General features: G+C 42.7%; 5 protein-coding genes and 3 pseudogenes across 5 annotated transcripts; 3 read left to right on the plus strand and 5 right to left on the minus strand.

Annotated features, from left to right (window-relative positions):
* Positions 1-16197: 16197 nt before the first annotated feature.
* On the plus strand, positions 16198-17130 carry LOC112852550 (olfactory receptor-like protein OLF4). The gene has a single exon (XM_025916057.2). It carries the CDS (start codon positions 16198-16200, stop codon positions 17128-17130), a length of 933 nt encoding a protein of 310 aa, XP_025771842.2.
* An 11297-nt stretch (positions 17131-28427) lies between these two features.
* LOC147583703 (olfactory receptor-like protein OLF4) lies at positions 28428-29256 on the minus strand (annotated as a pseudogene).
* A 9326-nt stretch (positions 29257-38582) lies between these two features.
* Positions 38583-39411, minus strand: LOC112852336 (olfactory receptor-like protein OLF4; annotated as a pseudogene).
* An 11811-nt stretch (positions 39412-51222) lies between these two features.
* LOC112852337 (olfactory receptor-like protein OLF4) lies at positions 51223-52149 on the plus strand. Its single transcript, XM_086684719.1, has one exon. The coding sequence runs from the start codon at positions 51223-51225 to the stop codon at positions 52147-52149; it is 927 nt and encodes a 308-aa protein (XP_086540845.1).
* Positions 52150-67242: 15093 nt separating this feature from the next.
* Positions 67243-68209, plus strand: LOC147583704 (olfactory receptor-like protein OLF4; annotated as a pseudogene).
* Positions 68210-76683: 8474 nt separating this feature from the next.
* Positions 76684-77652, minus strand: LOC112852909 (olfactory receptor-like protein OLF4). Its single transcript, XM_025916444.1, has one exon. The coding sequence runs from the start codon at positions 77650-77652 to the stop codon at positions 76684-76686; it is 969 nt and encodes a 322-aa protein (XP_025772229.1).
* Positions 77653-86684: 9032 nt separating this feature from the next.
* On the minus strand, positions 86685-87617 carry LOC112852947 (olfactory receptor-like protein OLF4). The gene has a single exon (XM_086684736.1). It carries the CDS (start codon positions 87615-87617, stop codon positions 86685-86687), a length of 933 nt encoding a protein of 310 aa, XP_086540862.1.
* An 8458-nt stretch (positions 87618-96075) lies between these two features.
* Positions 96076-101306, minus strand: LOC112852948 (olfactory receptor-like protein OLF4). Its single transcript, XM_086682699.1, has 2 exons — positions 101297-101306; positions 96076-97037 (listed from the first exon to the last, which is right to left on the minus strand). Exons 1-2 carry the CDS (start codon positions 101304-101306, stop codon positions 96076-96078), a joined length of 972 nt encoding a protein of 323 aa, XP_086538825.1.
* Between the last annotated feature and the right edge of the window lie 6362 nt (positions 101307-107668).

A 107668-nucleotide genomic window follows, 5' to 3' on the forward strand; every position in this document is an offset into this window, starting at 1 on the left:
TCGCCGGTCACCTGCATTCTTTGGTCATGGCTCTCCCTCCACCTTCAGAGCCAACAGGGTAGCAGTTTCAAAGTAGTCTCTCTGACACCAACTCTTTTGACTCCCTCCTCAACATTTGGAGGACTGTCGTGACTACCTTAGTGCCACCTGGGCAATCACAGCTGATCGTTGTATCTGAATGGCAGCTGATTGGCAGCCCTGTTCAATCACCTACCTTGATTCCCTGAGCTCTAGAAAATACCATGTTCGCAAGTACTGATTAGGATGTGGACCTGCTTGGGAGGCTCCTCCTCTGTCTTCTAAAAAGTCTTTTTCAAAAGTGTATTGTTTTCAGGTGATTTGACTAGTTTATACATTATGCTCTGTCACCATGAGAGCAGCTACTGTCTGTCCCCGGGCTGCACCGTTACAATAAATTGACCGCATTCCTTATGCTGGGCCTTTTATTCCCATGGCTTATTCGTCCCATAACTGGAAGCCCGCACCTCCCACTGTTGTAACCTTGTGTGTCAACTGTACTAAAACTATTACAAAATAATAGATACATGAAAAAAAACAAAACCCGGGTGTGTTATTTTGTGCCACACTAGTGCCTGCCTATGAAAGAAACAAACACAGAATTGACACAGCCTCCAGAAGGAGGGATACACTATTCCCTCCAAATTACATGCAACAATGATTTTTTGTATAGGAGATCTCTAAAACTACCTACATCTGTCTCTAACACAGGATCACACCCTTGCTAACCAAAGAGTGGTACATGGACTAGAACTTGCACATAAATAACAAGTGAGAGCTTGTCAAAAATGCAGAATCTCTGAGCCACCCGGGGACTATCACTCAGATGCTGCATTTGCAGCAGGATCCGTGTGGATTCATAAACATTTGTAGACCGTGTGAGGTTGGAGAAGGGCTGGTCTGGAATAGGTTTTCTCACTTGTTACACCAGACCTTTGGGACAGCTTAAGTCTATTTTTGGAGGCTGCTTTCTTGTGGACGAGGTGTTTAGCAGCATCCCTTCAGACGTCACCAGACATCCCCGGGGGAAAATTGATTTCTGGTCGAGAACCACTGCCCCCAAGCTTGAGAACCAGAAGCATCCCGACAGAATCCCACTCAAGGCCCACATCCTCGAGCACTGACTTCGGGCAGATCACTAGATGCCGCCAAGCACATTCCCGCCTGGAGAATGGAGTTTAGAAATGGACTTTCTCAGGGACGACACGTTCGCAGAACACTGAATTAAACATTCCCTGTAAATGCTCGACACAGGTGATAGCATGTGCAAAGACCTAAGTATACCTCTTATAATTAACAAGGCCTTTATAAGTGGGACTAAGTGACAGCTTTTAGCTTGAGATAAAGTAAGAAATTCCTAATTGCAATGGCAAACGTACCTTGAACCCAATGTGCGTAGTGCCCAAGGTTCATTATCAGAAGAACCGAGTTCTCCACCTCCTTTAAAAGAAGAGTAAACACGTCTGGAGATAGCTGGGTCCCCACCGCAAGTCAATGCTTTGAAGATAAAGAGACCTAGTCCAGGCAGGATCCCTCAGTCTCAGACCTGGAGGAAACCGTAACTGGGAGCTGAGATAAGGTGCTGGGAGATTTACTCACCAGGAGGGAGGCAAGTTCAAGGAAAAGGAGCAAAAAAAAAAAAAAAAACAAAACAAAAAAAAAAAAAAAACAAGCCCATCCAACTGGATTCCCTATTTTTTTTCTAATGTTTAGTTTTGAGAGACAGACACTGAGAGTGGGGAAGGAGCAGAGAGAGAGGGAGACACAGAATCTGAAGCAGGCTCCAGACTCCAAGCTGCCAGCACAGACCCCAACGTGGGGCTCGAACTCACAAACCACAAGACCATGACCTGAGCTGAAGTCTGACGCCCAACCGACTGAGCCACACAGGTGTCCCTGAGGATTCACTACTTCTAAACTGGTCTCTTGGGAACACGATTCATTAGAGAAATTTCCTTTGTGTGCAAAAGTGTTCCGCTTGGGAACTGTGCTGGAGTAAGAAGAGGGAATATATACCTAATGAGCAGACACAGGGAGCTGTAACTATCTCCTGGTCTCCTGTCTGTCAGCCCGTGCAACCTTGCACAGGAAGGGGCATGCTTTTCTGTTTGTTCTGAATCCTAGTTCTGGCTGAGGACTGATGCTTCACTGCCTCCTGCTGTCTCGGCTGAGGGCAGAGCTTTAGTCCTTATCATCTGCTATCCAGGGAGGCATTCAGGCTTCTGCAAGGAGACCTTCCCGTCAGACACCCCAGCCAGGTGAGTCCAACAGCGCAGTGGACCGTGGGTGAGAGGGTCAGAGAGAATGGAAGCCAAGATCATTAACTGTCACCACTTGAGAGCCAATCCAACGTAGCCCAGAGCAAATGGTCACTGTGTTTGTTTGCTTAATTAATTCATGTATTTATTCAGTGGCTGTGTCAGTTTCAGAGGGAGTGCCATTCACACTCTTGAAGAGCTTTCTTATTCTTTTTCTTTCAACTGCTATTATGGGCATGCTAGAAAAACTATGTTGAGATTGTTAAATTCAATGTGTGGTTCTAATCAGGTGTAATTTTGTCCCCCGGGGGACATTGATCAATGTCTGGAGACACTTTGTCTGTCACGCTGGAGAGGGGTGCACAGAGGTCAGGGATGCTCTGAACATCTTACAGGGCACAGGACGCTCCCCACCACAGGGCAGGCTCTGGGCAGGATGGGTGCAGAGACTGGGAAACTCCTGGTGAAAGAATGTCTGTATCTGTAATACAGCTGCTTTCAGGTTCTGCCTTCAACCTTGTAACACTCTTACCCCAACAAATTCAGAGTAACCCTGTGGCTCCTATTTGAAAGTTTCAACCACAAACAATGTAACAGCCCTGTAAGTTTTTCTCCAGACTGCTGGGTGAAGGAGACAGTTCTTGTTATTTTCCTAAATCTTGTTATTTTCCTAAACTATCCCTCAGTTTTAGCCAAGGTCATATGTTTGATGACCGTCTGGTGGGTTTTATTATTATTATATGCCCATAGGTTTCTCTCTCTGTCTCTCTCTCTCTCCTTTTTAAAAACACTATCAGCATTTCAAATGATTTCCTGAGATCATTGTTTCTCAATTGATTTTTGCAACATATTTTGATCATAAAATTTTTAAATTTTATTTAAATAAATCTATCTTCTTACTTCTGAGATTATGGCTTTATTTAGTGGGTTTGCTCACCTTGAATGTTATATGTAGTTTCCTTGATGTTCTGCTATATTGTATGGCTACGCTTACACTGGGGTCATAATCATTCTGAATTTTTGTGAAGTGTCTGAGGAGGGGACCAGTTGCATATTCTTCCAGATAGATATCCATTGCTGCCAGCACTGGTTTAGATATTCATTTATTCTAGCTGTTATATACCAATTCAACCTTTTCCAACTAAACGGAAATTAAACCTTGTGAACAAACAAGGTGAAATCCCTTCACTAGTGTATGTTTCTGTGTAGCACCAAGGACAGAGAACAATAATATAAATATATGGATGGCATCATGCGGTCAAGCATAATCATATGAAAGAAGTTTTTTGGTACAAAACTGGACTGTAGTGATGTCGAGAGCATTTACAGAGCATGGTCTGGGGAAGCCTCTGTCCACTGGCTGACATACAGAATGAGGATTCGAGGTGCCCCTTGGGTTTGTGAAAAAGACACCAATACCCAGAGTCCAAGAGTATCGACGAGAGGACGTCACATAGGGAAGGGAGACGAGTGCCTGGGTGGCTCAGTGGGTTAAGAGACCTCGTCTTGGTTTCGGCTCAGCTCAGATCTCATCCTTCGTGAGATCCAGCCCCTTGTTGGGCTCTGTGCTGACAGCATGGAGCCTGCTTGGGACTCTCTCTGTCCCTCCCCTGCTTTGTGCTCTCTCTCTCTCACCCTCCCTCCCCTGCTTGTGCTCTCTCTCTCTCAAAGAAATAAATACTAAAAAGCAAAAGGGATAACAGGGCTGCCCTCACCTGCTTCAGCCCCCATGAAGAAGAATTGCCCAAGTGAAAGCAAAGTCTTCCGTGGTTGACCTTGTAACTGGGCACCTTGCAGCCAATCGTGTGTGCTTCCTTTTGTGAAGTGTTGGCTTATCCCTTCGCTCATTTTTTCCCTTGGGCTCGCCATATGTAAGGTGTTTGACATTAGGAAGATATCGGCACTTTTGTCTTTGCGGGGAGTTAAATGTGTTCTCACATAGTTTTTGCTGGGCATCGGGGGAGGTGGTCGGGTGCAAAGCTGCCAGAAGCAAGGAGGTTACTGGTCGTCACAGTCCCTCGGGGACCCCCTGAGCTTACTGGATCCTTGCTCTGCTGTCCTAGACTCTGGGTCTTGTCTAGCAAGGGAAGATTATAATGCGAGTGAGGCTAATGTCAGGGAGGAGACCAGAGCCCCAAGTAAGGGTCCTTGTTCTGCTCTCATTAGGATCAGGAGGCTTACAGGCTTGATGGGTGTGCACAGGGACAATGGAACCGTCCATATTAACTCATGGGCGTGGGGGAAGCGGGGCTTTGAAGACGTGTGGTGTTAGGGGTTTGGGTCAATGCAAAACAAATCCTGGGGCCAGGCAGAAGGTTGTTTAAAGCAGACATGAGGCGCCACCTCTGTTTACCTAAACTGGCCTAGGGGCAAGCCAGACAAAGCAGGCTACCTAGGGGTCATCAAGGCACCTTTGTTTTGCTGATTAGCTCCCCTCGGGGCAACTTCCCCTTGCTGAGGTCTACAGCCCTGTTTACCCATTTATCTAATTTTAGTCCTTCCTTCCTGGGAAAGCAGCTTTCTGCTATTGTATTCAGTTAGGGGGCATTTCAGTCCTGAATACCTAATCTTTTCCCCTCATTTTGGATGCTTCTGTGCAGAGATTTCCCATTCCTTTACTTTTGTCCTATGGTGGGGACCTGTGCCCTGTTTGCCTAATGTTGGATGCCTTCATCCTGTGTCTCTTTATGCCTTGTTAACGCATCTGTGCAAGCTCAGGGAATTCCTAAGCTTATTCCCCACAGTTCCCCCCTTTTGTTTTTCTTGGTTCTTCTAGTTTCGTGTTCCAGGACTGTCATGATGAGCTCCTGGTCCTTCGTTTGCTGTCGGAAGGCTTGGAGGGTGATTCTGCAAAGACACAAAAAGAGCCTCAGTGGAAGCATTCTGCTTCCCAGAGTTATCCAGAATTTGAGATGAGTGTTGGCTGTAAGTGAGAAAGGATTTAGGTCGCGTCACATTGCCCAGGAATCAGCCCGTTCATTTTTAAGCTGATCTTCTGCATATTGTAGCTGTGGGCACAATGTCACATCTAGATTTTCTATATTGTTAGAGTTGTAGGAAGAGAAGACACTGCAAAAGTGTGTCTGGACAGCATCCCAAGCTTGGGAGTGATTATAAGGAATGCCAGCCATGCAAATATGCTGGTAGTTAGGGTCGCAGGACAGTTTAGAGTGGAGGGACAAGGCCTCCTGTCTTTTTCCAATAAATTCCACTGACGCCTGAAGAGCTTCGAGGTGGGCCAGAACTTGTTTATCAATGGAAGTCTGGCTTATAAATTCTTTTGTAGTGTTGACCATAAATTTATTAAGGACACGGGCTGTCTGGATAGTATGATGCAGGCTGAGTCCAGCTACAGTGGCAGAAGCGATAATGCCTGCTGCTGCTAGGATGCCCGTGATTAACAGGCCAACACATCATTTCTGCCTTGCAGCTGAGTGCCAGTGTTGAACAAGCTTGGAAAGAGCTCCTAGTCCCGATGGATGCGTATAGGGCTCAGAGCTATTAACAGGAAGCCAGGCCGAGATGCGCTTAAGTGCTAATAAAGAGGAGATGTTTAATTGGGTGATATTATCATTATTTACGCAGGACACAAGCCAGCCCTGGGAGGTAGAGATATTATAATTATTTTCTAGTTGTTTGATCTGTAAAGTGGAGGTAGCAAAGAGAAAGTAGGAAGAAGGGATACAAATAGTGGTCCCTGCAAATTGATGGTTGTGCGGGGAGGCCCAAGTTATGTTGATATGTCAATTTACATAAATTTCACCTTGGCTAACAGTATGAATGAAGAAGGGAAGGCCTAGCTTCCAAAGATTAACAAGCCCAGGTCCTTTTAACTTCCTTTTATGTGCAGAAATTATAGGGCCAGACAAGCCTCTGTCTTTCAAAACAATATTCTCCCTACTAGGCTGGCCAAAAGGTACAGTCTTATTACAGTATTTTGTTTCACGATGTCCTCTAGGACCCCTGTCAATAATAGTTCAATTGCCCCAGTGAAGATTATGCTGTTTCTCCATAACAGGTTGTCCAGGGAGAATGTTCCAGGGATGGTCTGAATATTTGAGAGTAGAGCACGCTAGAACATTAGGAGTGTGAGATATGTTTGTTTGTTTGTTTTTTTGAGGTATGTGAAGCTTGTGGCTGAGAAGGAGGTAAAATTGTCTGGCCTTGTAGAGGTTTTGGGCTGTACATATAAAAGCCAGCTGATTTTTAGTTGGAGACAAGCAGATAAGTTGCTAAGTTTAGCAACACACACAGGAGGTGCTGGAGGAAGCCACCATCGAGGTCTTGGCATAGAAAGCCAATGGTCTTGTTCCGTTTGGAAGGGCGGGTTAAGATTGGCTCCTCCCAGGAACTCAGTGTCATAATGGCCAATAGGAATATCCCAGTCCAGGAGTGTTAGGCTGTCAAATATAGGTGGGTTAAGGAGATGAGCCCAATAGGAATACTGGGGTTGGCTTGGACAAATGAGACCAAGGAGGGGAATCAGGGTTAATTACACATATCAAATTCCTGTTAGTGATGGAAATCGTGGCCATCAGATGTGAATCAGGGTATATGCAATGTAATTTTCTTGTAAGAGGATGCCGGTAGACAGACGTTTAAGGCTTCCCCATGTTCTATCAGGGGCAGGGATTTGTGTTTGTGGAGTGGCTTCAGGATGGGGAGTCCACCAAGAGGCTTCTTCCATCTTGAAGAAGGGGGGCAGGGGCTGCTCATTCAGAATCATTCTCTGGATGCCCTGGCTCATGGGAAGATATCCCGGGTGTCTCCATCATGCCACGGTAAGCCTTCAGCAACCGAGAGGGAATCCACAGAAGTCCAGAATCTGAAAGTACGCAGGCATATCCTCGACCGCAGGTGAGAAGTCGAGTGGGCCCAGTCCGTGCGGGCCCCCGTTTGGGGGGTTTGCGTAGCGCCACAGGGTGAGAGGGTTTATCTGGTTTTGAAGAATGTCACTCAGCTGTAGTTAGCCCTTGAGGATTAAGATTTAAAAAGTGAAGATCCTCGAGGATTAAGATTTAAAAAGTGAAGAGTAATCATAGCATGATCAAGAAGGAGCTGCAGACTGATGAGGTTTTTTGGGGTGCTAGTGGGGTCCGTGGGGTCTGGAGCCGACGACCAAGAAGGAATTCTCGAAGACGTCTTTTGTGCCAAGAGGTGATTTATTGAGGCATGGGGACAGGACCCGTGGGCAGGAAGAGCTGCCCAGGGACCGTGAGGAGAGACTGGTTTTGCACTATGGAGCTGGGGGAGGTAAGGTCCAGGGGGAGTTCCCAGTGAGATTTTCGTATGCTAAAGACAACCCCCAGGTTACTGGAGGCCTAGCTGGTGTCAAGTGAAGATAGTTCCTCCCTCTAGCAAAGCAGTAAGACAGCAAGGAGTTCCTGGAGAAACGTTTTACTCTGCCAGCCTCACGTATTTGTCAGTGGGCTGCAGGGTGTAAGGAAATGGAGTTCTGTTAGCCATTTCCTTCTGCCTTTGTTTCCCCCGTCACTGTGGAGAGGTGATGGAGACTCAGGTCCTGCTGGACTGTGATCTCCATCAGTTAACCCTCTGTTTACCCCTTTCCTTTGTTCTTGGGCAGCGGGAGTGCCCAAGGGATATCACACACATCCCACCTGGTTGGGAGGGGATGTTTTCGGCCGGTCAGCTTGCCTTAGGCTCCCTCATCACAGACAGCCAGGGGCCTCTCCCCCTTTTGGTTTGTGTAACGTGCTTTTCGAGTGTATGACGTGCTCGTTTTACAATTGCTTGGCCTTGGGGCGCCTGGGTGGCGCGGTCGGTTGAGCGTCCGACTTCAGCCAGGTCACGATCTCGCGCTCCGTGAGTTCGAGCCCCGCGTCGGGCTCTGGGCTGATGGCTCGGAGCCTGGAGCCTGTTTCCGATTCTGTGTCTCCCTCTCTCTCTGCCCCTCCCCCGTTCATGCTCTGTCTCTCTCTGTCCCAAAAATAAATAAATGTTGAAAAAAAAAAAATTAAAAAAAAAAAAAACAATTGCTTGGCCTTGTGGATTATAAGGAATGGCTAATTCCAACCAAGGCTTCAGGAAAACAACTTAAAAGGGCATGTTGTCCTTTTTTTCCCCCTTTTAGTTAAGATTTTATTTATCTATCTATCTATCTATTTATTTATTTATTTATGTGGATCCTGAGAAACTTAACAGAAGACCATGGGGGAGGGGAAGGGGGAAAAAAAACTTACAGAGAGGGAGGAAGGCAAACCATAAGAGACTCTTAAATACTGAGAACAAACTGAGGGTTGATGGGGGGTGGGGGAGAGGGGAAAGTGGGTGACGGGCATTGAGGAGGGCACCTTTTGGGATGAGCACTGAGTGTTGTATGGAAAACAATTATAATCATAATAAAATAAATTTATTTATTTAATCTGCAATAAATATGCAAATTATTTCTTTAATTTATAAGACAGTAAGTTATATTTAATAAAAATTATTTATTTATAAAATATAAATATATATTTATTTATAAATAAACATGTTTATGTATTTGTTTATTACCTTTAACAAACACGTGTTTTCATTTTTTAATCTTTCTTACATATCTCTTACTTTTTAATATACGAAGTTACTTATTTCCATCAGCCTTAATAACATTTAGCAGAATTTTAACTCTTAGAAACCTTTCGTCTCCATTGAAAATTAAATAGTAACCAACTGTGAATTGTCTGTTACATCAGAAATTTTTTTAGGTGGCCGACTTAGGAATCCGTTAAGCATAATGCGTGTTTTTTAATGGATTTACCTGTTCTTCGTTTTTTTTTTTCTTTGTCATAAGAAGTCGGAAGCATAAACCGTGTTTAGTAAGCAATGTTTCAGCGTTCTGTTTGATGTGGAAGAGGCCTAAATGTCCGATGAACTTAATTCAATTTATCCTTTGAGCAAAACGCTAAAGTTTTAGGTTGCCAACGACCCTGAAAGCTATTTTTTTTTTTTTTTTTTAAATTTTTTTTTTTTCAACGTTTATTTATTTTTGGGACAGAGAGAGACAGAGCATGAACGGGGGAGGGGCAGAGAGAGAGGGAGACACAGAATCGGAAACAGGCTCCAGGCTCTGAGCCATCAGCCCAGAGCCCGACGCGGGGCTCGAACTCACGGACCGCGAGATCGTGACCTGGTTGAAGTCGGACGCTTAACCGACTGCGCCACCCAGGCGCCCCCTGAAAGCTATTTTAACAATTACCCATGAAAACTGTGAGACAAAGTTAACTATTACTGTAAGTCGTCCTTTCGCTAGCAAATTGGAACAGGGATCACAGGAGCTCATTTGGCCTTCAGTAAGCCTCAGTAGAATAAAGTTTTAATATTTAATTTTAATAATTTAAAAGACATGTCTATCTTAATTACATTTTATCTGTGTGTCCCCCCAGTCCCCCCCCACCCCCCCCCAAGGACACCGGAATAGCAGTGTCAAAGTTCTGCATAGCGGGAGCCACACAAGCAGCATGAAACTCTTGGGCACAGACAGCATACTGGGCTGGGGTCAAAATGATGCTCATAAGAGAGCCCCAGTCCCAGGCACCCACGGAATAAGTACCCCAAGTATTTTCTGAAATGTCGATTGTAATAGGGCTGTGATGGACATACAGCTGAACTGATTTTTGCAATTCTTTTGCTACTGGAAAGAGCAGGCCTCCACGGACCTATTGCCTACTTTGTCTGACAGCGGGAAACCGCTGGAACTTACCCGCCTTACGGGCTTCCTTAAAGTACTTTCGCATTGGGGTGAGGACTTTATCAGAACCGGTCGGTGAGGTTCTTAGAGGCTCCGTATCTTCCCACCCTTTTGGGAGAGGAGGAGTATCTTTTGGCTGCAAAGGCACCGAAGGCACAGGTTGACTATGAAAAGTTCAGGTTTTTCCTCTGTTTTGGGTAATTTTACATCTTTAATCTTTCTTTTAAATTATTTTTTTAATGTTTATTTGTTTTGAAGGAGAGCGAGAGAGACAGAGCATGAGCGGGGGAGGGACAGAGAGAGAGGGAGACACAGACTCCGAAGCAGGCCCCAGGCTCTGAGCTGTCAGCACAGAGTCTGACATGGGGCTTGAACTCATGAGCCGTGAGATCATGAACTGAGCTGAAGTCAGACCCTTCACTGACTGAGCGACCCAGGAGCCCCTGGGTAAGTTTACATCTTTATCTACATCCTCTGAACTCAAGGGCAGTATGGACAATGGGCTAAGTGAGGATTACCTTTGGGGGACATTAACCCCCTCAGAATGCCCAGATTTAAATGTTTTCCCTACTTGTTCCCAAATATCAAGTCCTTGGGACTTAACAAGTACCTTGTTTTGGGAACCAAGGGCAGTGTTGCTGGGTAATCATTAGTTATTTAAGGAGTGCTTTCTGATTGAGGATAGTGTCGGCCACCTTTCCCAATGATTATAAAATACGAATGTATTGTTCCTGTTTTGGGGAGAGGGAGTTTCCTATAATAAATCTCCCAAAAGTTCCGCAGCAGCAAGTCGTAATATAGTTTCGCTTTATCTCTTACCTTGTCAGGAAGAGACTGTAACCCCGTGCATTTTTCTTGGAGCTCTTTAGTCGTTCCGCGGGTCCTGCAGTCCTTGAGTTGCACCTCCTCCTGGCCACCCCGGTTCTAGCCACATCAGCCTATAGTCCTCTTGACTCTGATCATGTCGGGGTCACCATCTGTCAGAGACTCTGGGTCTGGAGTTCTCTCTTGTCCAGCAAGAGAGTGGATGCAGGGTTAAAATCTAAGAGAGGCTAATGTCTGGGAGGAGACAAGAGCCCTGAGTCCTTGCTCCATTTTTATTAGGATCAGAAGGTTTACAAGCATGACAGATGTGCAATAAACCATCAACATTAACTCAGGTGTGTGAGGGAAAGGGGGCTTTGAAGATATCCTGGCACTGGGCAAGTGGTTGTTTACAGCAGACATGAGGCACCACCTCTGTTTACCTAAACTTGCCTAGGGCACAAGACAGAGCATGCTACCTTGGGGTCAATAAGGCACCTTTCTTTTGCTAATTAGCTTCCCTTGGGGCCACTTCCCCTTGCTGAGGTCCATAGCCCTGCTTACCTGTTGACCTATTTGGGTCCTTCCTTCCTGGGAAAGCAGCTTTCTGCTATTGTACTAAATGGGGGGGCATTACCGCCCTGAATATCTAATCTTTTCCCCTCATTTTGGATGCTTCCATGCTGAGATTTCCTATTCCTATACTTTTGTCCTATACTGGGAACCTTTGCCCTGTTTACCTAATGTTGGATGCCTTCATCCTGTGGCTTTCTCTTTCTTTATGCCTTGCTCAGGGAATTCCTAAGCTTATTCTCCACACTCTGCCTCATCCATTTCATTCACCATCCCTATGTCTTTCCACGTATTAAACAAATGTATGTATGCATATATGTGTATATATACGTGTATATATACATACATACATTTGTTTAATATGTTTAATACATATGTTTAATATGTATATATATATATATATATATATGTCTTCAATCTAGTTTATTTTTTTAAGTTTTTTTCAATTTAATTTTTTATTTTTTTAAATTTACATCCAAATTAGTTAGCATATAGTGCAACAACGATTTCAGGAGTAGATTCCTTAGTGCCCCTTACCCATTTAGCCCATCCCCCTCCCACAACCCCTGCAATAACCCTCAGTTTGTTCTCCATATTTATGAGTCCCTTCTGTTTTGCCCCCTCCCTGTTTTTATATTATTTTTGTTTCTATTCCCTATATTCATCTGTTTTGTCTCTTAAGGTCCTCATATGAGTGAAGTCATATGATTTTTGTCTTTGTCTGACTGACTAATTTCATTTAGCATAATACCCTCCAGTTCCATCCACGTAGTTGCAAATGGCAAGATTTCATTCTTTTTGATTGCCGAGTAATACTCCATTGTATATCTACATACCACATCTTCTTTATCCATTCATCCATCGATGGCTATTTGGGCTCTTTCCATACTTTGGCTATTGTTGATAGTGCTGCTATAAACATGGGGGTGCATGTGTCCCTTCAAAACAGTACACCTGTATCCCTAGTAGATAAATGCCTAGTGGTGCAATTGCTGGGTCGTAGGGTAGTTCTAGTTTTAGTTTTTTGAGTAACCTCCATACTGTTTTCCAGATTGGCTGCACCAGCTTGCATTGCCACCAACAATGCAAAAGAAATCCTCTCTCTCTGCATCCTCGCCAACATCTGTTATTGCCTGCGTTGTTAATGTTAGCCACCCTGACAGGTGTGAGGTGGTATCTCATTGTGGTTTTGATTTGTATTTCCCTGATGATGAGTGATGTGGAGCATTTTTTCATGTGTCGGTTGGCCATCTGGATGTCTTCCTTGGAGAAGTGTCTATTCGTGTCTTTTGCCCATTTCTTCACTGGATTATTTGTTTCTTGGGTGTTGAGTTTGATAAGTTCTTTATAGAATTTGGATACTAACCCTTTATCTGATATGTCATTTGCAAATATCTTGTCCCATTCTGTTGGTTGCCTTTTAGTTTTGCTGATCGTTTCCTTCGCTGTGCAGAAGCTTTTTGTTTTGATGAGGTAGGTCCCAGTTCATTTTTGCTTTTGTTTCCCTTGCCTCCAGAGTTGTGTTCAGTAAGAAGTTGCTGTGGCCAAGATCAAAGAGGTTTTTGCCTGCTTTCTCCTCGAGGATTTTGATGGCTTCCTGTCTTCTATTTAGGTCTTTCATCCATGTTAACTTTATTTTTGTGTCTGGTGTAAGAAAGTGGTCCAGGTTCATTCTTCTGCAAGTTGCTGTCCAGTTTTCCCAGCACCACTTGCTGAAGACACTGTCTTTATTCCGTTGTATATTCTTTCCTGCTTTGTCAAAGATTAGTTGCCCATAGGTTTGTGGGTCCATTTCTGGGTTCTCTGTTCTGTTCCATTGATCTGAGTGTCTGTTCTTGTGTCAGTACCATACTGTCTTGATGATTACAGCTTTGTAGTATAGCTTGAAGTCTGGGATTGTGATGCCTCCTGCTTTGGTTTTCTTTTTCAAGATAGCCTTGGTAATTCAGGGTCTTTTCTGGTTCCATATAAATTTCAGGATTATTTGTTCTAGCTCTGTGAAGAATGCTGGTGTTACATTGATAGTGATTGCATTGAATATGTAGATTGCTTTGGGTAGTATCGATATTTTAACAACATTTGTTCTTCCTATCCAGGAGCATGGAGTCTTTTTCCATTTTTTTGTGTCTTCTTCAATTTCTTTCATAAGCTTTCTATAGTTTTCAGTGTATAGATTTTTCACCTCTTTGTTTAGATTTATTCCTAGGTAGTTTATGGTTTTTTGTGCAACTGTAAATGGGATCAATTCCTTGATTTCTCTTTCTGTCGCTTCATTGTTGGTGTATAGGAATGCAATCGATTTCTGTGCATTGATTTTATATCCTGCAGCTTTGCCAAATTCATGAATCAGTTCTAGCAGTTTTGGTGGAATCTTTTGGGTTTTCCATATAGAGTATCACGTCATCTGCGAAGAGTGAAAGTTTGATCTCCTCCTGGCCGATTTGGATGCCTTTTATTTCTTTGTGTTGTCTGATCGCAGAGGCTAAGACTTCTGATACTAAGTTGAATAACAGTGGTGAGAGTGGACATCCCTGTCTTGTTCCTGACCTTAGAGGGAAAGCTCTCAGTTTTTCCACACTGAGGATGATATTAGCATTGGGTGGTTCATATATGGCTTTTATGATCTTGAGGTATGCTCCTTCTATCCCTACTTTCTTGAGGGTTTTTATCAAGAAAGGATGCTGTATTTTGTCAAATGCTTTCTCTGCATCTAATGAGAGAATCATATGGTTCTTGTCCTTTCTTTTATTGATGTGATGAATCACGTTAATTGTTTTGTAGATATTGAACCAGCCCTGCACCCCAGGTATAAATCCCGCTTGGTCGTGGTGAATAATTTTTTTAATGTATTGTTGGATCCAGTTGGCTAATATCTTGTTGAGGATTTTTGCATCCATGTTCATCAGGGAAATTCATCTCTAGTTCTCCTTTTCAGTGGGGTCTCTGTCTGGTTTTGGAATCAAGGTAATGTTGGCTTCATAGAAAGAGTTTGGAAGTTTTCCTTCCATTTCTATTTTTTTTTTTTTTTTTTGGAACAGTTTCAAGAGAATAGGTGTTAACTCTTCCTTAAATATTTGGTAGAATTTGCCTGGAAAGCCATCTGGCCCTGGACTCTTGTTTTTTGGCAGATTTTTTATTATTAATTCGATTTCCTTACTGGTTATGGGGTCTGTTCAAATTTTCTATTTCTTCCTGTTTCAGTTTTGGTAGTGTATATGTTTCTAGGAATTTGTCCATTTCTTCCACATTACCTATTTTATTGGCATATAATTGCTTATAATATTCTCTTATTATTGTTTTTATTTCTGTTGTGTTGGTTGTGATGTCTCCTCTTTCATTCTTGATTTTATTTATTTGGGTCCTTTCCTTTTTCTTCTTGATCAAACTGGCTAGAGGTTTATCAGTTTTGTTAATTATTTCACAGAACCAGCTTCTGGTTTCATTGATCTGTTCTACTGTTTTTTTGGTTTCGATAGCATTAATTTCTGCTCTAATCTTTATTATTTCCTGTCTTCTGCTGGTTTTGGGTTTTATTTGCTGTTCTTTTTCCAGCTCCTTAAGGCATAAGGTTAGGTTGTGTATCTGAGATCTTTCTTCCTTCTTTAGGAAGGCCTGGATTGCTATATATTTTCCTCTTATGATGGCCTTTGCTGCATCCCAGACATAGCATATGCATATATTTAAGTTTGTGAAATACACAACAGGAGATGGCCATCCCAACATGGAGCTTCAACTTCATTTGTCATGGGAGGCTTAGGAATTAACATTTCCAGGAGCCATTTCTACATTTTTCAGGGGAAATTTCGCAGATCTGGTCTATTTGGGTTGTATCCATTCCCAGCATAACCTGGATGGCATGGGCAGTAAAGACGGGGATTACACAACCCAGAAGACCACGGTGTCCTGTGTGTTTGTGTGTTTGTGTGACTTGTAGAGGGTGAGCAGTCCTCACAACAGGGGCCGGGACTCCTAATCTCAAGGTGACACAATACAGGGGCCAGAACTCAGTCAAGAGCAGGCACCAAGATGGAGATCTGTGTCAGTTCATGGGATGTCTTTGTAGCACGATAAATACAGAGGGAGAGGTAGTGTGGACAAGAACGGCCCTGTGCCCTGAGGTCACAGTTGTAGCAGAGAGACTACTTCCATCATCACATGTGTGACAGCATCTGTCCTCAGTGTCCCCCAGGCTCATTTATCTTACAGCGCTGGCTTTGCTTTTTGACTTGAACATTTGAAACAAGTACCTTCCTCAGGGCCTCTGCACCGACCTGCATTCTGTCTGCTGGGCACGCATTTCCCCCATAATCCCTCATCTACCTCTCTTTCCTATCAAGGTCTGTGTTCCAATATTACCTTGTTGCAGAATATGCCCAAATACCCACAAAAATAGAATGCCCTATTTGCTCTGCTTTATGCCTGTTTTTCTTTTCTTCATGTGCTATGCACATATGCACCCCTCACCATCTAAAAAGTTATACAATTCTCTTATATGCTTATATTTTTTCTCTATCATTGTAGGACTTTTTTTCTTCAACACGTTATGCTCATTCCTTAGATAGTGCCTGACACATGGTCAGCACTCAGTGTATATTCCTGAAATTCTTGAAGGACTTCTTAGTAAAACTATAAAATATGATTCCTTAGGAAAGAAGCTGATTGAAAAAAAAAAACACACAGAACATATCAGATATGTCCGAGTGCATTCCTAAAGGGGACCATATCCACATACAACATATTAAAATGAATTTCTGCACTCCAAACTATAAAAGTAGTATTTCAATTCTGTGAGTAATGAAAGTTTGTGTGAAATGTACTCACATTATTTCCTTCTTTCCAAGAAGCCACATCCACCACATGGAACTGAGCAACAAAACACGAATTTCAGAATTTCTTCTCCTGGGATTTTCAGAGAGACCAGAACTGCAGCCCCTCATATTTGGGCTTTTCCTCTCCGTGTACCTGATCACTGTGTTTGGAAACCTGCTCATAATTTTGGCCATCAGCACAGACCCCAACCTCCACACACCCATGTACTTCTTCCTCGCCAATCTGTCCTTCGTAGATATTTGCTTCACCTCCACCACGATTCCAAAGATGCTGGTGAACATCCAGACTCAGAGCAAAGTCATAACTTATGAGGACTGCATCACACAGATTTATTTTCTCATTCTCTTTGCTGTACTGGACGTCTTCCTCCTGAGTGTGATGGCCTATGACCGGTTTGTGGCCATCTGTCACCCCCTGCACTACATGGTCATCATGAACCCCCGGCTCTGTGGGCTGCTGGTTCTGGTGTCCTGGATAATGTGTGTCCTGAATTCCCTGTTACAAAGTTTAATGATGTTGCGGCTATCCTTCTGTACACACTTGCATATCCCCCACTTTTTTTGTGAACTCAATGAGATGCTCCAGCTTGCCTGTTCTGACACCTTTCTTAATAACGTGGTGATGTATCTTGCAGCTGTCCTGCTGGGTGGTGGTCCTTTTGCTGGGATCCTTTACTCTTATTCCAAGATAGTGTCCTCTATACGTGGGATTGCATCAGCTAAGGGCAAGTATAAAACGTTTTCCACCTGTGCGTCTCACCTGTCGGTCGTGTGTTTATTTTACTGTACGATGCTTGGTGTGTACCTCAGCTCTGCTGCTACCCAGAGCTCCCACTCAAGTGCCACAGCCTCAGTGATGTACACGGTGGTCACACCCATGCTGAACCCCTTCATCTACAGCCTGAGGAACAAAGACATAAAGAGTGCTCTGAAAAGAATTTTTTGGGTTCAAGTGATGTAATGGCCAACTGTCTTGGGGTTGGAGACGTGTGCATGATTGCAGGGCAGAGCCTCAGAACCAAGAACTGCTCTTCCTTGAATAGACTTTGGCAGGAGAATCTGCTCCTTCTGTTTTTCTCCTGGAATTTCCACTTGTTTGCTTTCAACTTCTCTATACATTTAAGGAACTCACTTTATCAAGCTTCTTCTCTGTCTGACATACAGTTTCCCCTTTGTCCATTTTTAAACATCTCCAGTGTTTTCCCCAGCCTTAGAACACAAATGCCTGGAAATTTCTGTATCTAATGGGACAAGTTGGATATCTTAAAAATAAATTTTTTTTTTCAAATGACTTATCCCACGAGAAGTAAATCTCCCCTAGATTTTGCAAGAACGTTATCATGAGTTATAGTCTTCATATGGAAAAAAGCTACACTTGGCCCCTAAGCCTATTGCATCCACACGACTCCTGAAACAGAATGCTACGGGCACCAGTGACAGTCACAACAAAGTTTATTACAATGAGAGGCGAGGCCCACTGATCGGGACCAACACTGTTGATAAGAGTGCGGCCTCGAACAGCCTGGGTACAGAGTTTTTAAAGCCGATCACATCGTTTTATCATTACCTGGGAACAGAACAGAAAAACAGTTCCCAGATGAGTTAGAAACAGTTGCCAGATGAGTTAGACACAGTTGCCTAATGAGGTGTTTATTTTAGACTTTCTGCCTCAAAGTTGCAACCAGTGGATCTCCTTGACCTTGCCTTTGATGCTCTTTTCTTTGAACTTCTGTTTCCTTCATTGGTAAAGCCTAATTTACAAGAGTAAAAGCAAGGCTGTTATCTTTTGACCTTCAGTGTCAGAACAAAGCTGTTATTTTTCAAGCTAAGCGTTAGCCCTACACTACAATTTAACCCTTACAAGCCCTCTCCATAATTTTATTGCAGATGAACATACAAACCAAAGTTTTCACCTTGTGTCTGTCAATCTTTTTGCATCACAACCTAAGCATTCCTACTGATGACGTGGACTTTAACAGTGTTCCCTTTAAGCCTCTGGCTATTGACACCACAATGCTCTGGCTAGGAAAGCCCTGGCACTCACCCATGCCCATGTGCTTGTGGACATTCCCAGACCTTATGCTGTGACTCACTGGCCCTCGGGTTCTTATTGTGGTCAGAAGACACACCTCGGCACCACCATCAGAGAACTCTAAAAAAGCAATGCCTATTACTCACAGATCCCGGAGGGCACATGGGATGACCAAAGGCCATTTGGAGAGGTCTGAGAAAGGGAGACAGATTGACAGACACTGGGAGCACCACTGAGGGATCTGGCTTTATTGAGGACCATGGCCAGAGTGGCTAGGGGGTTGCGTGTTCACACCTTATTGGACAGTTTTATAGGAGCAGATTTCAGCAGCTGAAGGGGAAAAGCAAGGTCACTCAAGGGCAGTTATATCAGTTACCCAGGGCTTTGTCAACAGGAACTTCCTGGCTGGGGCGGTCCGAGTGCTAATTTGGTAATTGTGTCATACACCTGACAATATGTTTGTTCAACATGGCTGTTTTCAAATGGATGTCCCAGAAATCCAAAGCTTAATTTCAGGCATTTACATTATAATCAAAAGCTTAATGTCAGGCACTTACTCTACAAAACATGCTACTGTATTTCCTAATCGGTCTCCTGTTTTTTCTCTGTTATTCAGCACGGTGTCCAGGAAGCGTACCATAGCCCAAGACGAAACTTGTTCAGCATAATGTATCTCCCAGTGGAGTCTATATGGAAAGACAAACTTAAATAAGTTCATCAACTGGATATATTCTTAGTGTTGGGACGACCATAAATATGAGGAGGCAAAATTTCAAAACACTATCTCTTATTACACAAGTTTCTTTCTTCTTTCTTTCTTTTCTTTTTTTCTTTTTCTTTCTCTTTCTTTCTTTCTTTCTTTCTTTCTTTCTTTCTTTCTTTCTTTTTCTTTCAACAGTTGATCTTGTGCATCTACTTATTGAAGCATAGAACATTTGTGTCCACAGCTGAAGGGACTTAGTTTTTGAGGTAAAGGATTGCTCAGTGTCTTCTATGCTTTATCATGGAATTTTCTTCCTGTTTCTACTTGAGAACCTCCAGTGCTACCTGTTAATATGACACTCCCTGATATTATACATAAAACAACTCGCTTTTCTTAATTTTTATCACAAATGCTAAGGCTTGGCAAAGGAACAGTATCAGCCCCATCCATTTTGTGCCTCCGCCCTGCTCTGAAATCTCTCCCACCTGCATGACCAGAGGATGCTTCACACGAGAGCTGGATGTCCTGCTGGCATGTGGTTCAGGGTCCCCAGGTCTTCTGCACAAACATGCATGTCCTACAAACTCTCCCCCTTACCCTGAGGGGAGCCCATATATAGTCACTTGTTCATCAAGTCATGGGAAATAGACTTGAACCACAGAAGGATGACAACCGCTCTCCTCAACTGTCGGACCATATGCCACCAATAAAAAGCAGCACATGTCTGATCACCTCAAGTCTGTTTGCTGGGGTGATTATGTCGGCCGGGTGTTGCTGTATAACAAACAGGCTGTTCTTATCAAACGGGATATCATGATGATGTGGGGATGCCGAGCACAATGGTGAAGAAAGAATTCTTGAGACATTTTATGATCCAAAAAGGTGTGTTTATTAGAGCTTGGAGATATGACCCATGGGCAGAAAGAGCTACACTGGGATCGTAAAGAATGACTGATCATATACTTTTAAGTTTATGGAGGAGGGGAGTAGAGATAGCACGTTTCTAAGGAATTCCTTTATGCTGAAAGTGAGGTTTACGGGGCCATGGAGGTTTGATTCTTGTCAAGATAAGGTTGCTTTTCTTGTCTAGTAAAACATCAACATTAAGGCAGCCTCGAGTTCCTGGAGGTGACTCAGGGATTTGTCAGTGGGCTGCAAGTTGTAAGGACACTGATGTTTAGCTACATTTCTCTTGCTTTTGTTCTCCTCATCTATGGTAGCTTTAGCATCAAATGGCATCATATCGGGAAACATTTCTTTCTTTGTCTTTTTAACATTTACTTATTTTTTTGAGACAGAGAGACAGAGCGCAAGTTGGGGAGAGGCAGAGACACAGAATCTGAAGCAGGCTCCAGGCTCTGAGCTGTCAGCACAGAGCCTGATACAGGGCTTGAACCCTCAAGCCGTGAGATGATGACCTGAGCCAAAGTCAGACGTTTAAGGGACTGAGCCACCCAGGAGCTCTGGGAAGCATTTCTAATCTCTGCTGGGCTCCTCATGCATCTGTGGTCTGGTACGAATCTCTCTGTTGTGTTTCTAGGGCTCATCCCTGATGCTGTGTGTGGTTGTAGTGCTCTACTGTCTCAGCCAATTTGTGGTCTTATTACTACATTTCTATGTGCAGGTTATTCTTCTATTTCTAAATAAAATGAATTATCATGTGAATTCTTTGCATTGAATCCCAGTGTTCCTACACCCGTATGTAACATTGGTTTTCCTTCCCTGGTGGAAGGGCTATCTCCCAAACCTGTAAGGAGAGTCATCTATCTGTGCTCTCTATCCAACCCTTAGCCTGCACCATAGATATGTTCCCAGTTAATTAATCAGAGTATAATTACACACAATACACCACATATTTAAAGGGTACAGTTTGATGAATTAAACGAGCTACACGAAAATTCATAGCACATAGTGCAAGTTTCCATTTGTGTATAATTTAAGTTTTAACTGCTTTGTGGGGTAGTTCTTAAAATTTTAAACTCCCTAAGCCTCTCTTTCCTTATTTCTGAAGGCAGAGTGGATGCTAAACATAACTTCCAATGAGATGTAAGGAAAGAATGAAATGCATGGATATACATTTTTTACTCCAAGGAAACCATTCAAGTGTAGTGGTTGTGTCTTATGTGTGTGTGTGTGTGTTTGTGTGTGTTTGCACACATTTTTCTTTCTTATAATGTGTACACACACACAGATGATTTATGATTTCATCTTTATGTTGAAAGACTTGAGAGAAAGTTGGAGAGGATAGTACTGAAAAGAACGAATGGTTGAATCAGCCTGAAATAAAAAGAAGCAGAGATAAAGACACAAAACTTTAAATTACAATAGGTGAACTTAATTTTTGTTTTTAAATTTATGTATTTAAATTAAAGTTAGTTCACATACACTTTACTATGGGTTTTAGGCATAGAGCCAAGTGATTCATCACTTGCCTTGACACCCAGTGTTCTTCCCAAGTGCCCTCCTTAATGCCCTTCACCCATTTAGCCCATCCCCCCCACACACCTCCTCTCCAGCATCCCTGAATTTGTTCTCTTTATTTAAGAGTCTCTTAAGGTTTGCCTCTCTCTGTTTTTATTTTTCCTTCCATTCCCCTGTGTTCATCTGTTTTGTTTCTTAAATTCCACATATGAGCAAAACCATGGCATTTGTCTTTCTCTGACTGACTTATTTCACTGAGTATACTACCATCGAGTTCCATCCACGTCGTTGCAAAAGGATCTCATTCTTTTTGATGGCTGACTAATATTCTATTGTAGGGATATATCACATCTTCTTTATCCGTTAAAGGGCACCTGAACCGCAATGTTCATAGCAGCACTATCAACAATAGCCAAACTATGGAAGGAACCCAAATGTCCACTGGCTGATGAATGGATAAAAAAGATGTCGGTGACCCTAATTTTGATCATGAGTTCCTTTCCTATCTTGTTGCCTCAAAGACATTATAGTCAGACCACACTCACATTTATGCCCACAGGAATTCACTCTACCACCTGCTGGGCAGAATATCTCCAAATTGTTTTAATTTTTTTCTACATATTGTGGGGTTTTTAAAATATAATTTATTGTCAAATTGGCTCTCATACAGTGTGTAAAGTGTGCTCTTCGTTTTGGGGGTAGATCCCCATGGTTCATCGCTTACCTCGTATTGTGGGTTGTTAAACTGTAAATTGCCCTTAACCAAGGGAAGCTAATGAGTGAATTGAGAGGCTTAAAGTTGGTTGTCTCAAATAATTTTATTGACTATGTTTATATGAGATTCCTACTGCTGCTGTAAAATATCCCCACACCAGCTGCTTGAAACAAACACATACAGGCTCTTACACTTCTGGAGTCAGAGGCTTGGAAGGAGTCTCAGGGCTAATAGCAAGAAGTCTGCAGGGTTGAGTTCCTTCTGGAGGCTCAGGGGAGAATCTATTGCAGTCTCTGTGGCTGGCCACCTCTTCCTCCACCTTCAGGGCCAGCAGGGTAGCATTTTCAAAGTCTTTCTGACACCAACTCTTTTGTCTCCTTCCTTAACAATTGGGGGACCATCATGATTACCTTAGGCTCACGTGGATAATCACAACTAATGTTTTTATCTCAATGGCAGCTGACTAGCAGTCCTGTTCAATTTGCCACCTAAATCCTTCTTTGCTATAAAAATATTTTAACGGTACTGGGGATTTGGAGGTGGGCATATTTGGAGTGTTGTATTCTGCCCACTACAAAGTATTTTTCTCTAAGTATATTATTTTGATCACTTACAAAAGCAATAAACACAGAATTTATGCAGCTTAATGAATGAGCAAATACTGTATTCCTTCAAAATCACATCATGCAATGACAATATTCAGTGCAGAAGACTTAAAATTACCTACACCTATCTCTAACACAGGACCGCCTCCTTGCTAATCAGAGTGTTCCACATACGATAGTGTCCCACCTATATCACCTAGGAACTTGTAGAAATGCAGATTCTCTGGGCCACTCAGGATGTGTTATCAGATTCTGCATTTGTAGTGGGATCTGTGTGGATTCACAGGCACATCGAAGTTGGAGAAATGCTGGTCTATTTGGGTTTCTACCATTTGTGGTTGACATTTGTGGCAGGATAGTAATATTTTGGGGTGCTTCCCTTTTCCTTGTAGGTGTTTGGCAGCTTCCCTTCAGACTTTGACAGGTATCCTCAGGGGAAAATGCATTTCTGGCTGAGAAGCACTGCCCCAGTGTTTGAGAACTAGAAGCATCCTGACAGAATCAAACTTAAGGGACACCTCATGCTCAGATATTAAATTCAGACAGATGACTAGATACCACCAAGTGCCATTTCTACAATGCAAAGTGGACTTTTAGGTTTCTGGGTGAAAAAGACATTTCCAGGACCAGATGGCTTCCCAGGAGAATTCTACCAACATTTAAAGAAGAGGTAATACTTATTCTTTTGAAGCTGTGTCAAAAAAATAGAAATGGAAGGAAGACTTCCAACTTCATTCTCTGAAGTCAGCATTACCTTGATTCTAAAACTAGAGAAAGACCCCACTAAAATGGAGAATTACAGACTAATCTTTCTGATGAACATGGGTACAAAATTATCAACAAGATAGTAGCAAACCAAATCCAACTATACGTTAAAAGAAGTATTCACCACAATCAAGTGGGATATTCCTGGGCTCTTTGGGTGGTTCGGTATCCTCAAATCAATCAATGTGATACACCACATTCATAAAAGGATAAGAGCCACATGATCCTCTCAATAGATGCTGATAAAAACCCTCAAGAAAGTAAGGATAGAAGGAACACACCTCAAGATCATAAAGGCCATATACAAAAGACCCAGAACTAATATCACCCTCAATGGGGAAAAAGTTAGAGTTCTCTACCTAAGGTCAGGAACAGGACAAGGGATGTCTGCTCTCATCACGTTTGTTCAACATAGTGTTGGAAGTCCTAGCCTCGGCAATCAGACAACAAAAATAAATAAGAGGCATCCAGATTGGCAAGGAAGAAGTCAAACTTTCACTCTTCGTTGATGGCATGATACTCTACGTGGAAAACCTGAAAGGTTCCACCAAAAATTGCTAGAACTGATGCATGAAGTCAGAAAAGATGCAGGATATAAAAATTAACATATAGAAATCGGTTGCAATTCTATGCACCAATAATGAAGCAACAGAAAAAGAAATTAAGAAATGAACCCCATTTACAATTGCACCAAAACCCATAAAATACCTAGGAATAAACTTAATAAAGAGATAGAAAAAAACTATACACTGAAAACTATAGTAAGCTTATGAAAGAAATTGAAGAAGACACAAAAGTATAAAACATTCCATGTTCATGGATTGGAAAACAAATATTGTTAAAATGTTGATAGTACCGAAAACAATGTATATATTCAATGCAAGTGCTATCAAAATAACACCAGCATTCTTCATGGAGCTAGAACAAACAATTCTAAAATTTGCATGCAACCAGAAACGACCACAAATAGCCAAAGCAATTGTGCAAAAGAAAATCAGAGCTGGAGACTTCACAATTCCGGACTTCAAGCTGTATAACAAAGCTGAAATCATCAAGACAGTATGGTACTGGCACAAACACAGACACATAGATCAATGGAACAGAATAGGGAACTCAGAAATGGACTCACAAATGCATGGCCAACTAATTTTGGACAAAGCAGGAAACAATATCCAATGGAATAAAGACAGTCTCTTCAGCAAATGGTGCTGGGAAAACTGGACAACAACGTGAAGAAGAATGAACCTGGACCACTTTCTTACACCATACACAGAAATAAACTCAAAATGGATGAAAGACCTAAATGTGAGATAGGAAACTATTAAAATCCTACAGGACCAAACAGTCAACAACCTCTTTGACCATGGCTACAGCAACTTCATACTAGACACGTTTCTGAAAGCAAGGGATAGAAGGGCAAAAATGAACTATTGGGACTTTATCAAGATAAAAATCTTCTGCACAGCAAAGGAAACAATCAACAAAACTAAAAGTCAACTGATGTAATGGGAGAAGATATTTGCAAATGGCATATTGGATAAAGGGTTAGCATCCAAAACCTATGAAGAAATTCTCAACCTCAACACACAAAAAACAAATAATCCAGTGAAGAAATGGGCAAAAGACATGAACAGACACTTTTCCTAAGAAGACCTCCCAATGGCTAACAGACACATGAAAAGATTCTCATCACTCATCATCAGGGAAATACAAATGAAAACCACAATAAGACACCACATCACACCTGTCAGAATGGGTAAAATGAACAACTCAAACAGCAACAGATGTTGGCTAGGATGCAGAGAAAGAGGAACCCTTTTTCACAGCTGGTGGGAATGCAAACTGATGCAAGCACTCTGGAGAAGAGTATGCGGGTTCCTCAAAAATAAAAAATGGAGTTACCCTACAACTCAGCAATTGCACTACTAGGTATTTATCCAAAGGATACAAAAATGTTGATTCCAAGGGACACATGCATCCCAATGTTTATAGCAGCACTATCAACAACAGCCAAATTATGGAAAGAGCCCAAATATCAATCAACTGATGAATGGATAAAGAAGATGTGGTATATATATTATATTATATTATCTTATATTATGTTATATATAATGTAATATTGCTCAACAATAAAAAAAATGAAATCTTACCATTTGCAACAATGTGGATATAACTAGAATGTATTACGCTATGCGAAATAAGTCAGTCAGAGAAAGATAAATACATCATTTCACTCATATGTAAAGTTAAACAAAACAGATGAATATAAAGAGGGGAGAAAAAAAAGAATAAAATAGAGAGGGAGGCAAACCGTAAGAGAGTCTTAAAGTGAACAAACAGGGTTGCTGCAGAGGAGGGCAGAGGAATGGGCTAAATGGGTGATGGGCAATAAGGAGGATACCTGTTGGGATGAGCACTGGGTGTTCAAGGCAAATGATGAATCACTGGGTTCTACTGTTGAAACCAATACTACACTGTATGTTAACTAACTGAATTTACATAAATAAAAAAAATTTTAAGGTGTAACAAAAACCTTGGGTACTACATTCTTTGGCTTCGTGATAGTTTCGCCAAAACCATTAGGAATTTCATAGATCACAAATTAAGAGTCATCATTTACTCCCTCATGATGAAGTATTTATTAACTGTAAGAGATACATTTCGATTTTCTTCAGCATAGACTAGCTTAGCACACTAAAGGGATTCTATGGTTTAATTTTGACAAAAGTACAGTCTATGATGTAGTACTGTCATGAGCTGTTTCTCTATTGTAGAAATGGGCTCAGAGGAATTCAATGTGCTGCTCAAAGGCACAAACCAATTAGCAAGTAGTCTTAATTGGAATGATGTCAGGATGTTTCCGGTTCTGAAACTCTGGGAAGTGGTTCCCACCAGAGTTGCTCTTGGGATTTTTGTCCATGTCTGAAGAGGTGCTTCTGAATACCTTCAGCCGCAGGACAGCACCCGACAAAAATAGTTATCCAGCTCCAAGGGTCAATGGCGAGAAGGTGATGAAACCTGTTTCACACTAAGGTTTCTCCACTCCTTGTGCACACAATTCATTAGAGACTGTAGTTGAAATGCAAATTCTGATTCCTCAGGTCTCCAGGGGCCCCGAGGACCCTGCTTCTCTAACAAGCTCCCTGGTGGTGGTGATGCTGCGGGTCCTGGATGTGGAGCCCAGACTGAGAGCAAAGCTGTGGTCCCTCGTTAGGAGAAATTTAAGTTAGAATTAAAGTTGTTAAGATGGAAGGCAATACTACCCAAAGAACTACAGATTCAATGATAATTTGAAAATAACAAAAATGGGGTATTCTTGGAAAACATTTTTAAAACCATCCTAAAATTAAATAAAAAATCTTCCAAGCATGAGCACAGGAGGTCATCCCATTTATTTATGTATTCTTTAATTTCTTTCAGGACCATTTTATTGTTTTTATTTATAAGTGTTTTGATGGCAATAAGTAACCAATCATTCACCCCAGCGAATAAATCCCCTTAAACACTGCCACTGCTATTCCATACTTGATTGAGAGATGTACAGCTTGAGAAGAAATGTAGAGCCTAGTAATACAAAGGAGAGTTTAAAATTTGCTTTATCATAGTCGAGGTCATCTTTGACTCCAAGGCCATATTAAGTCATTCTACTTATTTGAATTTCTGTTTCTGTGTAGACTCCACTGGTAGACAAGTTTTTGATAATCAGTTTTGCCAGTGACTAATGTAAGCACTGGGGACATAGAGCCTGAGAAAAGAACAGAATCCTAATTTGGAAAAAAAAAGCTAATGTCCCATTATGAGACACACTGGTTTGTTCATCAGGAAAAACAGTTAAGGCAGTGATAAAGGAATGACAGACTCAAAATGAAAAACTGTGGTCCCAGAGTTAATAGAATAGAATAGAATAGAATAGAATAGAATAGAATAAATAGAATAGAGAATAGAATAGAATAGAGAATAGAATAGAATAGAATAGAATAGAAATGGCCTATTTGCCAAATTGAATTTATTCCAACAGAGAGGTAACAAATCACTATTCTTTTAGTAAAAATAAAAACATTATTATGTGGAGTGATTTTGTCAATGGTGAAGAAATTATTCTTTTTTCTTTAAAAATTTTTTAATTTTTTTTTTTTATTTTTGAGGGAGAGAGACAGAGACAAAACGTGAGTGGGGGGGGGGCAGAGACAAAGGGAGAGACACAAATCTGAAACAGGCTCCAGGCTCTGAGCTATCAGCACAGAGCCCAATGCAGGGCTCGAACTCGGGAACCAGAACCTGAGCCGAGGTCAGATGCTTAACCAACTGAGCCACCCAGGTGCCCCTGTGAAGAAATTATTCTTAAGAAATCCAGGCAGTTCCATGAGACAAATGAGAACTCCTAATTTTCTCATATCACAGCTTGCGAATCAATTTAGAAATAAAAGAAAAAGAGAAGGGAAAAAGGTTGGAACACAGAGAGGGAAAAACTTAATACAATGAGGAACTAAATTGTATTGAGTGGTTGAAAAAATAAGGATTCCGGGAAATAAATGAGAGACACAAACTCTATGTCTACAATCTGCTTAAAAAAAACAAAACAGGGGCGCCTGGGTGGCGCAGTCGGTTAAGCGTCTGACTTCAGCCAGGTCACGATCTTGCAGTCCGTAAGTTCGAGCCCCGCGTCAGGCTCTGGGCTGATGGCTCAGAGCCTGGAGCCTGTTTCCGATTCTGTGTCTCCCTCTCTCTCTGACCCTCCCCCGTTCATGCTCTGTCTCTCTCTGTCCCAAAAATAAATATAAAATAAAAAAAAGTTGAAAAAAAAATAAAAAAAAAAACAAAACAAAAAACAAAACAAAACAAAACAATTTCTGACGCTAAGACTTTGAGGCTTGCAATCCTGGGAAATTCTTCAACCGCAGGACAATTGGACCTTTTCTAACTGCCATCGCAGAGAATCTCTTCAGAGCCCTCTTTATATCTTTGTTCCTCAGGCTGTAGATGAAGGGGTTCAACATGGGCGTGACCACCGTGTACATCACCGAGGCTGTGGCACTTGAGTGGGAGCCCTGGGTAGCAGCAGAGCTGAGATACACTCCGAGGCCCGTACAATAAAATAAGGAGACAACCGAGAGGTGAGATGCACAGGTGGAAAATGCTTTATACTTGCCCTGAGCTGATGAGATCCCACGTATGGAGGAAAGTATCTTGCAGTAAGAGTAAAGGATCCCAATGAAAGGACCACCACCCACTAGGATAGCTGCAAAATACATCACCAAGTTATTAAGAAAGGTGTCAGAACAGGCAAGTTGGATCATCTGATTGAGTTCACAGGAAAAATAGGGGATTTCCAAGCCTGTACAGAAGGACAGCCGCAACACCATTGAAGTTTGCAACAAGGAATGCAGGACACTCGTGATCCAGGACACCAGGACCAGCAGTGCACAGAGCCGGGGGCTCATGATGACCGTGTACTGCAGGGGGTGACAGATGGCCACAAACCTGTCATAGGCCATAATGGCCAGGAGGCAGATGTCCAATCCTGAAAAGATTATGAAAAAGTTCACCTGTGTGATGCAGTCCTCATAGGTTATGACTTTGCTCTGGGTCTGGATGTTCCAGAGCATCTTCGGGACGGTGGTGGAGGTGATGCAGATGTCTACAAAGGACAGATTGGCCAGGAAGAAGTACATGGGCGTGTGGAGGTGGGAGTCAGAGCTGATGGCTAGGAGGATGAGCAGGTTGCCAAACACAGTGATCAGGTACATGGAGAGGAAAAGCCCAAATACGAGGGGCTGCAGTTCTGGACCCTCTGAAAATCCCAGAAGCAGAAATTCTGATGTCCGTGTATCATTTCCTGGTTCCATGAGGTTGCACTGACCACGAGGAAAGACGATGGGAGACATCATTAATTTTCACCTGAACAGCATTACTCACATTGTTGCAATGGTATGATTTATATTTTGCTGTCAAGAAGTTGTAGTGAGGGTCAAACATATTCCAGGCATTGTGGAGGCAATGAGTCCGGGAAAATCAAAAGCCAGTATAATCCAGTGATGGAGAAGGAACAGAAGGAAATAAAAATATCAATAGGACATCAGAGGGTGTCAAGTGCTGTGAAGAGAACAAGAGTAGGTGTAAAGGAGAGCGTGGATACAAGTGTCATTTTGTAATTGGTGTTCAGTCAAGAACAGCGAACAAGGCGACATCTGAACGGAGACCTCAGGGAAAGGAAGGCAGGAGCCACGAGGGAAGTGTGTGCTGGCTGAGGGAATGGCCTCTGCTAAGGCCCCGAGGATGATCCTACTTTGAGCTATGTGGGTCCCAAACAGGAAGCATATGTAGGAAGGGGAGTGAACAGGAGGGAAATCAGAGACGGTGTGAGGCAATTTCAAGGAAATGGGCTCTGCTGGTTAACCCTCAAGAAAACAGAGTCACTCACCCACACTATGTACTGCTTGTATTTTAGACTCTACTTGCAAAGTCTCCTGTAAATTGACATCGATCCCTCCTGAGTACTGTGTGTTGATTGAGTTATGGCTTCTGTATTCACCTTAGAACATATTAGACCGTGTACCCCTGTTCTGAGGATGAATCCCACTCCCAAAGGCATGTACACACACACACACACACACACACACACACACACACACCACAAATGATTGTTTCTCTGGCTGTGTTCTTACCATGACTTCTCACCCCCAGCCCCCGTGATTAAGTTTGGAGGGAGTATAACTCAAGCTGGCCAGATCCATAATCATTCCCCTAAACAATGTAAAATGTTACCTGAATTCCAATGAACAAGCTTCCCGTGAAGAAATAACATTGACAAGTCAGACCGGCATGTTCATTTTCTTTCCTGTATTTAAATTTTTTAACATTTATTGATTATTGAGAGGGAGAGAGACAGAGCCTGAGTGGGGGAGGGGAGGAGAGAGAGGGAGACACAGAATCCGCAGCAGGCTCCAGGCTCCGAGATGTCAGCACAGAGCCCAACGCGAGGCTGGAACTCACAGACCGCGAGATCATGACCTGAGCCGAAGTCAGACGCACACCCATCAGCCTTTTATAATACAGAAAATCCCATGCAGGCTCCACGCTCGGCATGGAGACTGATGCATGGTTTGATCTCACGAACCATGAGATCATGACCTGAGTTGAAAGCAAGAGTCAGATGCTCACGGACTGAGCCACCCAGGCACCACTGTATTCCAATTTAGTTGGTGAAGGTTGTTTCCTAAAGGCTGGCACAGGTGGCTATCCATCTGAAAGAAAATAAAGTTTCCCTAGTATGCACATTTTAACAATTCAGAGGATTAGAGATCTTGAAGTAAATGGAAACAGTACATTTTTAGTGAACGTGCATAAAAACGCAGATACAAGCCACAGGTGAGCAAAATCATTGTAATTAAGGCAGGAAAATCAGAAGTAAGAAGATAGATATATTTAGCTATATAAAATTTAAATCATTTTGTGGACATAATATCCAACCCAAGGCAATAAACGGTAATCCGTGAACTTCATGTGAAATGCTGCTAGCTGCGGAATAGACATAGACTTTATGGACACATAATAACAATAGACATGTAACAATGAACCTGGTGATCAAATATGTACATATTGGCTCAAATTCAGTAACGGTTGAAGAAAACAAGATCTCTGGAGCTGACTGGGTTGAAATTTTTAAACAGGTAGAAAAAAGAGATTCTCTAATTTTTCTGGGAGGAATGTGAACCACTGTGATGTTGAGAAAACAACTGAAGACAGCTACAAATGTGAAAACACAGATATGCTTTAACTCAGAGATTCTCAGTCTTGGCACCCTTGACGTTCTGATCCAGGTTGGTCTCTGTGCTGTGTGTCCTGGGCTTTGAATGTGTTTAGAGCATCCCTGGCCCTTCCTGAGCCCCCCCCCCCACCATGTGACACCCAAATAAGTCGTGTCCCCCTGAGGGACAGTGTTTCCTCCAGTGGAGAACCAGATTTTTCACATAACAATCTCAAAATATTTTTGCAGAATTGTTATAATAGCAATGCATCGAGAAAAGCTAGGAAAAGCTTTCCAAGTGTGAGTAGCACAGCCGTATCATGAAATATTTTGCAGACATTGAAATAAAGAATCAGCATTTCCCTAGTCGGTTGGAGACAAGTCCATGAGGTAGTTTTGAGGAAGAAGGAAGAGTGGACACACGTAGAAAAAAAGACTACCCTAAAACCTAAAGAGCGTTTATGTTGCCCACAGCCCGCCTTTCATTCATCCGTCTGGTTATGAATGTGTATGTGCGCCTAAGATAGGAAGAGAAGCTTTATGAGAACTGAAAGAATAAAGACTTCCAGAAGGAGTGAAATTAGGGCAAGTTTCAAAACAACTATGTGAAACAAAATTATGTGAGAATCTAAAAGCGACTTACAAAAGGCATAAAATAATTTAGTGGTATCGGGGTGGGCCACTGATTTCAGATCATACTTCCAAACACTTGGAAAGAAAAGAATGTGATAGAATCACCTTTATCACTGGGGAAGGAGCCGTATCTAAATAATAAATATTTTCTTATAACGATACATGGATTCAAATATGCTTATGGAGAGTAAGGTGATGTTCAGTCAAATGTAAAGAAGCCGTGGTAGTCAGAGATAACACAACTTCCAGAAATAGACCTTTTCACAGAGGGCCAAAAGGAACTGCAGGGAATAACAGAGATGGGAAGGCACGTGGAAATGTGTACAGACAGTGATTTGTGAGCAATGTACAAAATACCACGTATGCTCCTTTTTGTTTATAGCAAGAATTTGCAAGTGAAGAGTGTTAATGACAGCTCAGTATAGGATAATGAAGTAAGGCATATAAATAAATAAATAAATAATAAATAAATAAATAAATATAAAAAACAAGAGAGACACAGTATAACCGAGTGACAGATTTGACCCCAAATTACTAATGAACACAGTCCTATATGTCTATGTCACAGTGCGTATATGTCTATATGTACACAATAGAACTCAATGGTGAACGGCAAAGTGGGGAAAATAACACCGAACACCCCATCCACTTCCTTTTTAGAAAGAATGCAATCAGAAATGGAAGTAGCACCTCCCCGACTCCACTGTACACATGTAAAGACCCGTTAGAGACAATGCGTAAATGAGACAACCAAGGAATAAGTAACCACAAATATAGTCAACTTCGTAGATAATGAAATCACTGCAAAGCAAAGCTAGGTAACCATAGTTTTTACTTATCACATCATGGCGGTCATACGAATACCCAGAGCAAGAGCACGCTGTGAAAATATATGTCTCATGAATTAATGTTGCGAGGTCCTATATGCAAGCAGTAAATTGGTCTAGATATTTCTCATCAATATGGAAACGTAGCCCAGTATGCCCCATTTGTTTAATGTTTTGTTATTTATTTTGAGACAGGGTGTGTGACCGGGGGAGAGGCAGAGAGGGAGAGAGACACAGGATCCAAAGCAGGTTCCAGTCTCTGAGCTGTCAGCCAGAGCCCGATGCAGGGTGGACCTCACAAACCATAAGATCATGACCTGACCCGAAATCAAGAGTTTGCAGCTTAACCCACTGAGCCACCCAGGTACCCCCCAGGATGCCTCATTTAAAGACAAAAAAGGAATGTTCTGACTTCACTGCACATCTGTCCATCCCTAATTTTCTTACTCCCTTCAACTGCAAGACTCATTGGATGTGTTCTACTTTTACTGGAAATATTTCCTGCCTCCCCTCCCATCACTTCACTGGCAACAATCACCCATGTGTGGCTGAGTTCAATGTGCAATCCTTTCTGTAACATCATCCATGAGGTCATTAGGTAATCAGGCAAGCAAATGACCATAGAGATCTCCAGGTTCTGGGCTAGGCTGGTGGCTGTGTGGTGACCTTAGGTAAATGCACCTGGGTTTGATTCTCCCTAATCTTTTCCTGAAGATCCTGCCAGGTCTCAGACTCACCTGGATGGGAGCTCTGAGGGAGAGGTCTCCTTGTGGCTGTCTGAATTCCCTCCAGATGGTTATTGGTGGCGACTAAACTCTGTCCCCACACAAGATGACAGGAAGGAGGCTAGCATGAATCTCCCAGCCAAGCTTCAGACTCCAGAAGCAACAACAGGGTCCCATCAGCCCAAGGTTGCACAGGCAGAGGGATGGCACACAAGAGATATTTATAGTTTCCTCTGTCTGTTCATGAGGCACGTTCCTCTCCTGCCTCTCCAACCTACAGCACATGATTTCCCTGGAGGACACTGGTCTGGAGACAAAGGAAAGATTTTTGGAGATTCCATATTCCCAATAGACTGTGACACCAGTGTTAAACACTCCTTCCTCTTGAACTCTGCTCCTCTCAGAGGGCAGACATCCCCGCATCTCATCCCAACCCTGATTTCAGCTTTTCCCCCAAGTCTAGAACTGAACAATCTTTGTGGATTAGATGCCTTGGATGTCCAAACACTTGGCTTGTGGTGGAGACACAGCTCCGTTATCTATGGAACATTCCTATTTCCCTTTCAATGAGTTCCTTTGATATAAACCCCAAGCACTACATAGCTCAGCTTCATGACACATTTTCCAAACATTTAGGAATTCCATAATATGTCACAAGTTAACAGCTGCCATGTAGCCCCTCTGTGTGAAGCATTTGTCAGTTATATAAAATATATTTAGATCATATTTTGCACTATGATATGAGCTTGGGATAGAAAAGTAAACAGATTCTTCCCTGTAGCTTCCAGAAGGAACCAAGCCTTGCAAACATCTTCATTTCAGACCCATGAGAACGACTTCAGGCTTTTGAGCCCCAGAATTGTAAGAGCATACATGTGTTCTAAAACACTAATGTAGTCATTTTACATTAGTATTAGGACTTGAACACAAACATTTGTCCAATAAAATTTTGTTAAGAACCTGAGACTAAGCTTCTCCTTTCTTTCACTATAGCTCTCCCTGGGTAAAGGCATTTTGTGTTGTAATCCCATCTTTAATTAGAAGAATTTTAAAATCAATTGGGAGATATTCGTCCTCTTTAGCTGGTAGAGAATTTCTCAGGGCATAAATACAAACGTGCTCCAGATTTTATTGTCTTTGACGTATTAGCATAAGAAAAGTAATTCATCATTTGAATGTATGTCTATTGTTTATACTAAATTGTTGTGTCTACATGTCTACATTCTCTCAATTGCATATTAACTCAAACATTTATTCTTTTTATATCAACACTCTTCAAATTTCACTCATTTGCTTTCAACATAAAATAAGAGGTCATAAATGAGTCTGTGTTCATTTTTTAAATTTTTGTTTGAGAGTAAGAGCATGTGTGAGTGGAGGAGGGGCAGAGGGAGAGATTCAGAGAGAGAGAATCCTAAGCAAGTTCCATGCTCAGTGTGGCGGGGAACCCAATTCCACGACCCCAGGGGAAATCAAGAGTCAGACATTCAGCCAACTGAGCCACTCGGATGCCCCATTGAGTCTGCTTAAAATGAATAAACAAGCACACAAAACAGCAGAATCCGATCCATAAATATAGAGAATAAACTCGTGGTTGTCAGAGGGGGGTGGGGAGGATGGGTGAAGGGCAGTGGGAGGTACAGGCTTCCAGTTGTGGAATAAATGAGTCACGGAAATCAAAGGCACAGTGGACAGAATATAGTCAATGATATTGCAATGGCCTGGTAGGCTGACAGCCAGCAGCTGCCTTTGTGCTGAGCACCGCATAATGTACGGAGAAGTTGAATGTCTACGTCGTACACATGAATCTTGTGTCACCTTGTGTGCCAAGCACACTCAGATAATAATATTTTTAAAAATGATTCTGTGCTGGGGTACCATGTGTAGGTGTGTTTATTTGAAATAAAAATGTATACAGAGAAAGACACATATACGCATACATACAACTTTACAGCTGAGCATTTTCTTCAGACTCAACGAAATATGTCCGCACACGTCATTTATTTCTTGCAATATCCATTTGAAATTATGTTTACGGTCCCAAGTTACTTTCAGAAATAAAGAAGCTGAGGCCAAGGGAGATTACATTTTAACAATTGGATTAAGAAGTCATCAAGGTTGTGCATTTTCTTGAAGAACATCAAATAGGAATGTGCAGTAGGTACTTTTGTTTTTGTATATCTCCCTTAATTCATCAAATCATACGTTCCGAATAGATGCAGTTTATAGCACATGATTATACCTCCACTAAATTGGTTAGAAGGGAAAAAAATCTAGCAGCGTACGGATCAGTGTGAAATATAGAGCGGAGGTAGCTGATTCATACTGAGTCATGACAGGAGCTTTTTCTTCTCAGTAGGAAGAAAGCAAAGTGTCATGTATGAATACAGGAACAGTAGATGTAAATTAAAATCATTCACTTTTGATATTCTTTTTTTCCCTGTAAAACAGAAGATAAAAATGCACTCGGAAATCGAGTTAACTGATCATATACTTGTTCAGAAGAGAAGTGCCCCGTGATCACACATGACATCATGGATGAGCCTTAGGAACAATGTAGAGTCGGGGCGCCTGAGTGGCTCAGTCGATTGAGTGTCCAACTTCGGCTCAGGTCATGATCTCACAGCTGGTGGGTTCAAGCCCTGCGTCAGGCTCGGTGCTGCCAGCTCGGAGCCTGGAACCTGCTTCGGATTCTGTGTCTCCCTCTCTCTCTCTGCCCCTAACCCACTCGCATCCTGTCTCTGCCTCTCTCAAAACAAATAAACTTTAAGAAAAAATTAAAAAAGAAGAAACAGTGTAGAGTCTCACAGCTCACTATAGACTCACAAGGAGACAGGCAGAGCTCAGAACAATCCCCAACATACAATATCATTTGGTAATAAAAGCATTACATTAAATCATTTTCTTTTAAATGGCTTGTTATGCAGCAATGGCTAACTGATTCAATGATCACGGTGAACAGAAGTAAGGACAATGATAATCTGCTGCTGACTGTTCTTGGTATTGATTCTTGTATTTGAAGCCTGCATTCATGGTACCTCTGTTATTTCAGTTTAGTTCAGACACCTGCATATAAAACCTGTCACTGAGAACCACCTTAGTGGCTCAGTCGGTCGAGTCTCCAACTCTTGATTTTGGCTCAGGTTGTGATCTCACAGTCATGAGATCAAGCCCCGTTCAAGTTGGAGCCTGCTTAAGATTCTATCTCTGTCTCCCTCTCTGCCTCTTCCCCTCTCTCCTGCTCACTCCCCCTCTGCCTCTCTCTCTCTCTCTCTCTCAAAAACAAACAAACAAACAAACAAACAATAACAACAAAAACAACAAAACAACTACCTCTCATTGAGGTTCTTTTCCCCATAGCCAGGAAAGATTGAAAATGTATGCATTATTGTGTTCGAAAACTGGTGTCCCTGATTCACATGACCAGACAGGAATGCAAGCTCCCTCTTATGTCGTCCCTTGAACATAGAAGATGAATGGAATCCTGAGCCTGAGAAACATGTATAATGGAGGATAATGACCATTCGACACCCCTTTCATGGTTATGACAAAATTTAGAAGGAAGGGGGATATATTTCTTTTACAACAATGAAAGGAGTCATACCAAAGGCAGTGTAAAGATTTCAGGAAGAAACAAGGAGATAATTCAATAAAAGTAGAAAAATGTCAATCAGTCCTTCCCCCATTTGGATAAGCCCCCTTACACATGGCCACCAATCCTCCATACTCCAATGAATAGACGTACAGCATGAAGAATAAATATTTTAAAGAGCACAATGTGTGATTTAAAACTTCGCTTCGTTGGGACAGGCGCTAGATGTTGTACATAAGTGATGAATCACGGAATTCAGTCCTGAAACCAATATTGCATGGTATATTAACTAACTAAAATTTAAATTGAACAAAACATAAAATAAAATTTTGCCTCATCATATTAAAGGGCATCTAGAGTCGAAGATCATATTCTAAAGTCAATCTATCTAAGTTTGTTGTTCCATGAAGACTTCTTTTGGAGACGCGTATTTGGTGAATGCTTGAGTAAGGTAGTGACTATCATACACATTGTGGACAACAAGGTACTAAGAGACCAGGATCCTAATGAAGAAAATAAAACCGATCTAGAAGACACATTAATATATTAAGTGTCCACTATTAAGAAGAGCAGTTAAGATACTGATATACAAAGGACCTTCAGACATATAAGTGAAAAAACATAGTCTCAGATATTGTTCTACTTTAAAATCATACATATTTGTCATAAAGTGTGGTTGTTTCCATAGGTGGCGTATCAATCATGATAGTTCTTTTTGTTTGTTTGTTTCAAGTTTTTATCTAAATTCTAGTTAGTGAACATGTAGTGTAGTGTTGGTGTCAGGAGTAGAATTTAGTGATTCATCACTTACATACAACACCCAGTGCTCACCCCAACAAGTGCCCTCCCTAATGCCCATTGCCCATTTAGCCCATCACCCACCCAATTCTGCCCACTAATCCTAAGACATACAGAGAGATAACCAGTGGTAAACGTGGCATTAAAAAAACACGTATGGAAGAAAAATGTTTTGGTGTGACACAATTGTTTGAGAAAGATTATTTTTTTTTTTTTTTAAATTTTTTTTTTTTTCAACGTTTTTATTTATTTTTGGGACAGAGAGAGACAGAGCATGAACGGGGGAGGGGCAGAGAGAGAGGGAGACACAGAATCGGAAACAGGCTCCAGGCTCCGAGCCATCAGCCCAGAGCCCGACGCGGGGCTCGAACTCACGGACCGCGAGATCGTGACCTGGCTGAAGTCGGACGCTTAACCGACTGCGCCACCCAGGCGCCCCGAGAAAGATTATTTTTTAAAAACATCTATGTTGCCTCAAGGTAAATGAACATTTCCAAATATTTCAGATCCATGGTTGGAAATAAAATTCAGAAAGTGGGAAATACAAGGGAAAAATCTGTAGGATATCAGAGAGAGAAGAGCTTCATAGAGTGACTTACATACATGGGATATGGAAGTTGAGGACAAGGAAATAAACAGAAAGAGGAATACTACATCTACAGTCTGAATAAAGATCAAAATCTCTGACCCAGAGGCTTTGACCCCTGCAATCATAGGCATTTCTTCAATCTCATGACGATTGGCCATGTAAGGGTCTCCTTCCCAAAGAATGCTTTCAGAGCCCTTTTCATGTCTTTGTTCCTCAAGCTGTATATGAAGGGGTTCAGCATGGGCGTGACCACCGTGTACATCACCGAGGCTGTGGCACTTGACCGTGAGCTCTGGGTAGCAGCAGAGCTAAGGTACACGCCGAGCATCGTACAATAAAATAAGGAGACAACCGATAGATGAGATGCACAGGTGGAAAATGCTTTACACTTTCCCTGAGCTGATGAGTTCCCACATATGGAGGAAACTATCTTAGAGTAAGAGTAAAGGATCCCAATGAAGGGACCACCAGCCAACAAGACAGCTGCAAGATACATCACCACGTTATTAAGAAAGGTATCAGAACAGGCCAGTTGGAGCATCTGATTAAGTTCACAAAAAAAGTGGGGGATATGCAAGTGTGTACAGAAGGACAGCCGCAACATCATTAAACTTTGTAACAGGGAATGCAGGACACACATGATCCAGGACACGAGAACCAGCAGCCCACAGAGCCGGGGGTTCACGATGATCGTGTAGTGCAGGGGGTGACAGATGGCCACAAACCGGTCATAGGCCATCACACTCAGGAGGAAGACGTCCATCACAGCAAAGAGTATGAGAAAATAAATCTGTGTGATACAGCCTGCATAGGTTATGACTTTGCTCTGAGTCCGGATGTTCACCAGCATCTTCGGGACGGTGGTGGAGGTGAAGCAGATGTCTACAAAGGACAGGTTGGCCAGGAAGAAGTACATGGGTGTGTGGAGGTTGGGGTCTGTGCTGATGGCCAAGATGATGAGCAGGTTCCCAAACACAGTGATCAGGTACATGGAGAGGAAAAGCCCAAATATGAGGGGCTGCAGTCCTGGTTCCTCTGAAAATCCCAGAAGAAGAAACTTTGAAAATTTTGTTTCATTGCTTGGTTCCATCTGATGGAGGTGACCTCTGAGAAAGAGGGAAATAAAAAAACACAAATTTGTATTACTCACAAAATGGAAATGCGACTGTTTTTTTTTTCTTTTGCAGTCCAGAAATTCCTTTTAATATGTTGTGCACGGATATGGTCCCCTTTAGGGAATCATCGCTGCCACATCTGATATACTTTTTATTGTCAATCAGCTTCTTTCCTAAGAAATCATGTATTTTATCCTTTTCCTGAGAAATGCTTCAAGTATTCAGGAATCTAAATTGAGTGCTGACCAGCTTTCAGCCACTATCTACGCAATGAGTATAGAGTGCTGAAGAACAAAAATCCCTACAGCGATGGAGAAAAAATATGTAAGCAAAGAAGATAATTATTCAACTACCTTTGTGCTACAATTATCTTTTGATTATCTCACCTTTTTGATGGTGAGGTGTGCTGTGAAGAAATGGAAAACAGGGATAAAGCAGAGAGCAAATAGGGCATTCTATTTTAATGGCATTTAGGCAAATTCTGTACACAGGTGGCATTGGAAACCAGACGTCATGTAAGACAGAGACATAGACACAGGATTCTGGGGGAAGTGTGTGCCTGGCAGGGGGAATGGCCAGTGCAAAGGCCCTGAGGAAGGTACTTGTTTCAAATGTTCAAGCGAAAAAGCAAAGCCAGCGCTGCAAGGGGAATGATCTTGAGGGACACAGATGACAGATTCTGTCACACATGTGAGGAGGGATGTGGCCTCTCTGCGACAACTGTGACCTCCAGGCACAGGGCCGTCCTTGTCCACACTGCCTCTCCCTCGGTATTCATCGTGCTGCAAAGCCATCCCATGAATTGACACAGATCCCCATCTTGGTGCCTGCTCTTGACTGAGCTCTGGCCCGTGTATGGTGTCACCTTGGGATTGAGGAGTCCTGGCCCCTGTTGTGAGGACTGCTCACCCTCTACAAGTCACACACGCACAAGACACCGTGGTCTTCTGGGTTGTGAATTTCCCTGTCCTCACAGCCCCGACATTCCTGGTGTATGCTGGGATAGGATACAACCCAAGGAGACCCGATCAGCCATCTTTCCCCTGCAAAGTGTAGAAATGGTACCCAGAAATGCTAATTCTTAAGCCTCCCATGGACCAATCACCATGGAGCTCCATGCTGGAATGTTAATTTTCCTCTGTGATTTACACCAGTGTAACCTAGTCTGCTCAATAGATGAAAGAGACAGAGTGTGAGATACAGAGGGAATGAAATCGATGAGGGAGAGCAATGATCTCATAAGCTGGGGTGGTCCCTGAGAGACTGTGAGGAAGAAATATCTCCCTTGCTTCTCCCCTGGTTATATCCCCTGATGCCCAGCAAAAATAATAAGAGAATGAAACAAACTTATTCATAAGACAGATAGTGATATATTCACGGTGTGCTTGTACAAAACTACATAGATAAAATATAAATAGATACAAATATTAACATATCTGTTTATATTATACATCAAGAAAAACGAACAAAGGGATAAACCAATACAAAGTCGGGCATTTTTACATCAAGCCTAGAAGACATTTTCCTGTACCTCCTGCATCATTATATGACTGATTTATTTCTACGTGATTGATAGGGGATGGGGTTAGCTCCTTTCTCCCTCTCTTATGTGGCACCTTTTCATTGATATTCCTGGGCTTTGAGTAAAGATCTCTCTTTCTCAAACCCAGTGGACACCCTCTAATCCTCATTCTGGATCTCATCCAACAGGCAAAGGACTCCCCAGACCGTGCTCTGTAAATCCTGCCCACATCATGACAGTCTCAATGCACCACTGTAACATCCAGAAGAGCAGGGACTTTATCCTCTCTGTTCATTTGTTTTTCACCAACTTAGTTGAATATATGTTTTCTATAAAAAGATATAAGACTATGAGAAGTTATAGAATGGAAAGAATGAAAGGTTCTGGAAACCAGGTTAAAATAGTAGCTTGAAAACAACTGTCATAAGCAAAGTTGTATGAAAAATAAACGCAAACTGGAACAAGTAAAAATAGCAGTCATTAGTAATACCGACATGGATTAATAACTAAATTGTGAAAGACCATGAAAGAATATGACATATAGTGTCCCTAGAATGTTCTGGCCCATGGCAGATGCTCAGTTATTATTTGTTGAATGAATCAGGAATTCGGTCTCAGTGTATAAGGACATTTCCTATATGGCAAGGTCGTATTTCAGTTTCTTTGGGAAGAGATGAATTGCTAAGTAACAGCTAGAATAAATGGATATCTATCTGGAAAAACATTAAACTGGTCCCCTCCCTCAGACACATTATTGACACCAGAGGGATAATGACTGCAGTGTAAATGTAACCATATGATATATGGAACATCAAGAAAACTGCATATAACATTAAAGGTAGGAAAATCCACTAAAATAAAGCAAGAAACTCAACAGTAAGAAGATAGAAATATTTAAATCAAGTTAAACATTTTTATGGTCAAAGAATGTTTCCAAAGTTGACGGAGAAGCAATGATCTGAGGAAATCTTTTGATATGCTAAAAAAAAGCAGGGGAGGGGGAATAGCATATGGCCATATAATAATCAGAAAGGTCATCAAATATTTGCTGAAACTGAGGGATAGATTAAGAAACAACAGGAAATGTCTTCTTCACCCAGGAACCTGGGGAAAAAACTTACAGCAGTGTTACATTGTGTGTGGTTGGAACTTTTCTTTTAATGTTTATTTATTTTTGAGAGAGAGAGAGAGACAGAGTGCAATTGGGGAGGGGCAGAGAGAGAGGGAGACAGAATCTGAAGCAGGTTCCAGGCTCTGAGCTGTCAGCATAGAGCCTGGTGCGGGGCTCGAACTCATGGACTGTCAAATCATGACCTGAGCCAAAGTCGCACGCTTAACCGACTGAGCCTCCCAGGCGCCCCTGTGGTTGGACTCTTAAGCGGGTAGTCTTGGGGTGACACTGAATTTGCTGGTGGAAAAGTGGGTGTTACAGGTTGAAGGCAGGACCTGAAAGCAGCTATATTACAAATATTCATATTTCTAATGCAGGGTTTCTACGTCTCTGCCTATGGACATCCTGACCAGAGCCTGCCCAGTGCTGAGGTCTGTGTATCTTAGGATGTTTAGAGCATCCCTTTCATGGTAAAGAATATGAAGGACTCTCAAAAGTGTTCGTAGCAGCCATTCTGCGAAACTGGCACAGTCACTGAATAAATACATTCATTACTTTCGCAAGCAAATAAACACAGTGATCACTTGCTATGGACTAAGTTGAATTGGCCCCCAGGTGATGATGGATTAATGTTCTCGGACAACCCTGTCATCCACGGTGCCCGGGGCTGTTGGACTCACCTGGCTGGGTGTCTGACAGGAAGGTGTCCGTGTGAAACGGAATTCCTCCCAGCACAGCAGGTAACAGGGACGAAGGCTCTGTCCTCAGCGGAGACAGCAGGGGGGACTGAAGCGTCAGTCCCCAGCCAGAATTAGGACTCAGAACGAACAGACAAAACCCACTCGCCTTCCCGTCCAAGGTCGCACAGGCTGACAGGAGACCAGAGGGTATTTACACCTCCCTGTAGCTGCTCATTAGGCACGTTTCCCTCTTGTTACTCCAACCTCTAAGCCTATGATTCCCAATGGAAAGCTGCTCTGGACATAAAGGATTTCTTCCTGATGAATCTCAGTTCCCAAAAGACTAGGTTAGAGATCAAGTGAATCCAGTTCTTTTCTTCTTTCTCCTTGTCCCTGAACTTGCCCTCTTCCTGTTATGTAAATCTCCTAGCACGTTATCTCAGCTCGGAGTTACACTTTTCTCCAGCTCTAAGAAGGAAGAACACACCGGGATTAGGTCTCTCTAACTTCAAAACCTTGACTTGTCTCGGGGGCCCAGCCCCGCCATCTCCAGTGTCTCCTCTTCTCCTTCCCCTCCCCCTCTTTGTCTTCCTCCTCCTCCTCCTCCTTCTTCTTCTTCTTCTTCTTCTTCTTCTCCTCCTCCTCCTCCTCCTCCTTCTTCTTCTCCTTCTCCTCTCCTCCTCCTCCTCCTTCTTCTTCTCCTTCCTTCTCCTCTTCCTCCTCTTCTTCCTCTTCTCCTTCCCCTCCCCCTCTCCCTCTTCCTCTTCCTCCTCCTCCTTCTCCTCCTCCTTCTTCTTCTCCTCCTCCTTCTTTTTCTTCTTTTTTTCTCTTTCTTCTTCTCCTCCTTCTTCCCCTTCTTCTTCTTCTTCTTCTTCTTCTTCTTCTTCTTCTTCTTCATCTTCTTCTTCTTCATCCTCTTTGTCTTCTTCTATAGGAGAAAAAGTACCAAGGAGGGGCAGAGAGAGACAGGGAGAGAGATAATCATTACCTGACTCCTCAGTCTCAATGCATAACTGATGGGGGCTCAATCTCCAGGTTCCTGAGATTGAGACCTGAGCCAAAATCAAGAGCGAGATGCTCAGCCAACTGAGTCACCCAGCAACCCTAGTGTCTATTCTTTAAAAAAACATTTTTTAATGTTTATTTATTTTTGAGAGACAGAGAGAGACAGAGCATGATCAGGGGAGGGGCAGAGAGATAGGGAGACACAGAATCCGAAGCAGCCTCTGGGCTCTGAGGTATCAGCACAGAGAAGCATAGAGAAATGGGTTCTTCTGGTAATAAACCTTGGGTTCTACACACACTGGCTTCAAGACACTTTTGCCAACACAATTAGGAATTTCTTACATTATCACAAGGTAAAAGCTGTCAGTTGGTCCCTTGTTATTAAATGTTTAATTATAACAGATGTATTTAAATATTTTACGTACTACAATGTGAGCTTGACATCTCATAGGGATAGTTGGATTCAATTTTTATAAACATACCTAAGGAAGTACATTTATGAGCTCCATTCTACATTGCAGAAATGGCACTTGGTCATGTCTAGTCATCTGTCTGATTTAATACCTGAGTATGTGGTGACCCTTGAGTTTGATTCTGTCAGGATGCTTCTAGTTCTCAAACTCTGGGGCACTGGTTCACAGCCAGAAATGAATTTTCCCCTGAAGATGTCTGTCAAAATCTGAAGGGAAGCTGCCAAACACCTACAATTCAAAGGGAAGCACCCCCTAAACTATTATCCTGCCACAAATGTCGATCATAAAAGGTGAGAAACCCAGCTACACCAGCCGTTCTCCAACTTCAATGTGCGTGTGCATTCACACAGATCCCACTACAAATGCAGAATCTGATCTCATGCCCTGGGTGGCCCAGAGATTCTGCATTTCTACCAGCTCCTGGGTGATGCTAAACTGTGGGTCTGGGTCTGTGGGCCACTCTTTGGTTAGCAAGGCTGGGATCTTGTGTTAAAGACAGGTGTAGGTATTTTTAAGTCTTCTGCACCAAATGGTGTCCTTGCATGCATGCAATTTTGAAGGAATAATGTATTCACTCTTTCTTCAGTCTGTGTCAATTCTGTGCTTATTGCTTTTCTAAGTGACAAAAATAATACATTTATGAAAAAGACTTTGTAGTGGGCAGAATAAGGCCCTTCCAAATATGTCCACATCCTAATTCCCAGGACCTTTCACATGTTATTTTTGATAGCAACGTAGGATTCAGGTAGCAGACTAAACAGGGCTGTAAATTAGCTGCCATGGAGATAAAAGGATCAGCTGGGATTCTCTAGGTGGGACTAGGGTAGTCAGGATGGTCCTCCAAATGTTGAGGATGGAGACAAAAGAGTTGATGTCAGAGATTTTGAGAATGCTCTCCTGCTGGCTATGAAGGTGGCGGAAGAGCCATGAGCCAAGAAATGCAGGTGGCCAGCAACAGCGACTGCAACTGGAAAGGAAACACATTCTCCCCTGAGCCTCCAGAAGGACCACAACCCTGCAGACACCTTGCTATTAGCCCGACGAGACTCCTTCGAAGCTTCTGACCCCAGAACTGTAAGAACTTGTATGTGTTTGTCTTCAGCAGCTAGTGTGGGAATGTTTTATAACAACAGTAGGAATCTCACAGGGACATAGTCAATAAAATTATTTGAGGGAACCGAGTTTAAGCTTCTCCATTCATCAGCTTCCCTTGGTTAAGGTCAATTGACATTAAAGAACCACATTATGGAGAAGAAATTATATCAATTTGGAGATATTCTGCCTAGCACCTGGTAGAGTGAATTCCTGGGGCATAAATGTGAGTGTGGTCTGACTATGATGCTCTTGAGGTAGCGAGATAGGCAAGCAACTCATGATCAAAATTTAGGTCACTCACATCTTCTTTATCCATTCATCAATCCACGGACATTTGGGCTCTTTCCATAACTGGCTATTGTTAATAACACTGGTATAAACATTGGGGTACATATGCCCCTTTAAGGGATCAAGAGGATGTGGCATATATATATATATATATGCCACATATATATATATAATGGAATATTACTCAGTGATCAAAATGAATGAAATCTTCCATTTGTAACAACGTGGTTGGAACTAGAGTGTATTATGCTAAGCAAAATATGTCCATCAGAGAAAGATAAATATCATATGATGTCACTCATATGTGAAACTTGAGACAAAACCGATGAACATAAGGGTATGGAAGGAAAACTAAGATGCAAACAGAGAGGGAGGCAATTTATAAGAGACTCAAAAATACAGAGAAGAAATTCAGGGTTGCTGGAGAGGAAGTGGGTGGGGGGAGGGGCTAAATGGGTGATGGGCATTAGGGAGGGCACTTGTTAAGACGAGCACTGGGAGTTATATGTGAGTGATGTATCACTGGGTTCTACTCGTGAAACCAACACTGCACTGTATGTTAACTAACTTGAATTGAAATGAATAAATGTAAGGTGTGCTTGGGTGGCTCAGTCAGTTAAGCATCCGACTTCGGCTCAGGTCATGATCTCACAGCTCTTGAGCTCAAGCCCCATGTCGGGCTCTGTGCTGACAGCTTAAATTCTATGTCTCTGCCCCTCTCTGCCCCTCCCCAGCTCAGGCCATCTCTCTCTCTCTCTCTCCCTCTCTTAAAAATAAAAAAAAATATTTAAAAATACAAATTATTTGGTTTTGTATCTGTAATATTTTATTATGTGTCTCTAAAAGAACTCTATTTTTGGCATGCCTGGGTGGCTCAGTGGGTTGAGCGTCCAACTTTGGCTCAGGTCATGATCCTGCGGTTGACAATTTCAAGCACCGCATCGGCTCTGTGAGATTATGTTTTTTTCACTTATATGTCCAAGTTCCTTTGTGTATCAGTATCTTAACTGCTCTTCTTAATAGTGGACACTTAATATATTAATGTGTCGTATAGATGGGTTTTATTCTCCTCATTAGGATCCTGGTCTCTTAGTACCTTGTTGTCCACAATGTGTACAACAGTCACTTCCTTACTCAAGTGTTCACCAAATATGCATCTCGAAGAAAAGTTTTCATGGAACAACAAACTTTAATAAATAGATTGACTTTAGAATATGATCTCATGGGGCGCCTGGGTGGCGCAGTCGGTTAAGCGTCCGAGTTCAGCCAGGTCACGATCTCGCGGTCCAGGAGTTCGAGCCCCGCGTCAGGCTCTGGGCTGATGGCTCAGAGCCTGGAGCCTGTTTCCGATTCTGTGTCTCCCTCTCTCTCTGCCCCTCCCCCGTTCATGCTCTGTCTCTCTCTGTCCCAAAAATAAATAAACGTTGAAAAAAAAAAATAAAATGTTTAGAATATGATCTCAGACTCTAGATGTCCTTTAATATCCTGAAGCAAAATTTTATTTTATTTTATTACTTTTTTAAATTTAAATTATAGTTAGCTTTGTTGAGTCCAAACAAAATGTTCAGAGGCAAAGTTGTACGTATATATTACATGTGTTTTTTCAGATAAACACATACGCATATGTACATAAACACAAACTCACTTAAAAGAAATCTTATCTGAGTACAGTTGGCAAGAATGTTGCATTAGTTTCAGGTGCACAACCTAGTGATTCAACTTCTCCGCCCATTACGTGGTGGTCGCCACAGAGGTAGCTGCTGTCTGTTATCATACCCACCCATCCAGTATCATTGACTGTATTCCATACCCCGTGCCTTTTTTACCCCAACTCATTAATTCCATAACTGGAAGCCTGTATCTCCCACTATCCTTCACCCATTCTGCCCATCCCCCCACGTCCCCTCAGGCAAACCATGAGGTTTTTTTCTCTGTATTTGTAGGTCTCATTCTGCTTTTTTGTGTGTTTGTTTATTCACTTAAAAATTTTTTAATGTTTATGCATTTAATTTTGAGAGAGAGGTGTGGGGAGAGGCTGAGAGAGGGAAAGACAGAGAATACCAAGCAGCCTCATGTCAACAGACCCTGACATGGGGGTTGAACTCACAAAATGTGAGATTGTGACCTGAGCCAAAATCAAGAGGCAGGTGCTTAACCAACTGAGCCATCCAAGAGCCCCATCTTTATTCATTTTAATAGCAAACTCATACATAATCTCTTATTTTATGTTGAAAGGAAACAAGAGAAAGTTGAAGGTGTAGGTATTAAAAGAGTAAATGTTTGAATTAATATGCATTTAAAAGAATGAAGATGTGTAGACACAAAGATTTCAAGATAGACATAAATAGTAGACATACATTTAAAGGATGAATTACTTTTGCTGTCATAATGCCTCCAAGACGTCAAACCTGAAGCATGCATGCAGTTACGTACTGAGAAATTCTCTACCAGCTAAAGAGGATGAATATCCGTAATTGATTTTAAATCTCCTTTTCTACTTAGAGATGAGATTACGATGCAAAATGCCTTTACCCAGGGGAAACTCCTTGAATGAAGGGAGAACCCTAATCTCAGATTCTTAACAAAATTTCATTGGAACAACATTTGTCGTTAAGTCCTAACGCTGATGTAAAATAACTACATTGGTGTTTTAAAACGCATTTATGTTCTTACATTCGATGGATCAGAACCCAGAAGTGGTTCACCTTGGTCTAAAATGAAAATGATTGCAAGGCCTGATTTCTTCTCAAAGCTACCGGGAAGAACCTGTTTACTTTTCTATTCCAAGCTCATATTATACTGCAAGAAAAAAAATCTCACCATATTTCATATAATTAAAAAATTCTTTACAAAGAGGGGCTGAACAGCAGCTCCTAATTGTGATGTGGAATGAAAGTCCTAAAAGTGTGCAAATGTGTCATGAAGCTGCGGTATGTAGGGCTCAGGGTCCGTATCAAGGAGCTTTTTTCTCCTCCTTTTTGAAAAGGAAAACCGGAATGTTGTGTAGATGGCAGGACTGTATCTCCAACATAAGCCAACAGCTTGGAGATCCAAGGGAACTAATCTACACAGATTGCTCAGTCCTAGACTTGGGCGAAACATTGACCTAAGCGTTGGGAGTCGCTGCTGGGAGGTCTGAACTCTGAGAGCAGCGGAGTTCATGAGGAAGCAATACTCAACACTGGGGTCACGCAGGTATAACCTGGTCTATTGGGAACACAGAACCTCCAGAAAAGTTCCTTTGTGTCCAGACCAGTGTCCCCCAGGGAAATCATGTGCTGCTCCAAAGAGGAGGAGGAGGGGAACGTGCCTCATGAACAGACAGAGGAAACTATAAATCCCTCCTGTGCACACCCACTGCCTGTGCCACCTTGGGCTGACGGGACCAGGTTGTTGCTGTGGAGTCGAAAGCTTGACTGGGAGACTCATGCTAGCCTCCGTTCTGCCGTCTTGTGTGGGGACAGAGTTTAGTCACCACCAATAACCATCCGGGAGGAATCGAGACGGCCACCTGCACACCTCTCCCTCAGAGCTCCCAGCCAGGTGAGTCTGAGAGCTTGGCAAGACCCGGAGGAAAGGGCCAGAGAGAATCAAAGCCAGGCGCATCTACCTGAGGTCACCTGGCAGCCACCAGCCTAGCCCAGAACGTGGAGATCTCTATGGCCATGTACTTGCCTAATCATGCCCTTCTGAAAACCTACAGTGAACAAGGTCAGAGAGGGCCCCGCTCCTTTGGTACTTGCCTTATAATGGTGGAGTCACAGGACTATGAAAAAAGTTTGTGTGGTGTAAGAGCCTCAGGCAGAAATCTTACGGAGATGGTGACTTAGAGCCAGAACGGTTGTCATGGTATGTGCAGAATTTTGTAGCGCAAGGTCTGAGCAGAACTTTGCATGTTGTGCAAACCAGAAACAGGACCAGAGTGTGCCCAACACTCGGCCAAAAAGATCACAACACAAAGCCCAGGAAAAACAGACAAAAGATGCCACGTCTAAAAAGTGAAAGGGATTTGTCCCACCTTCTCTAAGATCACAGGACATCCAATTGGTCAAAGAAATAGCAAAGTCTCAAGGTGCTTTTTCAAAGAAAAAGCGAGTCTCTTACCTTCCATTATAACCTGCCCAACTTTTGCTTTGCTTTGCATATTTCCTGTACCGAAGGGTTGATTTATTCCCTTAGCACACTTTTCTCTTGGAGCATTCACTCTGTAAGACGATGCACACCCTGAAGATCCCACTAATGTCGTCTCCTATGAATTTAATTTTGCTCCTTACTATTTTTGCTGGGCATCAGGGTGGTAACAAAGGTTGGAATGTTGTCAGAACCAGGGATGCGCTTTCTTCTTCGTGGCCCCTCAGATTTCAGCGACCACCTGAGCCATTAGATCTTTTCTGCCACTTCCATTTTATTTCACTTTCTTGTTTCTCTCTCTCTCTCTGATTTTGAGCAGATTGTTTGTGTTTCGTTAAATACAGGAAAGAAAATGAGCATGCCAGTCTGACTTGTCAATTTTATTTGTTCATGGGAAACTTATGTCACTGGCAGGAATGATAATGGATCTGCGCATCTTGAGTTATACCCACTCCGAACTTAATTGTTGGGGTTGGAGTGAGAAGTCATGGTAAAAACACAGCCCAGGGAACACTAATTTGGTGTGTGTGTGTGTGTGTGTGTGTGTGTGTGCGCGCCTTGTGAAATGACATCCGTCATCAGAGCAGGGGACATGGTCCAATATATTCCAAGGTGATTCTTATAATACAGGAGCCAGAACTCAATCAACACACTGTATTCTAGAGGGCTCTATGTCAACTTACAGCAGACTTTGCAGGTAGATGCTAAAATACAAGCAGTATATAATATGGGTGAGTGACTCCTTTCTCTTGAAGGGGAACCAGCAAGGAGGCCACCTATTTCTTTGAAATTGCCTGACACGATCTCTGATCATTTTCCTGCTCATTCCCCTTCCCATACATGCTTCCTGTTTTGGACTCAAATAGCTCAAAGTAGTTTCATCCTCAGGGCCTTAGCTGAGGCCATTCCCTCTACCATCACACACTTCCCCACACAGGCTCTGGGCTCCTGCCTTCCTTCCCTGCAGGTCTCTGATCAAATGTCACCTGGTTACTGGTCTTGACCAAACACTGATTACAAAATAGCACTCATATCCACGCTCTCCTTTATATCTGCTTTTGTCTCTTCATAGCACTTGACACCCTGTGATGTCTTATTAATATTTGTATTTGATTCTATTCATTCTCCATCACTAGATTATAGTGGCTTTTGGTTTCAGTATCCTGTGCTCATGGCCTAGACAATGCCTGGGACATGTTTGACCCTCAGTACATATTCCTCCAATGCAGGGAAGATATTCTTAGTAAAACAGTAAAATACATGACCTCTTCTGGGGAGTGTGGAGAGAAATGAAATGAAATGAAATGAAACAAGAGGGAATCTCTTCCAAAGGACAATCCTTTGGGGACAAAAGGGACAAGATACTGAAATGAACTTCTTGACTGCACAATATAAATGGTAGCATTTCAACTCTGTGGGTAAACTGTTCATCTGAAAATTAATGATGTCCTTTGCCTCTTTCTGGGGGTCAGTGCAACCTCATGGAACCAGGAAATATTACACGGATATCAAAATTTCTTCTCCTGGGATTTTCAGAAGAACCAGAACTGCAGCCCCTCATATTTGGACTTTTCCTCTCCATGTACCTAATCACTGTGTTTGGCAACCTGCTCATCATCCTGGCCATTAGCTCTGACTCCCACCTCCACACCCCCATGTACTTCTTCCTGGCCAACCTGTCCTTTGTAGACATCTGCTTCACCTCCACCACCGTCCCGAAGATGCTCTGGAACATCCAGACCCAGACCAAAGTCATAACCTATGAGGACTGTATCACACAAATGAACTTTTTCATAACCTTTGCAGGGATGGATGACTTTCTTCTGGCTGTGATGGCCTATGACAGGTTTGTGGCCATCTGTCACCCCCTGCACTACACGGTCATCATGAACCCCCAGCTCTGTGCGATGCTGGTTCTGGTGTCCTGGATGACGAGTGTCCTGTATTCCTTGGTACACACCTTAATGGTGTTGCGGCTGTCCTTCTGTACAGAAGTAGTGATCCCCCACTTTTTCTGTGAAATCAATCAGATGATCCAACTTGCCTGTTCTGACACCTTTCTTAATAACGTGGTGATGTACCTTGCAGCTATGCTGCTGGCTGGAGGTCCCCTTGCTGGGATCCTTTACTCTTATTCTAAGATAGTTTCTTCCATACGTGGGATCTCATCAGCTCCGGGCAAGTATAAAGCATTTTCCACCTGTGCGTCTCACCTATCGGTTGTCTCCTTATTTTATTGTACGAGCCTAGGAGTATACCTCAGCTCTGCTGCTACCCAGAGCTCACTCTCAAGTGCCACAGCCTCGGTGATGTACACAGTGGCCACGCCCATGCTGAACCCCTTCATCTACAGCCTGAGGAACAGAGACATAAAGAGGGCTCTGAAAAGAATCCTTGGGATCCAGTGATATAAGAACCAATCATCCAAAGGCTGGAGACATGACCATGATTGAAGGGCTCAAATCCTCAGAGCCAGGAACTGCCAATCTTTGATCAGACTGTGGAAGTAGAATCTACTCCTTCTATTTCTTTCTTGGCATTTCCATTTGTTTGATCAACTTCTCTCTACATTTAAGGAACTCACTTCATTAAGCTTCTGCTGTGACTGAAATACAGACGGTTTCTCCTTTGTCTATTTTCAGGTGTCCCCAAAGTTTACCCCAACCTTGGGTCACGAATGCCTGAAATTTCTGTATCTCACATGGGAGTAGTTGGATTTCTTAAAATTAATTACATCTCAAATGACTTATACCATGCCAGGTAAATTTCCCCTAAATTTCCTGAGATCATTATCATGAATGATACGCTTCATAGGAATAAAGCTACACTTGATCAGTAAGCCATTTCCATCATTTTACTGTCAAGCAGAATACAAAAGCACGGTTTCCACCTTGAGTCCCAGTCTTTTCATTCGCTTCCTTTAGGACTCCGCCTGATGATGTGGCCTCTAACATTCTTCCGTTTAAGCCTCAGGCTATTGACACCCCGCTCTGGTTAGGAATGCCCAAGCACTCACCTGCACCCATGTGCTTTCCACATTCCCACAGACCTTTCCTGGACCACAGCCTATGCCTTGGCTGCACCAGGCCTTGGGTTCTTATTGTGATTGCAGGACACACGTCAGCAACATCTATCAGAGAACTCTAATAACCCCAGGTTTATTACTCATGTATGCCGGAGGGCACATGGGATGGTTCAAAGCCATTCTGGGAGGTCTCAGAAGGGGAGAGAGAGTCAAGAGGAAGAGAGAGAGAGAGGAGGCTGTTGAGGGATCTGGGTTTCTCAAAGACCACGCCAGGGTGGGTAGCTGGCGTTGGGTTCACACGTTCTTGGAGAATTGTATTGAGTAGAATGTGTGGGCTGAAGGGGAAAACCTGATTCACTCATGTGTCAGTCTCTAGTTTATAAAGGGCTTTCTGAATTGGTACTTCGTGACTGGGGGTAGCCGAGGGCTTATCTGGTGATTGTGGAACACATCTGATGATATGTTTATTCAACATGGTTTTGCTCGAAACGGACCCCGAGGAAAATACATCATTTCAGTCACTTGCGCTAAACATGCCCTTATGCTTTGTCAGCGGTCTCTTGGTTTTATTCTGTTATTCAGCTCAGGGTCCAGAAACCCTACCATAGTCACTGGGAAAACCTGATTAGCTAATATAGATCTCCCAGTGGAGTGTACTTAGAAAAGCAAATTTGAATAAACAGTTCGACCTGATATGTTCTTCCTATCGGCCTGACCATAAATAGGAGGAAGCAAACTTTCGAAACACTCATTTTGTGACACATAAAATATATCTCTCATTTTTTAAAAAAAATCACAGTTCATGCTTTGCACCTATTTATTAAAGCATGGAAGATGGTGTTCACCACTGAGGGAGTTTGTTCATCAAGGCGCAGGATTGCGTAGTGTCTTCTACGTTTTATCACTGAATTATCTTCCTGTTTCTGCTTGAAAACTTCTAATGCGATCCACTCATATGATTCTTTCCGTTGTTACATGAAATAGCTTCCTTTTCCTGATATATGTCACAAGTCCCATGGGATGGCGAATGCACAGTATCAGCAACATGTATGTAATACGTCCTTTCTGCTCTGAAATCTCTTCCACCTGCTTGACCAGAGGACGCTTCACCCAAGAACTGCATGTCTTGCCAGTCATTTGGGTCAGGGTTACCAGTTCTTCTGCACAAATGGGCATGTCCTTCAGAGTCTCCAGGCTGAGGAGTAGCCCTGTTCAATCTGCTGCATAAATCCTTCTTTGCTCTAAAAAAAAATAATAACATGTGAAAGGGCCTGGAGATTAGGATGTGGGCATATCTGATAGTGCCTTATTCTCCTTACTGTAAAGGCTTTTTCATCAGGGTACTATTTTGGTCACTTATAAAAGCAATAAACACAGATTTCTCACAGCCTGAAGAATGAGCGAATACACGATCCTTTCACAATTTCAGGGACGCAAGGACAAGATTTGGTGCAGAAGCCTTCACGCTACCTACACTTATCTCTAACGCAGGATCATCTTCTTACTAATCATTTTTTTTTTCAACGTTTATTTATTTTTGGGACAGAGAGAGACAGAGCATGAACGGGCGAGGGGCAGAGAGAGAGAGGGAGACACAGAATCGGAAACAGGCTCCAGGTTCTGAGCCATCAGCCCAGAGCCCGACGCGGGGCGCGAACTCACGGACGGTGAGATCGTGACCTGGTTGAAGTCGGACGCTTAACTGACTGCACCACCCAGGCGCCCCTCTTCTTGCTAATCAAACAGTGGTCCGTAGACTCAAACCTGCACTTCAGCATCACCCAGGAGCTTGGAGAAACGCAGAATCGCTAAAATTTTGCACTTGTAGTGGGATCCGTGTGGATTCACAGGCACAGTGAAGTTGGAGACATGCTGGTCCAGCTGGGTTTCTCACCGTTTATGGTGAGACATTGGTGGCAGGATAACAGTATTTTGGGGGTGCTTTCCTGTGGACTGTAGGTGTTTGGCAGGTTCCCTTCAGACGTTGACAGACGTCCCAGGGGAAAATTCATTTCTGGCTGAGAACCACGACCCCAAGTTTGAGAACTGGAAGCATCCTGACAGAGTCAAACTCAAGGGACACCACATACTCAGATATTAAATTTGGACAGATGACAAGACATGACCAAGCACCATTTATACATCATAAAATGTAGTTCATAATCTCAGGGATAAGATTTTATAAAGATTAAAACCAAACTCCCTGTGAGATGTTAAGCTCACATTGTAGTACATAACTAGATCTCAATACATCTGTTATATTTAAGGAACATTTTATAACAAGGGACCAAATGACAGCTTTTAATGTCTTATAAAACAAGTGACAGAAAAAGTGTCTTGAAGCCAATCTCTGTGGCACCCAAGTTTTATTATCAGAAGTCATTTCTCTGCTGTATTATTTTTTCTTTTTTTTTTTAATATACGAAATTTATTGTCAAAATGGTTTCCATGCAACACCCAATGCTCATCCCAACAAGTGCCCTCCTCCCTGCCCATCACCCACTTTCCCCTCTCCCCCACCCCCCACCAACCCTGGGTTTGTTCTCAGTCCTCAAGAGTCTCTTATGGTTTGCCTCCCTCCCTGTAAATCTCTTTTCCCCTTCCCCTCCACATGCTCTTCTGTTATTTTCTCAAGATCCACCTACGAGTGAAAACATACGGCATCTCTCTTTCTCTGCCTGACTTATTTCACTTAGCCTAACACTCTCTAGTTCCATCACGTTGCTGCAAATGGCAGGACTTCATTCCTTCTCATTGCCTAGTAGGATTCCATTGTGTATATAAACCACAACTTCTTGATCCTTTCATCAGTTGATGGACATTTGGGCTCTTTACATAATTTGGCTATTGCTGAAATCGCTGCTCTAAACATTGGGGTGCACGTGCCTCTGTGCATCAGCACTCCTGTGTCCTTGGGTAGATTCCTAGCGGCGCTGTTGAGAACAACAGTAGACACTGGGTCGCCTCGTGGGCTCAGTGTGTTCATTTTCCGTGTCTTGATTGCGGCTTAGGACATACCCCATGGTCTGGAACTGAGCCCCCAGATTGCTTCTTCACTGAGCATACAGACTGCTTGGGATTTTCTCTCTCCCTCTTTCTCTGACTCTCTCTCTTAAAATAAACAAATAAACATTAAAAAAGCTTCTCTCTGTCCCTCTCTCCCTCCCTTCCTCTCCCGCACTCATGCTCTCTCTCTCCCTCTCTCTCAAAAACAAACAAAGAGACAGACAGACAGACAGCACTAGAAATGCTACAGCTGGGTCCCTAGGACAGGCAATGCTTGGAAGGCAAAGAGGACTAATCCCGGAGGGTTCCTTGGTCTTAGACTTGGAGGGAAGTGTGTCCCAGCTGAGATAAGGTGCCAGACGATTTAGACATCAGGAAGGGAACAAGTTCAGGGAAAAGGGGAGGCAAAAAAGAACTGCATTCACTTGGTCTCTGAGCTAGTGTTTTGGGAACCGAGAGTCATTAGGAAAAAATACTTGTGTCCAGAGCAGTTTTCCACTTGGGAATATGAGATCAGAGTCTGGGGTACCAAGAGGGAAATGAGCCTAATGAGCCGATACAGGGAGCTGTAAATAGTCTCTGGTCGCCTGTCAGCCTGTGACAACTTGGATGGGAAGGGACAAGGTCTCCCTCTGTTCTTCCAGGCCCTATTTATGGCTGGGGCCCATGCTTTACTCCGTCCTGCTGTCTCAGCTGAGAACAGAGCTTTAGTCCCTACCATCTGGAGTCAGGGAGGCATTCAGACTTGTCACAAGGAGACCTTGTCAGACACCTCAGCCAGGTGAGCCCAATGGCCCGGTGCGCCATGGATGACAGGGTCAGAAGAATGGAAGCCAAGTTCATTAACCTGTCTTCACCTGAGAGCCAATTCAACTTAGTGCAGGAGGGGTGATCGCTGTGTTCATTTGTTTGTTTGATTAAGTGATGTATTTATTCAGTGGCTGTGTCAATTTCACAGAGTGGATGCTCACACTTTCGTTGATCTTCCATATTCTATTCCTTTAACTTACTATTAAGGCAATGGCAGTTTATTTTACCACCCGGTGTCTCAGGAAACTCACAAGTTTCTTAGATAATTGCTCTGCCTCATCCGTTTCATTCACCACCACCCCCACTCTCTGCCTCGATGTCTGTTGAACAGACTTTTTTATGTTTGTGTAAATCACAGCAGAAACTTGCCATTCCAATATGGAGCCTCAAATTCATTTGTCCATGGGAGGCTTAAGAACTGGCATTTCTGGGAACCATTTCTATACTTCCAGGTAAAAGGTCGCTGATCTGGCCTCACTGGATTATTTCTTTTTCGGGTGTGGAGTTTGGAGAGTTCTTTATTGACTTTGGATACTAGCCCTTTGTCCGATATGTCATTTGCAAGTATCTTTTCCCATTCTGTCAGTTGCCTTTTAGTTTTGTTGATTGTTTCCTTTGCAGCACAGAAGCTTTTTATCTTCATGAGCTCCCGATAGTTAATTTTTGCTTTTAATCCCCTTGCTTATGGAGATAGAAACACAGAATCTGAAGCAGGCTCCAGGCTCCAAGATGTCAACACAGAGCCCAATGCCCAGATCCCAATGTGGGGCTCAAACTCATGAACCAGGAGATTATGACCTGAGCTGAAGTTGGACACCCAATCAACTGAGCCACCCAAATGCCCCATCTACAAGGCATTTAACAAAGAGTTAGTATCTATTCTCTTCAACCTACTCCAAAATATTGAATAGGAGGGAAAGCTTCCAAATACATCAATCAGGCCAGCATTACCCTGATGCTGGAACCAGACAACGACACCCCCAAAAAAGAAAACTATAGACCAGTATCCTTGATGAAGATAGATGCAAAAATCCTCAGGAAAATCCTAGCAAACCACACATGACAGTATATTAAAAAGATCATTCACCATGATCAGGTAGGATTTATTTCAGGGATACAAGGGTGTTTCAATATTTTGAAAATCAATGTTATACACATCAACAAAATGAAGGATAAAAATCATATGATCATCTCAATAGATGAAGAAAAATCATTTGACAAAATTCAACATTCATTCATGATAAAACCTCAGTAAAGTGGGGTTAGAGGCAACATACCTCCACATAATAAAGGCCACCTATGAAAATTGCATAGGTAGCATCATACTCAATGGTGAAAAGTGGGGAGCTTTTCCCCCAATGTCAGGAAGAAGAAAATATGTCCACTCACATTTATTCAACATAGTACTGGAGGTCCTAGCCACAGCAATCAGACAAGAAAAAGAAATAAGGGATATCCATATTGGTAAAGAAGTTAAACTGTCACTATTTGCAGATGACATGATAGTATAAATGGTAAATCCAAAATAATCTACCAAAACATTCCTAGAAATATGGATAAAGAAGATGTGGTATATATACATACAATGGAATAATATTCAGTGATCAAAAAGAGTGAAATCTTGCTATTTGAAAGAATGTGGATGGAACTAGAGTGTATCATGCTAAGCGAAATAAGTCAGTCAGAAAAAGACAAATATATCATTTCACTCATATGTGCAATTTAAGAAACAAAACAGATGAACATAGGGGAACTGAGGGAAAATAAGTTAATAACAGAAGGAGTAAAACCTTAAGAGAGTCTTGAATAAAGAGAATAGGCTGGGGGTTCCTGGAGGGGAGGTGGATTGGGGGTTAGCTAAATGGGTGATGGGCATTTATTTAAGGAGGGCACTTATTGGAATGAGCACTGAGTGTTCTATAGAAGTGATGAATCACTGGGTTCTACTCATGAAACCAATACTACAGTGCATGTTAACTAACTTGATTTTACATACATACATACATACATACATATAAAATTACCAGGTGTATTACATTAATTCAGTAAAGTACAAGATACAAAATAAATACCCAGTAATCAGCAACGTTTCTGTACCTTAACAACAAAGCAGCTGAAAGAAAAACATTTAAAAACACCATTTACAATTGCACCAAAAAGAATAAAATATTTAGGAATCAACTTAGCCAAAAAGTGAAAGACCTATGCTCCAAAAACTCTAATACACTGGTGAAAGAAATTGAAGGTAACATAAATAAATGGAAAGATATTCCATGCTCATGGATTGGAAGAATTATTCTTGTGAAAATGTCCATATTACCCAAAGCAAAGCAATCGACAGATTCATTGCAATCTCTATCAAAATACCAACAGCAGTTTTCACAAAACTAGAACAAATAATACTAACATTTGTATGGAACTGTAGAAGACCCTGCATAGCCAAAGCAATCCTGAGAAAAAAGAACAGACCTACCAGGTTTCAAGATATACTCCAAAGCTGTAGTAATCAAGACAGTATGCTTTTGGCACAGAAATAGACACATAGGTCAGTGGGACAGAATAAAGACCCCAGAAATAAAAGATGACTAAATGGGTTTAATCTATTACTTGGATGTAAATTTTTTAAAAAATTTAAAAAGGTGAGACTATGGGGAAAAGACAGTCTTTTCAATAAATGGTGCTGGGAAAACTGGGCAGAGACATGTAAAACAATGAAATAGGACAACTTTCTTACACCATACACAAAAACAAAAATGGATTAAAAACCTAAATGTGAGACATGAAACTGCCCGAAAAGAACACAGGCAGTAATTTCTCTGACATCAGCTATAGCAACATTTTTCTAGACAAGTCCCCTAAGGCTAGGGAAACAAAAATAAAAATGAACTGTTGGGATTCCATCAAAATTAAAAGCTTTTACACAGCAACGGAGACAAGAAAACAAAACAAAACAAAACAAAACAAACCTGATCTATTGAATGGGAGAAGGTATTTGCAAATGATATATCTAATAAAAGGTTAATATCTAAAATACACAAAGAATTCATACAACTAAACAACAACAAAAACCCCAAACAATCCACTTAAAAATTGGGCAGAGGTTCTGAATTGACATGTCTCTAAAGAAGACATCCAGATGGCCAACAGACAAATGAAAAGATGTTCATCATCACTCATCATCAGGGAAATGTAAATCAAAACCACAAGGAGATACCACCTCACACAGGTCAGAAGGGCTAAAATCAGAAACACAACAAACAAGTGCTGGTGATGAAGTGGAGAAAAAGGCACCCTCACACACTGCTGGTGGGAATGCAGCCACTGTGGAAAACAGTATGGAGGGTCCTCAAAACTTGGAAATAGAACGACAACATGATCCAATAAGTCCATTACTGTTTCCAAAGAAAAGAAAAACGCCAATTTGAAAACATATATGCACCCCTATGTTTATTGCAGTATTCTTTACAACAGACAAGATATGGAAGCAACCTATGTGTCTGTCAATAGAGGAATGGATAAAGAAAATGTGGCAAACACACACACACACACACACACACACACACACACACACACACACACATGTTTATCTGATGTGTCATTTACAAACATCTTCTCCCATTCTGTAGGAAGCCTTTTAATTCTTTTGTTTTCTTCACTGTGCAGAAGCTTTTTACATTGGTGAGGTCCCAATAGTTCATGCTCGCTTTTGTTTCTCTTGCCTACGGCAACATGGGTAATAAGAAGTTGCCGTATTTGAGGTCAAAGAGATAGCTGCCTGTGTTCTCCTCTAGGATTTGGGTGGTTTCCTATCTCACATTTAGGTCTTTCATCCATTTTGAATTCATTTCTGTGAATGGTGTATGGTGTAAGAGAGTGGTCCAGTTCCACTGGCATGTTGCTCTCCATTTTGCCAATACCATGGTTTAAGAAACTGCCTTTTTCCCTTTGGACACTTTTTCCTTCTTTGTGGAAGATTGACCATATTGTTTTGGGTCCATTTCTGGGTTTTCTATTCTATTCCATTGTTCTATGGGTCCGTTTTTGTGTCAGTACCATACTGTCTTGATGACTACAGCTTTGTAATACACCTAGAATTACCCAATGTTTTATAAACGTCAACTTTAACCTGTATTAAACATATGAAACTCCTAGATGATTTGTCAAAAGGATATCAAATCCAAGGATTCTTAAACCCATGGTTGTATAGCAAAGGGAACACACTTTTTCTTGTTGAAGAAAGAATAGGTATTTTCTAGACTATCAGGAGTTGTGTTCCCACCACAACTCAATGTTTCGGAGAGCCAAGGGGCATAGTCAAGACAGGTTCCTGAGTCCTAGATTTGGAAAAAGAAACTTTCACTCAGGTCTGTGAAAAGTTTCAATGTTAGACAAGCCAGGGAAGTTTGAGGAGGAGTAATAAAAATTGGATATGCCTGAATTCTAATCTGATCTCTTGGGAACAGGGAATCCCAAGGAAAAAATTCCATTCTGTCCAGATAAGTTCCCATGGGGAGATGGGCTCAGGGGTTGGAGTAACAATGGGAAATGTGTCTAACGTTTCAGACACATTTTGCTGTGTCAGATGCAGCAAACATAAAGAGCTGTAAATATCTCCTCGGCTGCAGATCCAGAACATGTTTAATCTGAAGCCGGAGGAGACATGGTTTTTGCATTTGGATTCTTCAGTCTGGTTTGGGGACCAATGCTTCACTCCTTCCTGTTCTGGGAATAGAGCTTGCTTTCCATCATCAACAAACAGGGAGGAATTCTGACTTCCACCTGGAGACCTTCCTCTCAGAGACCCCATCTAGGTGAGTCTCAGAACTCAGCAGGTATTCCAGGGAAGGTTCCGAGAGAATGCAATCTGAAAGCTTTCCTCTGAGGTCACCTGACAGCCTAACCATCCTGGTCTCGAAGCCAAAAGACCATTGTGTTTGATGGCACGGTGAACTCTTTCATTTTTTTAATGTTTACTTATATTTGAGCGAGAGAGACGGAGACAGAGTAAGAGTGCGTGAGGGGCACAGAGAGAGGGGGACACAGAATCTGAAGCAGACTCCAGGCTCTGAGCTGTCAGCACAGAGCCTGACGTGGGGCTCGAATTCACGAACTGCGAGATCATGACCTGAGCCAAAGTCAGACGCTTAACTTACTGAGCCACCCAGTCTCCCCCATTTATTATTTTTATGTTTATTTACTTTTGAGAAGAAGAGTGAGAGAGGCAGAGTGTGAGTGGGGAGGACCAGAGAGAGAGGGAGACATAGATCTGAGGCAGGTTCCAGGCTCTGAGCCATCAGCACAGAGCATTATGTGGGGTTGGAACTAACCAACTGCGAGATCATGACCTGAGCTGAAGTCGGACGCTGAACTGACTGAGCCACCCAGGTGCCCAACCCATTCATTTATAATCAATTTATTTAAGATGTGAAAAAAAGGAAGTGTCTGTTGAAATTAGCAATATAAGGATTATTGTTGACAATTAAGTGGTGAATAGGGGCGCCTGGGTGGCACAGTCGGTTAAGCGTCCGACTTCAGCCAGGTCATGATCTCGCGGTCCGTGAGTTCGAGCCCCGCGTCAGGCTCTGGGCTGATGGCTCAGAGCCTGGAGCCTGTTTCCTATTCTGTGTCTCCCTCTCTCTCTGCCCCTCGCCCGTTCATGCTCTGTCTCTCTCTGTCCCAAAAATAAATAAACGTTGAAAAAAAAATTAAAAAAAAAAGTGGTGAATAAAAGATCAGTTGGATGCGACTAACGAGGGAACGCGGGGTACTGTCTTCCAGGATAATCTGAACATTTCCCAAGAGTTTTGCAGTTAAAGGAAATATGAAAATACACTATTAGGTATGGAAGGAGGTGCAGTGAGGGAATTTAAACAATATTTTTAAGGTGGGGTATTTTGGAGCATATTCTGTATCTTTTAGAAAGGTCCAGACCAATGGAGGGAGCCACGACCTGGCAACTGCAGTTCTGGAGACACACATTTCACTGAATCTTTTCTCCATTACGTCACTTAAAAAGTTTATTTAAAACGCAAACAGGCATATGCTAGAGGGTTTTATTTTGCACTTATTTCATTACCTGGAGGACGAATTTATGTTGGGGTTTATTGGCCACTTACTTTCGCTGTTGTAAATTATCAGTGTAATTTCTTTGCCTTTTACATTGAGTCTGAGTGTTCTTATTCTTTTCTTTGTTTGTTGCTCCTGCTGAATCATTTTCTTCCGTCCTCTTGATTGCATTTTTTCACACAAATAATTCTACTCCTGAAACCAATATTACACTATATTTTAACCAACTAGAATTTAAATAAAAATTTAAAAAAACAAAAAAAAAATTGCAAATTTTAAGCCAAGTGTACTATTTGCTGTTTAATTCTTGTATGTATGTACAGGTATATTTTCTGGGTGGTGTGAGAGTTTATAAACTTTGGTCAAATCTACTAGTCGGCCATACCTTCTCCCCCACCCATTGCTTTCTATGTGCCTTGTAGTCATAAACTGCCTTTTGTATGTATTGCCACCTACCTCCCATCTGTGCTTCCTCGCTGCTACCTTTTGTTTTGTGATTGGATCTATTTTCTAAACTAGCAATCGTCCTTCTGCCGTCCTGTGGAATCATGAATTTGTCTTGCATTCAACTTATATCTTTTCTCAAGTGTGTGTGACCCCACTTATGTTTGTATAGGATGAAATTATAATTTTATAGTCTGCTCCCTGCATTATTTTTAAAGTCAGTTATAATCATAATTCTCGTTTTCCTATTCTTTTTTAAGGTTTTTGCCTATTCCATTTTGATTTTGAGACGTGTTAATGTGATGAAATTGTTATTTTATATCTTTTCCTACAGAAGAGAATTTTTTTTTATTAATTTATTTTTTCAACGTTTATTTATTTTTGGGACAGAGAGAGACAGAGCATGAACGGGGGAGGGGCAGAGAGAGAGGGAGACACAGAATCGGAAACAGGCTCCAGGCTCTGAGCCATCAGCCCAGAGCCCGACGCGGGGCTCAAACTCATGGACTGCGAGATCGTGACCTGGCTGAAGTCGGACGCTTAACCGACTGCGCCACCCAGGCGCCCCCAGAAGAGTATTTTTAACTCAATGTTAATTAATAAGTTTATTTTGAATTCACTATTTATCCCAGTTTTCTTCTCTCTGCTATTCCTTGTATTTTATAAATTCCATTTTCTAAAAATGTGTTACTATATAAATGCACACCTTTATGAAACAGCAAAAAAATGAATTAAAGAAGTGAGGTCCTGCTCATTTCGATCTTACATTCAATGAAGAAAGCAGAGTGGGGGAAATAAATGTGTATCTGACACAATGTTCTCGGGGATAGACATATGAAGAAAGGAAACACGTTTTTGCACACTCACATGCACACACATATAACTCAACAAGGAGAACCACGAGTGATTGGTCTGCACCCTGACCACGTACGACATGCTCTGATATTTTCTATTGTGCGTTAGTTTTTCTATTCTAGTTTATTCTTGCAAACCACACCCTGACCCCACAAATGGTCCCAGTCTCAGAATATGGAAAACATTCATCTCCCTGGTTCTCTGTTCCTGTGCTAACAGCTCCCTGTTTGTGTTCTCTCTCCTTTCATTGACAACTCCTGTGAGCACAATCTCTCATTCGTTCATGCAATATGTATTTATTACCACTGTCCCCAACCAAACTATGTCTGGGGGTAAAGGGTGGGAGTAAGTATAACATGCCCAGGGCACCCACAGTCTAGCAGGGAAACATATATGGAATTAAATAAAAATTACAGTGATAACACCATATCTAAATTATCACAAAAGAAAGTCTTTTTTTTCTTGTGGGAATGTCAAAACACACACACACAGTCACACACACACTCACACACATTCATGAAGGAGACGACTCCTTGCTGTCTGAAAGAGGAGATGGGAGTTTCAAGACAAAGAGGCGAGAACTTCCAAATAGACCAGTGGATGATTCCAACCAGAGGGGAAGCAGGTGTGTAGGGGCGCGGAGTCTTGAGACTGGGGCTTGAGATGAAGCTACAACTCAAGTTCAGTGTTGGTAGAGTTGATGTGGGTGAGGCAGCATGAGTGCAAAGCTGTTGGTTCAGTCAGGGGAGGCAAGCCAAGTGTTGGAAATATGGATGTGGGGTTCATTCTCCAGGGGGGAGTCAGATGAAAGCATTAAATCAGGAAGGTGGACAGTAACGTAATCGTAATATAGACAGATCTCTCGGGGGTAAATGTGAATATTGGCTAGAGGGGTGCTAGCCTGTGATGGGTGGAGAGAGGAAGAAAACTGAAATAAGGCTGTGGAATTGGGGCCCCAGAAGTGGGGAAATGATGGGGACTTTGAGAGAAGAAAAAGTCGGTCAAATCTCCTCACCAGTAAGAAGTACTCATGAGCCTTTGAGGGAACTATGCTAAGTTTTTTAAGGCGTATTCACTAAATCTGCCAACCACCTGCACAGGATAGATACCTCTAGCCCTACTATTTGGGGAAGGATATTAGCATTTACAGTAGTTTGGTTGGGAAGGTGGGGGAAAAGAAGAGAGGGAAACAAACCAGAAGAGACTCATAAAGATAGAGAACAAATTGAGGGTTGATGGAGGCAGGTGGGTGGGGGATGGGCTAGATGGGAGGTGGGGATTAAGGAGGGTAATTGCTGTGATGAGCACTGGGTGTTGTAAGTGATGAATCACTGAATTCTACTCCTGAAAACAATATGTTGCACTGTATGTTACCTGAGTAGAATTTAAATGAAAAAAAGAGTAGTTTGGTTGGTTCTCCAAGTTCAAAAAGCAAACATATGTAGATCCAAAATTCAAAACACGAGTTTCTGATGATGAAGGTGTTGCATTTTATATCATTTATAAGAGGTGGGGTTTTGCTAGCAAATAATCTTTTAAAATCCGCCACTCTTGTTGTACTCTGTATATTACCCTTACAGAATTGTGGGGGGTTTCCCTTGCTTGTTATTTAGCGGGATGTCTTGATAACTTAGACATCCTAACTTTTCCTTTTAGATAAATTGCTTTTTGCCGCTTTATTATTCTGGGCATCAAGGAGATGTACCTGGGGTTGGGGTGTCCCCAGAACCAGGGACACTTTCTCGTCATCACCACCAGGGGCCATCTGAGCTCATTAGATATTTCTCCCCACTTTTCTTGCTCTCAGTTTTTGAATTTGATTTTTGTTTCTGTAAATACTGGACACAAAATGATCACCTTAAAATCGAGACCCATATCTACATGCTCACTGGAGACTTATCTACTAGAATTTGGATGTTTTTCCAACTTATAGGAAAGACAATCTGATATTGCACAGCTTGCCTTGTATCATTGTTTGCCTAATTATTGCGACTGGAGGTGAGAATAGTCTGGTTGTGACATGGTCCAAGGAGGCTATAGAGCATGTGTGTGTGTGTGTGTGTGTGTGTGTGTGTGTGTGTGTATGGGATGAGCAGTTCTCAAGACAGAGGTCCTGGAACCCATACTTCCAGTATGCGACCCTTAAAATACAGGTGCCAGATTACTACCAACATATGAAGCTAAGAAGGCCCATTTCTATTCAACGATTCCTTGGAAATGAAATTAATAAAGTGCAAGGACCTCCATGTGAAGAGGGGTTCCTTGTGCCAGAAAGTTTCATCAGTGTCAGGGAGGCCACCTCATTCCTCAACATTCCCTGCCACCACCTCTCATCAGTCTTCCTCTCGCTCCTTCCCCTGGACACACTGGCTTTCTTTTGAGCCTGGGTCTTTAACACAATATGCAAACAACCAAAGGCAGGATGGTGAAGGGGAGTGGGAGACACTGGCTTCCGGTTAAGGAATTCCTTCCAGGTTCAGGAAGGGGAGACTCAGAGGAGATAAAGGCCCAGCGGAGGGAATACTGTCAGTGATGCTGTCACAGGCTGTGTGGTGACAGATGGCAACTCCATGCCTGGTGAGCAGGGCGTGATGTTGACACTTGTTGAATCACTGTGTGGCGCCCCCCAAACTAACGTGACCTGGTGTGTCGACCACCCTCATGCTTTAAAAACTTAATTTAGAAAAACCCACGTCTTTCCTCAGAGCCGTCGCACTCATAGTTCCCTCCGATGGGCACGCTCTTCCCCAGAGGACCTTGTGTCTCCTGTCTCCTCGAGGGCTCTGTTTACATGTGTGCCGGTGTGCCCGAACAACCAGGAAGAGCCATCCCTCCATCCACGCTTCCCTTTACACAGGCTTTGTTTTTCTTCAAGGCACCTGTCACCTCCTGATATTTTATCTGGTCTTTATTTGCTTATCCCCTTTCTCCATCACTGAACCCTCCAGGCTTTTGTTTCTTGACAGTTATACTCTTTACCTGGAGGTTAGTGAGTGTTCAAAGTTATTCCTCAAACGCATGACAGCTTTCAGAATTCCTCATTAAAAATATATAATAGATGAGTAGTTGGGGAAAAAGCTAACTGGGGGATGTGAAGCCCTAGTTAGAGCTGGCTTGGGGAGGGGATTTTTCCCCTGAGATTTTTCCCTGAGAGGGGAAATTTCTGTAAAAAACTAGAGAAATTGATCTTTTGAATGCAAAATAAGAATTGTAGAATTTCAACGATATTTGCAATGTTCATTTTGAGAAAATTAGTCATGTTATTTCTTTGTTCCCCGGTAGTCATCTCCAGCATATGGAAACAGGAAATGATACACAAATTTCAGAGTTTAACCTTCTGGGATTTTCAAAGGGACCAGAGCTGCAGCCCCTCACATTTGGGCTTTTCCTCTCCATGTACCTGATCACTGTTTGGCAACCTGCTCATCCTCCTGGCCGTCAACTCTGACTCCTGCCTCCACACCCCCATGTACTTCTTCCTGGCCAACCTGTCCTTTGTAGACATCTGCTTCACCTCCACCACCGTCCCGAAGATGCTCTGGAACATCCAGACCCAGACCAAAGTCATAACCTATGAAGGCTGCATCACTCAGATGTACTTTTTCCTTGCCTTTGCTGGATTGGACAACTTACTACTGTCTGTGATGGCTTATGACCGGTTTGTGGCCATCTGTTACCCCCTGAACTATATGGTCATCATGAACCCCCGGCTCTGTGGGCTGCTGGTCCTGGTGTCCTGGATCACGAGTGTCCTGCATTCCTTGTTACAAACTTCAATGGTGTTGCAGCTGTCCTTCTGTACAGAGGTAGAAATCCCCCACTTTTTCTGTGAACTCAATCAGATGATCCAACTTGCCTGTTCTGGCACCTTTATTAATAACTTGGTGATGGATCTTGCAACTGTGCTGCTGGGCGGTGCTCCCCTGGCTGGGGTCCTTTACTCTTATTCTAAGATAGTTTCCTCCATACGTGGGATCTCATCAGCTCTGGGCAAGTATAAGGCATTTTCCACCTGTGCATCTCACCTCTCGGTTGTCTCCTTATTTTATTGTACCAGCCTAGGAGTGTACCTTAGCTCTGCTGCTACCCAGAGCTCCCACTCGAGTGCCACAGCCTCGGTGATGTACACGGTGGTCACGCCCATGCTGAACCCCTTCATCTACAGCCTGAGGAACAGAGACATAAAGAGGGCTCTAAAAAGAATCGTTGGCATTCCAGCAATGCATGGGACAATCGTCCTGAAGCCAAAGACGTGCCCATGATTGCAGGGCTCAGAGCCTCAGAGCCGGGAACTTCTAATCTTTGATCAGTCTGGGGAAGTAGAATCTGCTCCTACTATTTATTTCCTGGCATTTCCGTTTGTTTGAAATCAACTTCTCTATACATTGAGGTAACTCACTTTATCAAGCTTCTGCTCTGTCTGATATACCATTTCATCTTTCTCCACTTACATACGTTCCCAGTGTTTTCCCAATTGTTGGATCACAAATGCCAGGAAATTTCTTTACCTTACAATTGGCAAGTTGGTCTCCTTAAAAATAATTTCATTTCAAACTGAAATGAATTTATATCATGATTTCTACCATGCCACATAAATTTTCCCTAATTTTCCCCAAAGAATAATCCCAAGGTGGCTTATTCATGTGGAAAAACACTACACTTGGCCCCTAGGCCCTCTACATAATTTTCTTGTAGATGAAAATACAAAACCACTGCTTTCACCTGGAGTCTGTCAATCTCTTTTAAGTCCCTTTCCTAAGAACTCTTTGACGATGTGGACTCTAGCAGGGGTCCATTTAAGCCTCAGGCTATTGACACCAATGCTTAGGTAGGAAACCCCAGGCATTTGCTTATGCCCTTGTGCTTGTGGACATTCCCCCAAGTGTTTCCCTGACCAGAGCCTATGCTGTGACTGCCCTCGCCTTTGGGTTCTTATTTTGGTCACAAGACACACCTCAGCAACACCCACTGGAGGACTCTAAAAACACAAGGTTCATTGCTCACAAACGTTGAGGGCACATGGGATTCCCAAAAGCCATTGAAGGAGGTCTCAGAGAGGGAGAGACTTTAACAGGGAAGGAAAGAGAGCACTATGAAGGATCTGGCTCTTTGGGGGTACATGGGGGGAGTGACTATGTTTTTCTGGGCTCAGTTTTTATGGATGAATTTAAAACATGAGTGGAGTTGGAGGATGGGCCGAATGGGCCAAGGAGAGGCGGGACGGAGTTATGGAATGATCAATAATGAGAATGGAAGACACAGTGTATGGAACATAGTCATCGATGATGTACTAACGGTAATGGGACAGGTGTCAGTACACCTGTGTGAGCCCCGCATAATGTACAGAGAAGTTGAATCACTGTATTGCAGACCTGAAACTAAGGTAACATCGTGTGTCAACTACACTCATGTAAACAGTTAAAGAAAAAGAATAAAATATTATCCCCCAGTACTCAAAAATAACAACAGCAAAAACCAGACAAAAAGCCCAGTAACGGAATGTGGGCACCGAACGGGAAAAGCGGGGTCACTCACAGTTGTTACCTAGATTACTAGGGCTTTCTAAAGGGGGAATTTGTGGGAGGGGAGGGCCTGCATGTTTGTATAGTAACTGAATCATACGCCTGGCAGTGTGTTAATATGAATGGTGATCTTTGAAATGGGTGCCTCAGAAGTGAAAAGCCTAATGTCAGGCAATTACTGTACAAACACGCTTCTGTGTCTCATAACTGGACTCTGTTGTTGTTGTTGTTGTTGTTGTTGTTTTTCTGTTATTCAGCCCGGCATCCAGAGGCCTATCATAGCCACTGGCAAAAACTGATGAACAAATATGTACCTCCCCGTGGAGTCAACATGGAAAGACAAATTGGAATAAACAGATTGATCTAATATGTTCTTGGTGTCAGAGGAGACCATAAACCCGAGGAAGCAAAACACCCATTGTGTTCCTATGCAAAATATTTCTTTTTCATGCGCTGCCTCTGTTTATTGAAGCATGGAGGCTTTTGTCCGCAGCTGAGGTGGTTTGTTCACTGAGGTAAGGGGTTGCTTAGTGTCTTCTGTTTTATCTCCGAATTCGCTTCCCGTTTCTTCTGAAAGCTTTGCAGCGCTACCTGCTATCATGAGTCTTCCTACCGTCGCATGAAATAGGTTCCTTTTCCCAGTATTTGTCACAAATGATGGCAAATGAACAGTATCAGCCCCACCCATTTCCTGCCTCCGTCCCTCTCTGAAATCTCTCCCACCTGCACGACCAGAGGATGCTTCACATGAGAGCTGGATGTCCAGCTGGCATGTGGCTCAGGGTCCCCAGTTCTTCTGCACAAACGTGCATGTCCTTCAAACTCTCCCAGTTACCCAGAAGGGAGCCCACTTGTTCGTAACGTTGTGGGAAATAAACTTGAATCAGAGAACGATCATGAGTGCTCTCTTCAACGTCAGATCATTTGCCACAAATAAAAATCAGCATATTTTCTAAGTGTCTAAGGTCCGTTCGCTTGGGTTATTGTGTCAGTCAGCTATTGCAGTATAACAGGCGGTCCTTGTCAAATGAGATATCATAATACCTTTACAATCAAATGGAATCATGTGTGGGGGAGCGTTTCTGATCTCTGCTGGGCTCCTCGTGGGTCTGGGGTCAGGTGTGAATCTCTACATTGTGTTTCTCAGGCTCATGCGTGGTGTTGGGCTTGGCTGTAGTGCTCTTCTCTCTTCAACCAATTTATGGTCAGATACGGTTCCCGTATGGAGGTTAATCTTTTCTTCATGGAAACAAACTGCTTTATCATGTGAATTACTTAAATGTAATTCCATCGTTCATACATCCATATTAACATTTGGCTTCCTTCCCCATTAGAAGTGCTATCTCCCAGCTCTCTTAAGTGAGAATCAGCTACCCGTTCTCTAGATCCTAACCTTAGCCATGACCCATTCGATTTTTTCCACTGAATTAAATCATCGGAGTGTAATTACACACTATAACCTGCATATGTAAAGTGTGCTCTTTGGTGAATTAAAGGAGCCACACGCAAATGAACAGGAGATATTTCGAGTTTCTATTTCTGTATATTTTAATACTGTCACATAAGCTTTAACTGCTTTGTTGGAGAGTTTCTTTTCTAAGTTTATTTATTTATTTTGAGAGAGAGAGAGGAGAGAGAGAGAGAGGGATGGGGGAGGGGCAGAGACAGGGAGAATCCCAAGCAGGCTCCACAGTGTCAGCCCTGATGCAGGGCTCAGTGCCGTGATGTTAGGTAACTTCTAAACACTCAAGCATCCTGAGACTTTGCTGACTTCATGTATCAGCTCTAGCAGTTTTTTGGTGGAGTCTTTCGAGTTTTCCACGTAGAGTGTCATGTCATCTGCAAAACGTGAAAGTTTGACTTCTTTGCCAATTTGGATGCCTTTATTTCATTTTGTTGTCTGATTGCTGAGGCTAGGACCCCCAACACTATGTTAAACAGCAGCAGTGAGAGTGGACATCCCTGTCATGCTCCTGATCTTTGGGGGAAATCTCTCAATCTTTTCCCATGGAGGATGATCATTAGTTGTGGGCCTTTTTTGTATGGCTTTTATGGTGTTAAGGGGTGTTCCTTCTGTCCCGACTTTCTTGAGCATTTTTATCAAGAAAGATTCTGTATTCTGTTGAATGCTTTTTCTGCATCCACTGACAGGATCATATGGTTCTTGTCCTTTCTTCTATTAATGTGATGTATCACATTGATTTGCAAATATTGAACCAGACTTGCAGCTCAGGAATGAATCCCATGTGATCATGGTGAATAATTCTTTGGATCCACTGTTGAATTCAATTTGCTAGTATCTTGTTAAGAATTTTTGCAGGATATACAATCAATGTACAGAAATCGGTTGCATTTCTATACAGCAATAATGAAGCAACAGAAAGAGAAATCAAGGAATTGATCCCATATACATAGACCTGGAGGAAACTGTAACTCACAGTGGTGCTGTGAGCTTACTCATCAGGAAGGGGTCACATTCATGGAAAAGGAATAACAAAAAACCTAACTGCACTTAGTGCTTCCAAACTGGTCTCTTGGGATCAGAGATTCATTAGAGAAATGTCCTTTGTGTGCCAAAGGGTTGTCCACTTGGGAGCCATGCTGGAGTAAGAAGAGAGACATGTACCTAACGAGCAGATACAGGGTGCCGAAAATGCCTCCTAGTCTCCTGTCTGTCCGTGTGTGCAACCTTAGACAGGAAGGGGTGTGGTTTTCGTCTGGTCTTCTGAGTACTCATATTGGCTGGGGGCTGATGCTTCTCTGACCTTCCTGCTTTCTCCATTGAGGAGAAAATGATCTATAATCTAGCATCCAGGGAGGAATTCAGCATCCAGGGAGGGATTCAGACTTCCACAAGGAGACCTTCCTGTCAGACAACTCAGCCTCGTCATCCGTGGATGAGAGGGTCAGAGAGAGTGGAAGTCGAGAACATTAAATGTCATCTCCTGAGGGCCAATCCAATTTAGCCCAGAGCATATCGCTGTGTCTGTGTGTTTGCTCGTTTAAGTTATAATGTATTTATTCAGTGCTAATGTCAGTTTCACCGAATGACTGCCGTTCACACTTTTGAAGATCTTTCTTATTCTACCATTCAATTGCTATTATGGCCATGCTACAAAAAATATGTTGAGATTGTTCAATTCAATGTGTGGTTCTAATCAGGTGTAACTTTGTCCCCCAGGGGACATTGATCAATGTCTGGAGACACTTTGTCTGTCACGCTGGAGAGGGGTGCACAGAGGTCAGGGATTCTCTGAACATCTTACAGGGCACAGGACGCTCCCCTACACAGGGCAGGCTCTGGGCAGGATGGGTGCAGAGACTGGGAAACTCCTGGTGACAGAATGTCAGTATATGTATGTAATACAGCTGCTTTCAGATTCTGCGTTCAACCTTGTAACACTTACTCTTATGCCAACAAATTCAGAATAGCCCTTTGGCTCCTATTTGAAAGTTTGAAGCACAAACAGTGTAACAGTCCTGTAAGTTTTTTTCCAGGCTTGTGGGTGAAAGAGACAGTTCTTGTTATTTTCCTAAACCATCCCTCAGTTTCAGCCAAGGTCATATGTTTGTTGACCATCCTGATTGGTTTTATTTTTATTATATGCCCATAGGTTATTCTCTCTCTCTCTCTCTTTTATTTTTAAAACATTACCAACATTTCAAATGATTTCCTGAGATCATTGTTTCTCAATTGATTTTTGCCACATATTTTGATCATAAAAATTTTTAATTTTATTTAAATAAATCTATCTTCTTACTTCTGAGATTATGGCTTTATTTAGTGGTTTTGCTCACCTGTGAATGTTATATGTAGTTTCCTTGATGTTCTGCTATATTGTATGGTTACACTTACACTGGGGTCATAATCCCTCTGAATTTTTGTGAAGTGTCTGAGGAGGGGACCAATTGCATATTCTTCCAGATAGATATCCATTGACGCCAGTATTAGTTTAGATATCCCTTCATTCTAGATGTTATTTAGCAATTCAACCTTTTCCAAGGAAATGAAATACAACCTTGCCAAATGGTCAATGTCCTTATACTTTGAGACCTAATTTCTGAGTCATCCCACAAATACAAACTGAGCATTGTAGGAACATTATATATTACATTTTTTTGCGTGTAGGCCATTGACAATTTAGTTATGAATCCATGTTGATATCATTAACAATTTCTTTTTTATACCAATTTCAATTAGTTTTTAGTTTTCACATAATTTTGCTGTGGACAGTTGTTTGGAAACTAGTCATTTTAACCTGGTTTCATTATCCTTTATTTTTTAAATTCTATAATTTTTCATATCCTTGGGTTTTTCATACTAACCATCTATTCATATACATTGTGACAAAAACAAAAGTGAACAAAGAAGGTGAAATCCCTTCACTAGCGTATGTTTCTGTGTAGCACCAAGGACAGAGAACAATAATATAAATATACGGATGGCATCATGCGGTCAAGCATAATCATGTGAAACAAGTTTTTTGGTACAAAACTGGACTGTCGTGATGTCGGGAGCATTTACAGAGCATGGTCTGGGGAAGCCTCTGTCCACTGGCTGACATACAGAATGAGGATTCGAGGTGTCCCTTGGGTTTGTGAAAAAGAGACCAATACCCAGAGTCCAAGAGTATCGATGAGAGGACGTCGCATAGGGAAGGGAGATGAGCGCCTGGGTGGCTCAGTGGGTTAAGAGACGTCTTCTTGGTTTCGGCTCAGCTCAGATCTCACCGTTCGTGAGATCCAGCCCCTTGTTGGGCTCTGTGCTGACAGCATGGAGCCTGCTTGGGACTCTCTCTGTCCCTCCCCTGCTTTGTGCTCTCTCTCTCTCACCCTCCCTCCCCTGCTTGTGCTCTCTCTCTCTCAAAGAAATAAATACTAAAAAGCAAAAGGGATAACAGGGCTGCCCTCACCTGCTGTCAGGCCCCATGAAGACGAATTCCCCACGTAAAGATGTGAGAGGCACGTGAAAGCGAAGTCTTCCGTGGTTGACCTTGTAACTGCGCACCTTGCAGCCAATCGCGTGCACTTCCTTTTGTGAAGTGTTGGCTTATCCCCTTGCTCATTTTTTCCCTTGGCCCCGCCATATGTAAGGTGTTTGACATTAGGAAGATATTGGCACTTTCGTCTTTGGGGGGAGGCAAATGTGTTCTCGCATGGTTTTTGCTGGGCATCGGGGGAGGTGGTCGGGTGCAAAGCTGCCAGAAGCAAGGAGGTTACTGTTCGTCAGTCCCTCGGGGACCCTCTGAGCTTCTTGGATCCTTGAATTTCAATAAATACATTTTAAAAAGTTGGGGTACTAACCTCTTTGTTTGTGTAATAGTTTAGCAGAAACAATTAGGAATTTCATTATTAGATCACAAGTTACAAACTGTCATTTTTCCCTCCTGATGAAGTGTTTATTAATTATAAGAGATACATTTCGATTTTCTGTAGCATAGACTAGCTTAGCACACTAAAGGGATTCTATGATTTAATTTTGACAAAAGTACAATCTATGATGTAGTACTTTCATGAGCTGTGTTATCTATTGTAGAAATGGGCTCAGAGGAATTCAATGTGCTGCTCAAAGGCACAAACCAATCAGCATGTAGTCTTCATTGGAATGATGTCAGGATTTTCTGGTTCTGAAACTCTGGGAAGTGGTTCCCACCAGAGTTGCTCTTGGGATTTTTGTCCATGTCTGAAGAGGTGCTTCTGAATATCATCAGCCGCAGGACAGCACTCGACAAAAATAGTTACCCAGCTCCAAGTGTCAATGGCGAGAAGGTGAGGAAACCTGTTCCACACTAAGGTTTCTCCACTGTGCACACAATTCACCAGGGACTGTAGTTGAAATGCAAATTCTGATTCCTCAGGTCTTCAGGGGCCCCGAGGACCCTGCTTCTCTAACAAGCTCCCTGGTGGGTTTGATGCTGCGGGTCCTGGATGTGGAGCCCAGACTGAGAGCAAAGCTGTGGTCCTTCGTTAGGAGAAATTTAAATTAGAATTAAAGTTGTTAAGATGGCAACACTACCCAAAGATCTACAGATTCAATGATAATTGGAAAATAACAAAAATGGGGTATTCTTGGAAAACATTTTTAAAACCATCCTAAAATTAAATAAAAAATCTTCCAAGCATGAGCACAGGATGTCATCCCATTTATTTATGTATTCTTTAATTTCTTTCAGGACCATTTTATTGTTTTTATTTATAAGTCTTTTGATGGCAATAAGTAACCAATCGTTCACCCCAGCGAATAAATCCCCTTAAACACTGCCACTGCTATTCCATACTTGATTGAGAGATGTACAGCTTGAGAAAAAATGTAGAGCATAGTAATACAAAGGAGAATTTAAAATTTGCTTTATCATAGTCAAGGTCATCTTTGACTCCAAGGCCGTATTAAGTCATTCTACTTATTTGAATTTCTGTTTCCGTGTAGACTCCACTGGCAGACAAGTTTTTGATAATCAGTGTTGCCAGTGACTAATGTAAGCACTGGGGACATAGAGCCTGAGAAAAAGATGGGATCCTAATTCGGAGAAAAAAGCTGATGGGCTCTTATAAAACACACTTTTCTGTTCATCAGGAAGAGCAGTTATTGTAGTGATATACAAAAGAATGACAGACACAAAGTGAAAAACTGTGGTCCCAGAGTTAGAATAGAATAGAATAGAATAAAACAGAATAGAATAGAAATGAACTACTGATCAAACTGAAATTTTTCCATCAGAGTGGTAACAAATGAATATTCTTTTAGGAAAACTAAGGACATATTAAATGGGGTAATTTTTGTCATTTGGGAATAAATTATTCTTAAGAAATCCAAGCAGTTCCATTAGATAAATGGGAATTCCTAAGTTTTCCATATCACAGGTTGGGAATCAATTTACAAATAAAGGTAAAAGATCTGTACACTGAATAGAAGGTTTATGAAAGAAATTGAAGAAGACAAAAAGAAATGGAAAAACATTCCATGCTCAGTGATTGGTAGAAATAAAGGAAAAAAATGAAGGAGAAATGATTGCATATCAGAGAAAGGTAAAAAAAAAAAAAAGTTTTTTTAAATAAGTAAGTAAATTGTACTGAGTAGTTTAAAAAATAAAAATTCCAGGAGATAAATGAAAGAAGCACTCTCTATAACCATAATTTGCTTTAAACACACACACACACACACACACACACACACACACACACACCTTATTCATTTAAAACCATGAGGCCTGCAATCATGGGAAATTCTTCAACCCCAGGACAATTGGAACTTTTATAGCTACCATCCCAGAGAATCTCCTCAGAGCCTCCTTTATGTCTCTGTTCCTCAGGCTGTAGATGAAGGGGTTCAGCATGGGCGTGACCACCGTGTACATCACCGAGGCTGTGGCACTCAAGTGGGAGCTCCGGGTAGCAGCAGAGCTGAGGTACACTCCCAGGCCAGTACAATAAAATAGGGAGACAACGGAGAGGTGAGATGCACAGGTGGAAAATGCTTTATACTTCCCGTGAGCTGATGAGATTCTCTGTATGCAGAAAGCTATCTTGGAGTAAGAGTAAAGGATCCCAATGAAGGGACCACCACCCAGCAGCATAGCTGCAAGATACGTCACCAAGTGATTAAAAAAGGTGTCAGAACAAGCCAGTTGGGTCATCTGATTGAGTTCACAAAAAAAGTGGGGGATTTCTACCTCTGTACAGAAGGACAGCTGCAACACCATTAAGGTTTGTAACAAGGAATGCAGGACACTCATGATCCAGGACACCAGAACCAGCAGTCCACAGAGCTGGGGTTTCATCATGACTGTGTAGTGTAGGGGGTGACAGATGGCCACAAACCTGTCATAGGCCATCATGGTCAGGAGATACATGTCCAACACTGAAAAGATTAAGAAAAAGTCCATCTGTGTGATGCAGTCGTCATAGGTTATAACTTTACTCTGAGTCTGGATGTTCACCAGCATCTTCGGGATGATTGTGGAGGTGATGCAGATGTCTACAAAGGACAGGTTGGCGAGGAAGAAGTACATGGGGGTGTGGAGGTGGGAGTCAGAGCTGACGGCCAGGATGATGAGCAGGTTCCCAAACACAGTGATCAGGTACATGGAGAGGAAAAGCCCAAATATGAGGGGCTGAAGTTCTGGTCCCTCTGAAAATCCCAGAAGCAGAAATTCTAATAGTCGTGTATCATTTCCTGGTTCCATGAGGTTGAATTGGCCCCTGGAAAGAGAAAAGAGATATCATCAATTTTCACCTGAAGGCATGACTCACATAGTTGAAAGGGTCCAATTTATATTGTGCAGTCAAGAAGTTAATTTCAGTGTCTTGTGTATGGATTGTCCCCTTGAAAGGATTCCCTCTCATTGCATCTCTGATTAGGCATTTTGGTCTCATTCTCTGCATTCCCCAACAGAGGTCGTGCATTTTACTCTTTTACTAAGAATATCTTTCCTGCATTGGAGGAGTATGTACTGAGTGTCAAACATGTTCCAGGCATTGTCTAGGCCATGAGTACGGGATACTGAAAACCAAAAGCCACTATAATCTAATGAAGGAGAGTGATTAGAAACAAATAAAAATATTAATAAGACTCAGAGGGTGTTAAGAACTTTGAGGAAACCAGGGTCAGTGTAAAGCAGAGTGTGGTGAACAGGTGACCTTAGAACAGAGACCTCAAGGAAAGGAAGGCGGGAGCCCAGAGCCTGTCTGGGGAAGTGTGTGCTGGCCGAGGGAATGGCCTCTGCTAAGGCCCCGAGGATGATCCTACTTCGAGCTATTTGGGTCCAAAACAGGAAGCATGTTTGGGAATGGAGAATTACCAGGAGAGATATCAGAGTTGGTGTCAGGCAATTTCAAAGAAATAGGTGGCCTCGTTGCTGGTTCCCCTTCAAGAGAAAGGAGTCCCTCACCCACGCTATGTACTGCTTGTATTTTAGAATCTACTTGCAAAGGCATCCTTTAAATTGACATAGATGGGGCGCCTGGGTGGCGCAGTCGGTTAAGCATCCGACTTCAGCTCAGGTCACGATCTCGCGGTCCGTGAGTTCGAGCCCCGCGTCGGGCTCTGGGCTGATGGCTCAGAGCCTGGAGCCTGTTTCCGATTCTGTGTCTCCCTCTCTCTCTGCCCCTCCCCCGTTCATGCTCTGTCTCTCTCTGTCTCAAAAATAAATAAACGTTAAATTGACATACAGCCCCTACTGAACACCATGTGTTGATTTCTGGCCTCTGTGTTACAAGAGTCATCTTGGAATATATTAGACCATATACCTCTGCTCTGTGTACGTATCCCATTCCACAAGGTGCACACACACACACACACACACCCCAAATCATTGTTCTCTGGGCTGTGTTCTTTCCATGAGTTCTCAACCCTCACCCCAACAATTAAGCTCGGAGTGGCTCTAACTCAAGATACCCAGATCCATTATCATTCCCCTAAACAATGTAAAATGGTACCTGAATTTCAATGAATAAGCTTCCCAAGAATAAATACAATCACCAGTCTCACCTGGATGGGAGCTCTGAGGGAGAGGTGCCCATGCGGCAGTGTGAATTTCCCCTGGATGGTTGGTTATTGGTGGTGGCTAAACTCTGTCCCCACACAAGACAGCAGGAAGGAGGCTAGCATGAGTCTCCCAGCCAAGCTTCAGACTCCAGAAGCAACAACCAGGTCCCATCAGGTGGTACAAGCAGAGGGACTTCACACAGGAGATACTCGCAGTTTCCTCTTCTGCTGAGAGGGCACGTTTCCCTCCCACTCCTCTGACCTACAGCACATGATTTCCTGGGGGACACTGGTGTGGACACAAGGGAGAGTTTTCCTGGAGATTGTGTTCCCAATAGACCAGGTTATAACCACGCATATCCAGGGTTGATTAATCCTTCCTTGTGCACACCGCTGCTCCTAGAGTACAGACCTCCCAGCACCTTATCCCAAGCCTGATTTCAGCATTTCCCCAAAGTCTAGGACTAGCAATCGGTCTGGATTACACTCCTTGGACCTCCAAAATACCACGTGCTGATTGAGTTGTGACCTCTGTGTTACGAAAGTCACCTTGGAATATATATTAGACCATGTACGTCTTGTGGTGGAGACACAGCCCTGCCATCTATAGAACATTCCTGTTTTCCTTTTAAACAAGGAGGGCAACTAAGTTCCTTGATATAAACCCCAAGCACTACATACCTCAGCTTCATGACACATTTACCAAACATTTAGGAATTGCATACAATGTCACAAGTTAAGAGCTGCTCTTTAGCCCCTCTTTGTGAGGCTTTTGTTGTATGGCATATGTTTAGATACTTTTTTTTTTTTTTCAACGTTTATTTATTTTTGGGACAGAGAGAGACAGAGCATGAACGGGGGAGGGGCAGAGAGAGAGGGAGACACAGAATCGGAAACAGGCTCCAGGCTCTGAGCCATCAGCCCAGAGCCCGCACAGGGCTCGAACTCACAGACTGCGAGATCGTGACCTGTCTGAAGTCGGACGCTTAACCGACTGCGCCACCCAGGTGCCCCGATACTTTTTTTTAAATATGAAATTTATTGCCAAATTGGTTTCCATACAACACCCAGGGCTCATCCCGACAGGTGCCCTCCTCAATACCCATCCCCCACCCTCCCCTCCCTCCCACACCCCATCAACCTTCAGTTTGTTCTCAGTTTTTTAGAGTCTCTTATGATTTGGCTCCCTCCCTCTCTAACTTTTTTTTTTCTTCTCCTCCCCCCTGGTCTTCTGTTAAGTTTCTCGGGATCCACATAAGAGTGAAAACATAAGGTATCTGTCTTTCTCTGTATGACTTGTTTCACTTAGCATCACACTCTCCAGTTCCATCCACGTTGCTACAAAAGGCCAGATTTCATTCTTTCTCATTGCCACATAGTATTCCATCGTGTGTATAAACCACATCTTCTTTATCCATTCCTCAGTTGATGGACATTTAGGCTCTTTCCGTCATTTGGCTATTGTTGAGAGTGCTGCTATAAACATTGGGGTACAAGTGCCCCTATGCATCAGCACTCCTGGAACCCTTGGGTAAATTCCTAGCAGTGTTATTGCTGGGTCATAGGGTAGATCTATTTTTATAGATACTTTTTGCTTGGAAAAGCTTGGAATAGAAAAGTAAACAGATTCTTCCCTGTAGTTTCTGGAAGGAACCAAGCCTTGCAAACATCTTCATATTAGCCCAATGAGAGCTACTTCAGCTTCTGATTCACAGAATTATAAGAACATAATGTGTTTATTTTTATATTAATTTAATTTAATTTAATTAATTTATTTTTGAAATAGAGAGAAAAGGCACAAGTGAGCAAAGGGCAAAGAGAGAATCCCATGAGGGGCAGAGAGAGAGAGAGAGAGAGATGGGAGAGAGAAGTGGGGCTCACCTGACATGGGGCTCAAGATCATGAGCCCTGAGATCACGGCTGAGCCAAAATCAGATGCTTAATTGACTGAACCATCCATGCATCCAGCATAAATGTTTTAGAATACTAATGTAGTCATTTTACATTAGCATTAGGACTTTAATACAGTTTTCCCAATTAAGTTTTGTTAAGACCCTGAGATTAAGCTTCTTCATTCATCCATTTAACTTCCCCCAGGTAAAGGCATTTTGTGTTATAATCCCATCTTCAAGTAAAAGAAGAAATTTAGAATCAATTTGGAGTTATTAATCCTCTTGAACTAGTAAAGAATTTCTCAATGCATAAATTCAAACGTACTTCAGATTTTGATGTCTTTGAGACATTACAACAGGAAAAGTAAGTCATCATTTAAATGTATGTCTCTCATTTACTTTATATCTTTTTGTCTACATGTACGCATTCTTTTAAATGCATGTTAATTCAAACATTTATTCTGCAACTTTCCCTCAAGTTTCCTTTCAACATAAAATAAGAGATTAGAAATGAGTTTGTGTTTAAAATGAATAAATGTGCGTCTCCTGGGTGGCTCAGTCTGTTAAACACTCAGTCTGATTTTGGCTCACATCATAATCTCAACCATTTGAGCCACCCAAGCGACCCAATATCTATTCTTCTTTTTAATAAGGCGGAAAACTGACTTCTTCTGATAATAAACCTTGGGCACTAACCACATTGGCGTCAAGACACTTTTGCCATCACCTACTTTATCACAAGTTAAAAGCTGCCATTTGGTTCTTTGTTACAAAATGCTTGTTAAATAGAACAAGATGTATTTAGATCCTTTTGTGTACCACAATGTGAGCTTAACATCTCATAGGGAGTTTTGATTTGATCTTTATAAACATCTTATCCCCAAGGAAGTACATTTATGAACTCCATTCTACATTGTAGAAATGGTGCTTGGTCGTGTCTTGTCATCTGTCCAAATTTAATACCTGAGTATGTGGTGTCCCTTGAGATTGATTCTGTCAGGATGCTTCCGGTTCTCAAACTTGGGGTCGTGGTTCTCAGCCAGAAATGAATTTTCCCCTGGGACGTCAGTCAAAGTCTGAAGGGAAGCTGCCCAGCACCTACAATCCCCAGGAAAGCACCCCCAAAATACTGTTATCCTGCCACCAATGTCTCACCATAAACGGTGAGAAACCCAGCTGGACCAGCATGTCTCCAACGTCACTGTGCCCGTGAATCCACACGGATCCCACTACAAACGCAAAATCTTATCTCACGTCCTGGGTGGCCCAGAGATTCTGCATTTCTCCAAGCTCCTGAGTGATGCTGAAGTGCAGGTCCGGGTCTGTGGACCACTGTTTGATTAGCAAGAAGATGATCCTGTGTTAGAGATAAGTGTGGGTAGCATGAAGGCTTCTGCACCAAATCTTGTCCTTGCGTCCCTGTAATTGTGAAAGGATCGTGTATTCGCTCCTTCTTCAGGCTGTGTCAATTCTGTGCTTATTGATTTTATGTGACCAAAATAATACACTTATGAAAAAGACTTTGTAGTGGGCAAAATAAGGCCCTCCCAAATATGTTCACATCCTAATCCCTAGTATCTACAACATGTTATTTTTTATAGCAAACAAGGATTAAGGTAACAGATTGATCGGAGCGGCTGATCAGCTGCCATTGAGAGGAAAAGAGCTGTGATTGTCCAGGTGGGACAAAGGCAATCACGACAGTCCTTCAAATGTTGAGGAGGGAGACAAAAGAGTTGGTGCTAGAGAGACTTTGAAAACCTACCCTGCTGGCTCTGAAGGTGGAGGAAGAGCCATGAGCCAAGAACTGCAGGTGACCAGTGACAGACTGGAAATGGAAAGGAAACAGATTCTCCCCTGAGCCTCCAGAAGGACCACAACCCTGCAGACACCTTGCTATTAGCCCGACGAGACTCCTTCGAAGCTTCTGACTCCAGAATTGTAAGAGTGTGTATTTGCTCATTTTAAGCAGCTAAAATGGGGACATTTTACAGCAGCAGTAAGAATCTCATAGGGACAGAGTCAATAATATGATTTGAGGGAACTGAGTTTAAGACTCTCAATTCATTTATCAGCTTCCCTTGGGTAAGGGCAATTGACACGTAAAGAAACCACATTAATAGAAATAAAATGAAATAGATTTTGAAACATTTTGCCCCTTTACCTGATACAGTGATTTCTGTGGGGCATCAATGTGAGTGTGGTCTGACCATGAATCTTTTGAGGCAGTGACACAAGAAAGGAACTCATGATCAGAATTATGGTAACATGTGATAAATTAAAATTTTGTGTCTATTACCCCTTCCTTTTACATATGTTCTTTATTTAGTTTCCCTTTATTTTTTGTTGCTACAACCATTCATTCTTTTCAGTGCTCTCCTGTCCAACTGTCTGTCAAGTCTCCTTGCAACATAAAAGATGAAATCATAAATCATCTGTGTGTGTACATGTATGGGGAGTGTGATTATCTGAAAGAAAAATGTACACACACACACACACACACACAAGACACAACCACTACACTTGAATGTTTTCTTTGAGTAAAAATGCATTTAATTTTTTTCCTTACAAGACATAGGAATTAACGTTTAGGGTCCGCACTGCCTACAGAAATAAGGAAAGAGAGGCTCGGGGAGCTTGAATTTTTAACAATTACCTGAGAAAGCAATTAAAGCTTATGTAGACCCTTAAATTATACACAGATGGAAACTTGCACTATGTGCTTTTCATTATATTTTTGTAAAATTTTTAAACATTTAATTATTTTTGAGGAGAGAGAGAGAGAGACAGAGCATGAGCAGGGGAGGGTTGACAGAGAGGGAAACACACGATCCGAAGTAGGCTCCAGGCTCTAGCTGTCAGCACAGAGCCCGGTGGGGGGCTCGAACCCACGCACCTGAGCTGGAGTCAGACGCTTAAGAGACTGAGCCACGCAGGCACCCCATGTGCTCTACATTCTTGTGTAGCTCCTTTAACGTACCAAATTATACCCTTTCAATACGCGGTGTATTGTGTATAATTATACTTCAATGATTTAATCGGGGACATATCTATGGAGCAGGGCTCAGAGGAGGATTTGGAGCACAGTTAGCTGACTCTCCATTACAGGTGTGGAGATAGCTTTTGTAACGGAAGGGAAGCAAGTTTATGTACGGATGTAGGCACAGTGAGATCCAACTCAAAGAATACACATAAGTGTACGTAATTTGTAAATAGAAGACTATCCTACAAATCGAAATGTAGAAATAAGACCAAGAATCTGGCTGAAACAGAAGAGCATGACAGCCACAGACACAACGTCATGGATGGGCCCTAGAAATACCAGGTAGGGATTCAGTCCTGACCACAGACCCGTGAGGAGCCCAGCAGAGGTCAGAAAAGTTTCCCGATACAATGCCTTTTGATTGTAAAGGTATTATTGACAAAGAGAACAAAAAGCATGAGAAATGTTGCTCGAAGTCAGATTCCCAACAACTGTAGCTCACTGATAAATCCCCAAGAAATGCAGGGAATGACATTCTCCAGGAACTCACGGCTACTCTGATACTGATGTTTTGTTGGAGACAAAAAGCACCATTATTCTCGACAGGAGCCAGACCTCCAAGGTCACTTTCAGCGTACGGAAATTCCTTCGACGTTTATGTTATCTCTACCCTTCCCTCCCTCCACGAACTTAAAAGTATATAATCACTCACTTTCCACAATCCCAGTGCAGCGCTCTCTGGCCATGAGTCCTGCCGCCTTGCTATGAGAGCACATTTTTTTGCACGGTAAAACAACTCAAGGATTCTTTTGTGACCGTTGTCCTCGGTGATCCCACATCATTTCAACATCCCAAGTGACAAGGAAAGAATGTTATACAGCAAGAGCTGACTGACACAATCATCCGAGCAACCGACCTGAACTAATTTGAACACGTTCTACCTTTTACTAGTGTCATATGATTTGACAATTGAGGAGGGCACTCATGACCATTCAGTGATTCAAGTGTATTTCCCATGACTTGATGAACAAGTGACCACGTGAGGGCTCCCTTCTGGGTAACAGGGAGAGTTTGAAGGACATGCACGTTTGTGCAGAAGAACTGGGGACCCTGAGCCACACCCCAGCAGGACATCCAGCTCTCGGGTGAAGCATCCTCTGGTCATGCGGGTGGAAGAGATTTCAGGGCAGGAAAGAGGTACGAAATGGGTGATACTGGTAGTGTTCATTCACCATCTCTCGGCATTTGTGACAAATATTAGGAAAAGGAAGTTATTTTGTGTAACAACGGAAAGAATCATATTAGCAGCTAGCACGAGAAGTTTTCTAGCAGAAATGGGAAGATAATTCACTGATAAAAGATAGAAGGCACTCAGCAATCCTGCACCTCAGTGAATAAACCCCCTCAGTTGTGAACACCATCTTCCGTGCTTTAGTAAAGAGGTGCGTAGCGTGAACTGGGACATTAAAAAAAAGAGAGAACTATTTTTTGTGGAGCAAAATGAATGTTTCGAAATTTTGCCTCCTCATATTTATGGTCATGCCGATACTAAGAACATCAGGTTGATCTATTTATTCAAATAGGTCTTTCTAAGTACACTCCACTGGGAGATGAATATTTGCTAATCAGGTTTGCCAGCGGCTATGGGAGGCTTTCTGGACCCCGAGCTAAATAACAGAATAAAACCAGGAGACCGGTTATAAAGCACAATAGCATGTTTAGCATAAGTGCCTGAAATTAAGCTTTAGATTTCTGGGGCATCGAATTCAAAGACAACCATGTGAAATAAACATATTGTTTATTATTTAAATAAACATATGGCTCAGCTACCCTCAGCCATACAGTATCTCTTCAGAAAGTCCTGGATAACCTACATACTGACACATAAGTGAATCAGCTTTTCCCCTTCAGCACATAAATTCTACCCAATAAAATTCTCCAGTGAAGTGTGAATCCTCAAACACCTAGCCACTCTGGCCGTGGGCCTTAATAGACCCAGGCCCTTCAGCAGCACTCTCTCTGTCTCCCTCTCCATCTCTCTCTCCCCCTCTGAGACATCCAGAAATGGCCCTTGGGCATCCCTGTGCCCTCCAGCTTATGTGAGTAATACATTTCCGTTTTTAGAGTTCTCTGATAGGTGTTGCTGATGTGTGTCTTGTGATCACAATAAGAACCCAGGGACCTGTGCAGTCACAGCGTAGGCCTGGTCAGGGAAAGGTCTGTGGGAATGTCCAAAAATACACGGGTGCAGGTGAGAGCCCGGGCTTTCCTGACTAAGCATTGGTGTCAATAGCCTGAGGTTTAAATGGAACAATGTTAGAATCCACATCATCAGGAGGAGTATTAAATGAAGTGAAGGAAAAAGACCGAGAGACTCAAGGTGGAAACTGTGGTTTTGTATTCTCCTTGACAATAAAATTATGGAAATGGCTTATTGATCAAGTGTAGCTTTATTCCATATGACGAGTAATTCATGATAATGATCTCAGGAAATCTAGGGGAAATTTACCTGGCATGGTATAAGTCATTTGAAATGAAATTAATTTTAAGAAATCCAACTACTCCCATGTGAAATATAGAAATTTCCAGGCATTCATGATCCAAGGTTGAGGAAAACATTGGTGACATATGAAAATAGACAAAGGGGAAACTGTCTGTATATCAGAAACAGCAGAAGCTTAATAAAGTTACTTAAATGTATAGAGAAGTTGACATAAATAAAGATGGAAATTCCAGCAAATAAATAGAGGAGCAGATTCCACTTCCACAGTCTAATCAAAGAATAACTAATTCTTGACTTTGAAGCTTTGAGACTTGCAATCATGGGCACGTCTTCAGCCCTAATATGATTGGCCCTCACATCAATGAAATCCAAATGATTCTTTTAAGAACCACCTTTAGGTCTTTGTTCCTCAGGCTGTAGATGAAGGGGTTCAGCATGGGCGTGACCACCGTGTACATCACCGAGGCTGTTGCACTTGAGTGTGAGCTCTGGGTGGCAGCAGAGCTGAGGTACACTCCTAGGCTCGTACAAAAAAATAAGGAGACAACTAAAAGGTGAGATGCACAGGTGGAAAACGCTTTATACTTGCCCTGAGCTGATGAGATTCCAATTATGGTTGAAACTATCTTAGAATAAGAGTAAAGGATCCCAGCAAGGGGACCTCCAGCCAGCAGCATAGCTGCAAAATACATCACCACGTTATTAAGAAAGGTGTCAGAACAGGCAAGTTGGATCATCTGATTGAGTTCACAGAAAAAGTGGGGGATTTCTACCTCTGTACAGAAGGACAGCTGCAACACCATTGAAGTTTGTAACAAGGAATGCAGGACACTTGTGATCCAGGACACCAGGACCAGCAGCCCACAGAGCCAGGGGTTCATGATGACCTTATAGTGGAGGGGGTGACAGATGGCCACAAACCTGTCATAGGCCATCACAGCCAGGAGATAGATGTCCAACCCTGAAAAGATTATGAAGAAGTTCATCTGGGTGATGCAGTCCTCATAGGTTATGACTTTGGTCTGAGTCTGGATGTTCCAGAGCATCTTCGGGACGGTGGTGGAGGTGAAGCAGATGTCTACAAAGGACAGGTTGGCCAGGAAGAAGTACATGGACGTGTGGAGGTGGGAGTCAGAGCTGACGGCCAGAATGATGAGCAGGTTGCCAAACACAGTGATCAGGTACATGGAGAGGAAAAGTCCAAATATGAGGGGCTGCAGTTCTGGTCTCCCTGAAAATCCCAGGAGAAGAAATTTTGATATCCGTGTGATATTTCCTGGTTCCATGAGGTTGCACTGACTGCCAGAAAGAGGCAAAGGACATCATTAATTTTCACATCAACAGTTTACTCACATAGTTGAAATGCTACCATTTATATTGTGCAGTCAAGAAGTTCATTTCAGTATCTTGTCCCTTTTGTCCCCAAAGGATTGTCCTTTTAAAGAGATTCCCTCCTGTTTCACCTCGATTAGGTGTTTTGGTCTCATTCTCCACACTCCCCAGCAGAGGTCATGCATTTTACTGTTTTACTAAGAATATCTTTCCTGCATGGGAGGAATATGTGCTGATTGTCAAACATGTTCCAGGCATTGTCTAGGCCATGAGCATGGGATACTGAAAAACCGAACGCAAGTATCATCCAATGATGGAGAATGAATAGAAACAAATAAAAATACTAATAAGACATTAGAGGGTGTCAAAGTGCTATGAAGAGAACAAAAGTAGATATAAAGGAGAGCGTGGATACGAGTGTCATTGTGTAATTGGTATTTGGTCAAGACCCGTGACAGGTGACATTTGAACAGAGACTTCAGTGAAAGGAGGGCAGGATCTGCAAGCATTTCTGGGGAAGTGTGTGCTGGCTGAGGGAATGGCCTCTGCTAAGACCCTGAGGATCATACTACTTGGAGCTATTGGGCTCCAAAATAGGAAGTGTTGTGTGAAGAGGAGTAAACAGAAGAGAAATCAGAGATGGTGTCAGGCAATTTCAAAGAAATGGGTGGCCTCATTGCTGGTTCCCCTTAGAGGGAAAGGAGTCACTCATCCACACTATATACTGCTTATATTTTAGAATCTATCTGCAAAGCCTCCTGTAAATTTACAAGGAGCCCTCCTGAATACCCTGTGCTGATTGAGTGCTGGCTTCTGTATTATTAGAGTCAACTTAGAATATATTAGCTAAGGCACCCCTGCTCTGGAAACAGATCCCCCTCCAGAAGACAAGACACACACACACACACACACACACACACACACACACACACACACAGCAAATCATCACTCCCTGAGCTGTGTTCTTCCATGAGTTCTCACCTCCAGCCCCAATAATTAAGCTCAGAGTGGCTATAAACCAATGTGGCCAGATCCATTATCATTCCTCACAAATGATGTAAAAATGGTACCTGAATTCCAATGATTGAGTTTCTTATGGACAAATACAATTGACAGGTCAGACTGGCGTGCTTCTTTTCTGTCCTGCATTTAAAGGAAAACAAACCATCTGCTCAAAATCAGAGAAACACACACACACACACACACACACACACACACACACACAGAGAGAGAGAGAGAGAGAGAGAGAAAGAGAGGCAAGAGTGAAATGAAATTGAAGTGGCACAAAAGATTTCATGGTTCATATGGTCACTGAAACCTGAGGGGCCGTGAAGAAGAAAGAGCATCCTGAGGTCTGACAACATTCCAAGTCTTGTTGCCTCCTTGATGCCCAGAAAAAATAATAAGGAGCAAAATTAAATGTGGTCAGAAGACGAAATTAGTGGGTTGTTCAGCATGTGGATCACCTTACAGACTGAATGCTCCAAGAGAAAAGTGTGCTAAGGGAATAAATCAACCCTTCGGCACAGGAAATATGCAAAGCACAGCCAAAGTTGGGCAGGTAATAATGAAGCAGTAGGAGACTTGGTTTTTTTTTCTGTGCCTGGTTCATATTTCTTTGACCCATTGGATGTCCTGTGATCTTAGAGAAGGTGGATAAGTCCCTTTCACTGTTCAGATGTGGCATCTTTTCTTTGTTTTTCCTGGCCTTTGCATTGTGACCTCTTTCTTGACAAGGGTAGTGGGCACACTCTGGTCCTGTTTCCGGTTTGCACAACACCCAAAGGTTTGTTCAGACCTTGCTCTACAGAATTCTGCACGCACCGTGACAGTCAGTCTAGGCTCTGAATCACCGTCTTCATAAGATTTCTGCCTGAGGCTCTTACAGCACACACTTATTTCATTCTACTATGACTCTGCCATATAAGGCAAGTACCAAAGGAACAGGGCCTTCTCTGACCTTGTCCACTGTGGTTTTTCAGGAAGGCATGGTCAGCCAAGCACATGACCATAGAGATCTCCAGGTTCTGGGCTAGGCTGGTGGCTGTGCGGTGACCTCAAGTAAATGCACCTGGCATTGATTCTCTCTGACCCTTTCCTGCTGGACCTGCTGGGAGCTCTGAGGGTGACGTGTCCATGTGGCTGTCTGAATTCCTCCTGGATGGTTATCGGTGGCAACTAAACCCTCTCCCTGCAGAAGATGGTGGGAAGGAGGCTAGCATGAGTCATCCAGCCAAGCTTCGGACTCTAGAAGCAATAATCAGGTCGCATCACCCCCAGTGGCACAGGCAGAGGGACTGCACAGAGGAGACATTTCTGGTTTCCTTTGTCTGTTCATGAGACATGTTTCCCTCTTGCTTGTCTAACCTACAGCACATGATTTCCCTGGGGGACACTGGTCTGGACACAAAGAAAGATTTCCTGGAGATTCTGTGTTCCCAATAATAACTGCATGACCCCTGTGTTGATTACTCCTACCTTGTGAGTTCTGTCGCTCCCAGAGTTCAAATATCCCAGCACCTAATCCCAACCCTGATTTTAACCCTGATTTTAACATTTCCCCAAAATCTAGGACTAACCAATCAGTCTGGATTAGATCCGTTGGATCTCCAAAATGTTAGCTTATGGTGGAGACCTGAGCCGAAATCAAGAGTTGGACGCTTCTAAGCCTGAACCACCCAGGCGCCCCCAGATACTCGTTTAAATATGTTGTGTATAGATATGGCCCCCATTAAGGGATTCCTTCTGCCACATTGATGTAGGGTGTTTTTTTTTTTGTCAAAAAGCTTCTTCTGTAAGTAACGACATATTTTATAATTTCACTGAGAAATTCTTCAAGTATTCAGAATATAAATTGAGTGCTGACCATGTTTCAGGCAATGAGCATAGGGTGTGGTGAAGAACGAAAATCCCTAGAAACATGGAGAAAAAGTATATAAGCAAGCAAGAGAATTCTATAACTTTTCAGATGGTGAGGGCTGCTGTGAAGAAAAGAAAAGCAGGAATAAAGGAGGGAGCCAATAGGGCATTCTATTTTAGTGGGTATTTAGGCAAATTCTGCAAACAAGGTGACATTGGAAAACAGAACTCATATGAGACAGAAAGGATTATGTGGGAAGCCTTTACCTGGCAGAGGGAATGGCCAGTACAAAGGCCCCAAGGGAAAGTATTGTTTCAAAAGTTCAAGGCAAAGAGCAAAGCCAGTGCTGCAAGGGCAATGAGCCTGATGGAGACTGATGACAGACGCTGTCACACATGTGAGGAGTGAAGTGGTCTCTCTGCTACAATTGTCATCTCAAGGCACAGGGCCGTCCTTGCCCACGCTACGTCTCCCTCTGTATACATCATGGTCTCAAGGCATCCCATGAGTTGCCACAGATCCCCTTCTTGGTGTCTTCTCTTGACTGAGTTCTGGCCCCTGTATTGTGTCATCTTGGGATTTCAGAGTCCTGACCCCCCTTTTTTTAAAATATGAAATTCATTGTCAAATTGGTTTCCATACAACACCCAGTGCTCATCCCCACAGTGCTCAATACCCATCACTCAGCCTCTCCCTCCTCCCTCCCCCCATCAACCCACAATTTGTTCTGTTTTTAAGAGTCTCTTCTGGTTTGGCTCCCTCCCTCTCTAACTTCTTTGAGGACTACTCACCCATCACCAGTCACAAGACACCATGTCCTCCTGGGTTGTGTATTCCCTGTCTTTACAGACCTCACCATCCCGGTTATGCTGGGAATAGACACAACCCAAGGAGGCCAGATCAGCCATCTTTTCCCCGCAAAGTATAGAAATGGTTCCCAGAAATGCCAGTTCTGAAGCCTCCCATGGACAAACGAATTCGAGGCTCCATATTGGAATGGCAAGTTTCTGCTGTGATTTACACAAACTTAAAAATGTCTGTTCAACACACAGCGAGGCAGAGAGTCGGGATGGGGGGGCGGGTAGTGAATGAAACGGATGAGGCAGAGCAATTATCTAAGAAACTCGTGTGGTTCCTGAGACACTGGGTGGTAAAATAAACTGCCATTGCCTTAATAGTAAGTTAAAGGAATAGAATATGGAAGATCAACAAAAGTGTGGGCACCCACTCTGTGAAATTGACACAGCCACTGGATAAATACATCATGTAATCAAACAAACAAATGAACACAGTGATCACCTGTCCTGCACTAAGTTGAATTGGCTCTCAGGCGAAGACAGGTTAATGAACTTGGCTTCCATTCTTCTGACCCTGTCATCCACGGCACACCGGGTCGTTGGGCTCACCTGGCTGGGGTGTGTGACAAAGTCTCCTTGTGACAAGTCTGAATGCCTCCCTGACTCCAGATGGTAGGGACTAAAGCTCTGTTCTCAGCTGAGACAGCAGGACGGAGTAAAGCATGGGCCCCCAGCCATAATTAGGGCTTGGAAGAACAGAGGGAGACCTTGTCCCTTCCCATCCAAGTTCTCACAGGCTGACAGGCGACCAGAGAGTATTTACAGCTCCCCGTATCTGCTCATTAGGCTCATTTCCCTCTTGGTACCCCAGCCTCTGATCTCATATTCCCAAGTGGAAAACTGCTCTGGACACAAGTATTTTTTCCTAATGACTCTCAGTTCCCAAAAGACTAGGTCAGAGACCAAGTGAATGCAGTTCTTTTTTTCCTCCCCTTTTCCCTGAACTTGTCCCCTTCCTGATGTGTAAATCGTCTGGCACCTGATCTCAGCCGAGACACACTTTCCTCCAAGTCTAAGACCAAGGAACCCTCCGGGATTAGTCCTCTTTGTCTTCCAAGCATTGCCTGTCCTAGGGACCCAGCTGTAGCATTTCTGGTGCTGTGTGTCTGTATGTCTCTTTGTTTGTTTTGAGAGAGAGGGAGAGAGAGAGCATGAGTGGGGGAGAGGAAGGGAGGGAGAGAGGGACAGAGAGAAGCTTTTTTAATGTTTATTTATTTATTTTAAGAGAGAGAGTCAGAGAAAGAGGGAGAGAGAGAATCCCAAGCAGTCTCTATGCTCAGTGCAGAAGCAATCTGGGGGCTCATCTCCAGACCATGGGGTCATGTCCTAAGCCTCAATCAAGACACGGAAGATGAACCCACTGAGCCCATGAGGCGACCCAGTGTCTACTGTTCTTATCAACAGCGCCGCTAGGAATCTACCCAAGGACACAGGAGTGCTGATGCACAGGGGCACGTACACCCCAATGTTTAGAGCAGCGCTTTCAGCAACAGCCAAATTATGTAAAGAGCCTAAATGTCCACCAACTGACAAATGGATAAAGAAGTTTGGTTTATATATATGATGGAATACTACATGTCAATGAGAAAGAATGAAATCCTGCCATTTGCAGCAACGTGGCTAGAAATGGAGAGTGTTATGCCAAGTGAAAGAAGTCAGGCAGAGAAAGAGAGATACCGTGTGTTTTCACTCATAGTTGGATCTTGAGAAACTAAAGAGAAGAGCATGTGGAGGGGAAGGGGAAAAGAGATTTACAGGGAGGGAGGCAAACCATAAGAGACTCTTGAGGACTGAGAACAAACCCAGGGTAGGTGGGGGGTGGGGGAGATGGGAAAGTGGGTGATGGGCAGGGAGGAGGGCACTTGTTGGGATGAGCACTGGGTGTTGTATGCAAACCATTTTGACAATAAATTTCATATATTAAACAAAAGAAAAAATAATACAGCAGAGAAATGACTTCTGACAATAAAACTTGGGTGCCACAGTGCTTGGCCTCCAGACACTTTTTCTGTCACTTGTTTTATAAGACGTTAAAAGCTGTCATTTGGTCCCTTGTTATAAAATGGTCCTTAAATACAACAGATGTGTTGAGATCTAGTTATGTACTACAATGTGAGCTTAACATCTCACAGGGAGTTTGCATGTAATCTACATAAAATCTTATTCCTCAGGAGTTATAGTTATGAACTACATTTTACGATGTATAAATGCTGCTTGGTCATGTCTTGTCATCTGTCCAAATTTAATACCTGAGTATCTGGTGTCTCTTGAGATTGATTCTGTCAGGATGCTTCCAGTTCTCAAACTTGGGGCGTGGTTCTCAGCCAGAAATGAATTTTCCCCTGGGACGTCTGTCAAAGTCTGAAGAGAACCTGTCAAAGACCTACAGTCCCCAGGAAAGCACCCCCAAAATACTGTTATCCTGCCACCAATGTCTCACCATAAACAGTGAGAATCCCAGCTAGACCAGCATGTCTCCAACTTCACTGTGCCTGTGAATCCACACGGATCCCTCTACAAACGCAAAATCTTAGCGATTCTGCATTTCTCCAAGCTCCTGGGTGAGGCTGAAGTGCAGGTCTGAGTCTACGGACCACTGTTTGATCAGCAAGAAGATGATCCTGTGTTAGAGATAAGTGTGGGTAGCGTGAAGGCTTCTGCACCAAATCTTGTCCTTGCGTGCCTGTAATTGTGAAAGGATCGTGTATTCGCTCATTCTTCAGGGTGTGTGAAATCTGTGTTTATTGCTTTTATAAGTGACCAAAATAATACCCTGATGAACAAGCCTTTACACTAAGGAGAATAAGGCACCATCAGATATGCCCACATCCTAATCTCCAGGCCCTTTCACATGTTATTATATTTTTTAGAACAAAGAAGGATTTATGCAGCAGATTGAACAGGGCTGCTTGTCAGCTTGGGCGACTCTGAAGGACGTGCCCATTTGTGCAGAAGAACTGGGGACCCTGAACCACACCCCAGCAGGACATGCAGTTCTTGGGTGAAGCGTCCTCTGGTCAAGCAGGTGGAAGAGAGTTCAGAGCAGAAAGGACGTATTAAATACATGTTGCTGATACTGTGCATTCTCCATCGCGTGGGATTTGTGACATATATCAGGAAAAGGAAGCTATTTCGTGTAACAACGGAAAGAATCATATGAGCGGATCGCATTAGAAGTTTTCAAGCAGAAACAGGAAGATAATTCAGTGATAAAACGTAGAAGACACTAAGCAAACCTGCGCCTCGATGAACAAACTCCCTCAGTGGTGAACACCATCTTCCATGCTTTAATAAATAGGTGCATAGCACGAACTGTGATTTTTTTTAAAAATGAGAGAAATATTGTGTGTGTCACAAAATGAGTGTTTCGAATGTTTGCCTCCTCATATTTATGATCAGGTCAATACCAAGAACATATCAGGTTGAACTGTTTATTCAAATATGCCTTTCTAAGTACACTCCACTTGGAGATCTAGATTATTAGCTAATCAGGTTTTCCCAGTGACTGTGGTAGAATTTCTGGACCCCGAGCTGAGTAACAGAATAAAACCAAGAGACCGTTTACAAAGCATAAGGGCATGTTTAGTGCAAGGGACTGAAATGACGTATTTTCCCCGGGGTCCATTTCGAACACAACCATGTTGAATAAACGTATCATCAGATGTGTTCCACAATCACCAGATAAGCCCTCGGCTACCCCCAGTCACGAAGAACCGCTTCAGAAAGCCCTTTATAGACTAGAGACTGACACATGAGTGAATCAGCTTTTCCCCTTCAGCCCACACATTCTACTCAATACAATTCTCCAAGAACGTGTGAACCCAACACCAGCTACCCACCCTGGCCATGGTCCTTGAGAAAGCCAGATCCCTTTGCGGCTCTCTCTCTCTCTCTCTCTCTCTCTTCCTCTTGACTCTCTCTCCCCTTCTGAGACCTCCCAGAATGGCTTTTGAGCATCCCATGTGCCCTCCAGCATACATGAGTAATAAACCTGGGGTTATTAGAGTCCTCTGATAGATGTTGCTGACCTGTGTCCTGCAGTCACAATAAGAACCCAAGGGCTGGTGCAGCCACAGCATAGGCTGTGGTCCGGGAAAGGTCTGTGGGAGTGTGGGCAAGCTCATGGGTGCGGGTGAGTGCTTGGGCTTTCCTAGCCAGAGCGGGGTGTGAATTGCCTGAGGCTTGAATGGAACAATGTTAGAGTCCACATCATCAGGTGGAGTCCTAAAGGAAGTGAAGGAAAAGACTGAGACACAAGGTGGAAACTGTGCTTTTGTATTCTCCTTGACAGTAAAATGATGGAAATGGCTTTCTGATCAAGTGTAGCTTTATTCCGTACGAAGCGTATAATTCATGATAATGATCTCAGGAAATCTAGGGGAAATTTACCCGGCATGGTATAAGACATTTGAGATGAAATTAATTTTAAGAAATCCAACTAGTCCCATGTGAGATACAGAAATTTCAGGCATTTGTGACCCAAGGTTGGGGTAAACTTTGGGGACGTCTGAAAATAGACGAAGAAAAACCGTCTGTATTTCAGTCACAGTAGAAACTTAATAAAGTGAGTTCCTTAAATGTAGAGAGAAGTTGATCAAACAAATGGAAATGCCAAGAAAGAAATAGAAGGAGTAGATCCTACTTCCACAGTCTGATCAAAGATTGGCAGTTCCTGACTCTGAGGATTTGAGTCCTTCAATCATGGGCATGCCTCCAGCCTTTGGATGATTGGTTCTTATAATACTGGATCCCAAGGATTCTTTTCAGAGCCCTCTTTATGTCTCTGTTCCTCAGGCTGTAGATGAAGGGGTTCAGCATGGGCGTGACCACCGTGTACATCACCGAGGCTGTGGCACTTGACCGTGACCTCTGGGTAGCAGCAGAGCTAAGATACACACCTAGGCTGGTACAATAAAATAAGGAGACAACCGACAGGTGAGACACACAGGTAGAAAATGCTTTATACTTGCCCTGAGCTGATGAGATCTCACGTATGGAGGAAACTATCTTAGAATAAGAGTAAAGGATCCAGACAAGCAGACCACCACCCAGCAGCATAGCTGCAAGATACATCACCACGTTATTAAGAAAGGTGTCAGAAGAGGCAAGTTGGATCATCTGATTGAGTTCACAGAAAAAGTGGGGGATCTCTACCTCTGTACAGAAGGACAGCCCCAACACCATTAAGGTGTGTACTAAGGAATACAGGACACTTGTGATCCAGGACACCAGAACCAGGAGTCCACAGAGCTGGGGGTTCATGATGACCATGTATTGCAGAGGGTGACAGATGGCCACAAACCTGTCATAGGCCATCACACTCAGGAGAAAGTCGTCCATCCCTGCAAAGGTTATGAAAAAGTTCATTTGTGTGATACAGTCCTCATAGGTTATGACTTTGGTCTGGGTCTGGATGTTCCAGAGCATCTTCGGGACGGTGGTGGAGGTGAAGCAGATCTCCACAAAGGACAGGTTAGCCAGGAAGAAGTACATGGGGGTGTGGAGGTGGGAGTCAGAGCTGACAGCCAGGATGATGAGCAGGTTGCCAAACACAGTGATCAGGTACATGGAGAGGAAAAGTCCAAATATGAGGGGCTGCAGTTCTGGTCTCTCTGAAAATCCCAGGAGAAGAAATTTTGATATCTGTGTAATATTTCCTGGTTCCATGAGGTTGCACTGACTGCCAGAAAGAGGCAAAGGACATCATTAATTTTCACATCAACAGTTTACTCACATAGTTGAAATGCTACCATTTATATTGTGCAGTCAAGAAGTTCATTTCCGTATCTTGTCCCTTTTGCCCCAAAGGATTGTTCTTATGAAGAGATTCCCTCCTGTTTCATCTCAGATTTGGTGTTTTGGTCTCATTCTCCACACTCCCCAGCAGAGGTCATGTATTTTACTGTTTTACTAAGAATATCTTTCCTGCATTGGAGGAATATATACTGAGGGTCAAACATGTCCCAGGCATTGTCTAGGCCATGAGCACAGGATACTGAAAACCAAAAGCCACTATAATCTAGTGATGGAGAATGAATAGAATCAAATACAAATATTAATAAGACATCACAGGGTGTCAAGTGCTATCAAGAGACAAAAGCAGATATAAAGGAGAGCGTGGATATGAGTGCTATTTTGTAATCAGTGTTTGGTCAAGACCAGTAAACCAGGTGACATTTGATCAGAGACCTGCAGGGAAGGAAGGCAGGAGCCCAGAGTCTGTGTGGGGAAGTGTGTGATGGTAGAGGGAATGGCCTCAGCTAAGGCCCTGAGGATGAAACTACTTTGAGCTATTTGAGTCCAAAACAGGAAGCATGTATGGGAAGGGGAATGAGCAGGAAAATGATCAGAGATCGTGTCAGGCAATTTCAAAGAAATAGGTGGCCTCCTTGCTGGTTCCCCTTCAAGAGAAAGGAGTCACTCACCCACAGTATGTACTGCTTGTATTTTAGAATCTACTTGCAAAGTCTGCTGTAAATTGACATAGAGCCCTCTAGAATACAGTGTGTTGATTGAGTTCTGGCTTCTGTATTATAAGAATCACCTTGGAATATATTAGACCATGTCCCCTGCTCTGATGACGGATGTCATTTCACAAGGCGCGCACACACACACACACACACACACCAAATTAGTGATCCCTGGGCTGTGTTTTTACCATGACTTCTCACTCCAACCCCAACAATTAAGTTCGGAGTGGGTATAACTCAAGATGCGCAGATCCAGTATCATTCCTGCAAATGACGTAAGTTTCCCATGAACAAATAAAATTGACAAGTCAGACTGGCATGCTCATTTTCTTTCCTGTATTTAACGAAACACAAACAATCTTCTCAAAATCAGAGAGAGAGAGAGAAACAAGAAAGTGAAATAAAATGGAAGTGGCAGAAAAGATCTAATGGCTCAGGTGGTCGCTGAAATCTGAGGGGCCATGAAGAAGAAAGCCCATCCCTGGTTCTGACAACATTCCAACCCTTGTTACCACCCTGATGCCCAGCAAAAATAGTAAGGAGCAAAATTAAATTCATAGGAGACGACATTAGTGGGATCTTCAGGGTGTGCATCGTCTTACAGAGTGAATGCTCCAAGAGAAAAGTGTGCTAAGGGAATAAATCAACCATTCGGCACAGGAAATACGCAAAGCACAGCAAAAGTTGGGCAGGTTATAATGGAAGGTAAGAGACTTGCTTTTTCTTTGAAAAAGCACCTTGAGACTTTGCTATTTCTTTGACCAACTGGATGTCCTGTGATCTTAGAGAAGGTGGGACAAGTGCCTTTCACTCTTTAGACGTGGCATCTTTCCTCTGTTTTTCCTGGGCTTTGTGCTGTGATCTTTTGGCCGAGTGTTGGGCACACTCTGGTCCTGTTTCTGGTTTGCACAACATGCAAAGTTCTGTTCAGACCTTGCGCTACAAAATTCTGCACATACCATGACAACCGTTCTGGCTCTAAGTCACCATCTCCGTAAGATTTCTGCCTGAGGCTCTTACACCACACAAACTGTTTTCATAGTCCTATGACTCCACCATTATAAGGCAAGTACCAAAGGAGCGGGGCCCTCTCTGACCTTGTTCACTGTAGGTTTTCAGAAGGGCATGATCAGGCAAGTATATGGCCATAGAGATCTCCACGTTCCGGGCTAGGCTGGTGGCTGTCAGGTGACGTCAGGTAAATGCGCCTGGCTCTGATTCTCTCTGGCTCTTTCCTCCGGGTCTTGCCAAGCTCTCAGACTCACCTGGCTGGGAGCTCTGAGGGAGAGGTGTGCATGTGGCCGTCTGGATTCCTCCTGGATGGTTATTGGTGGTGACTAAACTCTGTCCCCACACAAGACGGCAGAACGGAGGCTAGCATGAGTCTCCCAGTCAAGCTTTCGACTCCACAGCAACAACCTGGTCCCGTCAGCCCACAGTGGCACACGCAGTGGGTGTGCAAAGGCGGGATTTATAGTTTCCTCTGTCTGTTCATGAGGCACGTTCCCCTCCTCCTCCTCTTTGGAGCAGCACATGATTTCCCTGGGGGACACTGGTCTGGACACAAAGGAAATTGTTCTGGAGGTTCTGTGTTCCCAATAGACCAGGTTATAACTGCGTGACTCCAGTGTTGAGTATTCCTTCCTCATGAACTCCGCTGCTCTCAGAGTTCAGACCTCCCAGCAGCGACTCCCAACGCTTATGTCAATGTTTCGCCCAAGTCTAGGACTGAGCAATCTGTGGGGATTAGTTCCCTTGGATCTGCAAGCTGTTGGCTTGTGTTGGAGATACAGTCCTGCCATCTACACAACATTCCGGTTTTCCTTTTCAACAAAGAGGAGAAAACAGCCCCTTGATACGAACCCTGAGCACTACGTACCGCAGTTTCATGACACATTTGCACATTTTTAGGACTTTCATTCCACATCACAATTAAGAGCTGCTGTTCAGCCCCTCTTTGTAAAGAATTTTTTTAATTATATGAAATATGTGAGATTTTTTTTTCTTGCAGTACAATATGAGCTTGGAATAGAAAAGTATACAGGTTCTTCCCGGTAGCTTTGAGAAGAAATCAGGCCTTGCAATCATTTTCATTTTAGACCAAGGTGAACCACTTCTGGGTTCTGATCCATCGAATGTAAGAACATAAATGCGTTTTAAAACACCAATGTAGTTATTTTACATCAGCGTTAGGACTTAACGACAAATGTTGTTCCAATGAAATTTTGTTAAGAATCTGAGATTAGGGTTCTCCCTTCATTCACGGAGTTTCCCCTGGGTAAAGGCATTTTGCATCGTAATCTCATCTCTAAGTAGAAAAGGAGATTTAAAATCAATTTACAGACATTCAATCTCTTTAGCTGGTAGAGAATTTCTCAGTACGTAACTGCAAGCATGCTTCAGATTTTGATGTCTTGGAGGCATTATGACAGGAAAAGTAATTCATCCTTTAAATGTATGCCTATCATTTATGTCTATCTTGAAATCTTTGCGTCTACACATCTTCATTCTTTTAAATGTATATTAATTCAAACATTTACTCTTTTAATACCTACACCTGCAACTTTCTCTTAAGTTTCCTTTCTACATAAAATAAGAGATTATGTATGAGTTTGCATTTAAAGTGAATAAAGATGGGGCTCTTGGATGGCTCAGTTGGTTAAGCACCTGATTTTCGCTCAGGTCACAATCTCACATTTTGTGAGTTCAACCCCCATGTCAGGGTCTGTGTTGACATGAGGCTGCTTGGTATTCTCTGTCTTTCCCTCTCTCAGCCTCTCCCCACACCTCTCTCTCAAAATTAGATGCGTAAACACTAAAAAAAATTTTAGGTGAATAAACAAACACACAAAAAAGCAGAATGATACCTACAAATACAGAGAAAAAAACTCATGGTTTGCCTGAGGGTTGTGGGGGGATGGGAAGAATGGGTGAAGGGCAGTGGGAGATACAGGCTTCCAGTTATGGAATGAATGAGTCTTGGGGAAAAAAGGCACGGGGTATGGAATACAGTCAATGATACTGGATGGGTCTGTATGATAACAGACAGGAGCTACCTTTGTGGCGAGCACCGCGTAATGGGCAGAGAAGTTGAATCACTACGTTGTGCACCCGAAACTAAGGCAACATTCTTGCCAACTATACTCAGATAAGATTTCTCTTAAGTGAGTTTGTGTTTATGTACATATGCATATATGTGTTTATTTGAAAAAACACATGCAATATATATGTACAACTTTGCCTGTGAACATTTTCTTTGGACTCAACAAAGCTAACTATAATTTAAATTAAGAAAATAATAAAATAAAATACAATTTTGCTTCATCATATTAAAGGACATCTAGAGTCTGAGATCATATTCTAAAGTCAATCTATTTATTAAAATTTGTTGTTCCATGAAAACTTTCCTTGGAGATACATATTTGGTGAACACTTGAGCAAGGTACTGACGATCATACACATTGTGGACAACAAGGTACTAAGAGACCAGGATCCTAATGAGGAGAATAAAGCCCAGCTATAAGACACATTAATATATTAAGTGTCCACTATTAAGAGCAGTTAAGATACTGATATCAAAGGAACATTGGACATATAAGTGAAAGAAACATAATCTCGCAGAGCCTGATGAGGTGCTTGAAATTGTCAACTGCAAGATCATGACCTGAGCCAAAGTTGGACGCTCAACCCACTGAGCCACCCAGGCATGCCAAAAATAGAGTTCTTTTAGAGACACATAATAAAATATTAGAGATAAAAAAAACAAACAATTTGTATTTTTAAATATTTTTATTTATTTTTAAGAGGGGGAGAGAGAGAGAGAGAGAGAGAGATGGCCTGAGCTGGGGAGGGGCAGAGAGGGGCAGAGACATAGAATTTAAGCTGTCAGCACAGAGCCCGACATGGGGCTTGAACTCAAGAGCTGTGAGATCATGACCTGAGCCAAAGTCAGATGCTTAACTGACTGAGCCACCCAAGCACACCTTACATTTATTTATTTCAATTCAAGTTAGTTAACATACAGTGGAGTGTTGGTTTCACGGGTAGAACCCAGTGATACATCACTCACATATAACTCCCAGTGCTCGTCCCAACAAGTGCCCTCCTTAATGCCCATCACCCATTTAGCCCCTCCCCCCACCCACTTCCTCTCCAGCAACCTTGAATTTCTTCTCTGTATTTTTGAGTCTCTTATAAATTGCCTCCCTCTCTTTTCATCTTAGTTTTCCTTCCCTTCCCCTATGTTCATTGGTTTTGTTTCTTAAGTTTCACATATGAGTGAAATCATATGATATTTATCTTTCTCTGATTGACATATTTTGCTTAGCATAATAGACTCTAGTTCCAAACATGTTGTTGCAAATGGAAGATTTCATTCTTTTTGATCACTGAGTAATATTTCACTATATATATATATATATATATATATATATATATATATATGCCACATCCTCTTGATCCATTAAAGGGGCATATGTACCCCAATGTTTATAGCAGTGTTATTAACAATAGCCAGTTATGGAAAGAGCCCAAATGTCCGTGGATTGATGAATGGATAAAGAAGATGTGAGTGACCTAAATTTTGATCAGGAGTTGCCTGCCTATCTTGCTACCTCAAAAGCATCATAGACCGCACTCACATTTATGCCCCAAAAATTCACTCTACCAGGTGCTAGGCAGAATATCTCCAAATTGATTTAATTTCTTCTCCATAATGTGGGTTCTTTAAATGTCAATTGACCTTAACCAAGGGAAGCTGATGAATGGGGAAGCTGATATTTGGAGAAGCTTAAACTCGGTTCCCTCAAATAATTTTATTGACTATGTCCCTGTGAGATTCCTACTGCTGTTATAAAACATTCCCACACTAGCTGCTGAAGACAAACACATACAGGTTCTTACAGTTCTGGGGTCAGAAGCTTCGAAGGAGTCTCGTCAGGCTAATAGCAAGGTGTCTGCAGGGTTGTGGTCCTTCTGGAGGCTCAGGGGAGAATGTGTTTCCTTTCCAATTACAGTCTCTGTTGCTGGCCACCTGCATTTCTTGGCTCATGGCTCTTCCGCCACCTTCATAGCCAGCAGGAGAGCATTCTCAAAATCTCTGACATCAACTCTTTTGTCTCCATCCTCAACATTTGGAGGACCATCCTGACTACCCTAGTCCCACCTAGAGAATCCCAGCTGATCCTTTTATCTCCATGGCAGCTAATTTACAGCCCTGTTTAGTCTGCTACCTGAATCCTACGTTGCTATCAAAAATAACATGTGAAAGGTCCTGGGAATTAGGATGTGGACATATTTGGAAGGGCCTTATTCTGCCCACTACAAAGTCTTTTTCATAAATGTATTATTTTTGTCACTTAGAAAAGCAATAAGCACAGAATTGACACAGACTGAAGAAAGAGTGAATACATTATTCCTTCAAAATTGCATGCATGCAAGGACACCATTTGGTGCAGAAGACTTAAAAATACCTACACCTGTCTTTAACACAAGATCCCAGCCTTGCTAATCAAAGAGTGGCCCACAGACCCAGACCCACAGTTTAGCATCACCCAGGAGCTGGTAGAAATGCAGAATCTCTGGGCCACCCAGGGTGCGAGATCAGATTCTGCATTTGTAGTGGGATCTGTGTGAATGCACACGCACATGGAAGTTGGAGAACGGCTGGTGTAGCTGGGTTTCTCACCTTTTATGATCGACATTTGTGGCAGGATAATAGTTTAGGGGGTGCTTCCCTTTGAATTGTAGGTGTTTGGCAGCTTCCCTTCAGATTTTGACAGACATCTTCAGGGGAAAATTCATTTCTGGCTGTGAACCAGTGCCCCAGAGTTTGAGAACTAGAAGCATCCTGACAGAATCAAACTCAAGGGTCACCACATACTCAGGTATTAAATCAGACAGATGACTAGACATGACCAAGCGCCATTTCTGCAATGTAGAATGGAGCTCATAAATGTACTTCCTTAGGTATGTTTATAAAAATTGAATCCAACTATCCCTATGAGATGTCAAGCTCACATTGTAGTATGTAAAATATTTAAATACATCTGTTATAATTAAACATTTAATAACAAGGGACCAACTGACAGCTTTTACCTTGTGATAATGTAAGAAATTCCTAATTGTGTTGGCAAAAGTGTCTTGAAGCCAGTGTGTGTAGAACCCAAGGTTTATTACCAGAAGAACCCATTTCTCTATGCTTCTCTGTGCTGATACCTCAGAGCCCAGAGCCTGCTTCGGATTCTGTGTCTCCCTATCTCTCTGCCCCTCCCCTGATCATGCTCTGTCTCTCTCTGTCTCTCAAAAATAAATAAACATTAAAAATGTTTTTTTAAAGAATAGACACTAGGGTTGCTGGGTGACTCAGTTGGCTGAGCATCTCGCTCTTGATTTTGGCTCAGGTCTCAATCTCATGAACCTGGAGATTGAGTCTCCATCAGTTATGCATTGAGACTGAGGAGTCTGCTAATGCTTATCTCTCTCCCTGTCTCTCTCTGCCCCTCCTTGGTACTTTTTCTCCTATAGAAGAAGACAAAGAGGATGAAGCAGAAGAAGATGAAGAAGAAGAAGAAGAGGAAGAAGAAGAAGGGGAAGAAGGAGGAGAAGAAGAAAGAGAAAAAAAGAAGAAAAAGAAGGAGGAGGAGAAGAAGAAGGAGGAGGAGAAGGAGGAGGAGGAAGAGAGGGAAGAGAAGAAGAAGAAGAAGAAGGATGAGGAGGAAGAGGAGGAGGGAGAGGGGGAGAAGGAGAAGGAGGAGAAGAAGAAGAGGAGGAGGAGGAGGAGAAGACGAAGAAGAAGGAGGAGGAGGAGGAGGAGGAGAAGAAGAAGAAGAAGAAGAAGAAGAAGAAGAAGAAGAAGGAGGAGGAGGAGGAGGAAGAGGAGGAGGAGGAGGAGAAGGAGAAGAAGAAGGAGGAGGAGGAGGAGGAGGGAGACAAAGAGGGGGAGGGGAAGGAGAAGAGTAGACACTGGAAATGGCAGGGCTGGGTCCCTGAGACCAGTCAAGGTTTTGAAGTTAGAGAGACCTAATCCTGGTGTGTTCTTCCTTCTTAGAGCTGGAGAAAAGTGTAACTCCGAGCTGAGATAACGTGCTAGGAGATTTACATAACAGGAAGAGGGCAAGTTCAGGGACAAGGAGAAAGAAGAAAAGAACTGGATTCACTTGATCTCTAACCTAGTCTTCTGGGAACTGAGATTCATCAGGAAGAAATCCTTTATGTCCAGAGCAGCTTTCCATTGGGAATCATAGGCTTAGAGGTTGGAGTAACAAGAGGGAAACGCGCCTAATGAGCAGCTACAGGGAGGTGTAAATACCCTCTGGTCTCCTGTCAGCCTGTGCGACCTTGGACGGGAAGGCGAGTGGGTTTTGTCTGTTTGTTCTGAGTCCTAATTCTGGCTGGGGACTGACGCTTCAGTCCCCCCTGCTGTCTCCGCTGAGGACAGAGCCTTCGTCCCTGTTACCTGCTGTGCTGGGAGGAATTCCGTTTCACGCGGACACCTTCCTGTCAGACACCCAGCCAGGTGAGTCCAACAGCCCCGGGCACCGTGGATGACAGGGTTGTCCGAGAACATTAATCCATCATCACCTGGGGGCCAATTCAACTTAGTCCATAGCAAGTGATCACTGTGTTTATTTGCTTGCGAAAGTAATGAATGTATTTATTCAGTGACTGTGCCAGTTTCGCAGAATGGCTGCTACGAACACTTTTGAGAGTCCTTCATATTCTTTACCATGAAAGGGATGCTCTAAACATCCTAAGATACACAGACCTCAGCACTGGGCAGGCTCTGGTCAGGATGTCCATAGGCAGAGACGTAGAAACCCTGCATTAAAAATATGAATATTTGTAATATAGCTGCTTTCAGGTCCTGCCTTCAACCTGTAACACCCACTTTTCCACCAGAAAATTCAGTGTCACCCCAAGACTACCCGCTTTAGAGTCCAACCACAGGGGCGCCTCGGTGGCTCAGTCAGTTAAGCGTCTGACTTTGGCTCAGGTCATGATTTCACAGTCCATGAGTTCGAGCCCTGCGCCAGGATCTATGCTGACAGCTCAGAGCCTGGAACCTGCTTCGGATTCTGTGTCTCCCTCTCTCTCTGCCCCTCCCCACTTGCACTCTGTCTCTCTCTCTCTCTCAAAAATAAATAAACATTAAAAGACAAGTTCCAACCACACACAATGTAACACTGCTAAGTTTTTTCCCCAGGTTCCTGGGTGAAGAAGACATTTCCTGTTGTTTCTTAATCTATCCCTCAGTTTCAGCAAATGTCATATATTTGATGACCTTTCTGATTATTATATGGCCATATGCTATTCCCCCTCCCCTGCTTTTTTTTAGCATTTCAAAAGATTTGCTCAGATCATTGCTTGTCAGTCGACTTTGGAAAAACTCTTTGACCATAAAAATGTTTAACTTGATTTAAATATTCCTATCTTGTTACTGCTGAGTTTCTTGCTTTATTTTAGTGGTTTTTCCCACCTGCAAATGTTATATGCAGTTTTCTTGATGTTCGATATATTGTATGGTTACATTTACACTAAAGTCATTATCCCTCTGGTGTCAGTGTTGTATCTGAGGGAGGGGACCAGTTTAATGTTTGTCCAGATAGATATCCATTTATTCCAGCTGTTACTTAGCAATTCATCTTTTTCCAACGAAACTGAAATACGACCTTGCCATATAGGAAATGTCCTTAACACTGAGACCTAATTCCTGATTCATTCAACAAATAATAACTGAGTATCTGCCATGGGCCAGAACATTCTAGAGACATTATATGTCATATTCTTTCATGGTCTTTCACAATTTAGTTATTAATCCGTGTCGGTGTTACTAATGATTGCTATTTTTACCTGTTCCAGTTTGCTTTTATTTTTCATACAACTTTGCTTATGACAGTTGTTTTCAAGCTACTATTTTAACCTGGTTGCCAGATCCTTTCATTGTTTCCATTCTATAACTTTTCATAGTCTTATATCTTTTTATACTAAACATATATTCAACTAAGTTGGAGAAATACAGAAATGAACAGAGAGGAAAGTCCCTGCTCTTCTGGATGTTACAGTGTAGCATTGAGACTGTCATGATGTCGGCAGGATTTACAGAGCACGGTCTGGGGAGTCCTTTGCCTGTTGGATGAGATCCCGAATGAGGATTAGAGGGTGTCCATTGGGTTTGAGAAAGAGAGATCTTTACTCAAAGCCCAGGAATATCAATGAAAAGGTGCCACATAAGAGAGGGAGAAAGGAGCTAACCCCATCCCCTATCAATCACGTAGAAATGAATCAGTCAATGATGCAGGAGGTACAAGAAAATGTCCTTTAGGCTTGATATAAAAATGCCCGACTTTGATTGTATTGGTTTATCCCTTTGTTCGTTTTCTTGATGTATAATATAAACGGATATGTTAATATTTATATGTATTTATATTTTTATCTATATAGTTTTGTACAAGTACACCATGAATATATCACTATCTGTCTTTTAAACAAGTTTGTTTCGTTCTCTTATTATTTTTGCTGGGCATCAGGGGATGTAACCAGGGGAGAAGCAAGGGAGATAGTTCTTCCTCACAGTCTCTCAGGGACCACCCCAGATTATGAGATCATTGCTCTCCCTCATCGATTTCATTCCCTCTGTATCTCACTCTCTGTCTCTTTCATTTACTGAGAAGACTTTGTTACATTGGTGTAAATCACAGCGGAAAATTAACATTCCAGTATGGAGCTCCATGGTGATTGGTCCATGGGAGGCTTAAGAATTAGCATTTCTGGGAACCATTTCTACACTTTGCAGGGGAAAGATGGCTGATCGGGTCTCC

The sequence above is a fragment of the Puma concolor genome, chromosome A2 (assembly GCF_028749965.1).
Source record: "Puma concolor isolate L17-30 chromosome A2, mPumCon1.1.hap2, whole genome shotgun sequence".
In the NCBI taxonomy this organism is placed as follows: Eukaryota; Metazoa; Chordata; class Mammalia; order Carnivora; family Felidae; genus Puma; species Puma concolor.

What these genes read in the sequence shown, in the direction of transcription:
- LOC112852909 (XM_025916444.1), bottom strand. Translation starts at nt 77,652, where the DNA reads ATGGAACCAGGAAATGATACACGACTATTAGAATTTCTGCTTCTGGGA.
- LOC112852947 (XM_086684736.1), bottom strand. Translation starts at nt 87,617, where the DNA reads ATGGAACCAGGAAATATCACACGGATATCAAAATTTCTTCTCCTGGGA.
- LOC112852337 (XM_086684719.1), top strand. Translation starts at nt 51,223, where the DNA reads ATGGAACCAGGAAATATTACACGGATATCAAAATTTCTTCTCCTGGGA.
- LOC112852550 (XM_025916057.2), top strand. Translation starts at nt 16,198, where the DNA reads ATGGAACTGAGCAACAAAACACGAATTTCAGAATTTCTTCTCCTGGGA.